Consider the following 120,539-nt stretch of genomic DNA (forward strand, 5'->3'; position numbering starts at 1 on the left):
CAGGCAACATCCTAAAAGAAGCAGTATCAGGAGGGAGTGGACTTAATATGGGAAAGCAGTATCCCCCAGGTCTCAGCATTCCCATACAAGCTGGCCTGCCTTCCATATGCCAACACATGCATCTCTTTGCCAAGGGCTTCCACTGGCTGCTGGAGCCTGCTGTAACCACAGGCATGGCAGCCTAGAAGTGCCCGAGTACCAATGCCACATCCCCAACTGCAGCCCTCGACCAGCCCAACATCAGATAAGATGTCGTGGAGGACATCAGGATATCATTGTGTCCTCCACTGGCTCCACGTGCTCACGGGGGTAGCTTGGATGTTAACAATTGCTTTCTTGCCTGCTTGCATTCTGTCTTGGTTCACACTCCCCTACAGTACTGTTTGGCGTGAAATAAACTACTTGCACTCAAATCCATGACTGAGGATCTGCTTCTTGGGGAGCCCAGGATAAGATGCCCAACGTCTCTCCTCCTTCCCTCGAGGAAGCCTAGTTTCTTGCTTCTGACTGTTTTCCTTCCTTTTCAAGCACGGAAAAATGGACCATTTCGACGATGTAACAATTTGCTTGCTGAATTGCTGCCCATTGTACTTGGAATGAATAATAACAACCAAAAAAACCTCCCTAACACCATCTACCAGACCCTGCAGTATCTGAGCCCAGCCCACCTCCAGTCCTGCCTTCACTCACTGCTCCTAGTTTTATTGCAGGGAGCCGACAGCCCTGGGACGTGACCAACTGGGCATTCCACTGGAGGCTATATGATCAAACAGCAAACTGTTTATCATGAACACAGGATGTGGGCAAACTCACGACTGCTCCCGCTGACAGAAGGTTTGCTGGAGGCAATCACTCCCCAGCGCTGAGGTTATCTACTGCGACATCTAGAGCCTGTTGTTCGAGGAATGCAGTCTTGCAAGCCTACTCTGGACCTAGCAGCTGACCCCTTCTTCCACCCCGCTTCTCACTGTCTCTTTTGCCAAATTAATATGGAGGGCTATGTAAAGCTCAGGGCTCTTGTCCACTAGAGGCAAGGTGCCCCCTGACCCCTTCTTCCAAATATACTCTTTCGCCTCTCGTCTTTTATTCCCACGTTCGCCCCCTTGGTTCATTCCCCCTAGGTCTGTGCAGGCTACAAGTGGCGCTTGAACAGGCGGCAGTCCGAACACAGGGACTACAAAGACATGAACGAAGAAGGTCTGCTGAAGCAGAGGAGCTGAAATCGAAAGGTGAACGGTGACCCTGGGACCAGTCTGCCGGCAGCGGATATAAGTCAGTGCCCTAAAGAGGTACCGGGAGCAGTGCTTTAAAGAAGTACTGGGAACGGGAAGTTTTCTGAATCAGGATAACAAGGGGAAGAATTTGTCTGTTGAACAAAAAGCATTATGTGTGGTTGCTTAAAGTTCTGTTGAGACAGTCTGGAGCTCAGGTTAATTCACAGGCACTAACTAACCTCCTGCAGAAGCCACAAAATGTTACTATGCATAACCCATGGTTTCCACAGGCAGGCACTCTTGATGTGGAAAGTTGGGACAGAGCGGGAGAAGGATTAAAACGGGCTCATCAAAAAGGACTTAAAGTTGATTCTTCTGTTTTCTTCACTTGGAGTTTAGTTCATACTGTACTTCTGCCATTTTCTCCTGATTCTGCAGGATAACAGGCTGAATCTAAAAATCTGAAAGAATATGTTTTCCCACCCACAGCTCCAATGGAAAATAAAAAACAGGAGAGAGAGGATAAAAATTGACCCATACTCCCTCCTCCAATTGCAGAAACATCTGTACCGCCTCCTTCGGTAACAGAAATAGAAACCCCAATACAAAGAATTGTACACTCTGCTGCCATAGCTGGAGAGCCCTCAGGACCTTGTGCTTTTCCTATTTCCATAATGCCTGATAATTTGTTGAAGGAATTAAAAGCAAGTATGATAAATACTGTCCTACAGAACCCATTCACCTTAGGATTGCTAGAATCTGTATTTGGTGCTATATGTAATGCAATCGCAGATTGTAAACGTGCACTGGCACCTGTGAGATGTACAAAAAACTTGGGAAATTGTCTCAGAACTTGTCGAGATGTAGCAACTGAGCTTCATTGCTCTTCAATGTTAGCTGAAGCAATGGCTAATTTAGTAGTTGACAAATCTAAAAGGAGCCAAGGGTCAAAACCCTAAAATGGGAAAATGTTATAATTGTGGAAAAACTGGACATTTTAAAAAGGAATGCCACCAGATCTCAGGACAGAAAGGATCTTACAATGCAGTTCCTCCCCACCCCACAGCGGAAAAAATGCCAGGACTTTGTCCTCGCTGTAACAAAGGAAATCACTGGGCTAATCAGTGCCGTTCAAAATTTCATCAGATTGGCACACCCATGTCAGGAAGTGAGACGGGGGGCTGAACCCGAGCCCCACAAACAATGAGGGCATTCCCAGTCCAAACCTCAACCCTGTTTCAGGGATGGGTTCCCAGAGGCACATTGATTCCCTCGCCCCAGGAACACCAGGACGTGCAGGATTCGATCTCCCAGTCAGAGAATGGATAATGTTAGTTGGGGGAGACAAACCTATCAAAGTTCCCACTGGTATTTGGGGACTAATTTTAGGCAAAAGCCGCCTTAACTTGCAAGGCATTGCTGTAGTCCCAGGAGTTGTTGACTCTGATTATGGAGGAGAAATTCAAGTAGTTTTAATGTCACAAGATCTTTGGGTTTTTGAACCGGGAGAATACTTTGCTCAATTGTTGCTTATTCCCTGCAAATTACACCCCTCTTCATGAAAGGAGAAATGAGGAAATAAAGGGTTTGGGAGCACAACTACATGGGAAATCTATCTGTCCCAACCCATAGCCTCTAATAGACCCACCTGTGTAGTACAAATTAAAGGAAAGAAATTTTATGGGCTTATGGATACGGGAGCTGATGTGTCAGTAATATCTAAAGACAATTGCCCCCATTCTGGCCCTTGTAATTAACTTCTACATCCTTAGTGGGAGTAGGAACAGCTCAGCGTGTTCAGTAGAGTGCTGAGATTTTACCTTGTCTCGGTCCACATGGACAGTTATGTACTTTTCAGCTTTATGTTGCAAATACAGCCATCAATTTATGGGGTCGAGACTTACTTACAGCATGGGATAGGAGACTTTCAGATGAAAACTTTGATAACCTAGGATTTAAAATGTTGAAGAATATGGGATATCAGAGTGGAAAAGGTTTGGGGAGGTTTCTACATTGAAATCCTAACCCAGTATCAGTAACTGGAAAAACAGATAGAAAAGGGCTAGGATGTTAGGATTTCTGACGGAGGCCATTGATATTTCTCCTCTGCTCACTGCCTTACCATTAGAATGACTCTTTCTACCTAATCACACAGTTGAAACCTTGCACGTTTATCTTTCTTTAATTACACAAATTGCGACTATGGGCAGGCATAGGTCAAAAATGTTTACAGGATGTGATCCTGACAAAATTATTCTTCCTTTAGACTCCCAACAGCAAGCCACACTTGGAAAATGTTGACTGCCTGGCAAACTCTTTCGCAGATTTTGTGGGTGCTATAGATAACCACTACCCCTCAGACAAAATTTTACAGTTTTATAAAATCCATTCTTTCATTCTTCCTGTGATTACTCATCACAAACCTATTCCAGGTGGACAGACTTATTTTACTGATGGCTCTTCCAAAGGTCGTGCCGCTATCTATGGACCTAAACATACTCAAACAGTAATGACCTCTGGTGCTTTAGCTCAACACTCAGAGCTAATTGCAGTCATTCAGGTTTTACAGCTCACACCTTCAGATCCTATCAACATTGTCTGTGATTCAGCTTATGTTGTAAATGTAGCCAGTTGCATAGAAGCTGCTACAGTTAAAAGTACACTAGACCCAGAACTGCTTAATTTGTTTCACTTATTCTCATATGCTGCATGCTACATGCCAAACAGGTGAGACAACTGGTCATGTACAGCGACACTGTCTGTCATCATTTGCTCATATGGAGATACCTAAACAATTAAAAACTGACAAGGGACCTGCTTATGCTAGTCATGCTTTTCAAAATTTCTTACAGCTTTGGGCTATAACCCATAAAACAGGAATTCCTTATAATCCTAGAGACCAAGGCATTATAGGACGGGGACATCAAATATTACAACGCATGTCGAAAAAACAGAAAGGGGATATAGGAGGCCAACTACCACCTCAATCAAAACTACATTTAGCCTTATTTACTTTAAATTTTTTGACTCCTGATATGGTTGGTAAGATTCCAGCAGGAAGACATTGGCAAGTGTTAGAGGAAAAGAGGAAAGTTTATCCACAAGTGTTATGGAAATCCCCAGAAGAAGGACAGTGGAAAGGTCCACTGAATTTACTGACATGGGGAAGAAGGGATGCTTGTGTTTTTACAGGAGATGAGCAAATCGTGTGGGTGCCCTCAAGGTGTGTGCGACCATAGAATGGGAGACTGGAGGAACCCAGGGTGGCAAACCATGGGCCCAGTCCTTCTGATATGAGCCATGAGTCAGCTGAGCCTGAGTGCAAAGACGGAGAGAAGGCCGACCAGAGTCACAACACAGTTCTAATGTTACATTTGTCAAGAATATCACCACACAATTTACAGTTTGTGTTTTTAATCCTTATGTCTTTTGGGCAGCTAAGAAGGACCACCTCCAGTTAAATAATGCCCACTTGACCTGTACATCTTGCCAGTTATATCACTGCATTAATCATAGCACATTGCAAAATACGTAATATCTCTATCTTGATGATTTTAGGTCTCATCCCTGGGCTATGGATTCCTGTTAATCTCTCTGAGCCTTGGGCTCCCACACCTGCTTTGCACTTTGTAAAACTTCTTCTAACTCAGCTAACTCATTGTGTCCGTGGAGCCTTAGGCATGATCATTTTTGCTATTGTTTCTTTGGTCACACTAATAACTTCTGTTGTGAGGTCTCCTGTAGCTTTCCGTAGTTCTATTCAAGCAGCTCAGTATGTGGAGAACTGGACGCGCATAGCCAACCAAGCTTGACTACTTCAGAATAAAATTAACATTGAGTTACAAATTGAAGTGGCAATGTTATAATCCATGGTTCTATGCTTAGGGGAACAAGTACAAAGCTTGCAATTGCAGCAGCAATTGCGTTGTCATTTTACTCACACTCATATTTGTGTAACCAACTTAGAATATAACCAAAGTGAGTATCTGTGGGACCTTGGGAAAGCCCATTTTCAGGGAGCTTTCACATCCAACATCACCTTTGATATTGGCAAATTACAGAACAAAATTCTTGATTTAAAGAGGCAAACTCAAGAATTTCAGCCTTTAGAAGGCTGGACCGAATTCCAGCAAGGCCTGAAGAGCATCAACCCTTGGAACTATCTAAGGCACCACAGTTACACCTTTTATGTGGTTCTTGGAATAACATTGTTTTGTCTCTGTCTTCTGTTTATAGTCTGTAAAATCAGATGGACTGCCAATTGGAGAATGAGAGCTGACCAGCCTGGCCTTACGTTCTTTCATTTAATTCATAAACAGAAAGGGGATATGCAGGGAGCCGAAGGCCCTTGGGACGTGACCAACTGGGCATTCCACTGGAGGCTATATGATCAAACAGCAAAGTGTTTATCATGAACACAGGATGTTGGCAAACTCGCGACTGCTCCCGCCGACAGAAGGTTTGCTGAAGGCATTCACTCCCTGGTGCTGAGGTTATCTACTGCGACATCTAGAGCCTATTATTCCGGGAATGCAGTCTTGCAAGCCTACTCGGGACTGAGCAGCTGACCCCTTCTTCCACCCCCTCTTGTCACTATCTCTTTTGCCTAATAAATATGGAGGGCTGTGTAAAGCTCAGGGCCCTTGTCCATTAGAGGCAAGGTGCCCCTGACCCCTTCTCCAAATATACTATTTTGTCTATTGTCTTTTATTCCCATGTTTGTCCCCTTTTTTCAGTGCCCCTTGGTCTGTGTGGGTTACATAGTGGCGCTCCTAACGGTGACAGAATTGGGTGTTCCACATTTTATGAACACCCTTCCCATCATTTGTCATTTGGTGAATTATTGCTCATCCTTCAGATTTTAGCTTTCAAGCCATTTCCTTGGAGAAATCTCCTCCAAACCCCCTCATATTGACCATTTCCCTCTATGATTCTTCTTCAAAGGACACTCTGCTTTTCCATTTTATGCTTATAGTAAGTCGCCTTCATATATTTACTGGTGTATTTATCTGATTAATATCTTTCTCCCAACTAAACTGCACAAAAATGTTGAGATGGGCCCTGAAGTTCTCCAAGGCAGATGGATGGTGGCAATGAAGTTGTGATAAGAAGAAGGAAGGGCAAGAGGGGGCATGGCCAGAAGCCCACAGGTCCCTGGCTGATGGAAACATGAGGTGTGAAGAGGGCCAGCATTTTCAGAAACTTTGAGTGCTGTTTTCCCTCTTGACCCCACAACCCCCTCCACCTAGGTCCTCATTTCCCTGCACCAAAATGTTTTGTCAAGGCCAGCTATGCACCTCCAAGTGACTAAATCCCAGGGTCTATGGTCACTCCTTATTCTCTCTTGGCCCATCAGCAGCAGTAGACACAGCTGTGGGCCCTACCTTCCTGAAGCCCTCTCTTCCCCTTGCAGACTGCTCCTCTGCTTCTCCTCCCTTGCCAGATGCTCCTTCCCAGTCTCCTTTGCTGGTGTCTCCTGACTGCCTCCACCTCTGAATGCTGTGGGCTCCCCAGGTTCAGGCCTGGGTCTCCGCTTCTCTGACCACAATCACTCCCTTGGTGATGTCATTCTGATGCACACAGGTTTTAAATGCCTTCTGTAAGTCAACAACTCCCAAATCAATATTACTAGCTTGACCTCCTTCCTGGACGCCTGACTCTATATTCAGCTGCCTGCCTGCAAGCTCCCCTTAGAGACTGTAGCTATGTCAAACTCCACATGATCCAAAGCAATCTCCTGACTCTCTTCTCACCCCACCCTGATCCACCTCCTTTTTTCCCCACCCCAGTAAATGACAACTCTGTCTGTCCATGAGCTCAGGCCAAAACCTTTGTGTTCCCTCGACTCCTCCCCATGTCCAATTCATCACCATTGTCAGAAGTGGTCCTCCTGTTTCTTCCCTTGCCTTCTTGTAGCTCTTTCTCAACACTGCAGCCTCAGCAGTCTTTGGAAAGGAGAGTCAGGTCATGTCACTTCTTGGTTAAAAAGATTTCAGTTACTTGCATCTACTCAGAACAAATCCAAAGTCCCAACAGCAGTGCACACAAGGCCCTACCTGATCTGCCCCAACCAACTCTCTACCCTCCCTCCTCATCTCTGACCCCTCTCCTTCTCGCACCCTTGGCTCCAGCTTCCCTGGTTTCCCTGATGTTCCTTAAATGTGACAAGCTCACTCCTGCCCCAGGGTCTTTGCACCATTGCTTTTCCCGCCTGCAGTACTTTTTGCAGATGGCCCCAAGAACTTGCTCCCTCATTTTTTCAGAGTTCTGCTCAAATATCAGCGTCTCCATAATACCTTCCTTGACTGACCTATTATCAATGGCAACCCCATGTCCCCAGAGCCTCCTATGCCCTTAACCTGCATTTTAAAATTTCACAGCACTTATCCCCATCTCATTTTCTATATTCACTTATTTATTTGTTTATTGCCCATCTCCCTGGCTAGAACCTGAGTTCCATGAAAGTGAGAACTGTATGCCCAGCTCACCTCTGCAGCTGAGAACAGGCTCTGCTAAAGGAATGAATGAGAATCTGCTCAATAAATATTTATAGATTAAACCAATGAGTAAGTGGATTTATATTTACTTCCAGTGGATCTCAGGGATATGTTCAAGACGTCATCTAGTAATAAGAGTTGTGAACTGGGATTCTGAGGAAACAGTTCATTCCTGACTCCTTACTGACCCTTTTGTATGTTTTCAAAGCAAACATGCAAAGCATGAAGACCTTCAAAAACCCTTCTCTTCCCTCTCAAATCTTGATTCAGCTTGCAAAGGGCAAAAGAGCCCTTCCTTTTCTTGTAGGAGACCTCAGTTTCTTAGATGGTTTCCCTATATGACCTTGGTCAATCCAGGTAATCTCATTGGGCCTCATTTTCTCCTTCTGTAAAGCCTCCAAGATCTTCCAGCTCTGAAGGTCTATGGTTCATTTCCACCTGAGATGGCTGTGGCACTTTGACCTCACTGGGGGAAGCATTTCAGATAAGCAGGCCCTGCTATCTCGGGAGCCTTTCTCTTCACCTCCATCCCTTCATGTGAAACCCAACACCACAGTTTCTGGGACTGCCTCCTCATTGATAAAGTGTTCCCTGATTTCTCAATGAGCTTGCACACTCTAGCTGCAGTGATAATGGGCTATATCTGGCCTGCCGGAATCCTGCCCATGTTCCAGTCAGTGCTGTGGCTATCAGTTGTCTGCTGAGCATGAATGGCCAGAGGCAGAAAAAGGACAAGGAGCCGTGCTGTTGAGAAGTGGAAGTGATTAACTTATGTCGCATGCTCCAGCAGGAGTATCAGCCAGTGATAGGTGAATGAATGTATGTTGACAGCTGCCTTGGAGTTCACACCATACCATCAGCACTCTGCAGGAAACAGATTACTCCAGGGCTTGAGAGCTCGTTGACAGCTGGAGCTTTCTGATAAAGTTGTCAGAAAGTGAAAAGGACAGTCCCAGGAAATTGTAAGTTTCCTGTGCTTGGAGATGTTCTGGTAGAGGAGGAGAAGTGGTGGATGGGATGTTGTAGACGAGGTTGAAAGTGCACTGATGGGCTGGGTGCGGTGGCTCACACCTGTAATCCTAGCACTTTGAGAGGCTGAGGCGGGAGGACTGCTTGAGCTCAGGAGTTCAAGACCAGCCTGGGCAACATGGTAAAACCCCGTTTCTACTAAAAACACAAAAAATTAGCTGAGTGTAGTGGTGCGTGCCTGTAATCCCAGCTACACAGGAGGCTGAGGCACAAGAATGTCTTGAACCCAGGAGGCAAAGTTTGCAGTGAGCTAAGATCGTGCTACTGCACTCCTGCCTGAGTGACAGATGAGACTCTGTCTCATGAAAGAAAGAAGAAAGAAAGAGAGAGAGAGAGAGAGAGAGAGAGAGAGAGAGAGAGAGAGAGAGAGAGAGAGAGAGAAAGAAAGAAAGAAAGAAAGAAAGAAAGAAAGAAAGAAAGAAAGAAAGAAAGAAAGAAAGAAAGAAAGAAAGAAAGAAAGAAAGAAAGAAAGGAAGGAAGGAAGGAAGGAAGGAAGGAAGGAAGGAAGGAAGGAAGGAAGGAAGGAAGGAAGGAGAAAGAGCAGCGATGGGCAGCCCATGTCTGTCCTGTTCTTCACAACGTCATTAAAACCTAACATGGTGTCCTCTTCTGCACTCAGGGGCTCGGGGCCGAGGTATATCTGTCTGGGCATCAGTTGGGGCCCCAGGAAATGGTGGAATGAAGGGAAGGTGGTATAAGCAAGTTGGGCTAAACTCCTAGAAGAAGAGCCAGGATCCAGGTGTCAGGAAAGGGCAAAATCCAGAGATAGTCAGAAAGGGCAAGGAATTCAAGGTGGGAAGCAAGTATTCACAATAGAGGAAATGAGATAAAGTAAAAACAAGTCAAGATCAACTAGGATCAGAGGACAGTAGGTCCAAGTGGTCACTTATAAGCTGGAAAGGGATGATGCCAGGTGCATTGGCCTTGATTTAAAAATGACCAGAAGTGGGGTGTATGTTGTGTCTTGCTGATAATACTGCACTGCAGAACACCAACAATCATCTTTTCAGGAAGGCCAATTCAGAAAAAACAGAAAGACTCATGGGCCATGTTTACCACCACCTAAAATGAAATACTTTTGTTAACTCTCATGAAAAAAAAAAATACAGATATTCTTCTAACTTGGATTACATACTTTGTGCAATGTCACTTAGAAAATTGGTCCTGCTTTTGGCCACTTTGATGTTACTCTTCAGGCCTATTTGAGAAGCCATGAGGTGGCAACTTCCTAATCTTTCACCTTATTATAGCCCAAGCAATGAGCTATACAGACCCTCGTGGTCTGTCCACATGATCTCATCTCTGCTGTAGAATTTCATCAAGTGGAATTTCAACTTTGGAGAAAGCAATATAAACTACATGGTTGCGTAAGGAGTCCACAAGTCTGAATACTTGTTCTGTTAACAGCCCCACCCCTCTCTTTTTCACTTTGATTTGCATGTAGTTTTCAGTCAGGCCAGAAAAAGCACTTAAAGCTCTCCATTCCATGACCCCCACCCTCCCAAAGGCGTGAGCTCTGTTGGGCTTTGGCGTCAGTCTGAAAGATTATGCACGTTCTCTGTTTCTACCCAAGCATGTCACAGGAGAGAGCCTGACCTGGGTGGGGTGAGATGAGGAAACTGGATGACTTCCCAGCCTCTCATGAGTCAGGTGTTCATGGCCTCATTCTTTTATTCAGAGAGGATTCCTGGAACATAACCCATTTTCTGATATCAATGCAAAAACACCTTTAGTGCCAAGTGGCGCCCTTTGGGGTCACATCGATGGACCCTATAGGCAGCGTCCTCTTCAGAATGGGAGAGATGGGCTGGGAGAAGCAGCCAGGAGGCTCTCTTTGCAGAGTCTCTGGGGTGATGGTGCAAAGTTTAAGTTTTATTCTAAGAGCAATGGGAAGTTATTAGAGAATTTAATGCAGACAGGCCATGATCTGATAACCATTTTTAGAACATATCTCTGTCCGCAGCATGGGTGATAAAATCGAGGGAGGGAGGGGATGAGGGAGACCAGTTAGGAGGCTACTGAGGTCTCCATCCATTCACGTATTTATTCATTCTCCAAATATTTCCTGTACTCAAACTGTATGGGCAGCAGGCACTGGGGATGAGGCTCCCTACCCTGCCAGAGCTTAGGGGTGAGAACGACAATAAAAAAGTAAACAACTAAACAGAAGAGATCATTTCAAAGTGTGATGAGTGCTATGCAGAACATGAAACAGGGTGCTGTGGTAAAAGGGACTGGAAGGGAGGTGACAGTTGCTTCAGAGGGCTGAAGGGACAGCCTTTCTGAGGAAATGGCATTTGTGGAGACCTAATACTGAGATTGTGTGAGTCATATGAAAGTCTGGTGTGGGGGTAGCGGGGTGTTACAGGCAGAGGAAACCATGAGTGCAAAGGCCTTGAGGTAGGAATGAACTTGGCTTATGACCGGGGAGTGGAGTCTAGGAAGAGAGGTCAGCAGGGGCCAAGCTAGGCAGCTCCTTGAAGCTCCCAGTTAGGAGCTGGGTTTTACTCTGAGAGGATGAGGAGCCTTAACAGAGGGTCCAATGATAGAATCCAGGGGCTGGCAAACTATAGCCCACAGGTCACATTGGCCCACCTCCTGTTTGTGTAAATAAAGTTTTATTGGAACACAGCCTCACCCATTCATTTACATGCTGTCTGTGGCTGCTTTCACACTACAAGGCAGAGCTGAGTGGTTGTGACAGAAACCAACTGGCCCACAAAGCCTAAAATACTTTCTCTCTTTCTGGCCTTTTGCAGGAAAGTTTGCTGATGCCTGATTTAGTTTGTGTTTTCAGAAGGTGACTGACTCTGGCTGCTGTGTGGGGTGGCATCATGACATGGAGCTACAAGGCCACTGTGGGACAAGAGATGAAGATGAGGTCTCTCCTTTGCATCAGTGCCTGTCAGCTGATGTTTCCTTCTATCTCTCTCCCTCCATCAGACAGAGGGAGATGGTCACTCGGCCTGGTGGGCTTATCTTTCTGGGTGCACACTGCTTCTAAGGACAGAGGCTACCCGACACACTGTGGCCAGCCAGGCGGACTCTGCTTTGCCGGTGAACTTGGCAAAAGGAGTTCACTGCTGCTTGTGGAACCTCCGCCCAAACCATAACTGCCTGTCTTTTGTCTGTGACACCTCGTCACCAATTTGGTGCTTAGGAGACAGCGTGGGCCAAGCAGCTGCTTCCCATTCCCCGCTTGTCCCATGTCAGCAGCTGGTCATGATTGCCAAGCGTGCCCACACCACTCCCAGGAGACGGCAAGAGGCGCTGTGAGAAAAGGATCTAGTGTCCAAATTGCAGGGCAGATTGCTTTTGTTTTGTTTCTTAAGAAAAACATGAAATAAGTAAAATAGTTGAGTACTGTGTTAGAAAAGTAACCCCAAACATCTGGGTTTTTGGTACTGTGGTAGCTTATTTTCATTCTTTTGTTTCTAACTGATAAATATTCACAAACTAATTGAGTTGGCACAATTTTTTAAAGAAGGAAAACCATCTGCATTATGTAAAGACATGGTGAGGATGAGGGCAGGGACAAGAACAGAAGATTTGGAATGATAACACAGCTGTCCCCAAGTAGCTCTCTCTGGTGGAGCTTATTTCAACCAGCATTTATTGAGCACCTACTCTGTGCCAACTATTGTCAGGTACTGGGGAAACTGAGTGGAATAAAACAAGGTCCCTGCTACCTGGGCACTCACAATCAGATAACAACGACTATAAGGGTGGCCATATGACAAAATAACCAAAACAAAACAAAGTACTTGTGATAGTCCTTCATCCTCACAACATCCCTCTAATGTAGGTATTATCCTTCCAATTTTAAATTAACATTTGAAGAGGAAATGCCAGAATTGGGATTTGAAACCACATTTATTTGCCTTCAGAGGCTTCTGCTGCCCCTTGGATTAGTAGAGCTAGAACTAGTCAGTGTAAGTTCCAGGGAGGTAGGTTTCAGCCCAAGAACAGAAGGGCAACTAAAAAGGTGATGAGCTGTGTGTCAAAGGTGGTGTGTAAACCAAGGCCTACAGAGGCATGGCTGAATCCAGACCCTCCAAAGAGATTCTCAGAAATTAATCTCTCTCCATGTCTTGGCTCTGCTTTTCCCTGGCTTGACTGTAGTCGCAAGTAGATTTTTCCCCATGGAATGGCAGGATGCCATCAGGAGTTTCAAGTTAATATTCTATCCACTTCACAGAGCCTCAAGAAAAAGAGGGCATCTTTTCTAAATGGTTTCAGCAAAAGTCCCAGGACTAACTTTGATTGGCCTAGTTTGAGTCACATGCCCATGTCTGAGCCAATTTCTGCAGCCACATGAATGTGGGACTCTCATTGAATAAACTCACCAACACACATGGACTGACAGCAGTCCTCACCCCCTATCTTCTGAGGTTCCCTAACACCACTTTTCCCAATGGTAGAAAGGCACTGGGCTCTTTGAGGTCTTTGGATCAGAGGTCATGGGTTCCAGTATAATGGAAGGAGGGTGGATTTGGAGTTCAATGGCTCAGTTAGTCACTTAATGTGTGACCTTGAATAAATACCCTTCTCTGAGCCTCTTCTATAAACTGGGTATCATAGCACCTTCCCTGCTGGCTGCAGGAATGATTAAACAGGCACTGGCTGCACAGTTGATGCCGAGTCTCAGTATCGAGCTCCTGGGATAGGGGCCATTTGGACAAGGGCTGTTTATAAAGGGCTGGCCAAGCCAGTTTCCCTCTCCAGTATCTCTAGCGCCAGCCGGCTCCCCAGAATGACGTTCCCAGAATGAATTGGCTCAAACTGCAGAAATGCTTCCAGAAAAGGCAATTCATGATCAGGTCCTACGCTTTTTAGGGGCCTATGTTAGACACAGTTGAGTGGTAGACAATGTACATTCTGGGTCTTCTTCCCGGCATCATTAGGACAAAGTTGAACAGTTAACTTCAAGTAAAGGAGGTTACCCTAGATAATCAGTGTGGGCCTGCTTCTATCAGTTGAAAGTCCTTAAGAGCAGAACCGAGGCTTCTCTGAAGAAGAACTTCAGCCTGTGGACAGCAGCTTCAGTTCATGCCCAAGTCCAGCCTCCCCTTCCTGACAGCCCTCCAGTCCCCACAATCATGTAGGCCAATTCTTTGCAATAAATCCCTTAATATATATTTCCTATGGTCTCTTTTTGTTTGAACCCTGGCTGATACAGACTTTGGTACTAGAAGTGACTCTAGAGGATCATGATCTTAAGGAAGAGTTTTCCAAATTGGTTCAAGGTTTTCTGGAATTGGTTCTCTAATCTGATTAGATTTTAAAACATGAATGACTCTGTTTTCAGTAGCAAAGAACAGCCATCCCCAACACTTTGGGCATCAGGGACCTGTTTCATGGCAGACGATTTTTCCACAAATGGTTGGGTTGGGGGATGGTTTAGGGATAAAACTGTCCCACCTCAGATCATCAGGCTTTAGATTCTCATAAGGAGCACGTGACCTAGATCCCGTGCATATGCAGTTCACAATAAGGTTCCCATTCCTATGAGAATCTAATGCTGCTGCTGATTTGACAGGAGGTGGAGCTCAGGTGGTAATGCTCACTCGCCCACCCCTCACCTCCTGCTGTGCAGCCTGATTCCTAAGAGGCCATGGACCAGTACTGTCTGCAGCCCAGGGGTTGGGGACCCCTGGCAAAAAAGACACAGGCAGTACACGGCATGCCACGGCAATAGAGATATGCCAAATATTGCCATTGGTAAAGAAAGAAGAACATGCCTGAAATATAATAGATCTATTAGGGCTTCTCTTAGTACTACCATATCCTGTCAACCCAATTCAGGCAGAACTATTAATGGCCTACACCCTTCAAAAATTAAAGTTTGGGTCACTCTACTAGGTAAAAAAGCATGACCAACTGAGGTGCTTGCTGAAGGCAGATGAAACATGGAATGGGTAGTGGAAGAAGGTGGTTATAAATGCCAGCTACAACCATGTGCAGTTGCAGAAATGAGTACTGTAATAGTTATAAATATTTCTTCTTTATTTTGTTATTAACATGTTGGTATATATTTGTTAAGCAAATATGTTTGTTTTCTTACCTTCCTTAGGCCCTTATCATATGACATAAGATGTATTAATAATAGTTAACTTTACATCACAGTATTTACATTACAGGCTACCAAAGGGAAGGGTGAACATCACCCAAGGACTTTGCACACTCCTCTGGGAAAATGGTTAATGTGTTTTCAGTTGTACTCAGGGTGTTTGTATCATGTTAGATGGAAGTGTGACTTAGATATCTTGTTTATTTGGATAATTATGTATGGTTTAAGGAGATGATCTGGGTGCCAACTTGACAAGGGGTGGACTGTGATGGTCAGTTTTATCTGACAGCTTGGCTGGGCTTTCATCCCCAGTTATCCAATTAAACACTAATCTAGGTGTAGCTGTGATGGTATTTTGTAGATGTGATTAACATTCATAATCATTGTCTTAAAATAGGTTATTTTTGGTTATCTGGGTGGGCCTAATTCAATCGAAAGATTTTACAAGCAGAACTGCAGTTTCGCTGAATTCCTGTGAAATTTCCTTGAAATTTTGCCTGTGGACTGCAGCTTCATGTTATGCCCAAGAGTTTCAGACTGCCCGTACTGACAGCCCAGTTTCAGAGTGCCCAGCCAGAACCTGCAGTAGTGTAGGCCCATTCCTTGCAAGAAATCCTTTCGTATGTATCTCTTACTGGTTCTGTTTCAGTGGTTGTACCTTGGCCAATACACTCCTATTTTCTAGAAGAGATTGTATAGAATTGATGTTAATTCTTCCTTGCATGTTTGGAGATTTCTTTTCTGACAGTATTTTAAAATGACAAATTTAACTTCCTTAATATTGGAGCACTATTGAAATGATCTATTTCATATTGGGTGAGTTGTGGTAGTTTTTGTATTTCGAGAAGTTGTTTCATTTCATCTAAGTTGTCTAATTTATGTATATAGAGTTATTCATATTATTCCCTTATTATTGTTTTGATGTGGGTAGGGTCCGTAGAAATATCCTCTGTTTCCTTCCTGATGTTGGTAATTTGTGACTTTTCTTTTTTTCTTCTATCAGCCTTGCTAGAGGGTTAGAAATTTCATTTATTTTGTATGAAGAATCAGACTTTTGTTTTATTTATTTTCTCTGTTTCTAGTTTCATCATTTTCTGCTCTTTATAATTTCCTTTTTTCTGTTTGCTTTGGATTTGTCTTGCTTTTCTTTTTTAGGTTCTTGATATGAGAGCTTAGATGATTGATTTGAGACTTTTCCTCTTTTCTGACATTTGCACTTAGTGCTGTACATTTCCTTCTCAGCACCGTGTTAGCTGTTTCCCATACGTTTTGGTATGTTGTATATTTTCATTAAGTTCAATGGATTTTTATTTCCTTGAAGACTTCCTCTTTGATTATTTCGAAGTATATCTTTTTGCTTTCCACAGGTTTGGAGATTTTCCTATTATTTTTCTGTTATTGATTTCTAGTTCGATTCTATTGTGTTCAGAAAAATACTGTGTCTGATTTCAATTCTTTTAAACTCAGTGACATTTTTCATGGCCCAGGATATGGTCTATCTTGATATGTGTCTTGTGGGCACTTAAAAATAATACGTACTCTGCTATTGGTGGTGGAGTGGTCTATAAATGCCAATTAGATCCTGTCAGTTGGTCGTGTTGTTGAGTTTTCTATATCCTTGATGATTTTCTGTACAGTTGGTCTATCAGTTGTTGAAAGAGCAGTGCAAAGTCTTCAACTATAATTGTGGATTTGTCTATTTTTCCTTTCAGTTCTATCAGTTTTTGCTTTACATATTTTGCAACCCTTGTTTGGTGTGCACACATTTAGGATTGCTATAACTTCTTAATGGATTATCTTTTTATCATTATATAATGTCCCTCTCTTGTCTGTGATTTCCTCTACTCTGAAGTGTACCTTAATTTATTAATCATTTATTAATATAAACACTCCTACTTTAATTCAAGTAATGTTTGTATGATGTATCTTTTTCCATCCTTTTACTTTCAACCTATCTATATCATCATATTTAAAGTGAGCTTCTTGTAGACATCATAGAGTTGGTCTTTTTTTTTTTTATTTTTTATTTTTTTATTTTGAGACAGAGTCTTGCTCTGTTGCCCAGGCTGAAGTGCAGTGGTACAATCTCGGCTCATTGTGAGCTCCGCCTCCTGGGTTCACACCATTCTCCTGCCTTAGCCTCCCAAATAGCTGGGACTACAGGCACCCGCCACCATGCCCAGCTAATTTTTTGTATATTTAGTAGAGACGGGGTTTCACCATGTTAGCCACGATGGTCTTGATCTCCTGACCTCGTGATCCACCCACCTCTGCCTCCCAAAGTGCTGGGATTACAGGCGTGAGCCACCACACCCGGCCTAGGGTTGGTCATGTTTTTTAATCCACTCTGCCAATCTCTGTCTGTTAATTGGTGTAGCTGGCCCATTTATATTTAATATAAATATTGATATTATAAAGCTAGGTCTGTCATTTTTTAATGGTCTGTTTATTCTCTGTTTTTAATTTCTTTTTAATTCTTTTTTAGTTATTATGCTAACGAGATGGGGTTTTACTCTGTCACCCAGGCTGGAGCACAGTGGTGCAATCATAGCTCACTGTACCCTTGAGCTCCTGGGCTCAAATGATCTTCCCACCTCAGCCCCCTGAGTAGCTAGGACTATAGGCACCCAGATTCCGTTTTAAATGTCTTTGTTTACTTTCTTCTGCCTTCCTGTGGGTTACACTAGCATTTTTAAAATTCCATTTTGGAACAAACATGGTGGCTCACGCCTGTAATCCCAGCACTTTGGGAGGCCAAGGCAGAAGAATCCCTTGAGCCCAGGAATTAGAGACCTGCCTGGGCAACGTAGAAAGACTTAGGCTTTACATAACATTTTGTAAAAAAAAAATAGCCAGGTTCCATGGTACGTACCTGTATTCCCAACTACTCAGGAGGCTGAGGTGGGAGGATCACTTGAGCCCAGGATACCAAGGATGCAGTGAATCATGATCACACCACTGCACTCCAGCCTGGGTGGCAGAGTAAGGCCCTGTCTGTAAAAATAAAAGTAATTTTGTTTTGATTCATCCATAGTGTATTTGAGTGTATCTTTTTGTATAGACTTTTGATGGTTTCTCCAAGTACTAAATTGTGTATACATAACTTATCAGGCTACTGACGTCATTATTTTGCCAGTTGAAGTAAAGTATAGAAACCTTAGCTCCCTTTCTGTCCCTTTACCTATACCTGTTAATAGCTGTCTTAAATTTTTCTTCTACATACATGTGGAACTACAGCAGCCAGTGTTGTAATATTTGCTCCATCCATCAAACATGATTTAGGGAAGCTTATTTGAGGGAAAGGGAAAGCCTGTTTGGTTTACCCATATTTTTGTTTGTTATATCTTTCTTTTTTCCTGATGTTCCAAAGTTCCTCCTGTCATAGCTTTCTTTTGTTCTTTTTATTATGGCTGTTTTGAGATCCTTTTCAGATAATTCTAACATCTCCATGACCTTGGTATGGGCATCGATTAATTGTCTTTTATTCATTCCATTTGAGGTCTTCCTGATTCTTGATATGTCAAGTGAATTTTTATTAAAACCTGGAAATTTTTGTATTTTGATGAGACTCGGGGCCTTATTGAAGCCTTTTCTGTTGTTGACTTTCTCTGACACTGTTCCCACAGGGGCATGTGTGGCACTCCTCATGGCTGACATGTCAAAATAGAAGTCCAGGTTTCCCACTCAGCCTCCACTGACACCAAGTTGTGGGGGTTCTCATTACTGCCGAGCTGGGAGTGAGAGTTCCGGCTCCCCAGCAGTCTCACTGACAGTTTGATGGAGGTGTCCTCATCGCTGGTGGGTGCTGCTGAAAGTCCTGACCCTCCCGAGTCCTCCTTGGACACACTGGAGAGTGCAGAGAGGAAGAGACGCCTCATTATTGCTGGGCGGGAGTGAAAATCCAGAGTCTCCATGTGGGTGGACTCCATGAGGGTGGGGAAGGGTGAGCTGATTGCCAGCCAGTGAGGGTGAGGGCTTTGGCTCTCTACTTGGCCTTCTTGGACACTGCTCCAGCCGGGCTATTGAGATCCTCGTTACAGCCTCATGAGTGGGGGCGTCTAGGCTCCCACTCACCATTTGCTAGTATGGTTTGTGTGGCATTTAGCTGGAGTAGAACGGGGTTGTCTGAAAGTTTTCTCTCTTGCTAAGCTGCCCTTTTCCTGGCCATTTGGTGAGAGAGCAGGCTTTGGTTGGGGCTTTCTTTCTTTGTGTTTCCAGGTCACCAGCTTCTTCCGCTCCAAGTCTCTTCCCAGGACAATTTGATCCTATCTGAACTCGGGAAGTCTGTGCTCATATTACTCAGGGGAGTCATAGCAGCACCAGACCTGCCTCGGAGGATCTCCTGAACTTGGAGAGAGATGATTATGGATTGCAGACAGGAATATAATATGAAAACTAGAAGAAAACCATGTCATTTGTACTTTGAGTATGTGTTGGGTGTTTGAAAAGTGATTTTTTTCATCATGTGTCCAATCTATATTACTCCTTTTTTTTCTTTTTGTTATTACTATGAAAAGTTCATGGTCATTGTAGAAAAATGAGAAACCAAGGTTAAGTAAGAAGAAAACTTTAGGCAGAAGGATCACTTGAGCCCAGGAGTTGAGGCTCCAGTAAGCTATGATTATACCACTGCACTCCAGCCTGGGTGACAGAATGAGACCCTGACTCAAAAAACAAAAAATGTACAATGAAGTTGAACTTTACTGGGCATCAAGAAGAAAAAAAAAAGAAGAAGAAGAAAACATTGACCTAAATGAGAGATACTTGGAAGCTGTGTAAGTCACAGGTGGTACACCCACAAAGCCGACCTGCCTGTGTCCACCAATGCATCCCCTCTGACGTTTCTGTTTCCTCCCCCTAAGCCTTAAGGGGCATCTGCCCAGTGTCAGGCCCTACGCTGAGTGCAGGTAGTGGATGTACAAGTCAGACCTGCAGATCAGAGCCTCTGCCTGTTGACAAGAAGGAGCGGAGGCCGCCCCAGGCAGAGGGAGTGGCATCGCAAAGATACAGAGACATGAACAACTTGGTGCAGTCCTTTCAGCATTGCTAGGGCATTTCGGGGAAGGAGGATGCGGCGCTGGGCTGTGCAGTCCTAAGTTTGCACCTGTTCTGTGGGCCACAGGAGAGCAGAGTCTGAAATGAGGACAGTAATAGTTTGCTAAAGCTTCCATGACAAAATACACAGACTAGGGGGCTTAAGCAACAGACATTTATTTTCTAACAATTCTGGAGGCCAGAAGTCTAAGATCAAGGTGTTGGCAAGTTTGGGTTCTCCCAGGGCCTCTCTCCTCAGCTTGCAGGTGGCCACCTTCTCACTGTGTCTTCACAGTCTCTCCTCTGTATGTGCATAGCCCTGGGGTCTCTGTGTGTCCTAATCTCCTCTTTTTATAAGACCACCAGTCAGGTTGGATGAGGGCCCACCTTAACAGCCTCATTTTAAATTGACTATCTCTTTAGAGGCCCTATTTCCAGATATGGGCATGCTCTGATATACTGGGGATTAGGACTTCAACATAAAAATTTCTGGGGTAGAGAGGGAGATGCAGCTTAGCCTCTAACAGGAAGCGAGCAGAGGAGTGGCTGGATCCTAGCTCTGTGATATAACTGGATTGCTGGCATCTTGGAGGATGGATTGCAGGGAGAGGGGACTCAGACTGTCAGAGGTTTTTAAAGAAAAGCCGAGAGACGGTGAAGATACAAACAAAGGTGGGAGCCATGGGCACAGAGAGCAGCAGGTGGGTCAGGGTGGGAGGGACCAGCAGAGAGAGGCGAGAGGGGCGTCAGTGAGCCCATGCTGAGGTCTTGGAGGCTCCTGGATCCAGCTCCCCTGTAGGAGAAGCCCTCTCACTGGGATCCAGTAAACCACCGAGCCCTCTCACTGGGATCAGTCTCCGAAGCTGGCCTCCCTCCTCTTCCCTCTCCATCCGATCCGGTAAACCTGCTTGCTGCTTTCCCCAAACAGAATGCACCCAAAGAGATCCACAGGAACACACAATGCAATTAAATTTCTAGAAACTAAAGACAGAAAAAAAATGTGAAATTAAGTCAGCTGCAGTGTAGCTGATTTAGAGAGTCAATAATAACTCCACAGGTGTGCGCAGAGCAGCACACTCCTCATTAATGGGCCCTTTTTGCCAGGTTTTCTGTATCAGAATTACGCTAGTTTCACAAAAGGAATTTGGAAGCTTTCCTTCTTTCTCTGTGCACTGAAATGCTTTAAATAGCATTGGAGTGATCGTTCCCCTAAAGATTTGGTTGGGTTCACTTATAGGCCTGGTGATTTTCCCCCCTTTTCATATCTTTATGAAGGTGGTCTCTTGAGACCATCACCACAATCAAGCAGGCAAGCATTTCCATTGCCCCCAAAGTCCCCTTGTGCCCTCCTGTGTACAACCCACCCCTCCTACACCCCTGTCCCCAGGCAATCCTTGGCCTACTTCTGTTTTTACGGATTTGTTTGCATCTTCTAAAATTTTATGTAAATGGAATCAAACAGTACTTTCTTTGGCCTCTTTCACTCAGCATAATTATTTAGAGATTCACGCATGTCGTGTGTATCCAGAGTTTATTCATTTTTATTGCTGAGTAAAATTCCATTGTATGAATATACCACCATTTGTCTATATATTCACCAGTTGGGGGACATTTGAGTTGTTTCCAGTTTGGTGCTATTATAAATAAAGCTGCTATAAACATTCTCGTACACGTCTTTGTGTAGACATATGTATTTTTTTCTCTCTTAGATAAATACCTAGGGGTGGAAAGATTGAGCCATATGGTAGGTGTATGTTTAATGTTTTAAGAAACTCCATTTTCCAAAGTGGCTGTTCCACTTTACATTCTCACCAGCAGAGTATGAGAGCATTCCAGTTGCTCCATATCCTCGCCAGCAGTAGATACAGTCTTCTTCTGATTTTTTGAGTGGTTGCAAATTGACAACTTTCTCAAATTTTTCTCTTTATCTTAGACTAGGTTGCCTAGCCCACAGAGCCTCCAGTGAAGCTCAGGTACCTGTGTGTCATTCCAGGGTGTGAGCTGGGTGAAGACTGAGGGAAGACGGGAAGTGAAGCAGGGAAGGAGAGAAAGAAAACAACACAGGGTGGTACATGATTGAGCATGTCACAGCTTCAGAGCAAAGCACACCAGGTCACTCATCCATGCAACATCTCCAGAGAGCCAAGACTAGCAGAGGAAGAAAGAAGCATCTCCTGGTGATTTTTCCATCATCTGTCTTTCACTGGTCCAAATTGACCCTACAGGCCTTAATTCCCCTGAAAGTGTTGTGGCCCCTTCAGACAGCTGCTGGGGAAGCTACATGCTACATCCCAGGGCAGAGTGCTTCGTCCGGGTCTAGAAACAGTGAGATGAGCCAGAGCCTCTGCGTGACCAGTCGGGTTGGACCAGGGCACCAGAGGTGCTGTGGTTCCATCCAGGGTAAGAGGCCAGGCCTAGGCACAGACGTTGCCCTACGGGAGGTGGAGCCCGTGACAATTAGGAGATGAGCTGGCGCGGGGCCTGGGCTCCCCTGAGCAAGTAAGTAAGGCTGGGGGTGTCGGTGGGGGTGCAACCAGTGGAGGTGAGTGTACCCGGAGAGGTCCATGAGTTGAGTCAAGTACAAGCTTCATGGAGAGTTTGCATCTGTGAGCTCCTCTCATCTCCCACACGGTCCTGGGATGTAAACAGGATGTAAAATCTGAAGCCCTGGACTTCTGATGAGGAAAGTCTGGTCTTCTCCAAGTGACCCATCCAGGATCACACATCAACCAAGGGTGGCACACGTGGGTCTTCAGACTCCGAGCCCAGTGCTCTCTCCACTGTGCTAGGTGGTTGCAAAACATTCTCAGATTTACATTTCTGGGACTATGTTTGGTTTGGGGGCACCGGCTGGAAGACCAAGCAGCATGTCCTGAATCTTGTTTTCTATTTTCAACCACCTTGGGGGAGTGCAGCAGCAGCAGATCCAGGTAACAAGGCTGCCCAGAGGCCACATGGCAAGGAGGTGGGGGATCTTGAGGTCTAGTCCTGCTTTGTGTGACTTTGGGCTACTGATTGTTTGCCTTGGGCCTTGTTCACTCTCCTACTTCTGCCCTCATTCATTCAGCAAACATTTGGTAAGAGGGTATGACCTACATGCCAGACATTGTGCTATAGAGGGAATATCAAAATGAGTGGTCATGAAATTTCTAATCTTGACCCACGTTACACGGGAAAATAGTTAGGGTACATCTTATAGGGACATTGGGTGAATTATAATAAATGAATTAATCCATGTAAAGCACTGATAGCATCTGCACATCACAGATATTCAATAAATGTGATGATGGTGATGATGATGGCAATGATGGCAAAGACAATGGCCTCCTGGGATGCTGACCTCCTTAGGTCTTTGTGAGTGGAGTGGGCAGTAACTCACAGGGGTTAAGAACGTGTTGTCTGCAGAGTCATAAACACCAGGGTTTGAATCTCAACTCAATTAGCAGCTCCTTGAGCAAACTCCATTTCTTCTCTGTGCCTCAGCTGCTTTACCTGTAAAACTGAGCTTTGACTTTGTCTTTTTGAGGAAATGAGATAACAGCTGTGAAATGGATTGTTTGCAAAAATGACCCAATTTTTCACACCCTGCCATATCCATGCCCTTTTGCCATGCTTCCTGTTAAGCAGCAGAGTCTCTTTCTTCACTTTCTTCAATACAGATGGCCTTGTAACTTGATGTGGCCAACTGACTATCCCTTCTCACTTTGAGTAGGTATCTCTTCTTATGCTGGGACCTCGCCACTACCATATGAAGAGGCCAAATCTCACCTGAAGGATGAAGACATATTAATCAGTCATCCCCATTGACCTGGCCAACAGTCAATCAATGCCCACAAGCAGAGGCAGCCTGCTGGCCCACAGCTAACCACAGACATGTTAGAGAGGCTAGTCAACACCAGAAGAACTGCCCCACCAAACCCAACTTGTGCTGCCAACCCACAGAATTGTGACCAAAATAAATGGTTGTCATTATAAATCACTATTTTAGGCTGTTAAGTTCCACAGCAACAGTTAACCAATACAGCATATACAATGCTTGGTCTAATTAATGGAGCCCATGACGAAGATGATAATGATGATGAGGATGACAATATTGCCCATGCTTTGGCCTCTGTTGCAAATATAAGAAAAGGTTGTATCATGACTTCTGCCCTAAAGGCGCTCATAGCACTACACTATTCAAAGGAAAAGAAAGACAGCAAACAATGACTTCCAACAAACTCCCAATCACTTGCTTGTCCTTCAAAGTCTTGACCAACTATTCTAACCTCAAGCCCCTGCTAAGGAGATTTGATGTTGCATCCACAGTAAAGAGTTATTGGCAAGTTCTAAGGCTGGGAATGGTGGGATAAGAGATGCTTTAGAAAGACCCTGCAGTAGGAAGGGTCAGAGGAAGAGCCTGCCTGTGGGAGGTCTTGTGCGGTGGTGAAAGAGAGCAGTGACACCAGCCTTCTGCTCACACCTGCATAGCTCCCTGGGGCTCTACGAATAAACTCTAGACTCCATAGGGCCTATTGTGACGCCCTCTACCCTTTTGAACCACTCTTCCCCGTTCTCATTCTGCTCAGCCCATGCTGTTCCTCTTAGCTCCTCACTGTGCCCTGATTCCTCTTCCTTTGGTGCCTTCGCATGTGCTGTTCCATTGCCTCCCCTCCCTTCCTGTGCTCATCCTTCAGATCTCCATAGCTGAGATGTCACTGGACACTTCATCTAAGTCAACTCCCCTTGATATGGTCACTTAAAAACCCTGTGTCCCTCTTTTGTGGCAGTCACTGTGGTTTATACTTACCTATGTAATACATGAGTGATGGTTTCATGGGTATCTGCCCCCACCAGGCTCTGAGCTCCTCTGGGGAGAGGTCGAATCTGTCCTGCTTGTTGCTGTGCCCAGAGTCTGGCCCAATGCCTGGTGTGCATCAGGCATAAATGGAATAGTTGTAAAATGAACAGACTCCCTTGAGTAAAAACCCTCTGGGGCAGAACTAGTGCTTATCCAGAATCTCTCAGTCCTGAAATCATGTGGGAGGAGAGAGAGGCCACAATTATTAGAGCTCTTCCCTCGAGAAACAAATCAGTCTCGCTCTGGAAGTGTGGCCCAAGACCCTGGCACCAGTTTTACAGCTTAAGGATGCATTTAATCAGACCAATAAATAATCCATCCCACCAGCCCCAGCGGCTGCGTGGAAGGTCCTTAAGGAGAGAGCAACACCAATGTGGAACATTGAGTTCCCCGGCCCCAAGGACATGAAATTCTCCTGCAGGGTTTTAATAATCTAGTTGGACTGGGAATGCTTTCACAAGCCTTGCTTTGCAAACAAATCTATGATCAGAAGCAAACACATAGGCTCTGTGTGGACATCTGACATCTAAGGGACTTCACTGGGGCAGTATAGGGAGACGGACGCAACAGAGACAAACACAGAGCTGAAAGCAACAAAAGACTCTTTGGCCTGACCCCATTGTCCCCAGATAGAAGAGTCACTGACATCTCTCCCTTTCATCTTTTTTTTTTTTTTTTTTTTTTTTTTTTGAGACAAAGTCTCACTCTGTCACCCAGGCTGGAGTGCAGTGGCATGTTCTCGGCTCACTGCAAGCTCCGCCTCCCGGGTTCACACCATTCTCCTGCCTCAGCCTCCTGAGTAGCTGGGACTTTCATCTTATAGAACCCTTCTTCTCACTTGGAGCTGTGGGCTTGTATATAGCACTTGTGGGCTTATGTGTCCATCTGTCCGTGTCTCTCGCTAGACCATACGCTCCAAGAGGGCGAGGGCAGAGCTTACTCACCCATTGTTTCCCACTCATAGTGCAGTGCTTGGCATGGAGCTGGCTCCATAAATCTTTGCTGATTGAATAAACAAAGGAGAAAGACTGAGCTGTAAGAGGGGATGGAAAGGTCAGTCTCACGCATATACAAACATATAGCTGAAAGCATAGTAGAGAAATGGAGTGTGGTCTGGAGCCTCCAGATGGAGCCATTCCTGAAGACTTGACCACCAGTGGAGTTTTCATTCGTGTGCTCCAGCATATTCCCTTTGTTGGTTAATCCAGGTCTACGCAAAGACTGTTATATAAATGTTCTCCTCATTCATAATAAATAGCCCCAAACTGGAAAAAACCTACATGTCCATCAACAAGTGATGAACAAACCAGTTGAGACATATTCATACAACAAATCCACGTAATGGAATACTACTCTGCAACTCAACCATGAAGGGAACAAACTGCTTGTTATGGATAGAATGTTCCTGACCTTCCAGAATGTGTATGCTGAAGCCCTAACCCCAGTATGTCTATATTTGGAGATGAGGCCTCTAAGGAAGTAATTAAGGTTAACTGAGGTCATAATTAAGGTTAAGTGAAGCTTTAATTCAGTAGGATTGGTGTCCTTACAGAGGAAACACTAGAAAGCACCCTCCTCCTCCCCTCTCCTCCCCCTCCCTCTCCTCACCGCCTCCCCCTCACTCCATGTACACAATGAGGAGAGGCCACATGAAGACACGGCGAGAAGGTGGCTGTCTGCAAGTCAAGAAAAGAGCCCTCATCAAACCAAATTGGCTGGCACCTTGATCATGGGCTTCAGCCTCTGGAGCTGGGAGAAAATGAATTTCTGTCATCTAAGCCCCCCAGCCAGTGGTGTTTGTTATGACAGCCCAAGCAGACTAAGACACTGCAGAAAAACACAACAATACACCATGCTGAGCATAACGGGCCCGAGTCAGAGGCCTGTATCCAGCGTGAGTCCACTTAAATAAGGTCTATGAGCTTAAGCTTGTCCAGTCCACCTTATTTTGTTGTTGCTGTGTTTTGTTTTGTTTTAGACTTTTAGCAGTCTGAAGCCATGGTTTTTCATTTCTGTCTCTAGTGATAAGCAGAAAAGAGGGATGAGGAAGAGGTTTTACTGGCCCAACCAGAAACAGAAACTAAGAACCCATGACTATATTCTCTCCCTTGGACAGCACTGGACAAATCTGTAATCACCCAACAGGTTCTTCTTGCCCACTGCACAGACGAAATCCATTTACTGAAATCATGGTATTGCAGTAAAGACATTTCATTGACAGGAGATCGGCCATGCGGGAGACAGAGTTATTACTCAGATCAGTCTCCCCAAAGGCTCAGAGGTTAGGGTTTTTCAAGGATAGTTTGGTGTGCAGGGGTCTAAGGAATGGGGAATGTTGATTGGTTGGGGATGAAATCATAGGAGTATGGAAGACGGTCTTTAGGCGCTACGTCTGCCTCTGGGTGGGGGCCACAGAACTGGATGAATCACAGGTCTGGGTGGAGTCAGCCAGTCATGAGAAATGCAAGAGTCGGAAAAGACATCCCAAAAGGTCAATCTTAGGCTCTGCAATAGTGATGTTATCTACAGGAGTAAAAGGGGACATTCCAAATCTTGTGACCTCTGGGACAATGGCTGGTTACATTTAACTACACGTACATCTTAGCAGAATTCAGGCCCCCCTCACAGCCCTAACCTCATGGCCTTTCATTAGTTTTACAAAGGCAATTTAATTTTGGGATAGGTTATCATCATCCTTGCTATAGGTTAAACTACAAATTCCTCCCAAGGTTAGCTTGGTCCACACTATGATTGACCAAGGACAGCTTGGAGGTTAGAAGCAAGATGGAGTTGATTATGTCAGACTTCTCTTACTGTCAGAATTTTGCAAAGGAATTTTAAAACATGGTGAAAAGAGGCTGGGCGCGGTGGCTCACATCTGTAATCCCAGCACTTTGGGAGGCCGAGGCGGGTGGATCATGAAGTCAGGAGATGGAGACCATCTTGGCTAACACGGTGAAACACCGTCTCTACTAAAAATACAAAAAATTAGCCGGGTGTGGTGGTGGGCGCCTGTAGTCCCAGCTACTCGGCAGGCTGAGGCAGGAGAATGGTGTGAACCCGGGAGGAGGAGCTTTCAGTGAGCCAAGATTATGCCACTGCACTCCAGCCTGGGCGACAGAGCGAGACTCCGTCTCAAAAAAAAAACAAAAAACAAAAAACACAAAAAAACATGGTGAAAAGATTCAGACCAAGTGGCTGCCTCCGGGAAGGTACAAATTGACTGGACAGGGAGAAGAACTTTCGGAGGAGCTGGAGATGTGACATGTCTTGATGTGGATGGCATTATGTGCATGTAGACGTGTAGAAGCCATCAACCTGTACATTTAAGATGTATGCAATTTACTGTATGTAAATTATATCTTAATTGTTTTTTAGCTGGACTAGATCCTCTCTGAGCTTCTTCTAATTCTCTTGCCTTTAGGGTTTTAGGGTAGAGTGCAGCTACTCTGCTGCCTCACTTCTCTGGGCTCCTTTGGGGGCAGTGTGCTGTGGCCAGAGGGTCCAGGATAGGAATTCACAGACCTGGGCACTGGACACTGGCCAGGCAGAGTCATGAGGAGCAGAAGCCTAATGAAAGCAGAGGAAGCCAGTCAGTGGCAAGAAGGTGAAGCAGACAGAGAGAAGACAGAAGAGAGGAGGAAAAGGGGAAAGAGAGAGACAAAGAAAGGCTAAGAGAGTGACGAAGAGGAGGGCAGAAAGCCCAAGAGTGACAGACGAAGGAAGAGACTGAGAGAGGTAGACAGAGACACAGAGAGAGCTAGGGAAAGAGACAGAGAGAGGCAGATTGCCATGTGTTGCCCCAGCAAGGCAGCTGCTTTGCATTTTGCTCAGTTTGTTTTCAGCCCTGACTTCCATATCCTGTAAGGCCACCTGGGTTCCAAGCCTGTCTCTGAATCTCCACGCACCCGAGCTGTACTTGCTTCCAATGAAGACCTGATTACCTTGTGCGGACTTGAGGGAGGCCCTCTTTCTCGTGCAGCCTGAAATGTGTCCCCGGTGCTGGGTGGTCATTCCTTTCTTGTGTGTCAGCCTCACCTCAAGAACTAGGAGTGTCTGGAGGGTAGGAAGATGCTGCCACCCACTTGCATCCTCTAACCTTCCACAGCTGACCCCAGTGAGTGAAGGTCAGATAGCCGAGTTGAGCAGTTACTTCATCGTCCCTACCAGGAAGCATTCAGGGGTGTTACAAGGTGCTTGCACCCTTCAGATGTGCTTGGGACAACGGCCCCAGACCCTGGGTCTCCCTGCTAGGTCCCGGTTGTGGGGCTGGGGAGAAACTGGTGGGGGCAACAGAGGTGGTGGGGTGGGAGCAAGATGGCCAGGTTGGAAAACAGTGGAGGCATCTTCTGTGCTGGGCGAAGTAGGGTGGGCCCTAAATGGGAAGATTGGTCGCACAGTAGAACTGGAGGCATTAGAAGACGGGGCTCACTCAGCCAAGAGGTGCAGGGTGAGTCAAGCCAGGCTGTGGGAAGGCCTTGGGGCTGGTATGTTGGAAAGACCTGGGCAGGCGTGGTATGTCTGTTGCACAATTTTCCAGTGGTCACTGGACTTTGGCTGAGTAGCCAGAACCCAAATCCTCCTCTGCCTGCCTTCCAGACAGCCAGAAGGCCCAGGGTCCCAGCTGAGTGGATTAACTACCAATCACCACATAAGAAGCCCAGTTTGAAATTTGAAGGATGGCACCGGGTCCAGCTTCTGCTAGGACTTCTCTCATCCACTGCCAAGACAGTTTCATCTGAAGGCAACCCTAAGCACATGCTGGCCATGCCTCAGTTTTGTGTCCGGGATGGCTGGGCTTTCTGGAGTCTACAGGGTGCTTGCCCACTGTGGGCTGTTGTCTGCCTGACAGCCCAACCCTGAGATCTGGGACTTTCCATCTTTTTGTTCCCAGATGGCCTGGTCTGAGGCCTTAGATCTTTGGGAATGTCTTTGCCTATGTCCCAAGGGTGACACTAAGGAGGTCTGAGTTCCCTTCCAGTCCCTCTGGCTGGAATGCTGTGAGTGTGGCTGGAGGATGTCTTGCATGTGACTCTCGTTTGCATCTTCAACAGCACTCCAACAAGATAGCAGGCTGACTGAGTCTCTGTTCTAATGGGAGCTGCATGAGTGTTTTAGTCAACAGGGAGACTGGTCTTTGAGGAACTGGGGAGAAAGCAGAGATACTTTTCACTTCTCCCACCTCACCTTTATTCCATGTTGCATCAACAGCCGATCTTGGGTGTAAAATTAAAATCTTATTTTTGAGCAGATTCTGGCCCCACCATTAAGTTGCTATGTGACCTGGGGGCACCCACTTGCCATCTCTGTGCCTCAGGTTCCTCGCCTGGCTGTACCTCTTCCCACTTGGTGATCCATGGCTTCTGTGAGCTCCAAACCTGCCAGTCCTCTGAAAGAAATCACAATTTTCCTCGTGTTTCAAAAACCAAGGACAAGCACTGATATGGAATCATTCATCTCTCTCCCTGGCTCCCAACAATGTAAGCCTTGGTTTCTCTGTAGGTGGAGTTAGCGTCAGCAGCCCTCCCAGGCTGCAGAAGGAACCAGCACTTCTGGGATATGCAAACTGAAATAACTGATGCCAAGATTTATACCAATATCTGCCCCAACCCTCCCAGGTCCCGCGCGTGTAATTTCCTTGCCTGTGTTCCCCACAACACCCTATGTTCCTTGGGCCTGCCCTCCTTCAGCAGGTCCTGAAATGGCCAGTCCTTACATTCTGAGAGCCTTGGGTGCACCTGGCCCTGTGTCTAGTGTCTTGTGTCCCTAATAGCTTGTCTGTGATCACATCTCTGGGAGGTGGGGACCAGTATCACTTCCACTTTAAGGACAAGACGACTGGATCACAGAGTTTAGCCCACATGACTGCATCTATGGTTCTTATTTCTCCCCAGGCTCAGCTTTTAGCTGTACCTCGAAGTTGGGGGTGTGTTAGAGTGTGTGTGTGCGTGTGTGTGTGTCTGTGTATGAGTGCATTGGGTTGTGTGTGTATTGAGCTGTGTGTGTTGGGTGTGTTTGTGTTGGGTTCTGTGTGTGCTGGGGGTATGTGTTTTGAGGTGTGTGTTGGGGTATGTGTGTTGAAGTATGTGTGTGTTGGTGTCTGTGGGGGGATTGTGTGTTTGTTGGGGTTTGTGGGTATTGGGGTGTGTATGTTGGAGTATGTGTGTGTCAGAATGTGTGTTTTGGGATGTGTGTGTTGGGTTGTGTGTGTTGGGGCGTATGTGCATTGAGGTGTGTGTGCTGGAGTATGCGTGTATCGGTGTGTGTGTGTGTATTGGGGTGTGTGTTGGAGTATGTGCATGTTGGAGTATGTGTGTGTTGGAGTATGCGTGTGTTGCTGTGTGTGTGTGTGTTGGGGTGTGTATGCATTGGGGCATATATGTGTTGGAGTATGTGTTTGTTGGGGTGTGTGTGTGTTGGGTGTATGTGTGTGCTGGGTGTGTGTGCATTGGGATGTGTGTTGGGATGTGTGTTGGAATGTGTGTGTTGGGATGTGTATTGGAGTGTGCATTGGGGTGTGTGTTGGGGTATATGTGTATTGGGGTGTGTGTGTTGGAGTAGGTATTGGGGTGTGTGTTCGGGTGTGTGTGTGTGTTGGATGGAGTATGTGTGTGTTAGGAAGTGTATGTGTTTTGAGGGTGTGTGTGTTGGGGTGTGTGTTGAGGGCATATGTGTGTGTTGGGGTGTGTGTATTAGGGTGTGTATGTGTTGGAGTATGTATGTGCTAAGGTGTGTGTGTGTTGAGGATGTATTTGTTGGTGTGTGTGTGCGTGTGTGTACATGGAGTGATCTGCTGCATGAAATGACCCTGAAACACAGTAACTTCTCAATAAATGTGGATCATTGTGAAGGCTTGGAACTTCTTCTATTTCTTAACTTATTTTTTTTAATCAAGGTGTAACATTCAGTAAAGTGCACGCATCTTAATGGTAGAGTTTGATTAACTTTTGCCTCTGTATATATGCACACAACCACCCCCAGGATCAACCAATATATTGGACACTTGCAGCTCCCCAGCAAGCTCCCTCCAGCCTCAATTTCTCCATTCTCCAGACTCCTATCATTACAGACTAGTTGTGCCTGGTTTTGGTCACCACATAAATGGAGCCACACACGTTGCGTGTACTGTGTGTATACACACAGGATGTGTGCACTCTTCTGTGCCTGGTCTCCTCTGTTCAACATAAAGCCCGTGCGTTGAATCCATGTTGTGTGTAGCAGCAGCCTTTTTCCTTTTTATGAGCTGTAAGCATTGCACTGAACTGCCCCCACCCCCCGTGTCTATCCATTCTCCTGGGGATGGACATTTGGTCTGTTGCCAGTTGTGGCTATCACGCATCAGGCTTCTGTGAACAGGGCTTCTGGGGACATAAGCACTGATTTCAGCTGGGCATCTACCTAGAAGAGAATGTGCTGGGTCTTAGGGTCCATGTAGATTGAGTTTAGCATTAGAACATTAATATATAATATAATTCTGCCAAAAGTTTTCTCAGGTGAGGTTAAGTGATGATCCAAACAGCAATAGTTGAGGCTTCCAGTTGCTCCATACCCACATCCTCACTGTGTGGTTTGGTTTCTCTGGGAGCAGATGTGGCCACGGAGTTTGGGTCTGGAGATTGTTATTGGGGATCCCCACCTGTGAAGAGAAAAGGAAGGAACAAGATGGGGCGGAGGGAGGAGCTGAGCTGTGATGCAGGCTAGACAAAGCCCCAGTTAACCCAGCAGGGAGCTGGCGTGAGTACTGCCCAGCAGCGTGACCCACATCCAGTGGAAACAAAAGGCTGACCTCTAAGCCCTGCTGCACTCAGCCACCTGATCTGGGCTGTCCCAGGAGGGCCATGGCCTAAAGCGGGGTGGCTCTCCTAGCAGAGGCAGACCTTGGAGAAGCTGAAGGCCGCCTGCTGACGGCAGTGTACTTGCCAGTGTACCACACCTGCTAGCCATTTTAGTGAGGAGTGTGACAGCATCTTCCTGTGACTTTAATCTGCATTTCCAAGATGACTAATAATGCTTATATGATAATTGGCTATTTAGATGTGCTCTTTGGTGCAGTCTCTGTTCACAGCTTTCTGCCCACTTTAAAAACTGGGATGTCTGTCTTTTTCTTTTTCTTTTTTAGAGACGGGATCTTGCTCTGTCGCCCAGGCTGAAGTGCAGTCGCGTGATCATGGCTCACTACAGTCTGGATCTCCGGGGCTCAAGAAATCCTCCCACTTCACCCACACAAGTAGCTGGGAGCACAGGTGCCACTACCACACCCAGCTTTTTTTTTTTAATTATTTATTTTAGTAGAGACATGGTCTCACTGTGTTGCCCAGACTGGCCTCAAGCTCCTGAGCTCAAGTGATCCTCCTGCCTCGGCTTCCCAAAGTGCTGCAATTAGGACATGAGCCACTGTGCCTAGCCTGTCTTTTTCTTATTAATTTATAAAAGTTCTTTATATGTTCTGGATATTAGTTTTTTTTTTTCATAGATGTATTTCAAACATCTCTCAACCTGTTTGGTTAAGAAATGTTTGTCTACCCTAGGGTCATGAAGATATTCTTGTATTTTATTTTCTAGAAGATGTTTTGTTTTACTTTAGGTCTATGATGGATCTCAAATTAATTTTGGGGTATGATTTGAGGTAGGCTCATTTTCCCCCACATGACTATCCAGTTGAACTAATACCATTTATTAAACATCACCTTTCCTCACTGAATTGTGCATCTTTCCTGTGAATCCAGGGATTGAACACGTGTGGGTTTGTTTCTGGGCTCCCTACTCTGTTCTATTGGTCCACATGACTAGGATCACAGTATGCCACACTGTCTTCTTACTCTGGATTTAGAAAAAACCCTTGACATCCAGTACAGTAAGTCATCCAGCTTCGTACTCTTGTGAGATCGCTTTACCTATTCTAGGTCCTTGCAATTTCCATATAAATTTTGAAAGCAGCATGCCAATTTTCTTGTAAATACCTGCTGGAACATACAGATCAATTTGGCAACTTAATATTGTAATAATATTAAGCTGGTCAAACAATAAGCAGGCTACAGTCCTCTATTTAGGTCTTCTTTAATTTCTCTACAAAGTTTTGTGTCATCATAGAGGTCTTTGCTTCTCTCCTTAGACCTACTCATAAGTACTTGGTGATTATTTTGGTATTATTGTAAATTGCACATCAAAATTTTCATTTGCTAATTGTTGCTAGCACATACAAACTAAACTAATTTTTGTATGTTGATTCTATCCAGCAACCTTGCTAAACTTACTCATTAATACTAATAGGTTATTATTGGATTTTGGATTTTTTTCCACATACAATATTATCATCTTAAATAATGAGTTTATAGGCTTTATTTTAATCTTTATTATTTTTATTTTTATTTCTGCCTCATTGAAACAACTGGGCTCTACTGTACAATGCTGAGTAGAAATGATAGTGGCGGACATCCATTTCTTGTTCCTATCCTTAGGAGAAAAGCATTCAGTATTTTACCATTAATGATGATGTTAGTTGTGTGTGTGTGAGCGCGCGCACACACAGGTGTCTTAATGGAAACTCTTTATCAGATTAAGAAAGTTCTCCTCTGTGCCTCTTTTGCTGAGAGTTAAAAAAAAAAACATGATTAAGTGTTGAATTTTAACTAATCTCTGCCCATATGTATTGATTTTCATTAGCATCTTCAGCTGCAGCTCTCGAAAGCTGGAAAGTGGTATGTGGCTAGTGTCAGGCCAGAGGTTTCAGAGGGAGTCCTGCCCTTGTGGAGACCGGATGAGATGGTTACAGGAGGGTCAGAGTGGGAGATAGCCCCAAAGGCACAAGTCAGCCCCAAAGACACAAGTCAGTGACACTGACATGATCATGCACCTCGGTTCTTGTGAAGTCCTCTTCTACTCACTCCCAGCAAGGACTTGGGATTTGTTTTCTAAATGGAAACTAGTGCCATGCATATAACCCTGTGGCAGGCACTGTGCTGGGCATGATGGGAGGGCACAGGACATAGGTACTGCCCCTTCAGGACCCTGGGGATGTCTCCACGTATCATACCATCCTGTAGTTCCTAGGAGGGCCCCAACTCTGGGCTAGAGCTACAGGCCTGTGTCCCTTTCCTCCACCAGCCCCGCAGGACTCCCTCCCCGCCCCTGCCAGAGACCAGGGCCCTCAGGAGCAGTCAGACCGACCACAAACAAACAGGGAAAGAGTAGTGGAAAATGCCCCGAATGGTTCCCCACCCTCACCCATTTCTCCCCCTGGCCAGTTGTCTTGTGGATTCTTGGCCTTCCCAGTGCGGTCTGGGAAGACTTAGATGGTTTCCTTCCAGAACCCCAATAAGCCAAGAACAGGAGCTGCTCCAGGCCATTTCTGTCCCTGGGTCTCCTTTCAAAGGATTTCTGGGTCAATGAAGGGAGAATGTGGCTTGTGGGCAGTCAAGAGAGAGGGCCTATCGTTGTTTCAGATTTCTGGCTTGGCTCAGAGATTCAGACTCTCCAATTCCCACACTAGATGCTTCAGTCCACTGGGAAAAAGGCCTTGCCTCCAAAGAATGGCCATGACATTTGTTGTTTCTGCTGTGTCTGCTCAGCCTCCCTCACTGTCTTCCACAGCAAGCCTCTGTTCCAGCCAGCTTAGTGCAGAACTTAGGAATCTTTGGGTTTTAAATGATAGACACTCATGATAAACTAGCCCAACCCTTAAAGCAGGGATTTATTGGTTCACAGATCTAAAAAGCATAAGAGAAAATGGCCTTAGGTTGGGCTGGATCAGGTGCTCAAACATTGTCACCAGGAATGTGATTGTCTCCATCTGTGACTCTGTTTTCTCCTGTATGGGTTTTATTGTCTTCCTTTGTGGCGGCAAAGATTGGGCCTGCATCCTTCCAGCTTGACAACTCTGTTGGAAAGACAACACTTTTTTCAACAGGTGAAGCAACAATCTCAGGAAAGGTTCTCATTGGCCCAGCTGAATTCACACACCCATAATGAGAATCAACCTCACTGGAAACACATGATCTGAGGATGTGGGAAATGTGCACCCTCAGAGGAAAAAAAATGGGTGTTACAACCAGAATTAAGGGTGTTAAACAAGCAAAATCAGCAGGTGCCCCGTCTTCTAGCTGACCTGCCACCTCTATACCTTCATTCCAGTTTCCCTGTCTAGAATTCTGTTTGCTTTCCTGGGCTCAATGCTTCCTGTTCTTCAAGCTCTACCTCCCTTAGGAAGCCTTCCCTGGCCTTTGAGCCTCCCCCTACTCTGAACTCACCGTGTGCCAATGGTCTATCTGATTGTTTCGATCATATCAAAATAATACTTGTTTCCCAAACAGATCAGAAGATACAAAGATGAAATCTCGTATCACCCACAGAGCCTGCTCTGAGGAAGGGACATTGTTCCCAGGTTTGAGTAGAGATTGGCAGGGGAGGGGCATGGCCAGGAAAGTCTCAGGGCCGGGAACCAGCACGGGGTGGGAAGACCAGGATGGGAAAGAACTCAAAAACTTTGAGGAGCTGAAGGGGCCCAGTGAGCAGGAGCAGAGCGAGAAGGGGTCAAGGGTATGGAACAAGGTTGGCTTGAGGGGGCTTTTATTCTAGTGAGGCAAGAAACCACAGGAGGAGTTTAAGCAGGGAAGCAGCATGATCCAGTTGGCGCTGGGGCTGTTCTCTGGGCTGTGGGCTGGAAAATGCAGAAGGGCAAGGTTGGAGGCCCCTGCAGTCACCCAGGCCAGACACATGCTGGTTCGGCCGGAGGTGGTAGTCGTGGAGAGGAATAGAAGTGGGTGGGCTTCAGAGACAGAACTGACTTGGCGACGCACTGGTGTAACAGTCAGGGTGGGGGACATAAGGTTGAGTGATTTATAGGTTTCTGGCTTGAGCAGCCATGTGAATGGGGTGCATTTACTGCCATGGGAAAGATGGTAAGGTGGGGACATTCTCTCTAGATGTGTGCCCGAAATGGATCTATACTTATATTTTGCATAAGCTGCATGGTGACTCTCTGATTCCTGCTCTTTTCCCCACTCAGCTGAGCATCTTTCCATGTCAGCATGGTGCTAATGGCACTCATCACAATGCCTACACACTATTCCCTAAGATGATATCCCATCATTTCTTTAACCAAGCCCCCATAGTGAACACATAAGTTGTTTCTGAATTGCCCATTTAGGACTTGATTAGATTCCATGTTACAATTTATTTTGTTTTTATCGAATTATTTGTTTCTAAATCATTAGTCCCTTTATCTTTTCTCCAGCTTTCCCAATTTCAGGACCTGCAAACGTGTCTCAATGTTTCGCCCTCGGTGCCTTACACTCTGGCCACTAGATGGCGGTGTTGCATAGGGTCCCCGCTGGCTCCAGTCCACAAGAGACTCCACTCAGCAGGACGCCCGACCTCCAGACTCCGACCTCCGCCCAGCAGGGCACGACCTTCCCTGGAGACCCGTGGGTGGACCTCACATTCTCAGAGCCCAAAGAATTCCTGCCGTAGGTGTGACCTGCGGCCCATTTGTAAACGGATGGCTTTGCTCTCTCCTGCAGAAATTGGTTGGGGGTTGAGGGACTGGCGTCGTTGGCAATGGCTTCTGAAATGCCGTATTTCAATTGCTTGTGGTGCCTGAGATGGTTTGAGGTGCCAGGAGCTACGTTACCAGAGCTTATTTGGTAGGTTTTTAGAGAAATAGAATTTGTCCTTCAAACTCACAGCTTCATGTACTATTATTATTTAGAATGAGATTAAGTCCAAAGAAAAAAACTTTAAATTAAATTTAAATGTTAAATGTAAAGAAAAATAGCAGTACAGGTAGCACATAGAGAAATCACTGGATTCCCTGCAGATTGCTGGCTTCCAGCTCAGTCTAAATGGGAAACGTTGATGGCTTAATACAATCTTAGAAGGACTGAATTTTAAAACTTAGACCCTGGAGAACTGCAGAACCTTAGAACCGCATTATCTTTGATGGCATTTTCAAAGATAATGCCATCTTAATCATTACTTTATCTTCTTTATCTCCATACTTAAGAAAATGATCTTGCAACTCTAAGAATCCGTGAGATCTTGGGATCGTGGTATTTTGGAAGATTAGACTTATGGAATCCTAGACTTCCAGAACTTTAGTGTGAAGAGGTCCACACTAAGGTCAGTGGAAGAGGAAATTACAGTTGGAAAAGAGAGATTGAGGTCCTGCAGAATGGTGGCCCCTGAGGCTCTCACCTTCTTCCTCCTGCCTCCTGTCTGACCCTCCACCCAGTGTGCTCAGCGCTCCCCTCTGGGCTCTGCTCCCAGCAGAGAGCACCGCCCAGGACAGCTCTCTGCACTTTAGCAACGCTCCCTCCCCTGTCTCCTTCCAGGCACTCCTTCTCTATGCTAGCTAATCTGGTGGCTTAATGAATCCACACTGCCTCAGACTGATGGACAAATGAATGATTTATGTGAAGAAACGACCTCCCCCTCAAGTAATAAGTGCTTTCTACATGGTGGTGCTGATGGTGACATTTGAGGCAGGATGGCCAGCAGTGAGGACAATATCGTGGCATCTTTGGGTTTTTTTCAAATCATCATCTACTAGTGCCTCCATTTTTGCTTTTTATTTCCACCAGGGATTGCAGAGATTGGATTTGGGATTGCAGGGAGAGATATGCAGAGGAAACTTGCTTCTCCTTCTTTTCTGGTCTCAAAGTTCAGATGTCCAACTAGAGACCAAACTCATTAGCTTCTGGAGGCCTGAACATTTACAACTCCTCCCATCTTTCTTTCTTTTCTTTTGAGACAAGGCCACACTCTGTCGCCCAGGCTGGAGTGCAGTGCCTCAGTCATGGCTCACTGCAGCCCTGCCCTCCTGGGCTCAGGTGATCCTCCCACAGTTAGTGGTGGTGAATCCATACGGGTCTGCAGCAACCTCAGTTCTTGTCCCCTCAGAAGAGAGAGTCTGACCAAAGTGCATAAGGCAGAGTGAGAGACTGAGGAAAGTTTTAGAGCAGGAGTGAAAGTTTATTAAAAGGTTTTAGAGCAGGAACAAAAGGAAGTAAAATACACTCAAAAGAGGGCCAGGCAGGCGACTTGAGAGGTGTGAGTGTGTGGTCTGATCTTTCACTTGGGGCTTTATACATTGGAGTGCTTCTGGGGGTTGTGTCCCTCCTCCTCTGATTCTTGCCTTTGGGTGGCTGTCCACATGCGCAGTGGCCTGCCAGCACAGTGTGTTTACTGGGGTTGTGCACAAGCTCACTGGAGGCATTCTTCCCTTACCAGTCTAGCATTCCTAGAGGAAGGTCGTACACCAATTAAACCCCAGCATTTTGCTTCTTAATGCACATGCTTGAGCCCACTCGCCCAGCTCCTGAGATCTTATCAGGAAGCGGCTGATCGCCAGCTTCAGATGTTTCTATCTATTGGGAGACTGGCTTTCCCTGGCACTGTTTGCAACCAGTTATCATTATTTTAGAGGGAGAGTTAACAACCGCCTGACCGTCACCTCACGGTCGCCTCACATTCCTGATTGGGAGGCAGGGCCTTCTCCTGCCCTGCTCATGTCTGACTAGCTACCTACTGTAACACTACCTCAGCCGCCTCCCCTGAGAGCTGAGACTGTAGGCACACACCACCATATCCAGCTAATTTTAAAATTTTTTTGTATAGATGCTGTCTCAGTCTTGCCCAGGCTGGTCTCAAACTCCTAGGCTCAAGTGATCCTCCTGCCTTGGCCTCCCAAAGTCCTTCTCATCTGTCAGGACTACTGAGCTGTCACCTCCTCCGGAAAGCCTTCTGGGATTGTTCTTCCTATAGAGCTGAACATCTTCTGAGGGCTTCGTATCAGCACCACGCATTTGCCTGCCAGCTGTACTCTCTGAACTGTGTTCACTAATAACCACTAGGGAACGATTATTCCCCAATGCCTTTCTAATGTCTTAGAATTCGTGACCTAGGGTTTGCCAACCTGAGGGCCCACAGCAGCCGGTTCAGAAGTTGGGGACTGCAGTAAACCAGAGGATTTATCCGGTGGTCGCTCCTCATTCTGGCCAGCAAGGCCATCTGGAAATAACAGTTCAGTGTTGCCAAATCTTCTACCAGTTTTGGAACGCTGATGATATAGTTTGGATCTGCATCCCCACCCAAATCTCATGTTGAATCATATCCCTAATATTGGAGGTGATGCCTGGTGGGAGGCGATTGGATCATGGGGCGGACTTCCCCCTTTGGTGCTGTTTTTGTGGTAGAGTTCTCACGAGATCTGATTGTTTAAAAGTGTGTGGCACTTCCGCTCTCTCTTCCTCGCACTCTGGCCACGTGAAGTGCCTTGTTCCCCCTTCGCCTTCCACCATAAATAGAAGCTTCCTGAGGCCCCCCAAGAAGCAGATGCTCCTGTGCTTCCTGTACAGCCTGTGGAACCGTGAGCCAATTAAACCTATTTTCTTCATAAATTACCCAGTCTCAGGTATGTCTTTATAGCAATGCAAGAATGGACTGATACAGCTGATAGTTATTTTTATATAAAAACCTCTCCTTTCAGGCAAATAAAGCACATCAACAGATTTGTCACCGGAGCCAGGACTCTGGGAGGCTCTGCTTCAGGTCCTTGTTGGTCTGCGTGCTTCTGGGTGCCTGGAGTCATGCATGACAAGGGTGGTCCTTAGCAGCCACTGCTACTCATTCACCTTCTGCCTGGTGGAGCATCTGGAACCTTACATTATTGAAGGCATGTTGCAGAAGTCAGGTGCGTCAGTTTTCAAACATGACCCCCAAATTATTTGATGTTCCTTCCATCAAGAGGCAGGGAGCAACCTAGCCCCTCCTTCCCCTGGAATCTGCAGCCTGTGGTTGCTTGATCAATGGAGTACGGCAGAAGAGCCACTATGACAGCTTCTGGACACTGGTTCTCAGAACCCAGACGGGCCTTGAGGAAGCCCGAGCAGCCCGTGAGGAGGCTGAGTGGAATGGAAGCAAGACCCTCATCCCACCCTTATCCCCCACCAAGCTCCCCCTGACGACCAGCCCCAACTCGCCGTGAGTGCACCATCTTGGAAACGGACCCCCCCCGCCAAGCTGTCCCAGCTGACACCACACATAGCAGAGATGAGCCTTCCCCTCCGAGCCCTGCCTGAACTATGGATTGACAAACAAAATCAAACTACTAAGCATGGGGGTTGTTCGTCACACAGCAATGGATAACTGCAACATCCGTAGACCTGGGCTCCAGTACTGGCTCCTTCTGCCCTGGACTCTGGTATCTTGGGCCCTTTGCCTCCCCACAACCTCAGCCTACTCATTTAAGAAGGGAGGGTCTGGTCTGCTTACAGTGTGGAATGCTGTGGTGCCTGTGCAGCTGTGGGGGTGTGAAGTGGCATCCCCCCCTTGGAAAGCAGCTGGGCATCACCGGGGGAAGCACAAGATGCCCTGACCCTGTGACCCAGCCACTGCACTCTGAGGTCAACTCTGCACACGTGCTCTGGAAGACAAGTTCAGCTGACTTGTGAGGGCAAACAACTGGAGACGGCCTAGGAGTCCATCCTGGGGAGAAGGGCTTCGTGTATCATGGCTTATGTACAGACTGCAGATGAATGGATTCACGCTCTGTGCAGCCGTGTGCAGAAGCCTTGATAACGTGATGTTGAGTCAAAACGATAAGCTGCAGGGTGACTCATCCAGCGTAGTCCCATTAAGTTTGAGAACAAACAAAACCAATGTTTATGGATACAGATGTATGTGTGAAAACAAATATGAGAAAGTAAACTCCAGATTCAAGGAGTTCATTCCCTTAGGAGGGAGACAAAGACAGAAATGCATTCAGAGAGGGCTGCCTGAGGGCTCTGACTGTGTCCTGAAAATGACTAGTGAAGGAGGAGGAGCAGGACCAGCAACCTGTTAGAACTGGAGCTGGAGCTCGTTGTGGCGTACATCTGTAATCGCAGGGACTCAGGAGGCCAAGGCAGGAGGATTGCTTGAGGCCAGCTGGAGACTAGCCTGGACAATGTAGTGAGACCCCGTGTCTAAAAATTAAAAATAAATTAGCCAGGCATGATGGCATGCACTTGACATTCCAGCTACTTGAGAGACTGAGGCAGAAGGATCGCTTGAGTCCAGGAGCTTAAACCTGGAGCAAATTGTAATCACACCACTGCCCTCCATCCTGGGCAACAGAGCAAGACCCTGTTTCTAAAAACAATAATAAAATTAATTAACTAAAATAAGAACTGGGGCCAAGTGAGAAATCCACAGGTGTTTGTTACATTACTTTCTGTGCTTTTCTATATGTCTGAAATATTTCAAAAGTAAAAAGAACAGATTTCCCAAATGAAGAGCTGAAGTCAATGGTGAATGGGGCGTCTTCCAGTTTTCTGAGTCATGCAGAAGCCTCTGGCAGTTCTAGAGGGTGCATCTGCATCTCCCACTCTTCCAGCGCAAGCCGGCTCCATGTTACACTCCCAGTCCTAAAACAGAATGACTAACGTGGGATTCCCACCGTGGCGGGTGTGTGTGCGTGTGTGTGTGCGTGCACTCTTCCAGGGAGTCTCCCATCCGCCTCCAGGCTGGCCCGCAGCCTCTCTGCCTTCTATACATCTTCCAGAGTGGCCATGTGGGAAGCTGCCCACGTGAGAATGTCAGTGCAGGGACTGAGGAGGCTGGGCCCTGGGGGGCTCCCCTGGCTCCCTGGCCTAATTTCCTGTGACCTTGGGGTTTGCATTCCTGACTTGCAAAGTGTATGCAAGGGCAGTACATGAATCTAAGCTTTCTTCAGGACCCTCGTAGCCTCTCCATCTCTATGTCCTAGACAGCGTTCCCCCAGTGAGATAACAGTAAACATAACAATTGCACCTGCTGTTTACTCAGCACCAGTAGGTGATTATCTCATTTAACCCCCACAACAGACCCCTGATGGATGAGGAGGCTGAGGATCAGAGAGGCCCCGTGGCTTGTCCCAGGAAACACAGTGGAGATGCAGTGTGGCTTCGGCTTTGAAGAGTGAAGGGAGGAAGGCTTCCATCACACTGGCCTCTGCCCACCCCAGCCTCCGGCCACCCTGCCTGAGGTGCCTCCCTCTCAGCCCCCGGCTCTGGATTTCCACCTTAATCCTTCCCTAGCTCAGACCGGATGGGCTTTGGCTGGATGAGAGTTCTGGGAGCCAGGCCCAGGGAAGCTGGGGCAGCTGGCGGAGGTCCAGGGGTCCCATGCACACCAGGGCTGCCCAGGGCCTCCAGTCTTGGAGGCAGGAGCAGTGGATAGAAGAGGATACAGGGCTCTCTCTTGGGAGCTCTTCCCACCAGAGGCCTCTGCTTCAGAAATTCGTGACCCACCATTTCATGGTGGCCTCTCATGGGGCATCGCCACACCCACAAGTCACCTGCCATCGTCTGACCCTCACGACACCCTTGACAGGCAGGGTCACTTGTGAAATCATCTTCCCGGAGGAGGGATCTAGGGCTCAGTGAGGCCCCATCTCAGGTCACCACTTCCCAGGCCCTTGATGAGTTGTCGAAAGTGAGCACACCTGTGCCCACGGTCCCCCAAAGCCTCTCTCCCTCTTCCCCAAAGGTCCCCACGATCGTGACTTTTAACACCATAGGTGAGTTTTGCCTAGTTTAAACTCTATGTAAATGAGGTGGTACAATCTGTACTTTTCCTTCCCTGGTTTCTTTAGCTCATCACTCTTGGAGATCCCTCGCTGCGCATGACTGTAATGCTCTTGTTCCTAGCTACATGATATTCCATGCATGGGTGTGCCACAAGTTCCCTGACACCTGCTGACAGGGGTCTGGGCTCTTCTCAGGTTTTGAAGCCAGCTGGCTTTGCGCAGTTCCTGCTGTCCCCTGCCTGAGCCCTGGAGCCTGGCAGCAGCCTAGGTCAGGAGCAGGTGTTGCAATGCTCCTCATTTTAGAGAAGGAATCAGAAGGCAAGTAGAGACAGGAGCCATCTTCCAAGGCTGGAGCTGGGATCTACCAGGGAATACCTGCCTCTAAGCCCTAGCCTTTCCCAGCTCACCAGACCACCCCCACCTCCCCTGCCCCAGCCCAGGGCTGCTCACGTCTGCCTCTTTGACAGTCACCTTTGCCTTTGCATGACCCTGTGTGCCGTCTGCCTGCCCTTCCCCAGCAGGCTCCATGAGTGAGTCCGTGCCTGGGGCCAAGCAAGTGCTCAAGACATTTGTCATCCACCTGTCCTGCTGCTTCCATCCCAGTGTCCTCTCACCTCAGCGCCCAGGGCCCGGGACTGGTCAGGAGGCCTGAGATGTTAGAGTGCTACAAAGTCAGGTGGGGCCTTGGGAAAGTCTCTTTGTCTCTCTGTGCCTCAGCTTCCTCCTCTGCACAGTGACGTTGCTGAGAGGATGACGTGTGTTAATCCCTGAGAGGTGCTTGGCTGAGTGCCTGGCCTGTGGTGAGTGTCCACGGTTGCGGAGGCTGTGATGCCTACCCCTTGTTGCTGTTGTTATAACATGGGTGAAGAAGGCGTCAATTCCCAGGCCTGGCCAAACTCAGCCCAGTGCCCTCCCTGCCCCATTAATTGTGTGTGTGTGTGTGTGTGTGTGTGTGTGTGTGTGTGTGTGTGTGTGAGTGTGTGTGTAGAGCCTCCCTTGAGCTTAACAAAATATTGACTTCCTGATAAAATCCTTGCCCCCAGGTTACTGTCCCTCTCCTTACTGGGCTGACCCTTTGAGGATCTCAGAGTCTAACTGATGGCTCCTAACTGATGGGTCCTACTCTTAGTTTTTAAGACAATTAAATTAAAAAATTTAAATGGTGATTGCTATGGTCTAAATGCCAAATCCATGTGTTGCAGCCCTCACCCCCAAGGTGATGGTGTTGGGAGGTCACCCTCATGACCTCCTCACCTCCCAAACTCCTGACCTTAGGTTTGGGAGGTGAGGAGGTCGTGAGGGTGGGGCCCTCATGAATGGGATTAGTGCCCTTATACAAGAGGCCCCAGAGAGCTCCCTTGCCCTTCCCACCATGTGAGGACACAGCGAGAAGGCACCATCTATGAATCAGAGAGTAGGCTCTCCCCAGGCACCAAGTCTGCTGGCACCTTGGCCTTGAACTTTCCAGCCCCAGAACTGTGCAAAATAAATTTCTGTTGTTTGTAAAACCATCAAATCTATGGCATTTGGTTATAGCAGCAAGGACAAACTAAGACAGTGGTAGACACCTGCAGTAAAAAGTCAAAAGTCTCAAGAGGAAAACTGGAAAATCAGGCTTTCTTTCTCATCCTTGTGCATTTTCAGTTATCCCTCATGTGGCTCCAATATTCCCAGTTCCTTCTATATCTTTCCAGAAATATTCTATCATACACCAGATGACTCCTGCATTTATATTTCACACAAATGGTATTCTCTACATACCTTATTCACCTTGCTATTATTTTTTACAGCAAGAAAAAAAAATCAAATTGAGCAAAGCAGTCCCAAACCACTGCTACTTTAAAATTTTTTAGTTTGCAATATTTAAGACCCACATGAAGTTGCAAAAATAGTACAGAGTTCCCATGCACCTTTCACCCAGCTTCTCCCAGCTCCCTTAGTGCTAACATCTTACATAATCATGTTACATTGTCAAACCAGGAAATTGACATGGGTACAGTATTACTAAGTCAGACCTTATTTGGATGTTATCAGTTTTTACATGTAATAATTGTTTTGTTTGTTTTTTGTTTTCTGATGCATAATTCTCTGAAACTTTCCCATGTGGATAAATTTTGTAGCCATCAGGCTATAGAAATATTCCAATCACCACAAAGAAATGCCCTTCTGTTAGCACTGTAGAATCGCACCTTTTGCCAACCCTATCCCTAGCAACCACCGATCTGTTCCCCATTACTATAATTATGTCACTATGACAATGTTACATAAATGGAATCATATAGTATATAACCTTTTGAGATTGGCATGTTTTGCTTAGCATAGTGCCCTGAAGATAACTCAAGTTGCCATGCTTATCAATAGTCTATTCCTTTTTGTTACTGCACAGTCTTCCACTTCATGGGTGTCCGACAGTTTGTTCACTCACGTGCTGAAGGACATTTGGGCTGTGTCCAACTTTTGGCCATTACAAATAAAGCTGTTACAAAGGTTCATATACAAGTTTTTGCATAAACCTGTCTTCATTCTTCAGGCATAAATACCCAGAAGTAATAATGGCCAGCTTATATGGTAAGTGCATGTTTAACTTGATAACGAACTTTCCAGAGAGGCCATACCCAGAAGGAAGTATGAGGACTACAGCTGCCCTGCGTGCTTGCTAGCACTCGTCATTGTTCCTGTTTTTTATGTTAGCCATTTTGATAGGTGGTAGTGATATCTCACCATAGCTTTAATTTGCATCTCCCTGATGACCGTGATGCTGAACTTCTTTTCTTGTGCTTATGGATTTGCCATCCATATATCGTCTTTGGTGAAATATCTGTATGTGTCTCTGGCCGGTTTTCTAATTGAAGTGTTTGTTTTCTTACTATTGGGTTTAGAGTGTTCTTATACATTCTAGATACAAGTCCTTCATCAGAGATGGGATGATTTGCAGATCTGCAAATACTTCCTCCTAGTCTTGGGCTCGTCTTTCCATCCAGAGATTTTTACATAGTGAACATTTTTGTTTTCTTAAGACAGGGTCTTGCTCTGTCACCAGGCTGGAGTGCATTGGTACAACCACAACTCATTGCAGCCTAGACCTCCTGGGCTCCAGTGATCCTCCTGCCTCAGCCTCAGCTTCTATTGTGGTCATCATCTGTAAGTACTGTGGCTCTAAGGGGCAGTCTTCCCGCAAAGTGGTCATCCAGCCTCCACTGCACTCCCTCACTGTCTGGGGGGCCTGCCTCTGAGGCAGGTGTATGGCAACCCAGAGGTCTGCTGGCAGCCACCAGACAGCTGCATACTGCCACAGGAGCCCCTGTGAGCCCGGCTTCCTCCTGCTAGCTGCAAGCTGTTGCCTTCCATTTGCTCCATCCCTCAGGAAGGCCCCAGTGATACAGAACAGGCAAGCCCCAAAACTGGAGCTCAGCCAGGGACAGTTCTTGGCTTCACCCAGGAAGTAATTCAAGGATGAGCCAGTGGTATTAGCAACTTTTACTGAAGTGGCAGTGCGCAGCAGTAGCAGAAGTACTGTTCCCTGCAGGGCAGGGCTACCCCATAGGTAGTTTGCCCAGAGTGGCAGCTCAGAGGCAGTTCTGCAGTCATATTTATACCCACTTTTAATTATATGCAAATTAAGGAGCAGATTATGCAGACATTTCTAGAAAAAGAGTGATAACTTCCAGGTCATCGGGTTGTTGCCATGGAAAGGGATGGGAACTTCTGGGTGTTGCCATGGTAATGGTGAACTGACATGACACTGGTGGGCATGTCTTATGGAGAGGTGCTTTCATCTCTTCCCTGCTTCAGTCTGGTCTGGAGTTCAAGTCCTGGCCTCCGGAGTCAACCCCACCTCCTACCTCACCTCTAGCCATCCCCTACCTGCCTGCACAGTTCTGTGTCAGAGACAGGGCCTGTCTAAAGGTTGACCAAGGGCAGGTTGGAGACAGGGACATTTGACATTGTACAGTCAAAACCACAGAGAGAGGCTGCCCATTCCCCTGGGAAGTCCCCCAGTGTGGAAGGTGTTGGCCTGGGTGACATCTCAGCAGGAGAGTTGGGGGCTTCCCTCCTGCCCCTGGTCTCCTTTCCCCAGGGCCTTTTGGACCCCTTACTCTCCTGAGGTGAGGGAATGGAGCACGGGAGAGGACCCACTGAGAAAGCAGGTCTGTGTTGCTACCAAGAGCAAGAACTTGAGCATCTTTATTTGAACCCTGGTTATTGGCTATGTGACCCTGGGAGAGTCACTTAACCTCTCTGAGCCCCAGTTTCTCTATCTGTAAAATAAGGCTGATAACAGTGTCTGCTTCTTAGAGTGGTTGTGAGAGTTAAATGTGGCAATGCTTGTGAAATGCTTGGCGTGGCACTTGGCATATGGTGATCGCTCACTGGGGATAGCAGAGGTGGTAGTAGTTGTTGTCGTTGAACAGAAGGATCTCAGGTCATTGCTCCTACCATGCCCTCTGCCTGGAGCAACTTCCTCACTCCCTCCAGTTGTCTAATCCCACTCACTCTCCAGGTCTTAGCCCATGCAAGCACCCACCATGTACTAGGCCTTGGGAACATGAGGGGAGCAGGTCACCCCCGACCTCTTAGGAGCACCTTCTCAAGCAAATCCTTGCAGCTGAGTGGGGCCAGCCTGGGCTAGAATCAGAAGGCCTGGGTTCTCATTCCACATCGGCCACCAACTGCCCAAGCGCCTCAGGCAAGTGGCTTCCCCCAGGCCTCAGTTTACCCAACAAGAGATCTAACGAAGGTCTGTAAGCTTTCCTCCCTCCCTGCAGGGGGCGTCGGGACCACAAAGTGGACACGCCCCTTCCTCATGAGGTGCTGTTCAGCCAGAAAGCTTCCAGACTCCCCTGGAGAGCACCTGGCATGTGTCCTCTCCGAGCTGCCCTGCCAGGGCACTGTGAATGGTAACGCAGGCCTCGCTCACCGAGGGAGTGCTCGCATTGTTTCACTCGCTCCCCACCACCTCTTCACTGAGTGAAGGGCTTCACAGGAAGCATCATGGTGGCCACGTCTTTGTCAGGGTGAGCTTTGGTTCCCAGGAGGTGTGGGAAGGACTCAAGTGTCTGGGATGCCCTATCTTGGGGGCTGTTTTCTGCTAAGCAGGTTTGGATTTGTGCCTCAGCTTCTCTGTTGCATAAGTGGAATCTCTTGCAGTTCTTTGCCTCTGACAGAAGACCTGGCTCAGAGAGTGGTGAGACATACTGATTCCTATAACCAGCAAGCCCTGGGGTTTCAGGCATGGCTGGAACCACATGCTCAAATGATGTCTCCAACTGACAGATGAACACATGGAAATCCGTGATTTACTGGAGAGCACACAGTACGGATGTCCTTTCTCCTGACTCGGCTTCCTCTGTGTTGGCTTCATTCTCAGGAGGATTCACCCTCCTCAATGGGAAAGTGGCTGCCAGCAGCTCCAGGCTGTTCTTGAGCAGAGAGAGGGCCTAGTTCCCCCAGCATCTCAGCAGAAGTCCTATTCAGGGCTGTCCCTGGCCAGGCTTGGGACACCTGGCAATCCCTGGACAATGGGCTTGGAGATCCCAGCTGGGATGGCAGAGGCTGAGAAACACCCTCATCGAGCCACACAGAGAGCTTCAGTGGAGTTCAGACACAGGAGGATCAACTTCAGAGGTCAGAGCAGGGGTGTCCCTGCAGCTGGAGTCCCTGCAGCTGGGCAGACTGTGCTGAACCATAGAGGCCTGGAGGTGAGGAAGGAGGAAGGAGGGCGCTGCTGGCCCGATGGCTGGGAAGGGGGCTTGGGCTCGTGGCTCTTCCTGGGAGGCCTCAGCAGGCAGCTGACCTGAGGGAGTGAACCCCACCTACTGGGAGCTGGAGGAGGGATGGAGCCTGCTTCTCTTGGGCTGGGGAGAGCAGGTGGGTGCGAGGGTCTGCCCACCTTCTCAGGGGCACATCAACACTTGTCACACAAGCACACACAACCACATTGACCATTAGGGGTGCAGCCTCCAGCACAGAGCAGACATTTTAAATATTTTTATTTATTTTTATTTCAATAACTTTAGGGGTACAAGCGGTGTTTGGTTACATGGATAAATTGTATGGTGAAGCCTGGGCTTTTTGTATATACCCATCACCCAAATAGTGCACATTGTACCCAACAGGTGACTTTACACCCCTCAGCCCTCCAGCCACCCTCCCACTTCTGAGTCGCCAATGTCCATTATACCACTCTGTCCACCTTTGTGACCCATAGCTTAGCTCCCACTTATAGGTGAAGACATATGGTATTTGGTTTTCTGTTCCTAAGTGACTTCACTTAGGATAACAGAGCGAGCATTTTAACCACTAGTTATTAGATACCTAGCATGTGCTGGACACCTTGCCTCATGCCAGACAAGGATTATTTGAAATCTTCACAGCAGCTTTGAGAGGGAGTGAGTGTGTGGCCCACTTGCCAGGTGGGGAAGTTGAGGTTCATAGAGCTGGTCTGTTGAAAATGTAGATTCAGTAGTGAGGGCACACAGCCAGACATACAGCAGATATATTGTACCAGTGTGTGTGTGCTAGGAACAGAATTGAAGTGGTTGAAATGTAGAGAGGATTTGTAGATGAAGGGGTATGGCGGGTCAAGCTGGGGCGAGGAGAGGGGAAAGAGTGACATTTTCGAGAAGGAGCAATGTTCCAGTGCAATCTGGAGGAATTTCCATGAGAAAATGATGGTGAGAGCGTGCGCTGAGCAGAAGGCACAGTTGGCCTTTGGGGAGCTGGGAGCAGTTGGGTATTTCTGAGGCATGACATGGACAGCGGAGGGGAAGTGGATGCTGAGAGTAAGGGAGGGACCTTGGGCCCCTGCCAGAGTGGCCAGCAACAGCATCACAGCTGGCCAGTGGGGGCTGGTGGCAGAAGCAGTGACTCTGAGCTCGTTGCCAGGACGGGAAAGCTGAGGGACAGAGACCCAGAACTCAGGAGCTCACATGTGCAGGATTTCCAGAGAAGGCCACAGTCACCAAGTGAGCAGCCACACTGTGCCTGGTGTCCTCACCCTCGTGGCACCCTGAATACTCAGTAGAGACCCATGGGTATGCGAGGGGAGTGTCTGCATTGTTTAGAGGGGAAGTTGAGGCTCAGCGACAGAAAGTGACCAGCCCCAGGCCACAATGTCAGGAAAGGACGGAGTGGGACTGGAACCCAGGACCCTTCATCTCTTTCCCCTCTGAGCTACCCATCATCCCCGAGCAAGCTTTCAACCAAGCGTGCCCACTGCCACTGCCCCCCACAGAGACCTTGGGCGCCTTTCATTAAAAATGTCCTGTTAGTTTTTTTTAAATGATAAAACCAATAAATGCTCATGGCAAAATATTAATGAAGTACAGAAGAATCTAAAATGAAAAATAATAAGTTTCCTTACTGCTCTGACCCAAATAGCAGATGCAGTAGGGGCCTGGCCTAGACCTCCTCCATCTCTCCTTAGTGGCTCCAGGCCTCCTTCTCTGGCTTCTGTGTGCTCTGCTTCCTACTCCTGCACCTGCCACAGCTCTCTCTGATGGACGATCTCTAGGCTATTGGAGACACCTTGCCCACATGTACAGAGAGCCCAGAGTGCCTGGGACGTTATGTGCTCCCATCCTGACCCCAGGCGGCCTTTAGCCAATGACTGGCGGGTGCAGGACTGTGAAAGTCTCAAGTCAAAAAAGAAGGCCAGAGCCCTCCCTCAGAATGAGGCTAAGTGGTTACTTTGCCTGGCTTCTCTGCCTTCCTGTCCTGTTTCTCCTGCTCCCTCACCAACTTCCCCAAGAGCACTGCCTTAATAAGTCACTCGCAGACAGATCCCACTCCTGGGGTTTGCTTCTGGAGAAGACAACCATAGGAAGTTGCACAAGCAGCTCCCATTCTTCATCCATGCCCTGGGCTCCTCCCATGATGGCCCCTCCCACTGAGTCCTTGGGTGTGACCATGTGACTTGCTTCGGCCAGTGGGATGTTAGCAGCTATGATGCAGGCAGAGGCGTGAACAGCGTTGGCACCACTGAGCGAGCTTGCTGGCTCCTATGCCTCTACCATTGCCATGACAACAAGTCCAGGCCATTGGCTGGAGGATGAGACATGTGGCATCAAGCTGAGCCACTCCAGCTGCTCTGGCTGAGGCCATCCTGCATCAGCCAACAGCCAGCCAACCTCCAGACATGGGAACAAATCCAGCCGGGACCAGCAGAGCCACCTAGACCCCAGACCTAGAGTCACTGCTCCCAGGTAAGGGAGCAATAAATACTACTGAGTGCCCCCGATAGTTTAGGAGTTTCTTGTTACTCAGCGTTCTTGTGGCAATAGATAGCTAATACATCAACCTCACTCTCCACCCCTTTGGGTATCTTTTTGGTCGCTGGTTCTTGCACACATTAGAGAAGAACTTCCAAATTATCCCGGGTGCAGCTCAGTCTTCCACTTGATACCATCTCAGCCATGCCAACCCTAAGCACACACAGATCCCTCTTCTCCTCAACAGCTCTGAGGCAGCCATGACACAGGTGTGCCAGCTTACACCCAGCCCTTTATTCATGGGCATTTGGGTCATTATCGTGCCTTCTATATAATAAACAGCTCTGCATTGAACATTCTTGTGCATTCATCTCTGAGCACTCATAGCAGGACCTCTGGAAGGTAAGTTCCTCACGACGAGCTTCAGGATTGATGAATATCTGCATTTCAAGGTTTGAGAGATTCCACTTAATTAGAAAATAAAAACTTTTCAAATTCCCTTGCTACCCTCCAATATTTATCAACTCCATCAAGGAAAAAAGGACATAAAAGCCTTGGGGTTCAGGGGTCTGCTGGAGGTGCTGTGCGGAGGTTGAGCAGTTCTGAGTGTTCATAGCATTATCCATCCATCCACTCATTCCTGCATCCAAGAAATGTTTATTCAGCACCTACTATACGGCAGGTGTGTTCTGGACTGCAGAGGTACAGCACTGAATTAAGAAGATAAAAATTCCTGCTTTCATTGAGTTTATGTTCTATTAGATTGAGATCATAGATTACACAAAATCTGCAGGTACAGGCTGGGTGCAGTGGCTCACACCTATAATCCCAGCACTTTGGGAGGCCAAGGCAGGTGAATCACCTGAGGTCAGGAGTTCGAGATCAGCCTGACCAACATTGTGAAACCCCGTTTCTACTAAAAATACAAAAATTATCCAGGTGTGGTGGTGCACACTTGTAATCCCAGCTACTTGGAAGGCTGAAGCAGGAGAATTGCTTGAACCTGGGAGGTGGAGGTTGCAGTGAGCTGAGATCACACCACTGCACTCCAGCAGGGGCAACAGAGCAAGACTCCATCTCAAAAACAAACAAACAAACAAACAAACAAAAAAAAAAAAAAAAAACAACCCACACACACAAGTACAATGCTAAGGACTTTAGAAAGCAATAATGATGCAGAGAAACATAAGGCAGGGAAAGGGATGGAGATGACTAATGGACAGGTGGAAGGAGGGGTTGTACTCTTTAAAAACATGGCAAGGGAAATATATTAGTTTGTTAGGGCTGCTGTAACAATATCACAGACTGGGGGCTTCAGCAACAGGAATTTATTGTCTCACAGCCCTGGAGACTGGAAGTCTAAGACCAAGATGTCTGCAGGGTTGGTTCTTCCTTTGGCCTCTCTCCTTGGCTTGCAGGCGGCTGCCTTCTACTCTATTGCAGGAAGGCTCTGCTGAAGCCAAGAGAGTGAGTTCCACAGGTGCCTTCAGGATGAGTGGTCCAGGTTCCAGACAGAGCAGCAAAGCTCAGAGTGTGCCTGGTGAATGTGGGAAATGGCAGGACACCAGAGCTGAATGAAGCAAGTGCAGGGGAGCAGGAGGTGTGGCCTCAGTGGTACCAGAGGCAGTATCCTGCCAGACCTCACCAGGGATCCCGAAGAGGACCTTACATCCACCCTGAGTGATGGGGGAGCCTCCGAGGCTTCTGTGCATGAGAGGACGGAGCCTGCCAGATGCTCTCACAGAATCCCTGGGGCTGCTGTTGGGGGACTGAACCTGGTGAGGAATGAGGTTGCCAGAAGTGTGGTTCACCACGTGTGTTTCCAGTTCCCCCACATCACAGGATTTCTCTTCCCTGAACCCCCTGCAAAGTTGGGCATAGGGCCGGGCACCGTGGCTCATGCTTGGAATCCCAACACTTTGGGAAGCTGAAGCAGGAAGATTGTTTGTCAAGGAGATCAAGGCTGCAGTGAGCTATGCTCGCACCACTGCACTCCAGCCTGGGTAACAGAGTGAGATCCTGTCTCTAATTTAAAAAAATTTAAAAATTTTTAAAAAGTCAGGCACAGCCATAGGACTTTCTCTGGTCCATGGCATGTGAGCAGAAGTGATGTCAACACTTCCTGGTGGAATTGCTGCTAGTCTAGCTCCAGACCCACTGCCCCATCAGCCTGGGCCCCACACTGTTCACAACCAGGACATGGGGGAGAGCTTCCAGCAGAGGGACGTGGAGCAGGAGCAAGACATCAACCTGTGTGTCCACACTGAGCTCTGGGGATCACTGGTTAACACAGCATAGCCTGGCCTGCCCAGACTCACAGGGAGAGAAGACAGAGACGGTTGCAGTGAGGAGGCTGTCAACTCATCTCTGCCCACATAAAGAAGGATGGAGGCTTGGGACATGATGGGGCAGCAGGGACAGTGAAGATGTGGTTGGATCCTAGAGGTTTCTTGAAGGGAGGGCTGCAAGGCTTCACCGACAGATGGAACATGGATTGTGACAGATAGCAAGGAGCCAAGCATGACTGCGAGTTTTGTGCTGGGAACAGTAGGAAAAACCGAGGCTCCATCAGTGACAGCAAGACAGGTGCAAGGAGGGGCAGGCTGTGTGGGAGGACACACCACATGCCTGCAGTCCCATTTGACTGGGTCTCAGGGGAGGCACAGAAGGCGGAGGGCTCTGCTTCGAAACTAGGAGCTTGTCCATGGTAGCCTGGGACCCCCTCCCACCTCTAAATCCTGGGCTTTGGAGGAGTTGGAATTGGCGCCAGACAGGGAACATGGTACCGAGGCACAGGAGTGGCCGCTATTCTGCTGAATAAATAACTGAAGAGCAATTAGAGGGACTCCAGCCCTGCATCTTCTTCCCCAACAGGCAATGTGGCTGGTGCCCAGCCCTCATGGCAGACGGCCTGGCCTTGTAAGGTTGGCCCTACTAAGCACTGCCTGAGACAGACTCAGGACACAGACTCTGACAGTGTAAAGGTGCCATCCCAGAGCTCCACAACGCTTGACAGCATCAGGGACAGAGCATGAGCCTCTTGCAGCCACCTGAGGGGGCTTTGGCAGTCATATTGCCAAGAGGCAAACACTGAAGTAACCAAGGAGGGCAGTGATTTGACCAAGACCACTCAGGGAGCCAGGGGCTCAGCAGGGAGCAGCCTTGGGCTCTGGCCTCCTCATCTGTCCCTTGGTGTCTTCCCCAGCATATCCAGAAGATGTAAGTTTTTGGCCCAACTCTGCCACTAATTTGCCAGGTGACCATGGACAAGTCCACCCCTCTCAGTTTCCTTTTCTGTACTGAAGGTGCTAGACAAGCCGGTCTCTATTCATGCATCTCTCCTTTGGTTTAAGAGAAAACTGACTCTAGTGGGTTTCAGCTGTGAAAAAGGAATTTATTGAGCTTTGCAACTGAAAAAAAATCCAGGACTAGTTTGGATTTCAGGTACAGCTCGATCCAGGCTAATAATAGCTGTCACCAGGCGTTCTCCCTCTCCCTCTCTCCCCTCTCCCCTTCCTCAGCTCTGCTTTCCTGGGTAATGCTTTACACTTGAATTCTCTCACTGAGGCAACAAACCCAGGCCCATCAGTTCCAGCCTGATATCCTACCTTAGTGCAGCTCTCGGAGAAAACCACAGCCTATTTTCTGAAAGCTCAGCCAGGGCCTCTGCTAGCCCATGTGGCACTTGGGTGCAAACTAGAAAAAAGTGGCAGATACTTCCTGCACCAGGCAAAGCGCTTAAAGAGCAGAATGCACCCTGGGTTCCAACCCCCACTCACCTCCTCCGCTGATGCCCTTACCCAGTGTGTAATGGGGACAGCAGCTCTGGCCCAGCAATGCTGTGGGAAGGCTAACATGGGCCAGGCTGGGTCACATGCCCACCTGCAAACCAATTGCTGTGGCTCAGAGGATGAGACTTTCCAGACCTGGGTCTTAGGGCCCCCTAGAAGCTAGAGGTGAAGTGAGCCATATGGCCTGAGAGGGGCCAGGAACATGGGGAGAGTGGGGGAAGCTGTAGCCAGAACAGGATGGCCAGGTGCTGGGCAGCAGAGTTGGCCGAGTTCCCCCCGTCATTGAGTAGATAAGGCTGGCGCTGTGCTAGGCAGAGATGAGTCCACAGGCTCCTGGGGCCAGACCCAAGGAGCAGCAGGATCTGCCGGTGAATATTGACTGAAGCCACGAGAGTCGGGACTTGCAGGAGCTGCCCGAGACCTGGGAAGGCTTCTTCCTGTCCTTGAACCCCAACAGCCTCTAGTGCTGTACCTCGTTCCCCAATCCTCACCCCTTCTCTTCCCATTTATTTTCCTTTATTTTCTCTTTCTCCCTTCCCTTCCCTTCCCCTTCCCTTCCCTTTCCTTCTTTTTCTTTTTCTTTTTTTTTTTTTTTGAGACAGTGTCTGTCTCTGTCACCCAGGCTGGAGTGCAGTGGCACGATCATGGCTCACTGCAGCCTTGACCTGCTGGGCTCTAGTGATCCTCCTGCCTCAGCCTCTGGAGTAGCTGGGACTACAGGCACGTGACACCACACTTGGCTAATTTTTCTATTTTTTTAGAGATGGGGCCTCACTATGTTGTTCAGGCTGGTCTCAAACTCCTGGGCTCAAGCGATCCGCCTGCCTTGGGCTCCCAAAGTGCCGCAATTATAGGCATGAGCCACTGTGCCTGGCGTCTCTTCCCATTTCTGACTCTGGTTTTCTATATAACTGTTTTCGTCTCTCTCGGCCTGGCCCCAGCTCCCACCATTCCTCATTTCACTGTAACCCGCAGGCAGCCCGGCAGCCCTCCCTTCTGCACCAGCCTCAACGTCTAGGTGGCTGAGCCAGAGAAACGCAGATGCGGCGGTGGTGGGGTGGCGGGAGGCCTACGCCCTGAGAACTGTGCTGGGGCAGGGACACCCTGAGTAGGCCCCCCAGGGGTGGGAGACGGCAGCCCCAGGAAGGAGGGCCTTTCCCAGCCAAGGCTGCGCAGAGTTGGGCTCACTGAGTGGGAGGGAGCATCCCCCACCCCAGAAGTTTAAGTGGGGTTGGGTGCTGCAAAAGGAATTTTGGAGCAGAAATGTGAGCTGAATCAGTCTCCTGTATATCACCTGGGGCACATGTTAAAATGCAGATTCCTGGGCCCTGCCCCAGAAATGCTGACTCATTAGGTTTGGTAGGGTACGGGGGTCTGCAAATCTGTATTTTAACAGCACCTCAGGGCATTCCCATGGGAACCACTGAGGAGGAACTGGGAGTTTTTCCCAACTCTGAGGCTCTGGGAAGAGTTGTCTATGCCCAAAAGCTAGCATCAGGCAAAGTTGCCCAAGACTTGCTCCGCCAGCCCCCCGCAGCTGGGCTGGGTTCCCAGGAGAAGATGCTGCTGGTGTTGCACTGCAGGAAGCAGGCCTTTCCCAGCCTAGGAAGAACTCTGAGGAGCAAGGAGTGGGAATGCAAAAGAGGAGCCTGGGGGTGGAGCAGTTGATGGGGGCAGCCACAGGCTCCTTCTCTCTGAGACCCTCAGTGACTCGCCCAAGGGCACACAGCCGGGTTCCCATAACCAGCACTAGCAGCTGGGAAGGGGTTGGGGATGGTGGTGTGTGCCAGCTACACAGATAATTAGACGCAGTCCTGCCCTCCTGTCACTTGGAGTAAAGCAATCAAATGTTATCGGTTTTTAAACTGAGCAATGCAGAGAGAGCTACAGGTGCAAGATGGGGAGGGAAATCTCAAAAGTAAGTAGTGGGGAGGGGGAAGGTGCCCCAGGTCCAGCACTGCATGGGTGGGTGGAGGTGTGGAGGGGTGTCCCAGCAGCAGTGGGCGGGCGTGTGGGGTGGAGCTGATTCATGCCCTTCCGACCACTCCTGAACCCTGTGGGGGAGCCTGTGAGCTGTCTGCGGAGAACTCAGACCATCTACCCTTGGACCCAGGGCCAGAAGGCCCAGACATGTGCTTAAAGAGGTCTGCAGAGAAAGCTGGGGAGAGTTGAGTATGCCGAGCTCAGCTATTCCTGTGGATTGAGGCGCGGTATCACGGGCTGGCCGTGCAGCAGAGAGGGTTTCATTCAGAGCGCGGCAGTCTGGAGCGGCCTTGCCAACAGAGCACTTTAGAAATCATCTGATGCCACCTCTCATTTAACAGAGAAGCCAGGGCCCAGAGAGGGCAGGAGACCATCAGAGGCCACACAGCCGCAGCTGACATACTCTGAATTGGAACCTAGGTCTCTGATTCTGAACCAGCACCCTTCCAATGGGTAGCAAGTGCATAGTGTGGGCAGGACTTCCTACCACCACAGAGATCCCACGCTCCCCACCACCGCCTGGCACCCAGCCTCAGCTGCTTTATAGCAAGCGTCCAGGCAGCTTCCACCAGGCATTCAACGTTGGCTTCAGAGAGGAAAACTTTGTGCCATCCCTGCTCAACATTCAAAAGGGCCTCTCCCAAATGTGTTTTCAGTAGCATAGCCTGCTAAAATTCTGGATTTTAAGGGGTCCTTCCCTGCCCACTATCACTGCAACCTTGACTCCTCCCCCACCCCACACCTGTGGCCTGGTGCCAAAGGCTTCTGCATCTTTGGTGGAGAAATGTATGTCCTCCCCAACCCCTTGGAACTGCATGCAAACTTGGGTGGGGTGGTGCATTGGGGTGGGGGTAGAAGGACTCTAAGGTTTATAGTTTTTAAATCAGATTTTCAAGACCGTCTGTGACTTTGAAAGGAACAGAGCCACTAATTTGCTTTTTAGTATGTGCCACGAGTCAAGCACTTTTCCTGTACTGTGCCTGGTGCTGTGGGTTACAACGCTTCTCTGGGGCCAGCCTGCTGGGTTCAAATTCTGACTCAGCAATGTGTTGTTACCTGTTTGACCTGGGGCAAGTGACATCACCTGAAAACCCTCCAGAAGTGTGGGCTGTAATTATCATCTCGTTCCTTTGAAACAGCCCAATCCAAGAACTACTGTGTCAGAGAGGCTGTTTTTGGCTGCAAGAAACAGAGCATCTACGACTAGCTTAAACAGCAGAGGTTTGCCATTTCACATCATGAGAAGTTCAGAGAAACCACTCAGAGTCAATTCTGCATCTCAAGAAAGTTCTCAAGGACTCAGTTTTTATCTTTCTGCTCTGCCATCTCCTTAGCCAGCTGACAGACATATTGGGTGGACCAACAGACACCCCCGCAGCGAGGTGATCCAAGCCAAGGATTCCTTGGTGCCCCTGGCTAGTAGGTAGAGATGTCAAGAGCATTTGTGATGGTTCATCTTAGGTGTCAACTTGACTGGATTAAGGGACACCTAGATAGCTGGTAAAACATTATTTCTGGGTGTGCCTGTGAGTTTGTTTTGGGAAGAGACTGGCATTTGAATCAGCAGCTGAGTCAAGAAGATTGCCCTCACCCAATGTGAATGGGCACCATCCAATCAGCTGAGGACTTAGAACAAGAAGGCAGAGGAAAGGTGGGCACATTTCCTATCTCTTCTGGAGCTGGGATACCCTTCTCACACCCTTGGACATTAACACTGCAGGTTCTCAGTCCTTCAGCCTCCAACTAAGAGTTGCACCATCAGCTCCCTTTGTTCTCAGGCCTTTGGCCTTGAACGGAGCCACCCTACTGGATTCCCTGGTTCTCCAGCTTGCAGACAGCCTGTCATGGGACTTCTCAGCCTCCATAATTGCTGAGCAAATTCTCCTGACCCATCCACTTGCAGATTCTTGGCAATAAATGGTTCTTGTTTCCAGACACTGTGTTTTGGGGTGGTGTGTTACTTTGTATTCTTATAGCATAGCTGACTGGTTCATCCTCCCCAGAGAGACTGATGTTCAGAGATGACTGCCATCCCATTAGCCACCCGTCTGGCTCCTCTTTACTTGGACCCCTGATATGGCTTGGATGTCGCCTCCAAATCTCATGTTGAGATGTAATCCCCAATGCTGGAGGTTGGGCCTGGTGGAGGTGTTTAAATCATGGGGGTGGATCCCTCATGAGTGGCTTGGACGATCCCTTTTGTGATGAGTGAGCTCTCACTCTGAGTTCACATGAGATCTGGCCATTTTAAAGTGTGTGGCACCGCCCTCCCCAACTTGCTCCTGCTTTCACCATGTATGACATGCCTGCTCCCACTTCACCTTCTGCCATAATTGTTAGTTTCCTGAGGCCTCCTCAGAAGCTGATGCTGGAACTGTGCTTCCTACACAGCCTACAGAACCATAAGCCAATTAAGCCTCTTTTCTTTATAAATTACCCAGTCTCAGGTATTTCTTTACACCAATGCAAGAACAGCCTGATACAACCCACTTCCTATTGTGAATCTGTCCCCTTGCTGGAGTTTTGGGGAAGGCAGGGCCCACCTCCCACTACAAAATCCAAAAGGGCAAGATCCTCCCTCTCTCTCCTTCCTAATGTCCAAATCATGGGCCCCGACCCAGAAACTTAATATGCTGTGACAGACGCAAAGATGCAGGGGTAGAGGAGCAGTTATGCACAGAAGTGGCAGTAGCCAGCAATGGCAAACACTCTGTTCTGGTCAGTGCTCCCAGCTCATGGGAGTGGCCCCTCGGCAGTGCCCCCTCAGCCTCCTCCATCCTGGCTCCTACCTGTTTTTCTGAGTCTGGTTCTCCAGACTTCCTGAAGATTCCGTGAGCTACCTGATATCCCTCCAGTAAATTCCTTTTCATCTTAAGAAGGCCAAGCTCTGCTTTAATGCCTGCAGCCACGAGCCCTGACCGGCACATGCAGGGAGCAAGTGACCTAACCTTTCTATGCCTCGAGTCCTCAAGGGAGACAGGGATGATAATAGCACTTGCTTCATAGGACTAAAGTGAGGTCATCCCTGCAGCAAGATAGCACAGGGCCTGGCACACAGCAAGCACTCAATAAATGTTAGCTGTCAGCACTACACATCCTTCAGCTTCCAGGGAGGTCAAGGGAAATACAAAACTAAGACTCTTGAAGCCAGATATGTCTTTCTCTCCTTTAAAGTCATCCCAGAAACCCAAAGGGTTGTCACCGCTGGTAAAGGGGTAATGGGAGTGACAGCAATGATGATGATGATGATGATGATGATGATGATGAAGATAGCAAACACTTCCAATGCTTGTATAGTGCTTTTTGTTTTGTTTTGTTTTACTGCCAGGAACTGTTCTAAGTACTCCACAAATTTTATCTCCTCTAAACCCTCATAAGCACACCACGAGGAAGTGTTACTTCACATCATGAGAAGTTCAGAGGAGCCACTTGAAGTCAATTCTGCATCTCAAGAAAGTTCAAGAAGATTGCCCTCACCCAATGTGAACAGGCACCATCCAATCAGCTGAGGACCTAGCTAGAACAAGAAGGCAGAGGAAAGGTGGGCAAATTTTCTGTCTTTTCTGGAGCTGGGATACCCTTCTCACACCCTTGGACATTAGAACTGCATTAGAACTCATTTTACAGATAAGAACACTATGGCACAGAGGAACTGGTTTGCCCAAGGTCATATGAGTTGTGGGCAGTGGCACTGGGGTTTGGTCCCAGTGCTCTGGCTCAGAGTCAGTGGCAGCAGGTTGAAGCTGTGGAGAGCACAGCAGGCGCTCACTAGTGGTTTATCTTGTGCAAAGCCCCTCACTCACCCAGTCCCTTGGACTGGTCTGCCCCCATGTCCACCAGAAACAGCAAGCTTGGGAGCCCTGGCTGAGTCACCGGCTTCAGGAATCTGGGGCATTTGGGACCTTGGTCATTGGCGTGGATGTGTGGTTCTGGTCAGAACCACCTCTGCACCCTGGGAATGGTGCAGGAGTGGCAGGCCTGCCCTCCTTGGCCCCACCTCACTCTAGGGGCAGGAATACAGCCTTCCCACCACCAGCCTCTGAGTTTTGGGGTGGTGTGTTACTTTGCATTTTTGTGGCATGGTTGATTGGTACATCCTCTCCGGATAGACCAATGTTCAGAAATGACAGCCATGGAACCATGGGAGGCGCCCACTGGCTCCTCAGCCCCCAGCCTGGCTGTATTGACAACTGACATCTAGACTCTGGGCTTGGTGCCCAGGCAGAGCAGGCAGCCAGAAGTGACCACTGGGGCCAAGAGGGCTGAGGTCACTTGCCTGGCACCTCATGGCTACTCATTGGTGGAGTCCAGATTTGAACCCACATCTGCCAACCTGAAGGCCCCTGTGGTGTAGCCAAAAGGAGCATGTGGCATCTGTTAGGCTCACGTCTGGCTGACAGTGGCTGTTTTGTGCACTGTTTTTAATTTTAAAAACTATTTTAAAAACCAATCTCTGACATTTATGGAGTGTCAGTTACAGAGAGCCAGACCCTTACATGTGTGATATCACTGAATCCCTCAGCTGCCCTGAAGGGCTGCGCCACACTCAGCCTTGTTTACAAAGGGGAAATCAAGGTACTGGAAGTAAGGGGCCTGGTGCACATTTGTGTTCCTTGCCTGTCTAGCATTCTTCACCCCTTTTTCTAGGAGGGGCACTCCCATTTCCCTTTGGGAAATCTCCCACTCTCATTGCTGCAGTCAGGTCAAGGCTGTCAGTCAAGGTGCCCTACTCTCCTCTGACAAGGGGTAGGCACATGACCAGGGCTCGGCCAATCAGATGCTCTCTCCTGGGCTGGCCCCACTCAAATCACATGACATAAACAGGCCACATCCGAGGCTGCTTCACATTGAAGACTGTCTTCTGGTCCTTGCTGCCTAGGTCCACTCATCTGAATCCCATAGATTTTGAGATGCTGACTGCAAGAATTATATTTCATCCTTCCTATAAGGCCCCATATCTCTGACTGAAGTTAGCTGAGCCTGTTTTGTGTCGCTTGCTGGCAAGTCAGGGCCCTACCCAAATTCGAAGAAGCACCCCAGGTTCACGCAGGTAACACAGGAGTCGCATCCAGGAGGTCTAATGCCAGAATCCAGAGTCTAGGCTGCTGCCCGGGGTAGGAGTTCCCAGGTAAAAGACGGAATGAACATTGCCTGTGGCCCAGGGATATTGCCCACAGTAGCTGTGAATTTGCCTTCATTCCCACAATAAAGCCACATTGTTTTTATGAAAGAGTAATGTCCTAAGCTACTCAGAAGTGATTTTCATTGTCCTCAATCTTCCCGGCTCCATGGATCCCACAGAACAGCTCTCCTGGCACCCCAAGAAGCATCTCCTTTACCCACCCCACCACATTCCCCTGCTGCTCTGGAGGCACTGGGAGGGCTTGGCCCCCTGCGACCCTCTCCGGGGGTCCAGGTGGATGGGATCCAGCGTAGCAGTGCCACTTAGAACCTTACAGGTCAGCCAGTCAGGCTTTTTCCACCTCCACATTTGTGTCATAGCCACATGCCTCCTGTACTAACATTTTCTTACTGTTGTGTGTTAAGCTGACACACATTCTTTACTGAAATTACTTAAAAATCTAGAAGACTTCATTCACTTCACTGCTGGAAAGGGCACTGGTGTCGCTGTACATAATTAGAATGCAGCCATGCACAGGAAACAACATGTGTTACCGTCCAGCTCGGCACCATGGCCTGCCCAGGGCTCGCCAGTGGCGAGGGCTTTGCCAGGGGGGTTGGCAGGGGTTAGAGAGGTATCCCAGATACAGGCACCGCCCTGAGCCTCCACCCTGGATGTGGTCAGAATCAAAGGTTCAGAAGGAACCAGGAGGGGCACATGTTATCAGGACCTCCTGAGGCTGTGTCATTTAAAAGAAAAAAAAAGGAAGCAGGAGAGATGCACTTTCTCCATTAGTGAGCTGATGTTATTTAAGGCCATGGCGTGTGGCACGATCTTCACATTTCAGGAAACACTGGTCCTCACGGTGCACGTAAAAACAGAGAGTAAACGAGTCTTCTCCCAGGACACAGCACACTGGAAGAAGACAGCCTGGAACTAGGCTGTCCCGCTCACATGCCAGCTCTTCCGGCAGCACCTTGCTTTGTCTCTTTAAAGCATTTCGGATGCTCCCAGGCAACTCCTGGTGATCTAGGACCACATTAATCTCCGCAGCCACGCCCCTTCCATCTGTTGAGTTTGGGCTCTCCTCAATCCCCCCACCCCCACTGCACCCACACCACCAGTTGGTGTGGGCTCTGCGAATGCAAACTCATTTAAACGTCAGCTGGAGCAACAGAGCTCAGCAAAACAAGCAGGCAACAGAAATAGACGTGACAATCACTGGTATCCTAGACTGTCAGCAGGCCTTCCAGACCCTCTTAACCCTTCCTGGGACAGGTAGCCCTTGGAGACATAAAATAACTAGAGACCCCAGCCAGGAGAAACTCATGCATATGCATAATTTTGTATGCAATTTTAGAGGGGTCATGGGACCCATCCCACCTCAACATCTTGTGGGGTTTTTTTCTGTCTTAATGAACTGGGGTTCCCAGAAAGATTTTGTTTGCAAAAAGTGATCTGATTCCAAGAATTTGGAAATGACTGATCTCACTGAGTTTTCAGGCAGCTTCCAGTTAATAAGCTGTGAAAAAATGCTCAAATTCACTCCAGAAGCAGCAGTTCAGGGTACCTCTGCTGCAACCAGAAACCTCTTCCAACTCTCGACTTATCTTTTTGGAAGGGTGAACCTTGGGGTTTATCTTAAACGTGGAGGCACTCCTGCAGCATCAGTAAAAGTCTTTGACACTTTGAAGAGGATCCAAGGTTAAATTTCAGCAGGGAGGAGACACCCCGTCTCCTTTCCTCACCTCCACAGCCGTGGCTCCTACCCTCTGCATTGCACAATTCGGGCACCATCTGACAGAATACAAAAGGAGCCATGTCCTGTGGATTACTTAACTCTGAGGTCCCAGCCACGGTCCTGAGTGGCCTTAATGTGTATGCCTTGCCTTTGTCATCTTAATGTCCCCCATTGTTTTTTGTTTGTTTTTGTTTTTTTGAGATGGTGTCTCACTTGGTCGCCCAGGCTAGAGTGCAGTGGTGTGATCTCGGCTCACTGCAACCTCCGCCTCCTGGGTTCAAGTGATTCTCCTGCCTCAGCCTCCCGAGTAGCTGGGATTACAGGCACCCACCACCACGCCAGGCTAATTTTTGTTTTTTTAGTAGAAATAGGATGTCTCCATATTGGCCAGGGTGGTCTCGAACTCCTGGCCACAGGATATCCACCCACCTTGGCCTCCCAAAGTTGGATTACAGGTATGAGCCACTGCGCCCGACCAATGTCCCCATCCTAACCAAAGGAGAGAGTGGAAGGTTGGGACAGGGACCAGCCCCATGCTATGTTCCCCTTCTTGTTCTAGGACTTTGCATGCTTAAGTTCTTGGCATTTGAAATCTTCTCTGTTATCCTGATTGCTTTGTTTCTTAGCAAGGACTGGGGTAAAAGATCTCCCCCAGAGGAAGTTGTAAGGACAGAAGCTGAACGATAGGGCTAAGAGAGCTCTGGCACAGGAAGGATGGGACACTGATGAGAGGGAAGTAAGAAATTGTTGGAAAGTGGCCAGCAGGAGAGGAGGGAGGTACTAATGTTATCTGGCTGTGGCACTAGCAGTTTGAGACCTAGAGGGACAGGTGTCTATGTGGGGTGTCATGTGGTTGGGGAGGGGCAATTTCCACCTGCAACGGGGGGCTGCCTGAAACCCAATCAGAAGACTCATGGCATGGTGCTAATGGCCTTAGGGAGCTGGCAGGAAGCAGCTGGGCTGAGAAGCGGCTGCTGTGGCTCAAGGTGCCTGCTGGGTCCTTCTGCACTGTATTTGCTGTAGAACGTGCTCTCTGGCCAGGAACGCTGGGCTTTCACATGCCACCAAGCACAAGATCCAAGGAAGAGAGATGGCCCATACTTGGTTGCCCCAGTTTCCTCATCTGTGCTGTAAGGATGATCATCCATGGCAGGCCCACTTCCCAGTGTTGCTGGGAGTCAGAGCTGGGTGGTGGACGGAGTGAGTGTGTCCAGGGTCAGAGAGTAGCCCATGTGTCTTCTCCTTGGAGCAGCCTTCAGATCCAGTAGATGACCTTCTGGAACCCACAGCTCAGAGGCTGAAACTCAAATGCCAATAGCATTTGCAAATGAGGGACACAGCTGGCTGGTGTATATTCAGCCCCAGCACCATTCCTCACGTCACTGAGAATGGTATAGTGGCCATGAGCATAGACTTTGAAGCCAGACTGGTCCTGGCTGGACTGGGTCCAAATCTTGGCTCTGCACTTACCAACCGCAGATCTCTGAATTTCAGTTTCCTCGTCTACAAAGGGATTAATAAATGATAAAATAAATCATCGGCAAATAGCATATCGATACCTTCTGTTCGCTTATCCTGCAGCCATGACAGACATTGCTAATCAATCAAGATATTCTTTCTCACTGAGCCTCAGAATCCTTCTGTATGTCCAGAGCTCCAGGCAGCCACTCCCAATAGGTAGGATTTGGCATGTGAGATGAATCGTTTTTGTCATCTCATTACAATACCTGTAGAGCACAATTTCTGGCACATAGCAGATCCTGCATAAAAGTTACCATTCAGCCTCTTCTCATTGCAGGAATCCTTATCCATTATCCCCAGCTTCTGCTTACTCACCTCCAGTGACGGGAAGCTCACTGTTTCCTCAGAGTAGCCATTCCATTGCTGGACAGTTCTGATGATTAGGAAGTTCTCAAATGTCCCTTCCTGACCCTCCCTTTTCCCTCAAACAGTCTATAATTCTATGACAAAGAGCCCCCTTTCTTTCTGCATGAGCTGTCATTTACAGATTTAGGTGATTTATTTTTAGGTGATAAGTTTGAACCTCCTGAGGAGTAAACCCTTTCTCTCAGCTTGCATATAGTTGATCCCAGACTAGCTAAGCAGCTTCAGCATTTGATGGACATGTTTGGGGGAGTGAGTGTGTGTGCGCGCGCGTGTGTGTGCGCGTGTGTGTGCGCGCGCGTGTGCGTGCACATGTGTGTCTGTGTCAGAATGTATGGGTGAGTAGGAGAGATTGAGAAAGAGAAAAAAGAGAGGAGACAGAATGAGAGAATGTATTTTAAAGCCTCCTAACACACTGGCCAATGTCACTCCTTATGTAAGCCCCATAGCTTCCCGGGGGATTGGGCTTGTATTCAGGGCCCCATCGTTAGCTGATTAAGGCTGATTATTCCAAGGGGAGGGGGTAGTGAAAAGGGACAAGAAGTTACATAACTATCCATTTATTTAGATCTAATCCATGTTTCTAAATTTAGGAGCTGGAAGAATTCAAAGCTGCGCCCCTGTCATTAGAAGTGGCGCTGGCCACACAGCGGAACATGGGTGTGGTGAGTGTTGGAGACCAAGACCACCCAGGATCACGGTGGGGGCTTTTTCCCAGGGCACAGTTCAGGGACTTCATCTCACAATCCCAGGAGAACTTGTAAAAGGACCCAGTATTGCTCAACACATTTCATACCCTGGAACAGGTGCATAATGTGACTAGGAGGGGGACAGTGTTAGAGACGGGAGGCCAGCATGCCGATGTGGGAGAGGGAACCAGAACTGAATGTCCTGTGAAGGGGAGCAACTCTAGGAAAACCTGGACAGTCGTGGTCACCCCCAGGGTATGGCATGTGTTCATGCATATGTCCTAGTGTGGCCATTTCCACATGGATTTCCTTTCTGCGTGGACTCATAACTTTTCTGTTCTAAACATTTTGTGCAGGGGTGTGGAAAATCATGAAAGTCATTCAGGTTCTGCCTTCCACAAGGTCACTGCATCTAAGTGGGTCTCTCTCATATCAATAATAGTGTAGGTTCACATACACACAGAGGTAATTTTTTTGCAGACGGCTGCAAAGGACACTCTAACAAAATAATGATTACAACTTTTTTTGGAAGCCAGAAGTATCCTGAGCAAAGGGAGCCGTTTTCTGATTTGCGCAAAGACACCACATGGGCTTGCAGCGACCTGCCTCTAACTTCCACCGATGCTGACTGTATCCAACTACAAGTTCACATCAATAGTGATCCTGTTTAGAGAGAAGCTGCTGAAAGCTGAGGATAAAGAGCAGCTGCAGAGCTGTGACTCCCCATTCAAGGTCTCAGAAACATTGCAAAGGCCATTGCAAAGAGGTGACAGCACTCCGTAAGAGTACATGAGGTAAGGTGCATATAAAAGCACTTTATTAACTGTAAGGAATCCACATTCATTTTAGGAGAGGCTGTGAAGTTGTGTTACAGTGGAACATATGCCAGACTTGAACTCAGCAGCTTTCTAGCTCTGTTAGCAGTAAATCACATGGAGAAAAGGCTGCGAGAGACCCTGTCCCAGAGCCTGCTCACAACGAACCCTCTATGAATGACTGATTTATCTCTCAATACTACTTTTAAAGTACCCCGGCAGTGTGTGGAATGTGATATTTTCTTTGAAATCCTCTGTACTTAGAACAAAATTCCAATTCCTTACCCTGACTAAAAATCCTGTGTCTGACGCCCTGCCCCCTAGTCCCACTCATGCCCTGCCACACTGTCTGGGCTCTCCCTACTCCTCCCCTTGAACACACCAAGCCCATTCCTACCCCAGGGCCTTTGCACTCACCACTCCTCTTCCTGGAACACTCTTCCCTCATCTTTCCTTGACTGGCTGTTTATCCTCATTCAGGCCTCAGCATGAATGTTGCCTCCTAGATGGAAAATAGCCCCTGGTGCCTCCAACAACCTCACTCTACTTCAACTTTCTGCATTGTCCTTACTGCTTTCATACACTTTCATCCTCTGCTTGTTTCTTTTCTGTCTCCACCACCAAAATTTAAGCTCCACAAGGGCAGAGATTTTTGTCTGTCTTTCTCACTACTGTAGTCCAAACGACAGGTGTCCGACAGAGGATGCTGATGAATGACCGCACTTTGTGAGAATGCAGAAGTCAGCATCTTCCACACTTAGGAGCCCCTCTCAGCTTTATCCTTCCCCACTCCCCCACTTTTTCTCTCCGCGGATTGCCTCTCCTTTTGTCCACATTTCTCTCATGTTTCACTAAATGACTTCCCACTCTCTTCCTTATCCCCTTGCTTACTCTGCAGAGAGCTTTGAACATCTTGTTCTTTCTGTTTTCAAGGCTGGGGTGACTTTTAACCTTCCCCACTTCTCATCTTTCTGAATGTCTGTCTGTTGGCTTGGATCCTCTTCTCTTTGACCCTGGGAGAAAAATATGAAGGCAGCATGGGAGTCAGGGGTGGGAGAGATTTTAGATGACCAAGGAGCCACTGTCCCCAGAGGCAGGGAGTCCTCATTCCTGAGGCTGTGAGTGGAGGCTGAATGACCACAGCCTTCTCACAGTCCACCCCACCCTCCGGGGAGGCCTGCAGACTCTGCCGCTGCTGCAGACAAGCTTACTTCCCTTCTTCAAGCCACGCTTTTAAAAATCTGCTATGTGAGCATCCCAATGAATTGGTTTGGCTTCTGCCGGCTGTTAGCTGGACTAAGGAATTTGAATGGCACTTTACAGTTTACAAGCCTCTTTCATCATTCGTTAATTTGGCAAATGTTTACCTAGCATCTGTGATGACAGGCATGCCTTTATTGTTTTATTGGGCCTCACTTTATAGCACTTCACAGACATTGTGTTTTCGACAAATGGAAAGTTTCTGGCAACCCTGTGTCGAACGAGTCTCTCAGCACCATTGTTTTCAACAGTGTGCATGTGCTTCGTGTCTCCGTATCATGTCTCGGTAATTCTCACAATATTTCAAACTTTTATCAGTATTACTATATCTGTTATGGTGATCTGTGATCAGTGATCTTTGATGTTACTATTGCAATCATTTGTGGGCACCATGAACTGTGCCCATGAAAGACAGTGAACTTAATCTATAGATGTGTGTGTTCTGCCTGCTCCCCACCAACCGGCATTTCCTCCATCTCTCTCCCTCACCCCAGGCCTCCCTATTTCCTGAAACACAACAATATTGAAGTTAGGCCAATTAATAACTGCACGATGGCCTCTAAGTGTTCAAGTGAAAGAAGGAGTCATACATCTTTCACTTTAAACCAAACGGTAGAAATGATTAAGCTTAGTGAGGGACGCACCTTGAAAGCCAAGACTGACTAAAAGTGAGGCCTTTGTGCCAAACAGCCAACTGTGAATGCAAAGGAAAAGTCTTCAAAAGAAATTAAAACTGTTACTCTAGTGAATTCACAAACAAAGAGACAGTAAAGCAGCCTTGTTGCTAACATGGAGTAAGTTTGAGTGGTCTGGATGGAAGATCAAACCAGCCGCAGCATTCCCTTACGCCAAAGCCTAATCCAGAACAAGGCTGTAACTCATCCTTTTTTTTTTGAGACGGAGTCTCACTCTGTTGCCCAGGCTGGAGTGCAGTGACACAATCTCAGCTCACCTCAACCTCCATTTCCTGGTTCAAGTGATTCTCCTGCCTCAGCCTCCCAAGTAGCTGGGACTACAGGCACGTGCCACCACGCCCGGCTAATTTTTGTATTTTTATTAGAGATAGGATTTCACTATGTTGGCCAGGCTGGTCTTAAACTCCTGACCTCAAGTGATCCACCTGCCTTGGCCTCCCAAAGTGCTGGGATTACAGGCGTGAACCACCGCACCTGGCCCTTACTCGACAATTCTATGTAGGCTCAGAGAGGTGAGAAAGCTGCAAAACAAAAGTTGGAAGCTAACAGAGGTTGATTTAGAGATTTAAGGAAAGAAGCCATTTCTGTAACATAAAAGTGCAAGGAAAAGCAGCAAGTACTGATGTAGAAACTGCATCGAATTGTCCAGATCTACTAGCTAAGATCATTGATGAAGGTGGCGACACTTACAACAGGTTTTCAATGTAGATGAAACAGCCTTCACTGGAAGAAGATGCCATCTAGGACTTACATAGCTAGAGAGAAGTTAATGCCTGGCTACAAAGCTTCAAAGGACAGGCTGACTCTCTTGTATAGGGGCTAGTGCAGTTGATGACTTTAAGTTGAAGCCAATGCTCATTGACCATTTCCAAAACAGTAGGGCCCTGAAGAATGACGCTAACTCTACTCTGCCTGTGCACTAGAAATGGAACAACAGAGCCTGGATAACAGCACATCTGTTTACGGCATGGCTTATTGAATAATTTAAGCCCATTGTTGACCTACTGCTCAGGAAAAAAAAATTCCTTTCAAATATGACTGCCCATTAACAATAGACCTGGTCACCTGAGAGCTCTGACGGAGATATGCAAGGACATGAATGCTGTTTTTATGCCTGCTAACACAACATCCATTCTGCAGCCCATGGGTCAAGGAGTCATTTTGACTTTCTTATTATTGAAGAAACACATTTCAGAAGGTTATAGCTGCCATATATAGTGTGTACTCTGATGGATCCGGGCAAGGCACACTGAAAACCTTCTGGAAAGAAGTTATCCTTCTAGATGCCTTACAGACATGCATGATTTATGGCAACAGGTCAAAATATCAACATTAGCAGGAGTTTGTAAGAAGTTGATTTCAACCCTCGTGGATGACTTTGAAGGGTTCAAGACTCCAGTGGAGGAAGTAACTGTAGATGTGGTAGAAAAAGCAGAGAACTAGAATTAGAGGTAGAGCTTGAAGATGGGACTGAATTGCTGCAATCTCATGATAAAAGTCAAGTGGATGATGAGTTGCTTCTGAGGGATGAGAAAATAAATTCTTAATTACTTAAGAAAGTAATTTCTTAAGATGGAATCTATTCCTTGTGATGAGGCTGTGAACATTGTTGAAATGACAACAAAGAATTCAGAATATTACATAAACTTAGTCGATAAGGTAGCAGTAGAGTTTGTGAGAATTTACTACAATTTTGAAAGAAGTTCTCCTATGGGTGAAACACTACCAAACAGCATCGCAGGCTACAGAGAAATCTTTCATGAAAGGAAGAGTCAACTGATTGAGCAAACTTCATTTTTGCCTTTTTTCTTTTTTTTTTTTTTCTGAGACAGAGTCTCTCTCTGTTGCCAGGCTGGTGTGCAGTGGTGTGATCTCGGCTCACTGCAACCTCTGCCTCCCAAGTTCAAGCGATTGTCCTGCCTCAGCCTCCCAAGTAGCTGGGACTACAGGTGCCCGCCACCACGCCTGGCTAATTTTTGTATTTTTAGTAGAGACGGGGTTTTACCATGTTAGCCAGGATGGTCTCGATCTCCTGACCTCATGATCCACCTGCCTTGGCCTCCCAAAGTGCTGTGATTACAGACATGAGCCACCATGCCCAGCCCATTGTTGTCTTTTTTTAAGAAATTGCCAGTCACCCCAACCTTCAGCAACCACTACCCTGATAAGTCAGCAGCCATTAATGTTGAGGCAAGAGACCTTCTCCCAGCAAAAAAACTAGGACTTGCTGAAGGCTCAGATGATAATTAGCATTTCTTGGCAATACAGTAGTTTTACATTAAGGTCTGTATGTTTGTTAGACATAATACTATTGCACACAGTAGGGTACTGCTATTTTAGGCATAATCCTGTTTCACACTTGTACAGTATAATGCTATTGCACTCTACTGATTACAGTATAATGTAAACATTAACTTTTCTATGTACTGGGACACCAAAAGACTTGTGTGAGTCACTTTATTGTGATACTAGCTTTATTGGTGGCTTTATTGCAGGAACAGAACCTTCAGTATCTCTGAGCTATGCCTGTATTTGCTAGTCATGGCTCTAAGTGTTTTGCATATAATAACTTACTTACGAAACAGGTAGTGGTATTATAATTATCCTTATTTTACAGATGAGGAACATGTGGCACAGGACCGGATTTATGATAAAGCTCAAAAACTTAAGCTTCACAGTTTCACACACAGGCTCATCCCAGGTATGGTCCCCCACTGTGTCGCACGTAAAATTAGCAAAAGTAATATAGTTTACCTGTGAACAGCTAAAATCACTGTCACTTTCTACTCTGAATCCCATCTCTGGCTCTTTCTCTCATCCTGATTAGCACTGGAGTGGCTGTGGGCATTTTGCAGACCCAGCTTAGGTTTAGTAGAGTTGAGAATACATTGAGTTTGGGTTTACTGAGCTAAATTTATGCGGTTCAAAGTCCTTCCATGCATAGTTAGGTTACCACTAGCCACCAGGTGTCGGAGATGGTTTCTAGGACCATCCTACCGCTCAGTTTGCCAACTAATCTGGATCTTGATTCAAAGACGGTGACCCCTACTTCCCATCATGATATGAATTTATTCTCTGCCCCCCAGCACAGAAAGTGTGCAGAAAGTGAAGGAAAAACAGGTCTGAACCTGTTTTTGAAGGAATTTTGAAGGAATTTTCTATAAAGTAGCTTGTGGCTTGTGTTATGATTTTTAGTAGCAATAATCATCCTATTATCACCCTGCCTCCATTTCCTCACCTCTAAAATGGGGACAATAAGCGGGCTGACATCAGCTTATGTCACAGGATGATTATTGCTACTAATAGGTATGATTATTACTACTAAATAGGTAGTAACAATAGGATGATTATTGCTACTAAAAATCATAACAGGAGTCACAAGCTACTCTATAGAAAATTCCTTCAACCATTAACTAGGTAAGACTGTAAATGGAGGATTGGCTTCCTGTGTATCATCCACATGCCTACTTCAAAACAAAGCTCTCTCTTGTCAGGAATGTACTCAGTAATGCAGGGCATATAATAAATACACAATATGTTTTTTTTCTTTTGGGGAAGGATTATACAAAATGCAATTCATCAAGATTTATAGTTTTACTAAAAGCAGTGAGGATATCTGTAACCAATCAAAATATGAAAAAGCTTCATGGAGGTTTTTCCAAATTTGACAATGGTGCTAAAATGTGCTTGCGTGTGTGTGTGTGTGCGTGTGTGTGTGTGTGTGTCTGGGTTTATAGAAAACATTTCCAAGTACAAGTTGTGAAACTGAAAGAAACTTTCCTAAGCTTTATTCAATAGGCCACATTAAAGGAAAGACAGAATTATCTTTTAATTTTCCATGAATATGACAAAATTGTCATCAATATAAAGGTGATCAATGACATGTTGGGGAAGAAAGGATAAAAGTATGTCAGACAACTGATAAAAATGTTATTTTTCTGGATTTTGTGATGTTCGTGACATTTGTAAGCTTTCTAAAATTTCTAATTTCCTATGATTCCTTTTATCATCTTGGTACCTAATTTTCCCTTATTTTTCTTAAGTGGGCCCCAAACTGGGCTCACCTAACTACCAGGATAAGGTATTATAGCTTCCTTATGCAAATATGAGCACAAACAATCCCTCTTCTCATTTTTCTACCCTCTTTACAGTTAAGATGGCTCACAGCAGCCTGACTGCCTGCTGCAGCAGGACAACCGGCGGAGTGAGGAGGCCACTGGGTAGTCCTGGGAGAGGGTGGTGGCTGGAGGGATTCCTGGGGACTGCGGGGGGCCCTGAAGAGGTGGCTGGCTTTGCAATCAGTTTTAAATAGGGTCAACAGGGGTTGCTGAGGAAGTGAGGGTGGGGGTGGAAGAAAGAAAGGATGACTTCACAGCTCGTGTCTGCCACTCTGATTTTTCCCTGGGGGCTCTGACTCACAGAGTCTGGATTTTGGGAGGGCTGGCGGGGGTGGCGGACAGCAATGCCTCTCACCTGGCATCCGCAGCACCTCCACGTCCCCAACACCAGCGCTCGGGCAGCCGCCCACGCAGAGCCGTGAGAACGCCCGGGAAGCCCGCAGGCTCTGGGCACCCGGGCCCCGCCGCAGCCTGCCTGGACCCTCCTGGCCCCGCGTGGGCGGACACGTGCGGCCCCTCCTGGCGCGCGCCCCCACGTGCAGCCCCGCGTGCGCTCTCCGCTCGCTCCCTCCCTGGCCCGCCGCCTGGGCCGCTGCCAGCTCCTGGAGGCACCTACGCCCGCAGATGGGCAGGGGATGCGGGTGGGGGCTGCCCTTGGGGTGGAGGCCGTGGAGCGCATCCCGCTGTGTGGTCAGGCACGTGGCTTCGTTGCCCTGAACCTCCCTTTCCCACTTTAGGAGTAGGAATGCCGGCTTCCTGAGAACCTGTGCTGGCTTGTTGAGCGTTTCCAGCTTTAAGAAGACTATAACAATGGTAGTAATCATAGGAATGACGGTCATTTACGGAGGGCTCATGCTGTGCCAGGCCCTGTTCTAAGCACTCAACCTTCCTAGCAACACCATGATGTCGCCCGCTTATTGTCCCCATTTTAGGGGTGAGGAAATAAAGGCAGGGTGATAATAGGATTATTGCTACTAAAAATCATAACACAATGGCCGTTGTCAATAGGAAGGATAGGAACAGGGCCATGGCTGACTGAGGGCTTAAATGTTCCAGCAACTGACACCTAGGCTCACATCAGCTCCTTACATCTCTCCAGCAGGGGCACTTGTATCATCCCCATTTTACAGATGAAGACTGAGTCTCCAGGAGGGGAGGTCACTTGCCCATGATGACCCAGTTGCTCAAGTGGACAAGCCAGGACTCCAGCCCATGCCTGTTTGAACAGACTCTTAGCCAAGGTCACTACCAGCCATTCCTGAAGGTGTCTGTCACTCCAGGGTGGACTTCTCCGTCTTAGATGGACAGGGCGCTTACTGTCTGTGACCGCAGAGTGAGGCTCCACCAGGGAAGTGCTGCACCGAAAGGCACTCAGCAGGGTAGAGGAGGAGTTGGATTAAAAGTGGGGCTCAGGTCCCCACCCACCTACCACACCAAACTGGCCAGAGCCTGCTTCCTGTCTCAGGGTTCAGGTAAAGGAGCCCAGAAGAATCACTTCCTGTAAATGTTCCTCCTCTTGTAGATTTCAGGCCAGGCAGCCTGGCAGAAGATACCTGTGTCTTGTTTTCTGTCAAGTCCTGGTGGTCTTGCCATCTCCCCTGTACACCCGCTGGCTCCTCCATTCATGAGCCCCAGAGGCCTGGACCAAGAGACTGCCAGGGAGGCTTGGAGCACATCTGAGGGGTGGGCACCTTGGCACTTGTCTGGAAGTCTCCCAGGTTTGGCCCCAGCCCACTCTGGAGACCTTTGCTCCACCTCCCTGCCATGCAGACCCCTGGCTCAGCCCAGAAAGCCCCTGGGGTTTTTCAGAATCCCAGATCAACAGAACCTGATGGGCCAGAGAGGATGCCAGCCACACAAGGTCACACAACAATCGGGGGCAGAGGCCACTCTCTACCACCTGAGAAGGATGATGGGCATTGGTCTCCTGCCCCCTGCACCCCCATCCTGAGGTTAACTGTGAGGCCTTGGAGAAGTGCTCATCTATGTGCCCAGTAGGGGCTGTGTGGCTCTCTCTGACCCACCCTGCTGGCACATAATTGAAGGTCATCCTGGGGATCAGTTGGGGCCCGCAGGAACTGGTCCCAGGTGGCTGGCTAGCTGGGGTCCTCTACACACAGATGTCCCCCTCCTCTACCTATGGTCTTGACCTGAGAGACCCCTCTCCCTGCTGAGGGTGTAAGGGGTGCCATCTTCTTCCTACACAAGAGGGCGGTGCCCAGATCCCCTGACTGTGGAAGGGGCAGTGTGGTTCATGAGAGAGCCCAGGCCAGATAAGAAAGGTCCCAAATGTTTACGAGCACTGGCCTTGTGTCAGGTCCCCAGCTGGCCAGGGTAGAAGGCCCCACACACAGTGTCCCCATCATCAACACCCACCCCCACCCCACATACAGTGTCCCTACCACCAACACCCACCCACCCCCGACATACAGTGTCCCCACCACCAACACCCACCCCCACCCCATACACAGTGTCCTCGCCAACAACACAGGGCACCAGCAGCTGCACTTGTTAATCAGCGAACCTACCTTAACAACATCATCATCACCCTGACTCTTTAGGCTAGTCTATGTGAGGCTTACTCTGGGTGTTGCACATTCTACAGGTTTGAGCAAATGTATCATGACATGTGTCTGCCATGACTAGATCACACAAGGTCGTTTCACTACCCTAAAATTCCTCCGTGCTTCACCTGTTCGCTTTATGCACTTTATTTCTTCGTTTTCAGAATGAAAACAGCTTTACTGAGTTTAAAATCATGCATGCACTCAATAGCACCCTCCTATTCCCCAGACGACCACTGCTGAGAGTGTGGGCTATGTTTCCTTCCAGGTGCTTTATGTCTGTATCAACATAGCCCACCACACGTGTATAAGAAGTACCCAAGAGTCCATAGGAGCTAATATTGGGAATTGGCATTGACTGAGTACCTATTATGTGCTTGACCTCACTGGACATTAAAAAATTTTTTTTTCTGAGACAAGATCTCACTCTGTCACCCAGGCTGCAATGCAGTGTGGCACGATCATAGCTCACTGCAGCTTTGAACTCCTGAGCTCAAGGGATCCTCCCACCTCAGCCTCCTCAGTAGCTGGGACCACAGGTCCACACCACCGTGCCCTGCTTTTTTTTTTTTTTTTTTTTTTGGTAGGGACAGGGTCTCTCTGTGTTGCCCAGATCCGATCTCCTGGCCTTAAGCGATCCTCCCACGTTGGCCGCCCAAAGCGCTGGGATTACAGGCATGAGTCACTCCACCTGTCAAACCTCATTGGACATTTAACCCTCACAGCAACACTATGCGGTGGCCATGATCTCTGCCGCCATTTCACAGATGAGAAAACTAAGGCTCAGAGAGGTGAAGGTCCTTGCCCAAGGTCCCAGGGATAGAGAGCGTCAGAGCTGTTTCTAATCAAGTGACAAAGAGAGAGTCAGGGCTGGAATTTGAGTCAGGTTAGCTCTGACTCTGTACTTGGAAAACCAGAAAGCATCCTGGTGTGAGGAATTCTCTCCTACCCCAACCCTGGGGACAGAGGTTCTGAGCCAACATGGGAAGAGCCTGAAGAAACAGCTTGCTGGATGGCGGGCCCTTGGAAGATGGAGTGGGAAGCCCCAGCACCCAGCGGGGTGGACCTTTCTCTTCTCAGTCCTGGCTCTAGAAGACTCAGGAGCCTGAGCCTGGGAAAGAGAAGGTGATCTCTTTTCCTCAGCCTGTGTCTGCAGGACTCACATCAGCAGAAAGTACACACCCACTCAGAGGAACGCACTGCCACATTCCACACCCTCACATGTGCACACCCTACCTCTCATGACATCCAGGCTCTCTCCCGTCCGCTCTCCCATTTCCGCCTCGTATCCAAGCCACCTCCTCCAGTTGCCTACATTGCGCACTGCACAATTGCAAGGGGACCAGTCACATGGACTGCAATGTGAATGGCACCCCCCAGAGCTGTGTGACACTGCTCACGTTGAGCAGGGAGACTTGGCTCATTTTACACTTGGCAGAAACTGATGCTCAGAGACAGCCAGTGACTTACCCACTGGTCAAAGAGTGCGTCAGTGCTTGCAACAAAAATCTGTCATCCTTTATCTCCCTTCCCCCATGCCTTTCAAAAAGAATTCTCTCTAAAACTTTTATATGCTTTAAAAACAAATTGTTGTTAAACTTCCGTCTATCTAGTTATTTTTGAGGAGGTTCCGTACAAAATCTTAAGGGTACCAAAGAGCATAAAGAGAAAGTCATTCCCCTCCCACCTGCGAGCCCGGGACACTGGTTCCGTTGCCCAGAGGCAGCCGCTGCTGCTGGTTGTCGTGTGTCTGGTCCGGAGACACTCTAAACATCATTTACACAAATGGGAGCATGTGATGCTGCCCGCACCCCGGCAAGGGCTTTGTATGCCCTGCACCGTGCCTGAACCTTGCAGCCGCCTGACTCTGTTTTACTGTCAACAGGATTCCCTTACATGGAGGCCCCGCTGCCTGTTTCGCAACACCAGCGCTGGCGTTCACTTAGGGGGCTCTGATCTCTCGCTGGAGCAAACCATGCTGGGAGAACTCCCTTGCCTGTGTGTCATTTCACATGTTGGAAAAATCACCTGAAAGGTAAAGTCTTCATTTCTTTTAAACCTAAACATTTCATTTTTGAAACAAGCTGAAACAGCATAAAAGGACATATAGTAAAGTAAAAGAGAAGGTCCGAGTTGCCCCCACTCCTATTGATTCTACTCCCTGAATCACTGAATAAACAGGAGGTCATGGAAGAGGGGGGTGGCCAAGGAAGACCCATAAGAAGAGGAGACACGAGCACAAGTGAGTGATGACTAGGAGTGAGCCCTTCAGACAACGGGAGAAGGCTTTCTAGAGCAGGGGAACCTCACACGCAAAGGCCTGGAGATAGGAGAGTACAGCTATGCTGGAAGGGCAGCCAGGGGACCCACATGGTTGGAGCAGTGGGGTAGGGGGGTAGCGGAGAATGGTGGGAATGAGAACAGAGGTACCTCCTGTCACCCCAATCCCTTATCCAGTCCTCAGCACCCCACTCCCAGCATCCACAAAACCAACCTCTGCCTTCTCCTTCCTTCTGCCCACCCCCAGCTCCCACCTCGACGAAAAGGCATCTTTCCTCTTGCTCAGGGCGTATTCCCTCTCTCCTCTGGGCTGAGTCCCTTCTTACCTTTCCTGCCACCGCAGACACTGGCTCCAGCTGCAGACCCTTGGCCTCTGCTGTCGCCGCTCCTTCTGGGTCCTCCACACCCCTTTCCACCTACCTGGCTCCTGTTCAGCTTTTCAGATTCAGGCTAGGACCTGCATCCCCACAAAAGCCCTCCTTGCGGCCCAGGCTGGGCCAGAGGCTCCCGGGCTCCTCCAGCACCCACACTTTCCCTTTTCCACCTCGAGCTATTTGACAAGGCGGTGAGCTCCCGGGGTCAGAGAAGTGCTCAATTCCTCTGTGTGTTCCCAGCTTAGAGCTTACAGTTTGGCCAGATGTGCAGGCAACACTCCTGTGGCTTCAGGCTGAGGCCTCAGGCTCCCCAGAGCCTTTTGGCACCCTGTCTCCCTGCTTGTCCCCTTGCTTGTCCTGCTACCCTAGGGACAATTGGGTCTTGACCACATTGACCTACCTGCTGCCCACAAAACTGATCTGGTGCTTCCTGTCTCTCCCTCAGGCCCCAAACTGCCACCACCACTCCCATCTTCCTAACCAGAAATCTCCATCAAAACCCAACTCCAGCCTGCCTGGATAGGGGCAGAGGAAGACATGCCAGATGGGAAGGCCAGCGAAGCATATTCACTATGTGACCTCCAGCACCTCCTCTTGTTTGGGTGACCCTCAGCTTTCTCGTCCACAGCCTGAGGATGCAGCGGTCCCCAGAGCACAGGATGGGGGTGAGCGGCAGATGGCAAGGCCCTGTCCTGGCTCCTCCCCTTGGCTTTGGGCTCCCTGAGGTGCTGTAGTCATCTCTGGCTCCCTCTCAGCGCCCAGAACTTAGAAGCTTCTCAGCAAATATTTATGAAATGTATGAAGATGCCATACTTTATGGTTTACACTGGCACAAGCGTTACTGTTCTGTCCTTACCGGCATCCCTCCATTATAGGCCTGCAAGCCCAGGCTGCTTGCAGGGGCAGGGGATTGGTCATGAGCTTTGGAAAGAGCCATACCAGACATTCAGGGAGGTTGTGGAACCCACCCAAGGCCACACAGTCAACAAATCACCCTGCGCTCTGCAGAATCCAGGTCCTGCGTGCATCACCTCCGTCCTCCCTGTGACTCTGCAAGGTGGGCTCTCTCGCTCTTTCCTTTGGCCTTTTGTTATTTCTGAGGGCTACGGATTCTGGAACAGCAGCCGTGCTGGGAAGAACAGGACACAGGGGGCCTAGCAGGAAATGCCAGGTACTGAATGGAAGGTGGGGGCTGAGGACCAGTTAGCACTTCTGTGCCACAATGCACCCCGAAGGGTGGAGGTGCCTAGAGACCTGGCGAGGCAGGAGCCAGCTCCCCTCTGCAGTGGCCATGTGTTCACCTTGGAGCTGGATGTGGCTCTGGGCATTGCTTACAGATGGAAAGTGGCCAGAGTCCCAGGAGGGAAAACAATCACTGTGTTGGTGTCCTGCCATCCCTCTTTGGTGTCCCTGGGCCATGAGAGAAGGTTAAGGCTGAGGGCAGAGATGTGGTCTTGGGGCTTGGTTGCTTCTTGGCACTAGGAGTGAGCTTATGGGTGTCCTGCAGTGTTTGTCTGGCACTCACAACCAGTGAGGAAATTGTCTTCTGCTAGGAACGCTCCTGGATACTTAGTCTCCCTGCCTGCAACACACATGCACAGGCTTGGGGAACCCTGGGGCTGAGAAATCCACTTCCAAGCACATATTCAGCACCTACTCTGTACCAGGCGTGCCCAGCCAAAACATCAGCTGGGGATGTTGCTGTGTGAGCTTGGCAAGTGCCTTCACCTCCTCGAGTCTCAGCTGCCTTAGCTGGAAGGTGGGAACAATGATCTCACCTGCCTCGCAATCCTGTGGGCATAATTAACGTGACTGCGGGAATCTCAAGTGGGATCATTATGACTGCAAAAGCCCTGGTCAGCAACTGAGACCCTACAGGGATTTCATTTTGGTTTGGTTTTTTGGTTTTTGGGTTTTGTTGTTGTTGTTGTTGTTTGTTTGTTTCTTTTTTTTTTTTTTTTTTTTTGAGACAAGGTCTCACTCCGTTGCCCAGGCTGGATGCAGTAGTGCAATAATAGCTCACTGCAGCCTCAACCTCCTGGTCTCAGGTGATCCTTCCACCTCAACCTCTGGAATAGCTGGGACTACAGGCACACCACCACATCCGGCTAAGTTTTGTGTCATTTTTTGGTAGAGACAGAGTTTTGCCATGTTGCCCAGGCTGGTCTTATACTCCTGGACTCAAGCAATCCTCCCACCCTGGCCTTCCAAAGTGCTTGGGATTACAGGCGTGAGCCACCGTGCCCAACCTGAGACCCTATAGTTAAATCATCTGAGTCTTCCGAATCTCAGGAGAAAAAGAAGAGGGAAAAGAGTACATGCTGACGTACTTAGTAAATCATCTGAGAGAGATAAGCCAAGATTGCAGGCACGGAGGAAATCTTTCCCAAGTATTTCCTCCCAGCCTGAGGTGCCCTTACACTTCCTGAAGGGCATCTTTTGATGGAGAGAAGTTGTAAATTTTAATGAAGTCCAACATATCAATTTCTTCTTTCCCAGTTAGGGATCCTTGTGTCCTGTTGAAGAAACGCTTGTCTCACAAGGCCATGCAGACTGTCTCCATGCTGCATGCCCAAGCATGGCATCCGCCTCAAGTCATTTTTATGTACAGATGAATTGAGGGCCAAGGTTCGTAGCTCTCCATGCGGCAGTCCCATAGTCCAGGCACGATGCACTGAAAACTGTTTCTGTTCCCAGTGAACTGCAGCGGTGGCCTTTGGGTATAGCGTACCACACAGTCATAAAAATGAGAAGTCACTGCCTCATGCAACAGCATGGGTGAAGCCGGCCGACGCGATGGTAAACAGAAGGAGCACGCGCCCAGGGATCCCATTTATGTGACATTCCAGGGAGGCCGCGCTGACACAGGCCGGGGTTGGTCACCTTGGGTGGGTGTGGCGTGCCTTCTTGGGGGTGGAAATATTCTTGATCTTGATCTAGGTGGTGTCTCCACAGGCGCGTGCAGACGAGAAAAACACGGAGGAGCTGTGCTGTTAAGATGAGCACGCTGAAGGGCCTGAATGCTGTACACAAATTTAAAAGAATGTTTCTAAAGTGCAGAGGAGGAAAAGATGAAACCCTCAAACAGAGGGTGTTTGCTGGGGAAGCTTTGAAGAGGCTTCTGAAAGGTGAGGACTGAGAGAGAAAAAAAGGGGCAGCTCCTGCCACCTGGAAGCTGGCTCATTGCTCACAGCTGGGCCGTGCCATCCTTCTGTGGGACATAAAGAATCTCACGAAACCAACCTCTGCCAAGGGCGCTCTGAGACCAAGATAAAGAGAGACAGAGTGAGGTCACTGGACAGAAGCATGGTCCCTGCGTCACCCACGGAATATGAAACACCCCCTCTCGACTCCTTCCCTTGGCTTAAACGGGTGACTGCTAGGCCTCCACCAATTCTAGCTCATCCTCCTTCTAGTCTCCCTCCCTGCAGGTCAGCATTATTGAGATCCACAATCATAGAATTGCCCCCACTTTCTGACAGCAGCCAATCTAATGAACCCTCACTTCCTCAGACTCTCCCCAAATCACCCACCCAAAGCCCCAGTCCTATAATAGGTTCTTTCTAGTGCCCTCCTACTGAGACACCCACCCTTCCCCATGGGGGTGCCTTCTCCCTCTCTGACTGGAGGGCCCTGAAATCTTGCAGGATGATCAGATGAAAATGAAAAGTCCCTCAGAGCAGTCTGAAGAATGTGACGCATGCAAAATATGTCAGGCCCACGGAGGTGTTTTTGTCCTTTCTTTCCTCGTAATTTCAAGACTAGCTGATTAAGTTACCTAAAATGCCATCACAAGTTGCACAGTGCAACCCTCACCTGTCTTCTTCATGTTCCTGGAATTGGTGATACAAGAACAGTAGTCAATCAATTGCCTATGTTCAACTTAGAAACTGCGCCTTCTTTTTTCCTCTAAAACCCATAAGCAACTGCTGCTACTTGCAACATATATTCATGGCAATTTGAATCTGTATCTATGCGGCTGCCGTCCTCAAATTCGGAGGGAAGGTGCTCTGAGCAAAAGCAGACACTAAGGGCAAGTGGTGCTGATAGAAGAGGGAAGAACATGTTACCTCTGTCCAGGGCTGGGGTGGGGGATGCAGGGGAGGTGGGTTGGAGCCAGAGTGGCATGACCTCGAATGCGAAACCACAGCTCTGAGACCTCAGTGGGAGCAGGGCAGGGCCAGGGTGAAATCAGTGAGGCCGGACCAGAACTAGTGAGTGCCTCCTTCAGTGGTGCCTCCTTTCTTTCCTCTCTCTCTGGTCCTGGGGAGGAGCCACAGCAGAACTTTGGTAACTGTCTCTAATTCAAGGCCTAGTCCTGAGCTGCTGGTGGCCACCCTGGCTTCTGGTCAGGATCAGCATTGGCAGGGCTGTCACCAGCCCCACCCATAGGGCACTCTGTCTCCCTCATGCGGCAGTGACCACTTCCAGCCTGGCACCCAGGCCTCCCACCTGCAGCAGGACACGGGCATGGAATCCACAGGCAGGGGTGCTATCAGTCTCTCTCCCCCAGTCGCCAGCCCCACCACGCCTCTCTCACTGAGACATCATTTCTCTTTTCTGCTTATTTGCCACTGGGAATGTGGCTGTGGACCCCTCCTCCTCAAGGCCAGCGCCTAAGGTCCTCAGGGCTTCTCGGCCTCTAGCCCCTCTCTCCTCCTTCTCCAGCATCTACTCCAGCCCCTTCTCCTCCAGCACACACTGGCTTCCCACCAGAATGTAAACGTGTCCGATGTGCACCCATCCCAAATAACAAACAACAAAAGCCGCCCTGGACTTCAGGCCCTTCTAGCCTCTGCCTCTGTTTCTCTGTCACCTCTTTTGAAGGAGTCGCCCACCCCGGCTCTTCCCTCTTCCCCGTGCTGGCCTGGTCTCCATCCCTCCTTGGGACCTCTCCTGTCTAACGCCTGGCCAGTCCAGAGCCCTCTCTAGGTCCCATCTGACTCCTGATGCCCAGAGGCGTGCTCCTCCCTTGGCCTCTGGCCACCCTGGCCAGTTCCTCCTGGATGTTTCAGGGCTCCTCCTCCCCGGGCTGGTGAGCCTTGAGTGCCAGGGCTTGAGGTATTTCTCAGCCTCTTCTCAGGCCTCAGGTTATCCTTGGGTAATCTCACCCCCTCGGCTGATTTCTACCACCTCATCGACCCCCAGATCTCTTCATCTCTGGCCCTGCTCTCTCCCAATTTCCAGACCTGTGCATCCTGCCACCTGCCAGATGTTTCCACTTGGGCCCTCAGAACTCCAAACACCATTCCAGCTTGGGTTCCCTGCATCACATGTTCATGCGCAAGGGATGGAAGAGGCAAAGATATCAGAGAAGCAGGGCCGTGGAGGGGAGGAAGCTAAGCAGGGCTGCAGGAGGCAGCCCACCTGACCCCAGGAGCTCTGCAACGGGAATCACACCCTGCAGCAAGCCTTCCAGATGGCAGGCATCGGAGCTGTGCTTTCACAGTTTTGCTCCAGGCTGGGGTTGGGGGCCCAGCAGCATCTGGAAGGCAGCCTGCCCAGGAGCCCCCGGAGCAGCTGAAGGACACATCTAAGCAGGGGGTGGGAAGGACAAAGGGATCAGAGGAGACAATATCCAAGGCCACATTCACTGTCTCCCTAGGTCACTTCCCCTGTGGGGTTTGCCACCTCTGGGAACCAGCCAGTGAGTTGGAATCACCCTCCAGCCCAGTTCTCTTTAATTCAGACATCTTGGAGGTAAAGAGATGGCACAGAGAAGCCCCAGCTACGCCCTGCCCTCAAGGAACTCCTGGTCTAGCAAGAAAGGCACCCTTCCAAAGAGACCATTAGGAGTCTATGAGACCATTAAATGGCAGAGGAAAAGGGCTGCCACCACCCTTCCACCCCAGGAAGAGCAGCTCAGGGGCTGGGGAGCATCACGGAAGATAGTCGGCTTAGGATTAAGGCAGGACAGGATGGTGGGGTTGAGAAAGACGCTCACAGAATGAGGAAGATTGATCAAGTAAGGAGATGGAAAGGTGATCCAGGTGGGAGGAACAGCAAGAGCAAAGACAGGGAGGTCAGAAACAGCCCGGGGGTACAGACGACAGCAAACACTATGGTTTCACTGAGAATTCCCTAAACTTTGTCCACGTGCCACCTACACTATTTTTGACCTAATGGTTTTCTCTAAATACCATTTTTTAACTTAAATAAATTTGTTTCAAAAGGAAACTTCATATTATTTATCTAGAAAGTAAACACAACTTGCTATAAAGAGATCAAAACTAGAAGTCAAGATGATGAAACGAAGCAAAGCCATTCAGCTCTAGTTGGAAGCTATTGCCCCCCTGGACTCCAAGCCTGAGTCCTGCCCGCTCTTCCATGAAAAAGAGTTCAGCTACACACACCAATTAGAATGTCAAAAATCTAGTGCACTGACATCACCAAATACTGGCAAGGATATGGACCAACAGGAACTTTCATTCATTGCTGGTAGGAATGCAAAATGGCACAGCCACCTTGGAAGACAGTTTGGCAAAACAGTTTATTTTGAAACTAAACATACTCTCACCATGTGACCTGGCAATCACATTCCTTGATATCTACCCAAAGGAATGGAAAACTTATGCCTACACAAAAAGTGCATGTGGATGTCTACACTAGCTTTTTCCATAATTGCCAAAACCTGGAAGCAACCAAGATGTCCTTCAGCAGGTGAATGGATAAATAAACTGTGGCATACCCAGACAATGGAATATTATTCAGTGCTAAAATAAAAAAATGAGCTATCCAGCCATGAAAAGACATGGAAAATGTAAATGCATATTACTAAGGGAAAGAAGCCGCTCTGAAAAGGTTGCATACTGTATGATTCCAACTGTGTGACATTCTGGAAAAGGTAAAACTATGGAGACAGGAAAAGGATAAGTGGTTGCTAGGGGTTGGGGAGAGGAAAGGATGAATAGGCTGAGCACAGAGGGTTTTTAGGACAGTGAAACTACTCTGCATGATGCTATAATGTTGGATACGTGCCATTATGCATTTGTCCAAACCCACAGAAGGCATAGCACTAAGGGTGAACACTAATCTAAACCATGGGCCTTGGGTGATACTGATGTGCCCACATAGGTTCATCCATTATAACAAATGCCCCATTCTGGTGGGGATGTTAGGCCATTCTTGCATTGCAATAAAGAAGTACCTGAGATTGAGTAATTAATAAAGAAAAGAGATGTAATTGGCTCACAGTTCTGCAGGCTCTACAGTAAGCATGGTGCCGGCATCTGTTCAGCTTCTGTGGAGGTCTAAGGAAACTTAGAATCATGGCGGAAGGCAAAGCAGGAGCAGGCACATCACAGGGTGAAAGCAGGAGCAAGAGGGAGGCGGTGCTGCACTCTTTTAAGCTACCAGATCTAACGAGAACTCATTCACGATAGTGAGGACAGCACCAAGAGGGATGATGCTAAACCATTCATGAGAAAACTATTCCCATGATCCAATCACCTCCCACCAGTCTCCACCTCCAACATTGGACACTACATTTCAATATGAGATTTGGGTGGGGACACAGATCCAAGCCATATCAGAGGGTGTATGGGAAATCTCTGTACTTCCCACTCAATTTTGCCATGAACATAAAACTGCTCTAAAAAATAAATCCTATATTTAAAAAATCTATCAATTACCTGAGACACAAGTAATTGAAAGACACACCAACAACAAATGGACACTTGTTCTGGTGCTGTCTGGCAGTCAGAGTCAGGCCACGATATCCATGTGATCCCCTGTCAACACATGGCCTGGCCTCACTCTATGTCTTCCCAGGAGTAATCACTTCCTTCAAATTCTGCAGAACTCTGAATTTGGCCTGGTGAGGCCACAGAGGAAGGCCAAGGTCAGGTTCTGAGGATTTTCATGAGCCAGACTGGGATATTTGGGCTTTCTCATGAGGGCACTAGGGAGCCATGGGAGAGTTGCAAGCAAGGCAGGAATGCAAAATGGCACAGCCACTTTGGAAGACAGTTTGGCAGTTTATTACAAAACTAAACACACTCTCACCATATGATCCAGCAATCACACTCCTTCATATCTACCCAAAGGAATGGGAAATACTGGCAAGGGTATGACATGGTCCATCATGGTGCAGTTTTTAGCCTGACTGTGTCCTGGGGTCACCTTCGTACATGGCAGGACTGTGGATGGTCTTCCCTGGAGTCCATGTGGCTGAATTTGATCCCTCCTCTTCCTACTGAATGGAGTCTGTGGCCACAGGGAACAAGGCATCCTCTCAACCTGGGAAGTTCTTGTCTATGGAGGGACCTGCAGATTAGGGGACAGGAGGTGAGCTTTCTTGAGACAGCTTTAGGTTTGCACAACTGCACATTTCCCGCAGTCCCCCAGGCACATCTGCAAATTAAAGAAACTCTGGGTTATACCCCAATGCTAGAGATGGTGACAGAAATGCAATGGCCTTGTGGGATGAAGCGTTCCAAAAAATGACTTTCATTTTCCTTCCTTTCTGTCTTCCCTCCTTCCTCCCTTCCTTTCTTCCTCCTTCCCTCTCTTCATTCCTTCCTTCTTCCATCCCTCCTACTTTCCCCTCTCCCTTTCTTCCTTCTACTCTACTTTTTTCCTCCCTCCTTTCCTCCCTTCCTCCCTTCCTCCTTTCCTCCCTTCCTCTTTCCCTCCCTCCCTTCCTTCATTCTTTCCATGTGGAAGTGGTGAGAAGTGATCTGATTTTGGATATGATTTGGCTGTTGGCACAGGAGAGAAATGGAGGTGTTAAAAGTGACTCTGAGCTTTTCACCCGATCAACTGAAGGAAGAGCAGGCATGGTGCAGGGTCTCACAAGGGAGCAGGGGCATATGGGCATGCTCATGTTCCATGAAATTCATCCTTTTCAAGTGGAGACGTGTGAGGTTTGAGATGTCCATTAGACAACCGAGGGGCATCCAGGAGGCAGTTGCACACATAGGTCTGGAGCCTGGGGTGGGATCTGCAAGGAGATGCACGTTTGGCATCATCAGCACGTGGAGCGAGGAAACCACCAAGGGGCATGCATGGACAGAGAAGACAGAAGGGCAACCGATTTTGTTTCCGGGCACCCCAGCATTCATCAGTTGGGGAGCAGAGCGGACAATGAAGCCAGCTTGGCGTGGTCACGGTGCTAGGTGGAGCAGCAGGGAAGACTCAGTCAGGGCTGAGCTGCTCCTGGCGGTGTAGGGCGCAGGTGGGGAGGCGAAGGGCAAAGGAGGTGGGTCCCTTCGCAGGCAGCCGTGCACCTGGGGAAGAGCACGCAGCCCTTGTGCACTGCGTGGGCTGAGAGGTCAGCTTCCTCCTTTTGGCACACAGACCTCAGCATTTTGCTATAAAATGCTTCTTCTGCCACCCCATCCCACCCCATCCAAATGTAAACTTCCCTTTAGAATTTTTTTTTTACAAGATAAACATGTGATGATTGATATCTTTCCAAGGGATTAAGTGACTAAAAACCAGCTTTCACTTGATCCAGAAATTGATATCTTCAATGCATCCCTTTCCAAAAATAACAAAGAAAAGAACAAAAGACACACACACACACACACACACACACACCCCACACACAAGTGTGGGCTATTAAACATCATGTTAGGAAAGTTTCCAGAAAGATAAAAAGAGTTTGTTGAGGATTTTAACAACTAAATGGATACTCCCTTGACTTCCAGACTCTAATCAGAGCTGAGAATTGAAGCAAAGAAAGGTGTGTTTTCCACAGGTTGCTGGCCCGTGTCCGCAGATCAATCCATGGGTGTCTGGTCCTGTCCAGGCCTTCTAAGTTGGCTTCATGCTTCTGGGCTGCTGGGCAAAGTGGTTCTGTGCTAGTTTGTTTTCTGGTTTGGGTTTATAGTGTCTGTGCCTTCTTCCAAAGTGGCTCCTTGGCACAATGGCCTTAGGGCTTCAAAGTGAAGCAGGGAGCCCCCTCCTCCAGGAGACCCGCGGTTTGACTGCAAGGGACCAGTCTCGGAGTTTGGCTGAGGACTACTAACTCTTAGGTTAGCATTCAAGGCTCTTCCTAGCCTCCCAATACTCTGAGATCTTCCCAGCATGCATCTGGTACTTTTTTTTTCCACCTCTGAGCCTTTGCACCTGCTGTTCCCTTCATCAGATATGCTCTTCCTCCCTCTCCTCCCCAGTCGCTGCATATTCAAATTCTCACCATCCCTTAAGACCAGGATGACCACAGAGTCTGGTTTACCTGGCATTGGTTTATATCTGCTGTCCTACTGTGATGATTAGCAGTGCCTCTTTTCACTTTCAAAAATAGTCTGTTGTAGACAATTGATTCCATAGTTACCCAACAAGAAGTCCAACTCGAATGGCTCCTCTAGGAAACCATCCCTGATTCCCAAGGAAAGATATCCTTTATGCTGAACTTACATAGCCCCAGCCTGTCTTCTGAGTGGATCATGCTGGCCTTCTCTGAATGTAGCCTCTCTCCCCTGCTGGGCAGATACAGTCCCTTTATGAAAAAGGGGACTTCTAGCACCCAGAACTGTGAGAGAATGCCTTTCTGTTGGGGGCCCCCATTTTTGGTGCATTTTTACAGCAGCTCTAGGAAACTAGTACATATAGTAACTACTTTTTTAAATGACTACTTTATTGAGATACAATTCATACACCACAAAATTTTCCCCTTTAAAGTGTACAGTTCAGTGGCTTTTAGGACATTCACAACGGTATTTACTATATTTAGCATATTCATGAATCACTAATTTTAGAACGTTTTCACCACCCTCAAAAGAAGCCCAAGGCCGGGTGCAGTGGCTCAAGCCTGTAATCCCAGCACTTTGGGAGGCTGAAACGGGTGGATCACGCGGTCAGGAGATCCAGACCATCCTGGCTAACACGGTGAAACCCTGTCTCTACTAAAAAATACAAAGAACTAGCCAGGCGAGGTGGCGGGCGCCTGTAGTCCCAGCTACTCGGGAGACTGAGGCAGGAGAATGGTGTGAACCCGGGAGGCGGAGCTTGCAGTGAGCTGAGATCCGGCCACTGCACTCCAGCCTGGGCGACAGAGTGAGACTCCATCTCAAAAAAAAAAAGAAAAAAAAGAAGCCCAATATCCATTAGCAGTCACTCCCCAGCCTCCTCACCTCCAGACAACCACAAATCTATTTTCTGTTTTGGGGGCTCAGAAGCACATACCCCAAAATATAGCAGTATGACACACAGAACTGAAGAAGCCTCGAGGTCTCTCTGACTTCCCCCCACCCCATGCTCGCCTCTCACGTTCCCTTATCTGCGTAAAGTCTGGACTCACCAAAGAAGAAAATGATTACCACTTGTCCCCTCCCTGATTTTTCATTAACTATATTTATATCGCAGGAAGAGTGACGTCTGTCAACACACCGGGACAGACTTTTGTCACAAACCATTATCTGCTCTGCAGGCCCAACAGACTTTATCCCAAGCCATTATATGTTCTTCAAGCCCAGTGAATTCCCCTAAAAGTCATTCACTATCCTAACATCATCCATACTTCCCCATCTCCCTTTCCCCTAAGAAGCAGGGTAGAGAAGCATCCATACCCCATTGGGATATTGGATAGTCACTCTGTAATTTTTCCCCAGCGCATGCTAATAAATGTGTATTCCATTTCTCCTCTTAATCTATCTTTTGTAGGCTATGGAGTGACTATGGGTGACTATGGAATCAATGGTCTAAAACAGGATATTTTTCAGCAAACCTTCTGAGAGTGAATGGAAAGTTTTTCCTTCACCCCTACACTGTCTCTATAGGCTTGCCTATTCTGGATATTTCATACAAATGGAATTACACACTATATGGTCTTTTGTGACTGGCTTCTTTCACCTAGCATGATGTTTTCAAGGTTCATCCATGTTGTAACATGTACCAGTACTTCATTCCCTTTTGTGGCTGAATAATATTCCATTGTGTGGATGCACCACATTTTATGTGTCCGTTCATCAGTTAATGAACACTTGAGCTTTCTTCAGTTTTTGGCTCTTATGAATAGTGCTGCTTTGAAGAGTCATGTAGGAGTTTCTGTGTGGGTGTGCACTTTTAATCCTCTTGGATAAGGAACTCTATTTCATTGAAAAATAATGCCTGTTCATGGTAAACAAAACTGCCAGTGCCAACCCAAAGTCAGCCCCTTTCCCTCCCCTGGCGGAGCCTCCCTCCCACAGACCAGCTATTCATTTCTTTTGTGTCCTCTCAGAAATGTTTTCTGCATGTAGGCACGTAGGCACAAGGTGAGTGAGCACTCCTGTTCTCCAGGGAGAACACCAGCCCGCAACTGCTGTGTCTCTCATCCTTCTCCCAGATCGACGCTTCTGGATCTCTCAGCATTGGTGTATAGAGCTGCACTTTTTTTTCCTTTCAGTGACTGTCTCAATAAATTGTTTGAATGTTCCCCTGCTCCCCATATTATTCTTATTTTTTGAGACAAGGTCCACTGTCGCCCAGAGAGTACAGTGGCAGGATCACAGCTCACTGCAGCCTCCACTTCCTGGGCTCAAACGATCCTACCACCTCAGCCTCTGGAGTATCTAGGACCACAGGCATGCACCACCACTCCTGGCTATTTTCTTTTTTTTTTTTTTTTTAAGAGATGGGATCTCCCTGTGTTGCCCTGGTTGGTCTTGAACTCCTGGACTCAAGCAATCCTCCTACCTCAGCCTCCCAAATTGCTGGGCCACAGGCTGAATGTGCCCATTTTTACTGACCTACTAAAGGACATTTAGGCTGCTTCAAATCTTGCATCACTGCAAATATGGCACCCTAAATATGGTTGTGCGCTCATACAATGATTTCTGGGAGTTTAAGTGCTACAGGTGGACTTTGGTACATAGGAAGTGAACTTTTTTGATTGGAAAAGATGGCCCTGAGTTTCCCGATGTTGAGACTGAGTCATAGTCACCACTGGGCTCCTCCAAAACCCATGCACAGCATAGATGAGTGCCCAGTAGAGGGGATAGGGATGCTTGCCCGCAACCTATTTCCTCCCTTAGACCTGAGAGGTTTGACTATCACTGCCAATTCACCAACCAGTCGATGACTCCATGTAGTCATCATGGAGACCCTTTGCCAACCGGTTTCCATTAAAGTTAAGAACCAAAATAAATTATCCTCTTAAAAAATAATAACTTTTAAGAAGTTGGAAACCTACAACTTTAAAACCAGACAGATTTAAAAAAAAATCTTTCTGAATTATGAACTGGGTATCATGTTTTAGACAGTCTTCTTTTTTTTCATCTTGCTAAGTCAAACACAGGCTTTGAAAATAAACCGCATTGAATTTGCACCCACTTAAGGAAGGTTTTTTGACAAATCAATTTTATTGTGAGGTGTGCCTTCAAAACTGAGAATCCAGTGAGGCAAACTCTATCCCACCCTGATACTGAGTTAGCTGGGTGCCCTTGAGAAGAATGTTTTTTACCTTAACCAGGTGACAGTTTGCTAACAACAAACAGAGGGGTGAGATAAGACTAAGACTCTATGATCTGAAGCTTCTAAACCAAGCTAATCTATATACTTTCTAGCCTTTACCTGCCCACTGGTGGACAGGGAGGCCTTTCTTTTAATATGGAACCTTAACCACAGATAGGGTTTAATCTCAGACTTAACACTCTAAACTTTCTTTGAACTTGAAGTGCAAACAAAGCACTAATGTCGGATGCAGCCATCTACATGGAATATGAAAGACCCTTTAGGGATGCTGTTTGCCTAAGTAAGCTCCAGAGGCTGCGATTGCCAATCTCCTTAGCCTGTGCAGGCACCTTTGGCAGAGGTTTCAGGTTGGATATGGGGCTTGGTAATGGCCCATGGATGAATTCATATTCCCCCCGCTGGCTCATTACCAGGGGATAAAGGCACCTCCTGCAGCTCCCAGCAGGTTGGGAGCAGGAAGTGGGATGGTTTGGACAGCAGGAATCTGGCTCCACAAAGGCCACTGAGAAGCCATTGTTCCAGGGCTTCCCGGGGCGCTTTTGTTGGCAATTCCTTCATGTCTCAGCTGAAGCTAAGGTCTTCACCCAGCCACTGATAAACAACACAGTCAGTGACAGAATAAGTCCCAGGACACTCCCCTTCAGCCAGTCACTACCCTGCTCAAGTACTGTCAATGACTCCCCAGTGCCCACTAAAGCACTGTGGTGCTCCACGCTGGCCGCAATCTGGCCTAATTACCTGGCTATCCTTAATTCCTGAAACTTCTGGTTACTTTATCTTGCCCAGCATGTATCCAGCATCCACTCTGGGCCAGGTACTGTGTTAAGTGCTCTGCAGGCATCTTCCAGGTTCATCTTGATATGCATGCATTCTAGAAGAAGACCTCATATTATCATGTAGATGCGGAAATGGAGTCACCAAGCAGCTAAAGGAGCTCGCTTAATGCCACACAGCCGGGGAGCAAAGGGTCAACGCAAACCCCAACCCTGTGCACTCTCTGCTGCCCCGGACTGCGGCGATGCCCTAAGTACCAGTGTGGGCAGCGCAGACGGATGAGGAAGCACCAGTCAGGCGATGAGTGGGGGAAGAACACTCCAGGCAGAGGGAGTGGCAAAGGCACTTCTTTCTCTGAGCCTCAGTTTCCTCACCTGTAAAGTGTGTGCACGTATGCACACCCGTGTGTGTGTGTGTGTGTGTGTGTGTGTGTTTGTGTGGAGGTTGGGAGGCGCTGCCTTCCAGTTGTCTGAGATTCCCCCTAGAATCTGGAAATGATTGTTGGATGCCTCTTTACATTTTGTGCCTCTCTTGTCTTACCCCTAGCCCTATCAGGCTGCTAGCTGTGATTCCCAATTCAGAAAATAAGTAAGTAAGCAGACAGCAGGATCAGTGAGCTGGGGCGTAGGGAGCATGAGATTGGTGTCTTCTGACCACAGTCACCTGGACAGCAGGGTCTGTCCCCGTTAGACAGGCTGCCCGCTCTGCTACCCCTTGCTGTCTTGTAAACCTGGTCTGTTTTCACTGATTTTCATCCTCTGCAAGTCCCTTGAAGCCATTGGAGTTTGCAATTCCTGGGCAGCATGTTTCACAAGGCTTATGAGGACATGCTATTTAGTTTATGTTGCATTTAACACATCTGCAGTGGCCATGTTACGTCTCCTTTGCTGCTTTTTTTCCCCCGGTTTTCTGCTTTCTCTTCCATCATCTCCCACTCTCTTCCCCCATCTTCTCTCTCCTCAGCTCCCCAGAAAATCTCCTTTCCACCCCAACTTCTTTCTCTATCATATCATATCTAAACATTATTTGGCATAATAAGTCTTCCAGAAATCAGGGAGAGCTTCAGAGAGGTGAGTAGGGCTCTTGAGTAGGGCTTTGATGAATGAACAGGAGTTTGTTAGGAACAGAAAGAAGGAAAAGAGCAGGAAACTAAGGTGCTTAAATACAAAGGCTGGATCCATACAGGCCGGAATTGAAGCCTGGCTTAGCCGCTCTACAGCTCTGTAATCTGGAGCAAATTATATCACCTCATCAAGCCTCAGTTGGCTCGTCAGCATAATGGGAATTTCCAGGTTATCTCAGTGTCAGAATCTCTGGGCTGTTCCTACTGGCTGATGCATCTCTCCTCCAACTCCGCATTTAACAATGTCACCCTGGTAGCTTGAAATCTGCCACCGTGGAAGTATTTGCACCATGGAAATTGGCAAACTCTATAAGTCAGAACATTTTTTCCCCATCCAGAGAGCCAGTTCACCAACACGTCACCATCTGCAGCTGGGAAGCTGGGTTAAGGTTAGATTTGATTACAAGGGGCTTTGAACAGCAAGGCCTGGAGGTATATTGTTCAAATGTTTGCTGTGGAACTTCAGAGACACAATTTGACCCTACCTAGTCTGAGGGGAAAAAAAAATTGTTTTTTTTTTCTTTTAGAAATAAAGAAGGCCTGAGTTTCTAAACTCAGAAGGCTTGAGTTTCTAAAAAAAAAAAAAAAAAAAAAATCCCAAACACATTCTCATATTATATTTATGTAACTCTTAAAAAGATCTCCTAGATCAGCTTAATTTTTTAAAAAAATTTATTTCTATTGAATGAGCAAACCTTGAATTAGAAAATCACCAACGTTCTCAAGCTGAAAAACGGGGAGATTTTTACTGGGAAAAACTGGGTGTGGAGGGGTCAGCAGTGGCCAGTTCACACATAACTTAGCTGGGAAGGAAGCTGGCCTGTATCCTATTAGCAGTGGGAAATCAGAGGAGGGCCTGAAGCAGACAAAGGCTATGATCAGATTCTGGTCTTGGAAAACATCCTTCTGGCTGCTCTTTGGAGAAGAGCCGGGAAAGAGTCAAAACAAATTCAAGGAGACCAGGCAAGAAATGAAGGGGATGTAGACAAGCATGTTTCTGGAGAGACAATGTTGTATGTTTGCCTTACTTCCTTTTTCTCCTGGGCCCTCAGCTGGACTACATTTCCCAGGTCCTCTGCAGTGAGGTAGGACCATGTGATTTAGTTCCAGCCAATAGAATGTGGGCAGAAGTGATGTAAGGAACTTCCTGGCCTGGCCAAGGAAACCCTCCCATACAATCCTCTGGGCTGTTTCTCTTTCCCTCTCGCCTCCTGCAGAGGGTCCAGTGCAGAACTCCAAGGCCTGGGGGGTGGCAAAGCCACTGGCTGGAAGGAACCTGGGTTGCTGAATGACTGTATGGAGCAGAGACTCACCCTTCACTGCATTGGACTGTGCTAAAAAGGACAAACCTTCCTTGTGTTGAGCCCTGAGACCTGGGACTGTTTGTTACAGCTGCCAACCTGATGGATGTTGGGTCATGAATCAGAGACAGGGGTGCAGGCTACAGAGCTCTTTGGGGTAAAGTCGTGGGACTTGGGATAGATTGGAAGTGGAGTAAGGAAAGAGGAGGCATCAGGGACAGAGTCCATGTTTCTGATTGAGCAGTGGTGCCTTTTGTTCAGAGAATGTGGGGAGGCTTTTCTGGAGGGCTGTTTGGTGCATTTCAGATACTGGAGTAGAGCTGTCAAGAAGCTCTTTTCTTGGCCTGTGACATGTGGAGCAGTCCATCAGCTCCTCCAGAAGCATGTTATGGTGGCAAATGCTGCCCATCATTCATCCGAAAGAGGATACAGGGAACATCTGCCTGTGAAGTCATCGTGCTGCCCTCAGCCACAGCCTACCCAGGAGGGCTGGGAATACTAACTGCTTCCTGCCCAGCCCAGCAACACCCTCCTATGTCCAGATTTGTGACCCCAAGCTGTGGCAAGGCTAATGATGGGACCTAATTTATTCTTTTTACTTCCTTTTAACAAATGTTTCCTGAGGGCCTATGATAATCATATTAAAACTACTATTTATTGCCCACTGCTAGTCCCAATTACTCAAAAGACTGAGGCAGCAGGATCACTTGAACTCAAGAGTTTGAGTCCGGCCTGGGCAACATAGCAAGACCCTGTCTCTAAAACAAAAACAATTCTTTAGAAAACTACTACTATTTCTTAAGCGCTTACCATGTTCTAGACAGTATGCCAAGTCCTTTACTACATTTCATTTAATCTCCAACAGAGATGGGAACTATTACTGGCCGCATTTGACAGGTGGAGAAACTGAGGTTCAGAGAGCTAACTCTACACAAGCTAGGCTTTGGACCCAGGTCATCAGTTTCTATAGTCTGTTATTCCCATATGAGGCCAGTTCTGCCCAGAGCACCAAGATTGACATGATCTCACAGAACTGAGCGTGGCCCCGTCTCCTGCGTTCTCCAGAGGAACCCTTTTAGTCTCTCACACTTCTTGTTCCACCCTAGTGGGTAGTGGTTGCTCTCTGCCACCCAGCACACTGGCACATTTTGGAGCCCTCTTTCTTTGTCTTTGGGAAGCCTGGGGCTGGGCTACCCCATTTCATTTCCCTCCCTGAGAGGAGACTGTCACTGTGCCAGGTCCTGGGTCCTAGGTTACTGGGCCACCCACTGTTGGCATGGCAACCAGATCATGACCCAAATCATGGCCCCTGATGGGCACAGATTCCTAGGCAGCCACTGTCTTCAGAAGGAGCCAATGGGCTTGGCATCCAGAGCAGTTCTTGAGCTAGTGTGGAAACCCATTTACACCACCTTAGCCCAAAAGTGGTGTTTAAGGAATCACAGCATTCAAGGGAAAGTTGGACCAAAATCTAGAATCTGCCACTCAGATGTCACCACAAGCCTCTCCCCATCCCTTTTCTCTACTACTTGAAGACTGCCACAGGACGGAGGCAGGTGGTTGCCAGCCTAGCATCCCTTCTCATTTAAAAGAGCCCTGGCTGAGTGCAGTGGGTCACACCTGTAATCCCAACACTTTGGGAGGTCGAGGCAGGAGAACCACTTGAGCCCAGAAGTTGGAAACCAGCCTGGGCAACAGAGCGAGACCCTACCTCTACAAAAAATGAAAAAATTAAGCAGGCATGGTGGGGCATGCTTGTGGTCCCAGTTACTTGGGAGGCTGAGGTAGGAGAATCACTTGAGTCCAAGAGTTTGAGGCTGCAGTGAGGTATGATTGCTCCACTGTACTCTAGCCTGGGCTGCAGAGCTAGACCCTGTCTAAAATAAAACAAAATATAACCCCTGATTTTCTTCAGCAGGATGCTTTTTCCCATCCTCACCATCTCAGCCATGAGACATAGTCTTAGTTAAGGAGATGTAAGCAGACACCTGCTATGAGTTCTGGGAAAGTTTTTGTATCCTTGATTAAAAATGTCAAACATGATTGGCCTAGCCCTTCCCCTTTTTATCCTTCCTTGAATGCAGATGTGATGACTGGAGCAGGAGCAGCCATCTTATACCCATAAGAGAAAGGCAAGAAAACCACAAAATTCCAGTTCTAACCTCATTGAGTGGCTGAACCAATGCCCGTGGTCACCTGTCTCTAGATGTCTTGTCACATGAGAAAAATATAACTTTAGTTGTTAAGCCATTGAGGGACAGATTTGTTCTGACTTGCGAGTGAAAGTGATCCTAATGGAGACTATTGCTGCCACCTTCACTGCTGCTACATAAATGGAAACATGGTTGCCTCTGGTCCCCGAGTTTCATATAGTATAGGCTCTGAACTCAACCTTCTGTGTTCCAAGTTTAAAAACAACATTCCTGGGCTGAGACTTATTGGCCCAGTTTAGATTGTCTATGCCTGGGCCACTCTTTTGTGGCCAGGGAGGGTGGACTGTGATTGGCCCAGTTGGTGCCAACCCTTATCCCAGTCAACCATGGCCAGAGGAGTTGGCAGGGAGGGGGGTGCCATTTGAGTAAGAAGATAAGAGAGCTCCAGGCAGCCTGGCTCATTAGCTTGTCATTCTGGTCGCCCAGATCAAGGGCACTCACAAGGTCATCCTCACTCCCGCCTTGCTTTCATCCACTCCATCATGTTTACTGCACATTCACTGTGTGTGCTGCACAGTGCTAGGGCAAGCTGGAATTTGAACTGGATTATCCAGAGTCCAAGATCTGGCCCGTATCCACTGCTAGACCCTTCGGGCAACCTGGCTGTGTCCCCTTAGAGCCCTTGGACTCAGTTTACAGGCTTTGCCTCCCATGGCTGCTGACAGTTTCCCCCTGCCGCTCAGCTTTCTTGTCTGTAACAGGTAGGGGTTCCCTTGCTGAGTTCATAGTCCTTTCCTGGCATCAGTGAGCTTCAGAGTCAGCAGGCTGGATTCCATTCCCATCTTACCATCTCCTGGCTGTGTGACCTCAGGTGGCCACCTCACTTCTCTGCACCATGATCCCCTGTCTTTAAACCATGGGGATGACCCTGCCCCCAGGTTATGGGGTAGAGTAATTCATGAGATGACCCTGGGTCACACAGGAGGTGCTCAATAAATCCTAAAAATAAAAACTTAGCAGCCTCTAGGGAATGTGTGACAAATTATAGGCAGGATTTCCTGAGGCCGGCAGTCCCGGAAGAGGTCAAGCATTGCGTGGGGTTTACCCCCCAACCCCCAGCCTGGAGAAGCTCCTGAAACAGTCAGACAGGACAGGAAAGGGTCCCCCAGACCTCTGCCCTTGCCTGTGTAAACCTGTGGGACTGGTTGGCAGATGTGGGTCAGTGGTGCATACGCGTCCCTGGAGTGAAGGCATCGGAAAGCTGTTCCTGTCCATCTGAGGGCTGGCAGCCACCAGGGCCACATCCGCATAGAAGAGAGAAACCAAGGGCAGCACTTGGGTCCTGTCACTGACGGCTGCTGGCCACAGAAGCGAGGCTGACCTTCTCTTTGTCCCCCCGGGAGGCAGGCGGGGCTGGTGGAGGAGGAGGGTTTCAATCCAGGCACTTAGGCAACCCTCCCTACGTAGTTGGCAGTTGGCGTTTCCTCCCAAGCCACAGGCCTGGGGCTACGTGAAAAACAAAGCTTCCTGGCCCCAGCAGCATGTACCACTGCCTTCCTGGGCCAGTCCCTGGGTAGGGCTTTGGAGAAGGGGCAGCACTCACAGACTGATGGAGGATGGGGCCTGCAGGCCAGGTTGGAAGAGCTCCCTTTACCTGCAGAGCATTAGACACTGTGCCCCGCACATTCACTTAGGTACACCCTGGCCCTTGGAAGGAGGACCCATTACTACCCTCATCGTACAGAATAGGAAACTGACACTCAGAGAGGCAGGCCGGCTTACTGTGGGTAACAGCTAGAAAGTGGGAGCGTGGATTCCAGACCAAGTTTGCCCAACCCCTAAGAGTGGCCTCTTTCTCTCATGTGACGTAGTCTCCAGGAAACGGGCGAAAAGTCCAAATGGCACCATGGTGGGATGGGAAGCAGTTGGGCCGGGTGTCAGGGAACCGCTCCCAGTTCCCCAAGGGCTTGAACCACCCTTCCTTCCTTTCCCCAGCTGAGCTCTGCCTCCATCTCCAGGTCTCCATTTAGACACCTCTTCCAGAAATCTCCCTTTGATTTCCCCTGCTTGGGACTCCACTTCTCAGCTCCCATAGCCCCCTTGGTCTGAACCCATCTGTCCTCCCCAGGAGAATCTAAACTCCAGAGGACAAGACAGTGTCTGCCAAATTCCCCACAGCATCTTCAGGGGGTAGCAGGGTGGCTGACACATAGGAGGCCCTCAATAAATATTTGTGGAATACATGACAGACCAGATGCCCCGCCCCAAAAGCATGGAGCATAGACCCTTTTCTGGGCTAAGGGCTGCATCTCTGGGCCAAGGAGAACAGGATGGGACAGATCCCAGGAGTCCCAGGGGTCCCAGAGACTCCCTCTCAGGACCATGCCCCCTGCCCACAGTAAAAACGAGTCCCCAGAGCCCAGCCCATCACATTTTTTCCTGACAATTCACTCTGTGATTCATTCTTAGCCCCTGGCATGCCTGGGCCTACCCAGAGGCCATAGGCCCTGGTGCTAAGTTTAGTGACTGCAAAATGTCCCCGTGAAATTCCAGACAGAGCCAAGGGGCTGGCGGCACATTCCACAGAGCTTTCTTGGGTCCTCCCACTCTGCTGCTGGGCGTGAAGGGGAACCAAAGCGTCCTTCCAGTAAATAGCCTGGAAGGGCTGGGTCCCTATCTGAGGGCCTTGACCAGCGGCCACAGAGCTCAAGGACAAAGGTGGCCATTATTGTCAGAGGAACTTGGTGTGGAGGGATGGAAGCCTCAGAAAGCCTTCAAATAATACACCGTAATGAAGAGGGGACTTACTGAGGTTCAGGACAAACCTCCCTTTCCTTTGGAAACCTATAGAGATGTTGGACAGTCCATGCCTGGGATAAAACTTCCCTGCTTAGAGCTGAGGTCTGCCTGCCTGTGCCTATCTAGAAGATGAGAGTGTCCTGGCTCTGCCCTTTGGACCTCAGACCTACCTGTCTCCTGCTCTTCATAGGACAGGACCTCCAGCCTTCTCCCTACTCTGTAGCCACCTCTAGATTTTTCTCTGTCTGCTCTGTCCCTTCCTCAAAGATGAGCCAAAGATCCCCAAACAAGACAGAACAGAGGAGAGGGTCTGAGATGTACAGGAGGAAGGTCTCCTTCCTCTTGAGCTTGTGGTCCATTACGACCTTCAGATCTTATTCACATTAACATATTCCCTGGGAGGGCCTCCCTCAGCACACATTTAGCAGTTGGTTTCCATTAATTTCTCCTCCATGAGGGAGAAACCATATCCACCTCATTATTTGACTCAGCAATCTCAGTCTTATCGCTGGACTGTCAGCTCCACAGGGCCAGGGAGGGGCTGTCATGACACCACACTCTCCCCAGCCCTGAGCATAATATCTGCACAGAGGTGGCACTGAGAGGGCAGCCATTTTTCAAATGTGAAATATAAATACAACAGAGGATTATAACCACTAAAAAATCATTTTAAAACAATAAGTCAAAGCAAATTAAGTCAAATCAATAGGGTAATAAAAGCACTTTTTTTTCTTTTTTGAGACAATCATGATCACTGCAGCCTTGACTGCCAGGGCTCAAGCAATCCTCCCGCCTCAGCCTCCCAAGTTGCTGGTACCACAGGTGCATACCACCACATCTGGCTAATTTTTTAATTTTTGTAGCAACAGAGTCCTGTTATGTTGCCCAGGCTGATTTCAAACTCCTGGCCACAAGTGATCCTCCCACCTCGGCCTCCCAAAAGGAGGTGGGAGCCGTTGGCTCATACAGGCATGAACCAACATGCCTGGCCAAGGAAAGCACTTTCAACTAATGGTGCTGAAACAATGAGACATAGATATAGAAAAAAATATATATGTCAACTGCTGCAATTGATTCAAAAATCAATTTGAAATGGATCTAAATGTAATAAACAAAGCCAAGTTTATAAAGGAAACATATTAATATTTTTGCAACATTAGAGAGGCAAGGGTTTCTTGGTCAGGACACAAAAAGCACTAACTTTAAAAGAAAAAAAAATGGATAAATTGGATTTCATCCAAGTTCAAATTTTCTGCTCATTACCAGACATTAACAAAACTAATGGGCAAACCAAAGACTGGGAAACAATATTGACTCTGTGTGTGTGTGTGTGCTTGTGTGTGTGTGTGTCACAAAGGGTTTATTTCTAGAACACATAAATAACTAAAAATGGACAGTAACAAGATGAATAATCCTGGACAGGCGCAGTGGCTCATGCCTGTAATCCCAGCACTTCAGGAGGCCGAGGCTGGCAGATCACTTGAGGTCAGGAGTTCAAGACCAGCCTGGCCAACATAGTGAAACCCTGTCTCCACTAAAAATACAAAAATTAGCTGGGTATAGTGGTGCACACTTGTAATTCCAGCTAACTGGAAGGCTGAGGCAGGAGAATCACTTGAACCCGGGCGGCAGAGGCTGTAGTCAGCTGAGACAGCATCACTGCACTCCAGCCTATGTGACAGAATGAGACTCTGTCATAAAATATATATATATATATATATATATATATATATATGAATAATCCAACTGTGAAACATGGCAGAAGACTTGAACAGATACAAAAGAAGGTATCTGGCTGATAAGCACATAGAACAATGCTCAGCACCAAGGAAACAAAAAATGTTAAAATTATAATTATAACCAGATGCCATTTTACACTCACCAGAATGGCTGCATTTTTTTTTTTTTTTTTAAACTTACAACACCAAGTGCCATGAGGATGAGGAGCAGCTGGGACTCTGACTCCGCCGCAGGATGTGTGAACTGTGCAGATATTTGGGAAAACATCAGGAAGTTTCCTACAAATTCAGACAGCTAAGGGGATTTATAAGATACCTAAAATTAAGCAGACATCTACTGAATAACTCAATCATTCCACTTGCAGCTTCTTTACCCAGGAGAGATGAAAACATGTCTCCGCAAAGACTCATATGCAAATATGTGTGACAGCTGTCACACACATATGAGCCCCAAACTGGAAACAACCCAAATTTCTATCACCAGGCTAAGGAAAACTGTGGAGCATCCATACTATGGAATACTACTCAATAATAAAAAGAAATGAACTACTGATACACACAATAACCTGGACACATTTCCAAAACAGCACGCTGAGTGAAAGATGCCAGACCCGAGAGACAACATCCTGTACAAGTCCATTTACGTGAAGCTTTGGGACATGCAAAACTGAGTTGCGGTGAAAGAAATCAACGATCTTCCCACCTTAGCCTCCGAAGTATCTGGTCCTACAGGTGTGAGCCACCACACCTGGCTAACTTTTAAATTTTTTGTAGAGACAGGGTCTCACTATGTTGCCCAGGCTGGTCTCGAACTCCTGGGCTCAAGCAATCCTCTTGCCTCAGCCTCCCAAAGTGTTGGGATCATAGGTGTGAGTTACCATGCCTGGCCAAAATATATCTTAAGAAAAAAAATTCGGCCGGGCGCGGTGGCTCAAGCCTGTAATCCCAGCACTTTGGGAGGCTGAGACGGGCGGATCACGAGGTCAGGAGATCGAGACCATCCTGGCTAACACGGTGAAACCCCGTCTCTACTAAAAATACAAAAAACTAGCCAGGCGAGGTGGCGGGCGCCTGTAGTCCCAGCTACTCAGGAGGCTGAGGCAGGAGAATGGCGCAAACCCGGGAGGCGGAGCTTGCAGTGAGCTGAGATCCGACCACTACACTCCAGCCCGGGCTACAGAGCAAGACTCCGTCTCAAAAAAAAAAAAAAAGAAAAAAAGAAAAAAAATTCTAAAACAACTAATATTAATAATAATTTAAAATGATAATAATATTGCAAACTGTGAATTTCTACTACCAGCTTATAAAATAGAACATTACTACTGTGCATCCTTCTCCCTTTCTCAGAGGTAATCACTAGCTGGGACTTTACGTTCGTTATTCCTCTGATTTTCTTTTTAATTGTACTACCTCTAGTCTATTCCCTACATAGCATATTGTTTTGTGTGCCTGTTTGGACACTCTATAGAAATGGACTCATTCTGTTTGTATTCTTCTGAGACCTGCTTTTTTCACTCACATTGTGTCTCCATCATTCATTCATCCATTCATTCATTTGTTCATTCACATAGCTATAACTCATTCATTTTCATTGCTGTATAGTATTCCAATGTAGAGCTATTTATCTTTCTTCTGCTGATGGCCACTGGGTTACTTCTAGGTGACAGCAAATTGTGCTTGTGCATGTCTTCAGGTGGGTGTGGGTATGAGTTCCTCTAGGGTATAAAGGCAGGACAGGACTTGCTGGGTCATGTTAAACATGCCTCTAATTTGCTAAATAATTCCAAGTTTACTAGAAATTACTGGGTAGTTTCCCAAGTGGCCACCCCAATTTAGACTGCCGCAGTAGAGGATGAAAATTCCAGCTGCTGCGCGTCATCACCAAACCTTGGAATTATCAGAATTTTCTGTTTGCAAACAAAAATAGGAATCACAAACTCAAATGCCCTGGGCACCATTAATGTAACCAGTGACTAGACTGGGAGGACAGTAAGGACTGGTGGGGACTGCAGCAAACATCTGAAAGAGGCAGACTTACCTCTGCTCCCTGACTGTGGCCAGGAGGGGATGCAGACCCTGGGCTGCCAAGGCTCTGGAGTTTTCCAAGGAAGCTAGATATCTAGATTTTTACAGAAAGTCTTCTTTTGAAACGTCAGCAAAGATTTCAGATTTGTTTCAAACACAGTATGGCCGGGTGCGGTGGCTCACACCTGTAGTCTCAGCTACTCAGGAGGCTCAGGCAGGAGGATCTCTTGAGCCCAGTTGTTGGAGACCAGCCTGGGCAACATAGGGCAACCTCGTCTCTTAAATAAATAAATAAAACACAGTATGGACCATGTATATTTGTGGGCCAAGCCTAAACTATCCCTGTTAGATTTATTTTGTTAAAAATTAACTCAGTTGAATGTATAACTCTCGGAGCCTGTTGGAGCTTTGGCAAGTGACCTGACTCTCCATGACACAGGTGCCTACGCGCACCACCAGCTATTGTTCCATTTTGTACCAGCGTGAGTTCACTGTTCTTCCTTCTGCTTTGTTGTTGAGACAGCTCAGGTTTCCGGAAGTCCTGCTGACTCAGAGGAACAAGGGTAATGAGGGTAATTACTCTAGTCTGCTGTGAAGTAAAAGCTACTCACTCCAAGCTGCTGGAGGACTCGTTCCTCATTCATCCATGCATCCCCTCGAGCTCTCTGCAACTCATTCTTCTCTCAGCAGCCAGAGGGATTCTTTTATCTTTTTTCCTTTTTACTTTAATTTTTTTTTCTTTTTTCATGAGACAGATTCTCACTCTGTTGCCTAGGCTGAAGTGCAGTGATGTGATCAAGGCTCACTGCAGCCTCCACCTCCTGGGTTCAAGCAATCCTCCCACCTCAGCCTTCCAAGTAGCTGGGACTACAGTCACGCACCACCACACTCAGCTACATTTTTTTAATTTTTAGTAGAGATGGGGTCTCACTATGTTGCCCAGGCTAGTCTCAGACTCCTGACTTCAAGTGATCTTCCGCCTTGGCCTCCCAAAGTGCGTGGATTACAGGCATGAGTCACCACGCCCAGCCCAGATGGATTCTTTCAAAACATAAATGAGATGATGTCACACTCTTGCTTGACCTTTCCATTGATTCTTATCATCCCCATACCCTTGACCAGGGCTTATTGTTGTACCTTTGCCCACCACCCTTCTGTGGCTCCCCTACAAGCCATCAACACCCTACACTCAGTCTCAGCTGGGGGTGTTTACACATCAGCCCCTCTGCCTGCATCACCTCTTCCTTCACCCCTCCCCTGGCTGCTTCCTTCTTAGCCCCCAGATCTGTCTGATGTGAATGTCACCTCCCCAGGAAGGCCTCCCCTAATTCCTTTCTAAAATAGCAAATCACCACTCCAGCAGCCCTCCACACAGCTCCCCACGCATCTCAGTCTTGGCACTCCATGCCCCGCAGGGACCTCCGGCATTTGTGTACTTGTCACTGACAACCTTCCCTACCATGGCACGAGGTCCCCAAGGGGCAGGGACCTGGAACTGACCACCACATCCCCCGCCCCTAGTGTAGGGTCCAGCGTGTAAGTAGCCTTGGAGTGAATGCCTGCATGTGAAGCACCTACTATGCGCAGGACCCTGTGCGCTGGGCCATGGAGAGGTGACATAATGGAGGACTGTGGCCCAGGCCTCAAGAAGCCCAGGACCTAGAAGAGCGGGCAGAGACATCCACGGAGAGCTGCAGTCCAGGGCAGGAAATGTCACACAGGAGCAGGGGTGCCGTTGGGCGCCCTGAAACATCCAGCTTGGCTGTTTGCTGTTCGCATCCGTGGCAGTGGGTTGCTTTGTCCTGCCAGTTGTGAGCTATTTTAACTTTCTCCCCTGGATGAAGCTAGAGGTTAGAACAAACTCCAGCAGAGCAGAAAGGAGGTAAGGGCAGATGAACACTGGAGGCAGAGTCACAACCCAGCTCTGCCCCCTTAGCTATGGGCCTCGGGAAGTGTCAGTGTGGAGGCAGGACAAACACCAGGCCCCACTCCACACACACAGGAGGGCAGAAGAAGTCAGCACTATCCTGTGTGGAGTAATGGGGATGCGTTTTAAGAAATGTGTGCTTAGGCAATCTCCTTGTGCGAACAACAGAGAGTGTCCTTACACACCCACGTGGCACAGCCCCACTATACACCTAGGCTGCATGGAGTGGCCTTTTGCTCCTAGTCTACCCGCCTGTACAGCGTATGACTGCATGAACACTGCAGGCAGTTGGAACACAGCAGGAAGTATTTGTGGACCTGAACATATCCAAACATAAAAAAGGGACAGTAAAAATACGGTGTGAAAGATGAAAAGTGGTTTCCCTGTACAGGGCCCTTACCATGAATGGAGCTTGCAGGACTGGACGTTGCAGGACTGGACGCTGCCCTGGGTGGGTCAGCGAGTGAGTGGTGCGTGCACGTGAAGGCATAGGGCATGGCTGTGCACCACTGCAGACTTCAGAAACACTGGACACTTGGGCTACACTAAATTCACTTTAATTTACTGTCACTTTTTTACTTTATACACTTTTAAACTTTTTTAACTTTTTGAGTCCTTTCTAATAACACTTAGCTTAAAACACAAACATCTTGTGTAGCTGTACAAAAATATTTTATTTCTTTATATCCTTATTCTATAAGCTATTTCCTATTTTAAAACTTTTAATTTTTGTTACTTTGTAAACTTTTTTGTTAAAAACGAAGTCATGAACGCACACATTAGCCCAGGCCTACATAAGGTCAGGATCATCAAGACATCACTATACGATAGGAATTTTTCAGCTTCATTAAAATATTGTAGGACCGCCATCATGTACATGGTCGGCCATTGACTAAAATGTCATTGCACATTGCATGACTGTGCTTACTCTGTGCCTGGTAGTATCCTCAGCGCTTTGCATATATTAACCCATTTAGTTCTCACAACCATCCTTTGGGAAACGTGCTATTTTTCCCCACCTTTTATTTTATTTTATTTTATTTTATTTTATTTTATTTTATTTTATTTTTTGAGTTAGGATCTTGCTCTGTCGCCCATACTGGAATGCAGTGGTGTGATCACAGCTTACTGCAGCCTCGACATCCCAGACTTAAGCAATCCTCCCACTTTAGCCTCCAGAGTAGCTGGGACTATAGGTGTGCACTACCACATCCAACCAATTTTGTTTTAATTTACTTTTTGTAGAGGTCATGTCCCACTATGTTACCCAGGCTTGTCTTAAACTCTAGGGCTCAAGTAATCCTCCCACATCAGCCTCCCATACAGTTGGGATGACAGGTGTGAGCCACTGCACCAGGCCTCTCCTCGTTTTATAAATCAGGAAACTAAAGAAGAGAGAGGTTGAGCCCTTGCCCCCAGGTCTGTCTTACTCCTAAGCCTGGGCTTCGCCAGCTGTGTGGTGTGCCTCCATGCTGCACCGAGGCAGCCCACTCAGACCTGTTCTGTAGCCCAGGAGGGCAATGCCAAGGCCAGCCTGAGAGGTGGCAAGCCTCCAGTCTCAGGGGGTGTGCAAACCAAGGAGGTCAAGGATGCTGTGGGGATGGGGCCCAGGGTGGCCTGTGCGCTCCTCTCCCTGCTGCACTAGGGGAGCCCTGAGTCATATGACCCACTTGACTGCCGGCTGGTCACTTCTGCAGTGGGCACCAGCCAGGGTGCACGGGAGGATTTGGCCCAGGTGTATCAGCTGCCTTGGGGACCAGGTTGGGTTGAAGCTCTGAATTCCGGGGGCTCCACAGGGCCTAGCTGGGTCCTGCCGTCACCCTGGGAAGACAGTGACCTCTCCTGTGCCAGGGCCGCACACACCAAGGGGCTGAGCAGTCAGCAGAGCAGAAAACATTGCTCTAATTAGTCTAATTAGGCTCTTCACAGTGGCACCTGGATCTGCCCCAAAATATCGTAGGTGTCTGTCCCCACAGGGGCCCAGCTGGGTCTGGCTGCTTGGTGATGCCAGTGGGTAGGAAGCCTGCCAGGCTGGAATCTGCCATGGGCCCTTTCCTTTCCTTCCTTCTTTCCTCCCTTAGACATTTATTGAGCACCTACTGTGTGCCAGGCACACTCTGCTTTATGCCTTAACTGTTGGTGTTCTATGTCTTAAGGCTCCTGGGGTGGAGGTCACCTCCTCTCCTCCAGTCCACTGTGCTGAAGAGTTGGGCTCTGACAGGCCTGGGTGCAAATCCAGAGACTACCATTTGCTCACTGTGTGGCCTCGGGCAGGTTGCTTTTCACTCTGTAAAATGGGCTGACCACTCAGCCCATGTAGAATGTGACCATGGGAGCCCCTCCTCAAGGTTAGTTGAAGTCTCACCTCCTCCAGGAAGCCCTCCTGGTCTCCTAAACCAAACTAGCCTCTCTCTCCTGGACTCTGGTGGTGCCCGGGGAACATCAGGGCTTAAAGACTGGAAGTGACCAATGAGTTCAACTTTTGCCCCATGTTACCCAGGGGAAACTGAGGCCTTCTCTGGGGATTGCCTGAGATAATACAATGAGCCAATGGCAAAGTCAGCACTAGAACTCAGGTCTCAGGACTCCCTGCCCAGTGCTCTTCCCACAACAGGGCTCTCCTTGAGGCAGCTCAGCTGGTGGTGAAGACAATGGACTGAGGAGTCTGTTGGACCTGGGTTCGAATCCCAGCTCCACCTATCAGCTGGGAGATCTAAGGTAGGTCCCTTGGCTTGCTGAACTTCGGCTTCTGCATCTGTAAACAGGGGCGGTGATCACATTGTTGTCAGGGCATCTATTGCAGCAGGCCCTTGGGCAAGTCAGGGGTGTCAGTCTCAGTGGCTCTCATCTGGGCCCTGTCCGTGGGTAGATACTCCCACTTCTGGGAGGCCTGTGGTGGGTCACAGCATGCACTCTGGAACCAGGCCTGGCTTTGTTCCTTCCCAGCTGCGTGATCTTGGGCAAGTTACTTAACCACTCTGTGCCTCAGTTTCCCCTCTGCTAAAACAGAGCTAGCACAGAAACACTCCTTGTTGAGGATGAAATAAGTTACTGCTGTGAGGTGCTTAGAACAGACCTTGGCACGTGGACTAAATGTTAAAATACAAATGCCTGCCTTGCGTTCCCCACCAATACTCTGGGGGAGGTTTAATCCCTCCCTTCTCAGAGGGCTCTGCGATTACTTTGGCCAGCTACCCCACAGGATGGGGGCACCCGGCCCAGCCCCCTCTGCCCTCTCTCTGGCTGGAGGGTGAGCTCTGGGCAGCAGTCACTGGGTGGGCAAAGAAAAGATTACACATTTGTGAACCTTTTAGTTTCCATTTTGAGTTTGTTTTGTAATGTACATAAGATACTAGCTCAGTAATCACATCTGTACTTTCCAAATAAGTATTCAACTATGAGGCCATATGCTCCCTCAAGTTTGGAGACCATTTACCCTAAAATCCTAACAATCGTAACAGCAAATGCTCAGGCTGCCCCGCCAGGAGCCAGGCACCACAAGGAACACCTTCCCTGTGTCCACCCACTGGGTCCCCTGATGACCCAACAAGATGAGTGCCATCAGTGTCCCCACCTTCCAGGTGAAGCAGTGAGGAAGTTGAGGACTCACCAAGAGGACACAGCTGGCACCAAGCTGTGTCCTTGACCACTGGGCTATGCTGCCATTTAAACCCAAAAGGTCTAAAATGAAAGGAAAGCTCTCTTTCATGAGGATGAGTTTTCTTCCTTTATCTCTCAAAACACACACAGACGCACACACACGCACACACAGACACACATGCACATGCACACACATGCAGACACACAGACCCACAAACACACACACACACGCACACACAGACACACATGCACATGCACACACATGCAGACACACAGACCCACAAACACACACACACACACGCACACACAGACACACATGCACATGCACACACGTGCAGACACACAGACCCACAAACACACACACACACACGCACACACAGACACACATGCACATGCACACACGTGCAGACACACAGACCCACAAACACACACACACACGCACACACAGACACACATGCACATGCACACACGTGCAGACACACAGACCCACAAACACACACACACACGCACACACAGACACACATGCACATGCACACACGTGCAGACACACAGACCCACAAACACACACACACGCACACACAGACACACATGCACATGCACACACGTGCAGACACACAGACCCACAAACACACACACACACACGCACACACAGACACACATGCACATGCACACACGTGCAGACACACAGACCCACAAACACACACACACACACGCACACACAGACACACATGCACATGCACACACGTGCAGACACACAGACCCACAAACACACACACACACACGCACACACAGACACACATGCACATGCACACACGTGCAGACACACAGACCCACAAACACACACACACACGCACACACAGACACACATGCACATGCACACACGTGCAGACACACAGACCCACAAACACACACACACACGCACACACAGACACACATGCACATGCACACACGTGCAGACACACAGACCCACAAACACACACACACACGCGCGCACACAGACACACATGCACATGCACACACGTGCAGACACAGACCCACAAACACACACACACACGCACGCACACAGACACACATGCACATGCACACACGTGCAGACACAGACCCACAAACACACACACACACGCGCGCACACAGACACACATGCACATGCACACACGTGCAGACACAGACCCACAAACACACACACACACGCGCGCACACAGACACACATGCACATGCACACACGTGCAGACACACAGACCCACAAACACACACACACACGCGCGCACACAGACACACATGCACATGCACACACGTGCAGACACACAGACCCACACACACACACACGCGCGCACACAGACACACATGCACATGCACACACGTGCAGACACACAGACCCACAAACACACACACACGCGCACACAGACACACATGCACATGCACACACGTGCAGACACACAGACCCACAAACACACACACACACGCGCGCACACAGACACACATGCACATGCACACACGTGCAGACACACAGACCCACAAACACACACACACGCGCACACACAGACACACATGCACATGCACACACGTGCAGACACACAGACCCACAAACACACACACACGCGCACACACAGACACACATGCACATGCACACACGTGCAGACACACAGACCCACAAACACACACACACGCGCGCACACAGACACACATGCACATGCACACACGTGCAGACACACAGACCCACAAACACACACACACACGCGCGCACACAGACACACATGCACATGCACACACGTGCAGACACACAGACCCACAAACACACACACACACGCGCGCACACAGACACACATGCACATGCACACACGTGCAGACACACAGACCCACAAACACACACACACACGCGCACACAGACACACATGCACATGCACACACGTGCAGACACACAGACCCACAAACACACACACACACGCGCACACAGACACACATGCACATGCACACACGTGCAGACACACAGACCCACAAACACACACACACACGCGCACACAGACACACATGCACATGCACACACGTGCAGACACACAGACCCACAAACACACACACACACGCACACACAGACACACATGCACATGCACACACGTGCACACAGGCATGCACACTCAACAACCACTTGTACTACTGCTGGCTTGTTGGAAAAGTTGATGTTACTTCTATTAGTGTAATTTTTGCTCCATCTCCTTTGAACAAAGATCCCAGGCTTGGAAAGCTCAGCGAGCATCCTCTCCCTGTAATGCCAAGGTCTCCGGTCACATCCTCTTCCCTCCAATTACAAGTTTTCTACCCACTGTCTCCCCTGGGGAGAGTAAGACTGGGGAAGAGAGTGCAGGCGAGCCGAGCCCAGGGCTGGGTGCAGTGGGTCCGTCTGTCTGTCTGTCTGTCTGATGGCGGCTGGTAGCCTCTGTGCTCCTCCACATCATATGGTGCAGCCATCTGGGCCATGGCTCCCTCTTATTCATCTCTGCATCCTACTCAGGAGATGTTCACAATCACTTCCTGCAGGAAGGAACACAGGAGCCACTCCAGCCCATCTTCAGAAAGTCAGCCAGGGCATTCTAGGCTCCTGGGGCAGGCTGAATTCCAAAATCAGCTCCGAGGAAGATTCTTGGGACAGAAGAGGAAACCAAAGGGACTTTGAGAGACCAGCACCCTTTGGTGCGGTGCTCAACCTTATTTTACGGAAGAGGACACTGAGGCCCAGAGGGACACGGTAAGTGGGCTAGAGTGTTGCCACAGCAAATGGCAAGGCTGAGACAGGGTCCAGGTCATTGGGATGAATAAGGGCATGCAGAGCAGGGCCTGGGACATCTCCCACCCCAGGAACAAATCCTAGGCCTGCAGATCCCCACCCCTACCCCAGAGTTTCAAGGAAGCAGCTGTGAGAGCCTGCCACGGGTGAGGAGAACGGTTGCCTCAGGCCTGAGACAGAGCCAAGGAAATTGTTAAGGCCAGGCCTTCACTTACTTGTCCCACCTGCCATATGTGGATGTCTAGCATGTGTGTGTCGCCTGGGGTCCCGGAGGGGAAGGCCTGGCCAAGTGGGTTAAGATGAGATGTTGAAAGCTGGCATGATTGCCTTCAACACCAGCTCGGCCGCTCCAAGGCAGCTGGGACAGATGAACATCTCTTGTGAGCCTCAGTTTCTCCATCTTCACAACAGGAATAATGACAAAACCACAGCCCTACTAATAACAACAGGGACTTCAGGTTCACCCCACTGAGCACTGTGCATTCCTGGCCTGGCCAGTCCTCGGGGCAGCACTAAGCAGCCAAGATTGTCACTGTCCCTGCTTACAGACAAGAAATAGAAGGCTACTGCCCAGGAGCATGTCCACCTTTGCACAGCTGTGCAGCTGTCCAGGGTCAAGTTCGGGCACAGGTTGTCAATCTCTAAATCCAAGTTATTTTTACCACTGCTGCATTAATTACCCACCTGTCTTTTACACGAGGGAACAAATGAAACAATCCATGTGCAAAGGGTCTAGTACCGTGCCTGGCCCAAAGGAGTGTTGGTAAGCAGTTAGGATTAGACTGACTGTGGTTACTATGGTAACCACCAGACTTGTTCATGGTCCCCAACACTGTGAACTGCACAGTAGTGGAAACACCTGCAAGCCAGAAGGAGAAGTGTTGAGCAAGAAAGTGTGGCCTCGGCATAGAAGCATTTACATTTTTCTTTTTTTTTTAAGCTTGTAATTATCAGTCATGCTAGAGCCCCACCCCTAAGACAGAAACTTTTTTTCCCTTTGAGCCTCAGTGCTGAGTACTGAATTATACCCCCATCCCCGCCATGTGCCAGGCACATGATCCTCATTGGCCCAGGCAAGCACCACCCTCCATGCCAATTTCCTTATTTACTCTTCTCTTTTCCTGTTTGCCAATGCAGGTGACGAAGCTGGCCAACGCAGGTGAGCAGTCTACAGGGTGGAATGCCTGCCCTTTTGCACGCATTCTTGCAAAATGCATAAGCTTGTATTTCTCAGTAAACTTTTCAAAGTAAAACATTCATGCAGAAAAAAAGCGCAAATGACGCATGTAGAGCTTTATGCATTTTCACAACCTGAGCACACCCATGTCACCCAGAACCAGAAGCAGAATACAATGGGCATTGTAGAAGCCCCCACATGCTCCTTCCCGCAAGGGAGTCACTCCCACGACTCTGACTCCAGAGAGCAGAAGTAGCTGCCCTGTGCTCTATTCAAATGGCATCCTGCACCATGTACCCCTTGGTGCTTGGCTGCTGTTGCTCAACTGCACATCTGTGAGATTCACCCAGGTGGTTGTGTCTGGTTTGCTCTGGTTCGTTCGTTCTCATGCTGTCACGTATTCCCTTGTAGGAAACTACCCCCGGCCATTTGCCCAGTCTCCTGTTGTTAGATGTGTGGGTTGTTCCCAGCGTGGTGCTATTACAAACAGGGCTGCACATTCTGGAACGAGTCCTTCGGTGATCATAAGCACAGGCTTCTGTTGGTTAAACAGCAAGGGGTGCTATTGCTGGGTCACAGTATATGCGTATGTTGAGCTTTGGTAGTTTCTGCCCAAGTTTTCCAACGTGCCTATACCGTCTGATACTCCCGCCAGCTGCACGTAAGAGTTCCGGTTGCTCCAGTTCTTCATCGACTTGCCATTGGTCTGTGCTTCTCCTCGCAGCCACTGTGATGGCTGTGCCTGGTTTTGGATTACAGTTCTCACTGTTGCCTCTGCATCCCTCTTGATAGCTGGAAGCAACAGCTCCTATGTGCTGGACACTTCGTATATACCAGCCTCTAGAGTTTAATCTTAAACACATTATCTCCCTTAATCTCCACAGCCACCCTTTGAGAGAAGTACATCTTACAGATGAGGAAACCGAGGCACGGAGAGGGGAAGACTCCTCCTCCCAAGGCACAGCTGATGATTTCAATTGGCAGGAAGAGAAGGGGTCAAAGTGAGAACTTCAGCATGACTTGGGGGTGCTCTGATCTGACCCCTCCTCTGTCTCAAATGTGTCTAAGGGACAGAAAGGGTCCCCTGTACTTGAACTCACTTCCCTGATTCTGGGAAAATCCTAATCCTTCCCAGTCTTCAGTCTTCCCAGCTGTGAGATGACAGCAGCAGCACAGGGCAGGAATAAACATGTGCTTGCTGCACTGACATCTACATCTTGTACTGAGCCCCTACGGCATGCCAGGCAGGCTTCAGATATCGAATTTAATCCTCACAAAATCCCTTCGAGTTGGATGTTAATACCTCCCTTTCAGAGCTGAGGACACTGCGATCCTGAGAGGTGGAGACACTTGAGCAAAGTCACACAGCAAATCGCAGAGCAGGATTTGAACTCACTAAGGTGTGGCCAGTCCCTTCAAGAGCCCTCTATTTGGGGCTCAGCCCAAGCTTTGCAGACGCTACAGGATGGCTTCGGTATTGGAATGTATTTTTAAATTGTTCAAGAAAGATTACTGTTAAATAGTTCCTGACCTTCTCCAAACTAAGAGGGAGCAAAATGCTAAGTGTAGAGTTCCCATAGGATTCCACAACTCCACTCCTAGGTATACACCCAAGAGAAAGGAAAACATCTGTTCACATAAAAACTTGTACACCAATATTTATAGCAACATTATGCATAATGGCCAAGAATTGAGAAAAAGTGACCGTGAATTGATGAATGGATAAATAAAATGTGGTGTATCCATACAGTGGAATATTACGCAGCCATAAAAAGGAATAAAGTACTGACACATGCCACAACATGGATGAACCTTGAAAACATTAGGCCAGGTGAAAGAAGCCGGACACAAATGACCACATAATATACTATTGCATTTATATGAAGAATCCAGGATAGGCAAATCCATAGAGACAAAAGTAGATTTCTGGTTGCCAGGGCGTGGGGGTCAGGAAGTGACCTGGGGTCACTTTTGGGGTGATGAAAATGTTCTAAGATTAGACAGTGGTGATGGTTATGCAACTCTGTAAATAAACTTTAAAAAAAGCAATGAACTGTACATTTTACATGATTGAATTTTATGGCATATGAGTGTATTTCAATAAATTTTTTTAAAAAATCTGAGTAAGTGACCCAGCAGGAAGCATGTTGGACAGGACACTCCCTGGGGGCCTTCCAGGAGCTCAGCTGTCTCCTCACCTGGGCAGCGTGCCCCTTCTCACCCTGCATGGCCTGTTGTCTTGAGCACATAACAAAGGTTGTCTGAATGGACTTCGTGTCTAGGTTTGACTCACTGCTGCTTCATTTGCAGGGGAAATTATGGGCCACCTTCCTTGCTGTTTTTCTTTTTAGGCCTCTAAACCACCTCCTCTGGTTCATTCATTCTTTTGTTTATTCCCCAAGCATTTATTGAGCAACTACTGTATACCAGGCTCTGTGCTGGTCATGAGACAAATACAAGCTTGTCCTGGCCCTCAAAGAGTAAAGATTTTATCAGGAACATAGACCCAGAAAAAGTGAAGTGTAATATGATGGGATACTTCTTGTCATCCATTTGACAATGATTTATTGAACGTCTACTACATGCTGGGTCTGTAGTAGACAGAGGGGCTGGGGAAGTAGCAGAGCCATGACTTGGGAACACAGACCGACTGCAGCTGTGCTGCTTGGGTTCAGACCCAGGTTCTGCCACTGACCAGCTGCATGACCTTGGGGAAGCTGCTGCCCTCTCTGTGATGTGGAGATGAAAATGGAGTCATGTTATATGGCTGGTGTGAAAGTTAAATGACTCCACATACACAAAGTGCTTAGAAGTGCCTGGTGACTACTAAGGAATAGATGAGTGTGAGCTACTGTCACTCTCCTTGTAGTTACACCAGATATGGGCAGCCTAGGGAAACCAGGGGGCAGTGGGCTTCCAGCCCAGGGAAGACTCTGAGCCAGCCTGGCGACAGGCAGCAGAGGGACAGATGCAGAGGCCCAGAGGCAGAGCCACCAGAGGCACAGCAGAGGTGGGCGAAGGCAAGAGATGAGATGGGCTCTGCGGACTCTTTGTTTGGGATTTTTTGTTGTTTGTTTTTAGAGACAGAGTTTCACTCTGTTGCCCCGGCTGGAGTGCATGCAATGTGGTGTGATTACAGCTCACTGTAGTCTCAAACTCCTGGCTTCAGGCAATCCTCCTGCCTCAGCCCCCCAACGTGCTAGAGTGAGCCACTACCCTGGTACTCTGCAGGCTCTTGAGTCTCCTGGTTCTCTCTGCTCTGGCTCTATGTCTTTCGAGGGGGTGGTGGTGGTCTCTCCCTCTAGGCCACCGAGTCACCTCCAGGCCTTGACATCAGGGGAGGCCTCTGGGGCCAGCACAGGGGGAAAGGGCTGGTGGGAGTGGGCAGAGAGTGGCTGGGACGAGCTGGGTACAACTGTTGAGGGCCGGGTGTGCAGGAGGTATCGGCTTTACGGATTTCCTTCACTCCATCATCACTATTTCTAGGAGGGTGGCACATCATCATCCCCATTTTACAAATGATAAAACTGAGGTTCCAGGAAAGGAAGCACCTGGCCCAGATCACCCAGACAGTGAGTGGAGGTGCTGAGGTTCAAACCACATCTATTTCCCAGAACCTTCTTCTATCCTTAGCCACCAAGCCAGGGGGAGGGTGGTGGCTGGGGAGGCTGAAGCCTTGGATTAGGGTTAGGGTTAGTGTTAGTCAGTGTCAGTCTTATAGATGGGGGCGAGACTTCCTGTGAGCCCTGGTAAACCCTCCCCGTTCCTGAACCTGTTTCCTTCTCTGTAAAATGGAGCCACCAACACCCAACTCACCCAGTGGTGGTCCGAGGGGCGTTTGAAAGTGCCAAGCACCACCTGTGTGGGTATCCAGGTCAGATACCCACTGTGTGGCCTCAGGCAAAGCCTTCTGCTGTCTGGACCCTGGATCACAAATGGGGAAATGTGTCACTGTCATCTGGGGTTTCTTGAAAATGTGTGCCTGGGCTTGAACCACAGGGGCCCTGAAGATAGTTTTGGGGTTTCTGTTAAGAGATGAAGCTCTCACAGGCTAGGTAGGAGTAAGGTTGCAAAATTAAGCAAATACGATGAAAGATGTCCACTTACATTGGAATTTCAGATAGACAACAAATAATTTTTTAGTATAAGTATGTCCTATGCAATATTTGGGACGTATTTATATATTTTTAAAACTGCTTGCTTATCTGAAATTCCAGTTTAACAGAGTGTCTTGCGTTTGATCCTGTAGCCCGGGGCTAGATTGAATGTCTGCCTGAAGATGCTGGTCCTTGGTCTCTCTTCACCACAAAAACATGGCCCTGGGAAGTGAGGGGCTTTGTGGGAGGGTTTAGGAAAGTCGGAGGAAAAACATATCTGCCCCTCCAGCATCCTCCTACTTCTTTTCTTGTTGTTTTGAAACTCACCCCTATGGTTGGCTAAGAGCTGGCACCATCAGCGCTGGGGGCCGAGAGAGACATGATGTAAGAATACCCTTTATCTGATGGGCAGACTCAGAATGCCCGTTCGGGTATTTGGGGCCAGGACGCTGGTGGGTGGAGACGGTAGCTCAGGGCCTTGGCAGGCTCCAGACCACTGACTGTCTTTGCCACTCCCTCCTGCTTTTGCCACCACCCCACCATGACCTGTACTCAAAGAGCACCCCTGGGTGTGAGGACCTCCCCACCTCCCAGAAAAGGCTATGTCCTGTGAACCAGCCTGCAGCCAAACAGGGTCTGGGCCACTCGGAGGAAAGAGACCCTTCTGTCCCTGAGCCCTGTTTCCCCTCCCTGTGAAAGACGATTTGATTACTCTGACCACTGCAGCCTGGGGAGAGGATGTGCCAAGTCCTCCAGACCCAGTGGGCGGCAGCCTGCTCCCTGCCCGCATTCCTCTGTCCGGTCGCAGTGCCTGCCTGGAGTCCTCGAATGTTTCCTGCCCCAGGTCTACTCCCTAATTTGCAGGGCCTAGCATAGAACGAATATCTGGGGCCCTGTTCAAAAGACTCTGTTTTATTTTATTTCTTCTTATTATTACTGAGACAGGATCTCGCTGTGTCTCCCAGGCTGGAGTGCAGTAGCAGGATCACAGTTCACTGCAGCCTCAACCTCCTGGGCTCAATCGATCATCCTTCCTCAGCTTCCTGAGTAGCTGGGACTACAAGTGTGCACCACCACACCCAGATGAATTTTGTATTTCTTGTAGAGATGGAGTTTCGCCATGTTGCCCAGGCTTGTCTCAAACTCCTGGACTCAAGCAATTCACCCATCTCAGCCTCCCAAAGTGCTGGGATTACAGGTGTGAGCCACTGTGTTCAGCCAAAAAGCTGTTTTGAAACATCATTAAAAGTCTAAAATATTAAACTCTTCTACTTTTCCATGGTTTTTTCTCGACCTGTCATGGTTTTTTTCTTGGCCTGACATGGTGTTTTGTGTTTATAATTTAATGTCACATTCTCTTGAGTGCAGGGATGCTCGTGGGGGACCCTCCCAGGGGCCTGGGACTCGGCCCCCCTAACTCATCAAGCATGCGTGAAGCTGCTGTCAAGTTTCCTCTCCTGCCAACTACCCAATAGCAGGCCATGCCGCAGACAAGCAGGGAGACCAAGTCAGGCGTTTTCCCTTCCCCTGGGCATGCCACTCCAATGCGTGGTGGACAGGCAACCTACAACGGTACTGACACTTCCCTGCTGGGGCAGGTCCCTTGTGTTAGGTGCCTTACCCCCCGCCCTCTGGAGTTGCCCACCCAATGTTTCCAGTGCTGCCAGTATGGAGCAAGGACTGCTCCTGCCTTGCCTTTCCCTGAGACACACACCCGATCCTGACCCTCTCTGTACCAGCGCCCAGCCCCTGGAGAAAGCAGCAGCAGTGATTCGCTGAGGCCTGGGGTGCCAGAGGATGGGGTCATGAGCCGGACCTTTATTGTCCTGGAGAGGTGCCAGGCTACGGGAGCCCATGTGAGCAAGCCAAGGCTCCAAGTCCCCTGGGCACACTCCACTGTTCCACAGGGCTTCACTTACAAAACACAAATTCAGCCGGGCACGGTGGCTCACGCCTGTAATCCCAGCACTTTGGGAGGCTGAGGCGGGCAGATCACGAGGTCAGGAGATCAAGATCATTCTGGCTAACGTGCTGAAAACTCGTCTCTACTAAAAATACAAAAAATTAGCCGGGCGTGGTGGCGAGCGCCTGTAGTCCCAGCTACTCGGGAAGCTAAGGCAGGAGAATCGCTTGAATCCAGGAGGCAGAGGTTGTAGTGAGTGAAGATCGCACCACTGCACTCCAGCCTGGGTGACAGAGCAAGACTCCATCTCAAACACACACACACACACACATGCACACGCACATGCACACACACACACACAAATTCAGGCCAGGCCTGTTGGCTCACATCAGTAATCCCAGCACTTTGGGAAACCAAGTCAGGAGGATTGCTTAAGGCCAGGAGTTCAAGATCAGCCTGGGCAACATAGCAAGACCCTACTTCTAAAAAAAAATAGTATCCAGGTGTGGTGGTGTGCACCTGTGGTCTCAGCAACTTGGGAGACGGAGGTGAGAGGAGGGCTTCAGCTTGGGAGGTAGTGAGTCATGATTGTGCCACTGCACCCTAGCCTAGGTGACAGAGTGAGGCTCTATCTCAAAAAAAAACCAAACCCCAAAACACCACAGATTCAAAGATAAAGTTACTACAAATTTAAAGCCGGCAACCGGGAGTATTAAACACCAAGGGCAGGCTCTGAGTGCCCAGTCTGGCCCAGGCGTGTGGCCAGCCTCACCTTGCTCCTACCTGCCTTGGGGCCCTTGCCGTGCCATTCTCTCTGCTTGGAACACTGTTCCTGCCCTCCTTCCTAATTCACCCCCACTCAGACACCGCCCCTGGGGAGCCCACCAGGATCTTCCAGCCCGTGTCACCCCTCCAGTGTCATGTCCCTCACGTCTGAAGCCCCGTCCCAGCGTGTGCATTTGTGTGTGTGCTCCTGTGAGTCACTTCTAT

General features: G+C 48.3%; 4 long non-coding RNA genes across 5 annotated transcripts; 3 read left to right on the forward strand and 1 right to left on the reverse strand.

The window, feature by feature from the left end:
• Window positions 1-909: 909 nt before the first annotated feature.
• On the forward strand, window positions 910-5,902 carry LOC123571791 (uncharacterized). The gene is made up of 2 exons (XR_006696027.1): window positions 910-1,289; window positions 5,451-5,902. It is a non-coding gene; the product is annotated as an uncharacterized lncRNA (long non-coding RNA).
• A 29,443-nt stretch (window positions 5,903-35,345) lies between these two features.
• Window positions 35,346-77,429, reverse strand: LOC123571790 (uncharacterized). The gene is made up of 2 exons (XR_006696026.2): window positions 77,337-77,429; window positions 35,346-35,560 (listed from the first exon to the last, which is right to left on the reverse strand). It is a non-coding gene; the product is annotated as an uncharacterized lncRNA (long non-coding RNA).
• On the forward strand, window positions 66,551-78,124 carry LOC135964386 (uncharacterized). The gene is made up of 2 exons (XR_010584600.1): window positions 66,551-67,442; window positions 77,986-78,124. It is a non-coding gene; the product is annotated as an uncharacterized lncRNA (long non-coding RNA).
• A 1,079-nt stretch (window positions 78,125-79,203) lies between these two features.
• Window positions 79,204-82,718, forward strand: LOC123571789 (uncharacterized). 2 transcript variants are annotated; one of them, XR_006696024.2, is made up of 3 exons: window positions 79,204-79,811; window positions 81,254-81,553; window positions 81,710-82,718. It is a non-coding gene; the product is annotated as an uncharacterized lncRNA (long non-coding RNA). The 2 variants fall into 2 exon arrangements; XR_010584794.1 differs by having other exon boundaries at window positions 81,254-82,718.
• Window positions 82,719-120,539: the final 37,821 nt, after the last annotated feature.

Source organism: Macaca fascicularis, chromosome 2 (genome assembly GCF_037993035.2).
Source record: "Macaca fascicularis isolate 582-1 chromosome 2, T2T-MFA8v1.1".
Taxonomy (NCBI): Eukaryota; Metazoa; Chordata; class Mammalia; order Primates; family Cercopithecidae; genus Macaca; species Macaca fascicularis.